General features: G+C 42.1%; 7 protein-coding genes across 17 annotated transcripts in view; 5 read left to right on the forward strand and 2 right to left on the reverse strand.

Moving 5' to 3' along the window:
• Positions 1-2187: 2187 nt before the first annotated feature.
• On the reverse strand, positions 2188-34277 carry ccdc173 (coiled-coil domain containing 173). 2 transcript variants are annotated; one of them, XM_033023981.1, is made up of 10 exons: positions 34100-34277; positions 27283-27360; positions 22201-22424; positions 20918-21091; positions 18181-18386; positions 16464-16620; positions 10213-10352; positions 9123-9315; positions 5358-5522; positions 2188-3025 (listed from the first exon to the last, which is right to left on the reverse strand). In XM_033023981.1, the coding sequence occupies exons 1-10, from the start codon at positions 34164-34166 to the stop codon at positions 2666-2668; spliced, it is 1764 nt and encodes a 587-aa protein (XP_032879872.1). In that variant the 5' UTR covers positions 34167-34277; the 3' UTR covers positions 2188-2665. The 2 variants fall into 2 exon arrangements, with proteins under 2 accessions (XP_032879872.1, XP_032879873.1); XM_033023982.1 differs by lacking the exon at positions 20918-21091 and having other exon boundaries at positions 34100-34232.
• A 64-nt stretch (positions 34278-34341) lies between these two features.
• Positions 34342-42273, forward strand: phospho2 (phosphatase, orphan 2). Its single transcript, XM_033023985.1, has 2 exons — positions 34342-34527; positions 40603-42273. Exon 2 carries the CDS (start codon positions 40618-40620, stop codon positions 41341-41343), a length of 726 nt encoding a protein of 241 aa, XP_032879876.1. The 5' UTR covers positions 34342-34527; positions 40603-40617; the 3' UTR covers positions 41344-42273.
• A 7791-nt stretch (positions 42274-50064) lies between these two features.
• On the forward strand, positions 50065-87432 carry phgdh (phosphoglycerate dehydrogenase). 2 transcript variants are annotated; one of them, XM_033023984.1, is made up of 12 exons: positions 50065-50131; positions 56146-56297; positions 58117-58182; positions 62052-62106; positions 62722-62820; positions 70016-70148; positions 72429-72577; positions 76452-76604; positions 78056-78194; positions 79759-79886; positions 82695-82920; positions 85628-87432. In XM_033023984.1, exons 1-12 carry the CDS (start codon positions 50105-50107, stop codon positions 85780-85782), a joined length of 1482 nt encoding a protein of 493 aa, XP_032879875.1. In that variant the 5' UTR covers positions 50065-50104; the 3' UTR covers positions 85783-87432. The 2 variants fall into 2 exon arrangements, with proteins under 2 accessions (XP_032879875.1, XP_032879874.1); XM_033023983.1 differs by lacking the exon at positions 50065-50131 and adding an exon at positions 50439-50634 and having other exon boundaries at positions 85628-85782.
• A 5624-nt stretch (positions 87433-93056) lies between these two features.
• Positions 93057-106445, forward strand: klhl23 (kelch like family member 23). Of its 2 annotated transcripts, XM_033023986.1 has the most exons (4): positions 93057-94050; positions 100923-102155; positions 103153-103305; positions 105925-106445. In XM_033023986.1, the coding sequence occupies exons 2-4, from the start codon at positions 100925-100927 to the stop codon at positions 106239-106241; spliced, it is 1701 nt and encodes a 566-aa protein (XP_032879877.1). In that variant the 5' UTR covers positions 93057-94050; positions 100923-100924; the 3' UTR covers positions 106242-106445. The 2 variants fall into 2 exon arrangements, with proteins under 2 accessions (XP_032879877.1, XP_032879878.1); XM_033023987.1 differs by lacking the exon at positions 103153-103305.
• Positions 106446-111041: 4596 nt separating this feature from the next.
• ssb (small RNA binding exonuclease protection factor La) lies at positions 111042-123482 on the forward strand. The gene is made up of 12 exons (XM_033023999.1): positions 111042-111177; positions 112883-112958; positions 114719-114822; positions 114903-115074; positions 118068-118175; positions 118276-118376; positions 119621-119683; positions 120137-120179; positions 121141-121278; positions 121358-121544; positions 121629-121751; positions 122608-123482. The coding sequence occupies exons 2-12, from the start codon at positions 112893-112895 to the stop codon at positions 122706-122708; spliced, it is 1206 nt and encodes a 401-aa protein (XP_032879890.1). The 5' UTR covers positions 111042-111177; positions 112883-112892; the 3' UTR covers positions 122709-123482.
• mettl5 (methyltransferase like 5) lies at positions 121551-143601 on the reverse strand. 4 transcript variants are annotated; one of them, XM_033023996.1, is made up of 9 exons: positions 143453-143534; positions 143290-143295; positions 134962-135144; positions 131662-131776; positions 129896-130080; positions 127936-128018; positions 126216-126267; positions 125190-125239; positions 121551-122867 (listed from the first exon to the last, which is right to left on the reverse strand). In XM_033023996.1, exons 3-9 carry the CDS (start codon positions 135059-135061, stop codon positions 122826-122828), a joined length of 627 nt encoding a protein of 208 aa, XP_032879887.1. In that variant the 5' UTR covers positions 135062-135144; positions 143290-143295; positions 143453-143534; the 3' UTR covers positions 121551-122825. The 4 variants fall into 4 exon arrangements, with proteins under 4 accessions (XP_032879887.1, XP_032879886.1, XP_032879888.1 ...); XM_033023995.1 differs by lacking the exon at positions 143290-143295 and having other exon boundaries at positions 134962-135141; positions 143453-143601; XM_033023997.1 differs by lacking the exon at positions 143290-143295 and having other exon boundaries at positions 134962-135138; positions 143453-143584.
• Positions 143602-143622: 21 nt separating this feature from the next.
• Positions 143623-144179, forward strand: part of ubr3 (ubiquitin protein ligase E3 component n-recognin 3) — a 188320-nt gene continuing 187763 nt past the window's right edge. For 3 of the 5 annotated variants that reach the window (XM_033023989.1, XM_033023990.1, XM_033023991.1), the window contains exon 1: positions 143663-144164. In XM_033023989.1, coding sequence (XP_032879880.1) covers positions 143737-144164 — 428 coding nt within the window. In that variant the 5' untranslated portion in view covers positions 143663-143736. Of the gene's footprint in view, positions 144165-144179 lie in introns of all 5 variants that reach the window. The other 2 variants (XM_033023993.1, XM_033023992.1) reach the window with 2 other exon arrangements.

The raw sequence follows: 144179 nt of genomic DNA on the forward strand, positions 1-144179 counted from the left end.
TTGGAATTTCGTAGATAGTATATTATTAGTTAATATTCTAGCCGTGGGTTTGTTATATAATAATTTTATCCATGCGATGAAGTTCTCTCCCATTTGAAATTTTTGCAATACTTTAATCATATAATCCCATTCTACTTGATCAAACGCTTTTTCTGCGTCCAATGAAATGATAGATAACTTGTTCTTGAGGTTTGTGAGAGTGCATTATGTTAAGCAGACGTCTCAGGTTATTAAATGAATGTCTCTTAGGTATAAATCCCGTTTGATCCTCAGCCCATTTTGACTAGGTGGGGTACATTGGCTCTTTGTTGTACTCTACTATGCTCCAAATTTTGAAAAGATAAAGTAAATCATCAACTGTTATGAAGAAGAAGAATCTGCTGCAGTCAGGATCGTCAGTGAAATCATGCAGAAAAAGTCCCTCCACCGCAATCTTCTGTTTATTGCTTCTAATTTTGCAAACTTCCCACAAGCTATCACTTCCCTTGAGAAACATGGTGAAACATTAGTGAATAACTTGCAGGTTTTCAACAAGGTAACTGACGATATTCGTAAAGTTCCTGGTGATGAAGGTAAAGACATACAAGCAAAACATGAGAGAGTGATTTTAGCTAACAAAGATCTTGAAGAAATACAAAACATATCTAAAGTTCACAAAGGTAATTGTAATGCACAAGATATTGACATGAATATAGAGTCTGTAGCTTGTTTCGGGTATGCACCAGTGACCTCAGCTGAGGTAGATAGAAGTTCTTCACAACTGAAGCATATTCTGTCTGACAGATGGCAGTTTAACACCAGATAACATGGAAAAAAATGCTAGTAATTATGTGCAATCAGGCAACATTGGTCATTTAATGTAGTATACCTTTATATTATCATTTTTAACCATATTTTGGTGGTGGAAATACATCTTTTTTGTCAATAAATGCCTTTTTTGTAATTTTATTATGCCTTTTTGCCTGCCTATTTCAGTTTTTTTAGTGATTAAATATCCTGGCTCTACTCATGTGGCATTTAGAATCTCATGTAGCTTGTGTGTCTGTCAACATGTAGATAGTTTATTACTGAAAATTAAGCTAATTATTGTCCTATGGCATAAGTGTATGTAGATAGTTTATATACGACTTTGGCATTGGACTTGGTTTCTTGGATAAGTGCTTATCCTCGTGTTATATGACAAGTACTTTGTGTTTTAATAGTGATTTTAAATACATTTAGTTCCTTGATTTAATGTTTCCTGGGAAACCACATCTAAGCAATCCTTCCAACAAATATTGATCATGATATTCTCGTCTTTGGACATAAGAGTTTTTGAAAACAGATACTTGCATGTATGTTTCACCAACATGGTGTGGTTTTTTTTCAGATTTATGTTTATTATTGTCACATGTACTGAGGTACAGTGAAAAGCTTTTGTTTGCGTACTATCTAATCAAATCAGATGATGCTATACATAAACACAATCAAGGCAAACACAAATACAAGAGCAAAGAGAAAGATACCAAAATGCAAGATGTAGTTCAATACTGTTAGTACAGCTGGAAATAATGATAGATTTACAAAGTAGCATAATAGCAAAGATCAGGACAAATTTCATTTTATCTTTTGCAGAGGTACAAGTAGACCTCCCTGGTGGAATAAAACTGGGTGAGAAAAAGGTTAATATTAACATAAGCATGTGACCTCTGTCACTCCTGGGCGTGCTCAATCATAGTTGCAGAGTTCTTTTAGCAGAGAAATGTTTTTGAATGACAATAAAGGGAATTCAAATTCAAAAAAAAATTTTCACCCAGTTTTATTCCACCAGGGAGGTCTTACCTTCCACTACCTGCAACCTCCGGCAACCACCTTCAACTAGCAATCGCAACCAGCTTCGACTAAAAAATTACCGATTTCTAAAACGGCAACCTATTTTTAGTCGAGGCCGGTTTTGAATTTTTTTAAATAATCGCCGGAACATAGAAGAAGCTCGACTACGCGGAAACCACTTTCGACCATTAGGGAGAGTGACCAAAACCTCCGGGAACCTCACGGAAACCTTGGGTGGGGCGCAAGGTCTCCAGAGGTTTCCGTCAGGTTTCCTAAGTGGGACAGGGGCTTAAGAGAACGGTTAAACTCATAAGCAAATATCTATGGAGTTTCAATAACTGATATACATTGGGTGTAGAAATGTATTGCTTCATCTTTAAAGTCACAATCCCACTTTATTTATATGCAGTGATGAAATACATTTCCACCAGAATAGTTCCAGCTACATTGATTACAAAGCAGGGCACTTGCATTTAAATACAACTGGATGTGGAGATCATTGAAGAGATATAGATAACATCAAAAACACCATTGATGTATTACTACCACTATTACTACTCAGTATTAGCAAATTTATACTCTGCTATTTTTCAAGTTGATGTCAAAAAGTTCACCAAAAGGTTTCCATTTTAATAAAAAATAGTTAATTGGTTGACAGGAGAAAGCTTATGTAACATTGTTCATTGTTTGATATTTTATGTGAATCTCAGAAATTCACAACTAGAATTATTATTCAAACATTGTTAATCTCAAAATGCATGGAGAGGGATAATTAAATTCATGGTTATAAAGTAGATCATACAAATTAATGTAATAGTGACAATCATTTTGTAACTCATACTTTCCAAAGCATTTACCATATAAAACCCAATGACTTTTTGGTTTTATCAATATCACATTTATCATTTGAGTGTTTTATTGGCTCTGTTGCACCAATTTGATCATTGGGAAGGGATCCTCCTAAGGGGTCCTTGGTTTGGTTTGGTCTAATTCCACCTTTATCCACAAACACAGGACCATGCCCACCACCAATGCCTTGTTGGGCAGCCTTAAGGAGTGGATAGACATTTCGTCCTTTTTTTGAAGCGGTTTCAATAACTTCCAATGCATACTTTTCAAATTCCCTCTTTTCAAATTCAAGTAGAGCCATGGTTTTTGCTTCATTTTCCAGTTCGGTTGCACGCTCATGTAATGCCTTTGCTTTCTTTTCAGCCTGCAAACGGTTAGAGAAAGATAAACCTTTTAAACACATTACTGAGGCGACTTGATTTTCTATTTGATTTGTTAAATAGAGAATTAATTATTTTCAATAACATTTGCAAGAAAAAGTGTCTCTGATCATTTCAAATAATCTGATCAATTAAGTCTCCATAAAATTTTGTCTCCTGCTTGAAAATTAGTTGTTACTTCACAATGATCAAAAATACAGTTTTAGTAATTCGTGTCAAGATATTGTATATCACAGACAGTTACTAATTATCAAAATTATCAGGTAAATCCAGTTATAAAGGTCCCTTTTCATTAAAAAAATTAATCCTATCATGCTTTGTGTCTGTTTTGTGTGTTGCTTCTATTGTCATTTCACATTCTCAACAATTAACAGGCCTCCATACCACAAGATTTCCTAATTAAACTGGGCCAGTTTTCAACCATGCAATGTATAATCATGCATTCTGATTAAGGTCCATTTAAGTTTCACTGTGTATAAATGAATGTTGCTCCGACCGACACTGATTCAAGACTGCAGACAAAAGTTTTAAATTTTGATGCCAATTAATTATATAAAAAGAGCTCCTCAATATACTATTTTCAGTTCAGTAGCATACTAATGTTTACAACACTGGCGGTGTTGCATTATGTTGCCTTGTGATTCTATCAACTGGAAAAGATGTCTTAAGTATATTCACACTTAGTACTTTGTTGCGAGTCGATCTTCGTCATCACACAGGTGGAAATACTTTTGCTTAGAAATTAAGTAACACTCATTTTTGGTGTACTTAACTAGTGTTTTGGTTTACCCTAACATGAAATCTAGTACTATCAAAACTAAACCATGAAATTGGGACATCCTCACTTTAAGAAATTATTGTGCATGACTCCTTTCAGATCCATTAAAACCCAATTTGTATGTTCACAGATAGAAGCTACAGCCTAGGTTTGCAGCTACCATCTCATGTACCCACTGCTTTTGGGATGTTGGTCCTACTATTATTGTGGTCTCTCAATGTGGAACTGTGGCATGGAGATGGGAACAAGAAACACAAAAGACGGTAAAAGAACACAGGGAATTCTCAGGTTTATTCGGGGAGCAGCAATAGGGCATGAATCAGTGTTTAAGCTACACAATGGCTGTGAGAACTCTGCCCAATGTCATCGAATGCAATTAAATTATGTTAGGAGATGGGTGTCGTTGTTATAAAATTACATTGCAGTAGTTGAGAATATACATCATGTGATACTCTCCTGCCAGTGTGCTATTGTGACTTAAAAATAAAGAATCTTCATTGTTAACTCTTGATATTCAATCTGAAATTTTATCTCTCTTTCTCTTTATAAATGCTTATTAACTTGGTGGGTGGGAGATTGCAACCTTCACGTGGTCCGCCCTGTTTCGACGAATGCAATCAACCTGGTGTGCACAATCAAATAAGATCAAATAGAACAAGTTGTCCTACAACTTTAGGCTGTGCACTCCCTACGCAAGAAGAAGAAGACTAACTTGGTGGGTATTTCCAGCAGGTTTTGCTTTTTTACGATTTCCAGCATCTGGAGTTTTTTTGAGTCTCAGTTAAAAAAGATTGTCGTTTTGGGTCTAATTACTCTGTACACCTATCAGTGTGTTGAAGCGCGGTCTCAAGAAAGAGGCATCTATCAGCAATGATTCTCATGCTCCGGGATATCCCCCCTTCTTACTGCAATCATTGGGCAAGAGATACAAAAGCCTTATGCACCACAATATCAGGTTTAGGAACACCTTCCCTGCAACTTTCAGATTCTTGAACTAACCTGCAAACACTGATCCTATCTCAACAACAGAAATCATGGACCACCTCATGCACAAGCATGCATTTGTTATTTTTCAAATCATGTTATTGCATTCATGTCTCTCTGTTGCAGTGTTCTTTGTTTTCAAATTTTATGGTGCAATTTATGTACAATTAGATTTTGCATGTTGTCTGAGTCGACGAATGCCTGTGATGCTGCTGCAAACAAGATATTGCATTGGACCTGTACCTCAGTACTTGTGCATAAACTCAACTTGATATACTATTACATGTAGAAAATACAACAGGAAATTTACACCTGATTAGGGTGAATCGTGACAGGAAGTGCCTGGACAATTTCCCAGTGGATGAGACCATAACAGGTTAAAACAGTGTAGAATGTATTTGAGCAAAATCAACATGCATCCAATATTCGGTATAACATGAGGAAAGAAATAAAATCACTTTGGCATCTGTTCTCACTATCTGGAAGGACATGATAAAGAACTAAATTGAGGGAAGAAAAATAGAAACATGCTTCCCTATGTGAATAAAACTTACTATTTGTTCAGTGAGGAAGGACTGCATACATCCACCCTCTTGCAGTTTCTTAATCTTTTTTTTCCTTTCTTTTTCAAGATGTATATAATCTGCTTCCATCTTGGCATGACGAATTTCCAGTGCTTCTAATTTTTCTGCTTTTTCCTTTTCCTCTCGTTCTTTCATCTGAATGGGCATTATCTAATTCAGTTACTTTGCCACAAAGTACATTCATTTAAAAAATCACATTGTGTTATTTGAGCTGAATTATAACTACATTGCTTTCCATATCCTTAACAATGTGTTTGCCAATATATTTCAAACTTATCTTTAATAAGAAATGTTGAATAGAAGGTCAATCTCAACTTCTTCCTGAGATCCCCACCATCACAGATGTCATCTACTGCCATTTTATTTCACTCCACATGATATGATGACATGTTGAGGAACATCCTTGGTGTACAAGTCCAAGGATCTCTGAAGATAGCATCATAGTCATATAGGATGGTGAAAGTAGCCTAAGGGATACTTGCTTTCATTAATGGCATAGAATAGAAGAGAAGAGCAGGGAGGTTTGGTACAACATCATGAAACATTGATTAGACAAATGTGAAGTTCTATGTGCCATTCATGTTCCACACTACAGGAAGGTCATGATTGCATTGCAGAGGGTACAAAGAACATTCACCAAGATGTTGCCTTGGATAGAACCTTTCATTTATGAGAAAAGGCTGCATAGGTCGTTTGTTTTCCTTGGGGGGAAAAAGCAGGCATGGGCAACCTGATAGTATAGTAAACTTACCTTTTAACTAACCTCTTTATAATGGATTTCAGTTATAGTGGTTGTAGACAGAGTTTGTTGTTTCACGGAATGACCACTACGTCAATGGAGCTCTTGAACCAATTTAGCTTAGAGATACTGCATGGAAACACCGGATCCATGCCGACCAGCGATCACACATACACTAGTTCTATCCTACACAGTAAGTGGAATTCATAATGTGTCGGGTGGAACTATCACAGTAGTTTTATCTTTCCTCCCGCATTCCACGTTGCACAACTGGCCTCCACGGCAGAGCCACTGCCCCACAACACCTGAAACCTAGGCCCAGCCCGGCAGAGTTACTGCCCCACTAGGGACTGCCCCAGTAAATCTGGCCCACCCCACATAATAGGGACAACTCAGTGTGTAGGATAGAACTGGAGCACCCGGAAGAAACCAGTGTAGCCACAGGGAGCACTTGAGGCCAGGATCAAACCCAGGCACCTGATACGGCGCAGCAGTGGCTCCATTAACGACACACAGAAGCCAACCAAACCACAAATCTGCACATCTCCATTATGTGGGAGAAAACCAGAGCACCTGGAGGAAACCCACGTCGCCACCTGAAGTCAGGATCGAACTCTGGTCTCTGGCACTATAAGGAAGCAACTCTCTCTGAGCCACTGCCATCACAAGGTATCGTTTATATTGTACCCTTTACTGTTTATTGTGTAGTGTATGTTTATTGCCTCTTTTTCTAATAGTACTGTGCAATATTAATCCCCTTATTCGAACAATCGGTAATAACATGCACCAAGTAAACATATCTCCCCCATATAGTCCGTCATAGCGAGGGTTTACTGTGTACGCAATTACGAGGGGCATAGATTGGGTAGATAATAGGAAACCTATCTCCATAGCGGAAGCCCCAAAAACTACGAGAGCATGGGTTTAGAGGGGATCTGAGAACGACCCTTTTTCCAGGGAGATAGGCTGGCACTTTGTTCTTTGAAGCAAAGGAGGCTGAGAAATGACTATTTTGAGCTGTGCAAGATGTGTGCCATGGATAAAATGAACTTTTACAGTCTTTTCCCAGGATAGAGGATTTTAAAACTAGAGGGCATTGCAGTAAGGTGAAAGGAAAGAGATTTAAGAGAGACCTTGGTGGCAACTTTTTCCACTCGGAGGGAGGGCAGTATCTGGAATGAGCTTCCAGAGGCAGCAATCGAAACAGATGCAATTACAACTTTTTAAATAGTTTTAGACAGACATATTGATGGAAAAAGGTTTAGAGGGCGAATGGCCAAATGTAAGCAAATGAGATCAGCCTTGAATGCCAAGTTGTTTAAGAAGGAACTGCAGATGCTGGAAAATCGAAGGTAGACAAATAAGCAGGAGAAACTCAGCGGGTGAGGCAGCATCTATGGAGCGAAGGAAATAGGCAATGTTTCGGGTCGAGACCCTTCTTCAGACTGCTGAGGGTGGGTTCGGGGGGGGGGGTGGGGAACGGCGGGAAGAAGAAAGGAAGAGGTGGAGACAGTGGGCTGAGGGAGAGCTGAGAAGGGGAGGAGAAAGCAGGGACTACCTGAAATTAGAGAAGTCAATGTTCATACTGCTGTGGTGCAAACTGCCCAAGCGAAATATGAGGTAATGCTCCTCGAATTTACGGTGGTCCTCACTCTGGCCATGGAGGAGGCCCAGGACAGAAAGGTCGGATTCGGAATGGGAGGAGGAGTTGAAGTGCTGAGCCACCGGGAGATCAGGTAGGGTGATGCGAACCGAGCGGGGGTGTTGGGCGAAGCGATCACCAAGCCAACGCTTGGTCTCACCGATGAAGAGCAGTTGACACCTAGAGCAGCGGATGCAATAGATGAGGTTGGAGGAGATGCAGGTGAACCTCTGCTGCACCTGGAAAGACTGCTTGGGTCCTTGAATGGAGTCAAGGGGAAGGTAAAGCGACAAGTGTAGCATTTCCTGCGGTTGCAAGGGAAAGTGCCAGGAGAGGGGGTGGGAAGGGACGAAATGACCAGGGAGTTACGGAGGGAGCGGTCTCAGCGGAAAGCAGACAGGGGAGGAGATGGAAAGATGTGGCCAGTGGTGGGATCCCGTTGGAAATGGCGAAAAAGTCGGAGAATTATTTGTTGTATGTGACGGCTGGTGGGGTGGAAGGTGAGAACAAGGGGGACTCTGCCCTTGTTACGAGTGGGGGGGATGGGGAGTGAGAGCAGTTACGGGGTATAGAAGAGACCCTGGTGAGAGCCTCATCTATAGTAGAAGAGGAGAACCCCCATTCCCCGAAGAATGAGGCCATCTCCTATGTCCTGGTTTGGAACACCTCATCCTGGATGCAGATGCGGCGTAGACGGAGGAATTGGGAGTAGGGGATATCCTTACAGGAAGCGGGGTGGGAAGAAGTGTAGTCCAGATAGTAATGGGAGTCAGTGGGTTTATAGTGGATGTCGGTCAGTAGTCTATCACCTGAGATGAATGCCAATTTGGTCAGCATGGACAAGGTTGGCTGATGGGCCTGTTTCGATGTCATACACACCTCTAAGACGTTATCACTCTATGACTCTAAAGAGAATTACATTTTTCTTTTGAAACCTCAAAGTAAAGCAGATGAACCATTTATTTTCTAGAATCTGCATATCAAAGAAATAGCCTTAACGTTCAGAACACCTATCCTTTATTTAATGATTCCTTATATTCTTTATATTCACCATGCCCATACGTTCATCCCATTCTATCTATTCAATATGGATGCCAAAGAATAATGCAGGTTTTATTAATATTATTCTGGTGAAATTCAACTGTGGCTGGGCTTATAATGAAAGTGAATTAGCTATCTGTTATGTGCTACCCATGATTTCATTTCTACTTATCTCAGGTAGTATACAATAATTATTCATCTTCTACTGCACCCCCAAGTTGAAATTACCCCCACACTTTGATCCAAAGTTGAAGCTAAGTTATAATTAGGACATAATTAGGACGTAGAAAATTGTAACAAGCAAATACTTTACCATCATCATTCTGTGTTCTTCAATCGCTTTTATATCTGACAGTGATTTTTCTCCTTTTTGCTTCATTTCCATATCTCTTTTAGCCTCCTTTTCTTCTGCAGCTTTCCTAATACGTTGTGATTCATCCCGTATTTCTTCTTTCATTTGTTCACCTATTAACTTCAACATCTGGTTTCTCAGGTCTTCCCTCTCTCTAGAATTGGCAATAAAACAAAAATGGACACAAACTTATTGCAACATTGCAAATCTCTTGCAGTTTCCCATGAAAATAATAAATAAAAGAATTCGATATTACAAATAACCATTTTGAAAGAGAAAAAATGTTTCTAATAGATAATTTTCTTTTGAAAATTGTAAATATGGAGAAAAGCAACATTAGTGGTGTTAAAATAAATATAAATCTTAATCTTGAATCTTGAAGGGCCAATTAGATTATTTTCCTACATTGGTATACATTACATTTCAAAACCAAATGCTGATGCATTTGGTGTTTCAACTGTTCCCACTGTTGAAATGATTAATGCTGGGCTATATAATTACTTTGAGAAATAAGGAAATGCAGATACTGGTTTACAAAAAAAGACAAAGTGCTGGAGTGGCATCTCTGGAGAACTTGGATAGGTGCCGTTTTGGGCTGGGACCCTTCTTCTGACTTTTTTATAATTCCATTTGGACAATTCTGATTAGCCAGAAACCTGCCTGGATTCCTTCTCTGTGCCATTGAAGGTATTTAACTTTCTTGACTCTACCTGTGACTTTCTTTTGAGTAAATATTCACATTTCATTAAAACATTTGTAGCTAGATTTGAATTTTAGATTGCACTTCGCTTTATAAGTTGTTCAATAAATTTCACTTTATTCCCAAAAGTGCACATCACCGCATTCAACATTATGGGGTTCAATCCCATAAGCAGATTTGCTATTTTCTAACATGTAAAAACAGTGGTGCAATTTCCTCAAACAAACCTACTCATTCTTGACTTTTTCCACAGCTCCCCATGCAATATTTTTTTTTTTTAAAGCAACAATCTGTATTTGATGTATTCCACATGTTTGGTCTGCATAAATGTGCTGGATTTATTTCACTTACTTGTCCATTTCTGCTTGTCTTTCTTTCCTAAGTTTTATCATTTTTTGTTTTGCTAATACGTACAATCTGATATCTTCATCTTGGAATTCCTGTTTTTGCTTTTCTAGTGCTTTGATAATATTATTGTTCTCAACATGTGCCTGAAAATTAAATAAAATATGAAAATGCGTTTATGTGATGCTTTTAACATAGTGAAACATCCCAAGCTGCTTCCCAGAAGCATTGTCATATGAAATTCTGATAATTAACTACGTGAGAAGACATTAGGGCAAATGACTAAAACTAGATGTCTAAAATAGGTGAGTTTTAACCAATGCCTTGAGAAAGGAGATAGAGAACAAAGAGGTCTAGAAAGGGAGAGAGTTGACAATTGACAACCTTGGCATTGAAAGGCAATGCTAGTGTTAGTGCACAAATTCAAGAATGTTTTGACTGTTTTACTGTTCTTTTTATAAACCATGTTCTCGGGGTATCTAAATCTAAATTTTATTAGTTGTTTAAGTTATGACATCGGATGGAAGCTGCATACCAAATCTCGTTGCACATATGTGCAATGACAATAAAATATATTATTATTATTAAAAGGCCAGAAATCTGGTAGTGCATAGGTCTTGGAGGGTTGTTAGGAGTGTGCAGATCATGAAATTAGGAAGAGAAGGAGAATTTTTTAATTGAAAGGTTGCTTAACCAGTAGTGTTGTAAAGCAGTGAGATCTTGGAGTACAGCTACATACAGTGCCCTCCATAATATTTGGGAGAAAGACACATCATTTATTTATTTGAAGGACAAAAGTGCTGGTGAAACTCAGCGGGTGCGGCAGCATCTATGGAGCGATGGAAATAGGCAACGTTTCCGGCCGAAATCCTGTACGCCACAATTTGATATTTGTAATAGAAAAAAAATTACATGTGGTTAAAGTGCACATTGTCAGATTTTAATAAAGGCCATTTTTATACATTTTGATTTCACCATGTAGAAATTACAGCATTATTTATATACATGTTCCAAGCAATTGATTTTGGTAAGCCTAATGTTTGGCTGATGTCTCTAACAGTTTTATTCTTGTTTCTCAGTCTCACAATGGCTTCCTTGACTTTTATTGGCACAGCTTTGGTCCTCATGTTGATAAACATCAATAAACGTTTCCAAAGGTGATGGAAAGACTGGAGGAAAGACTAAGGGCTGAGAGCTCTCTTATACCTGCATTAAGGAGGCATTTAAACATACCTGAGCAATTACAAACACCTGTGAAGCCATGTATCCCTAACATTATGGTGCCCTGAAACGGGGGGGGGGAGACTATGTATTAGAATGACTTTTGACAAGGAACCGCATGGTAGGCTGGTCTGGAAGTTGAGATCACATATGATCCAGAGTGAGCTACACTATTTGATACAAAGTTGGCTTAAACAAGGAAAGAGCGGTGATATTAGTGGGTTGGACTGGAGGCTTGTAGAAAATGGTGCTACCACGGGGATAGGTGCAGGGTCCACTGTTATTCATTATATTAACAATGTAAATGTAAGTATAAGTGGCATGGTTAGCAAGTATATATGGTGACCTATGAAAAAGGTTAACTATGATTACAATGGTATCTTGATCAACTGGGCCATTGGACATAAGGATGGCAGATGGAGTTTAATTCAGACAAATGAAAGGTGTTGCATATTGATAGGATGCACCAGGGTGACTTATGCATTAAATGGTACAGCCATGGGAATTGTTGGGGACCAGAGAGACCTAGGGATGCATGTACATATTTCCATGAAGGTAGTTATTTCGATAGTGAGGGTTCGGAAGAAGGCATTTGACACTTTTATCTTCATTGGTGAGCGTATTGAGCACAGGAATTGGAAGTCATGTCACAGCTGTACAAGATGTTGGTAAGGCCAAATTTGGAGTGCGGATAAGAGTCTGGTTTCCCTGCTGTAGGGACATTGACATTAAACTGCAAATGGTGCAAAAAATATTTATTGCACCATTAAATGTTCAATTATTGCATTATGTGTCTGGTAATAGGTTACCAGGTCTGGATGGTTTGAACTATAAGGATAGGCTAGATAGGATAGGTATTTTTCCCCTGCAGAGTCTGGATAGGGTGGGTCTTTTTCCCCCTGCACAGTCTGAATTGGCTGGGTTGTTTGTCCTACCAAAATGCAACACTTTACATTTATCTGATTTGAACTCCCATCTGCCATTGCTATGGTAATTGGCGTAGTTGATCAAGATCCTATAAGATCTTTAAGGTGAGAGGGGAAAGATTTTAAAAAGTGGTGCGAACATGGAACGAGCTGCCAGAAGATGTAGAGGCAGGTACGATTAAACATTAAAAAGATACTTTAAAAGATATAATTAGGATCTAAAATCAACCAAGAACTGGACGGTACAGTGGTGCAGCTGGTAGAGCTGCTGCCTCATAGTGCGAGAGACCCGTGTTCGATCATGACCTTGGGTCCTGTCTGTGTGAGTTTACCACATTCTCCCCATGACGCTGCCTGTCACCACCAGAACATCAAGAGACTGGTATCCTGAGGCAGATGAAGCCCTGAGGTACTGTTTTGAGACAACAGATTGGGATGTGTTCTGTGAGGAGTATGGGGAAGACATTGACGGCCTAACAGAATGCATTACCCATTACATCAATTTCTGTTATGATGACATCATGCCATCCAGGGTAATTCGTTGCTACCCTAATAACAAACCTTGGATTACCAGCAGCCTGAAGGCCTTACTAAATGAGAAGAAAAAGGCTTTCAGGGAGGGCGACAGGAATAAAATCAAAGAACTTCAAAAGGAACTGAAGGTGAGGATTAAGGAGGGGAAAGAAGCCTATAGGTTCAAATTAGAACGACAGCTGCAGCAAGATGGAGTGAAGCAGGTATGGGTTGGAATGCGAAAGATCACGGGCATGAAGCAGAAGGGTGGTACACTGCCTGATGGTGAACACAGTCTGGCTGATGATCTGAACAGGTTTTTCAACAGATTTGACTGCCCCACACCACCCCAGCCTCCCCCACCTGGTCTGCTGACCATTGCTGCTTCCTCTCCACCTCCCCTCCCTCTCTCCAACACTCCTGAGATGTCACCTGTACAGAGTCCCCTCTTTCCACCTCCCACTCCACCAGCAGCCCCACCTATGACTCTTCATACTGCTCAGGTCAAGATGATGCTGGACAGACTGAAGCCAGGGAAAGCAGTGGGGCCCGATGACACCAGCCCAAGGCTACTGAAGACCTGCTCTTCAGAGCTGTGTGGTATTCTAACACACCTGTTCAACCTGAGCTTGCGTCTACAGAAGGTTCCAAGGCTGTGGAAAACATCTTGCCTGGTACCTGTCCCAAAGACCCATCCCACTCACCACAATGACTACAGACCAGTAGCGCTCACTTCACATATTATGAAGACATTTGAGAGACTTGTGCTTTCCTACATCAGGACTAGTGTGTCAACTCAAATGAATCCTTTACAGTTTGCATATCAGCCTAACATCAGTGTCGATGATGCCCTCATTTACATGCTGCAGAGGGTGTACACACATTTGGACACTACTGATGCATCTGTAAGGATTACATTTTTTGACTTCTCAAGCGCCTTTAACACAATTCAGCCCCGACTGCTAGGGGAGAAGATGGAGAAGATGAAAGTGGATCCATCACTGGTACTGTGGTGTTTGGATTACCTTTCCCTCAGACCACAGTACGTGTGCCTACAGAACAATGTCTCAAGCACCATCTTGAGCAGCACAGGGGCTCCACAAGGAACTGTGCTGGCTCCATTCCTGTTTACCATCTACACCGCGGATCTCCAATATAACACCAACAGCTGCTTTTTGCAGAAATTTTCGGATGACACAGCTGTTGTCGGCCTCATCAAAGGGGGCAATGAGGAGGAGTATAGAGACATAATAAGCAACTTTGTGGAGTGGAGTGAACACAATAACCTCCATCTTAACACCACAAAAACCAAGGAGATAGTTGTGGATTTCAGGAGGGGGAGGAGGAGGACTCAACCAACACCAATCACCATTAAGGGCACTGAGGTGGAGGTGGTCGCTAACCACAGGTACCTTGGTGTGCTGCTTGACAGTGAGCTGGACTGGAAGGGTCATATGGAGGCGGTGTACAGGATGGGACAAAGTCGACTGTATTTTTTAAGGAGGCTGAGGTAATTTAACATCTGCCAACCCCTGCTGTGCAGTGTCTACCATTCAGTGGTGGCCAGTGCTCTGTTTTTTGCTGTGGCCTGTTGGGGAGATGGCGCCCGCATAGCGGACAAAAACAGACTGGACAAGCTGATCAGGAAGGCCAGCTCAGTGGTCGGGGCTGAGCAACGAACGGTCCAGCAGGTGGCAGAGGGCAGAACTCTGAACAAACTGGGTTCAATAATGACCAACCCCACTCACCCACTCCATGCCCTGAAGGTGATCAAGAGCAGCATCTTCAGTCAGAGACTGATTGCACCAATGTGCAAAACTGAGAGACATAGGAAGTCTTGTATACCAGCTGCTATAAGGTTATATAATGCGCATAAATAACTGCACTTTTTTTCATTCATTGTATTTTAACTTGTATTTTAACTTGTATTTTAACTTGTTAAGTATGGAAGCTATTTGAGGAAATGTGTGGTGTTATGTCTGTCTTGAAGCTGTCGTGGCACTGTAATTTCCTGTAAAGGATTATTAAAGGTATAATCAATCAATGACCATGCGAGTTTCCTCCAGGTGTTCCAGTTTCCTCCCAAAGTCGTGCTGGTTTGTAGTTTAATTGGGAATCTGTAAATTGCCCCAAATGTGTAGGGAGTTTATGCGTAAATGGAATAACATAGAATTAGTGTGAACAGGTGATCTCTAAACTAAACTAAACTTGGACAGGTACATGGATAGGAAACTAATTTCTACTCATTAATTTACTTGGTTAAGCAACTTGGTCATCATGGGCAATTTGGACCATAGGACTTATTCCTGTGTTGAATAGCTCTGTGACTAATTTGCTTGGTTCACAATGACTGCATCATAACTTTATGTGCTGCAAATCTTCTTTAATCTTTATCCTCTGTTCCTCAGAATGCCACATTTTTTGCCTGGACAGTAAATTCCCCCTCCCACTTTTCTGACACTACTTGGTCATGCTGTGCATCTCCGTTGTGGAGCTTTGCCCAAGTCCCCAAGGTTGTATTTGTGACCACGTTATTGCACTTTTTTCATGTATTGTTTCTTCAAAAGGTTTCTTGGCGGCCTTCCTCCTCATAAAGGTTTAAAAGGTTCCTGTGAACACTTTTCCCTTTAGTCTTCTCATGCAACCAATGTTCATTAATTGAAAAGTTTATGCTCAACCTGACATGCTTTTGTAACTGTTTGGTTATGTGCATATACCAGGCAACCACATTAGAATCCAGGAATTATCTAAAATGAGTGCATTCAAATGTTTCCAGTTGATGCGATGGTGATTCACAATGCACGATACTGCTTAATTTAAAAAAATCTCCTTTCTTAGTTTGCATGCAGTCAGAGCAATGAGGGAAGGGAAATATTATTAATACCATTTAACAGATAGTCACTTCTATCCATTCTATCAGGCTGTATTTCCTTGGGTGTTTTGCTACCAGGAGGCCCCACACATTCTATTACTCATCCTCTAAATTTGTAAGGCACCATCAAAGAAACAAAGTATCCAGTGTATTCCTTCAAAACATAAAATTTAATCTCTTCCAATATTAGCAAATAGAATGTGGTCTTCTTTTAGCTGCTATAGGTGATTAGGCTCAGCATACAGACATATTTCAAACCTGGTGCTCACTTCTTTGGCAATGAAACTCACTCTGGTAAGACGCGATTGGAGCAATACAGTTTTTCCACATCTTCATTTTAATTTGGATGTGGTAAGAGACCCTTTTATTTGAAGGTACACAAAAAAGCTGGAGAAACTCAGCGGGTGCAGCAGCATCTATGGAGTGAAGGAAAAAGGCAACGTTTCGGGCCGAAACACTTCTTCGAACCCTTTTATTTGACTTTGTGTACTAAAGTTGGACTGTGAATTTCAAGCAAATTTTAAAAAAAAACATGATAACAGCTGTTTGCATTGTTAATCCATAAATGAATTAATTTTCCCCAAATAAACCTTTGGGGATTACACAAGAAAGCAGCAAATATCCTAAATTAATATAATGTCTACTATGATAATAAGTCTTCCAAAGTTCTGGAACCGTATGTAATTGAACTCCTTGGGATTAAAAAAAAAGTAATTCAAGCCTACCATATGAGTGATCTTATTATTATATTTTTCTTGCTTCTTTAGTTCTTCAATTTTACTAAGTTCCCATGCATATAACTGTGCCAATTTCCTGATTTCTTTTCCTTCCATTATATCTTGTTGCTTCTCTTGTTTCCTTAGCACTTCATGTTCTTTTATCCTGCCATCAGACAAACTTGTTTAAACATCATTGTTATTACATAAGGTTAATGGACAAATGAGCAAGTTGCTTGGATATCCCTTCATAAAAGGGCAGCTTACAAAAGACAGTTGGTGTCACATATGTTTTGAGATTCAAGAAACTGCAGATGCAAACTGCAAGGACATTTATATATTTCACTGAAAATATCTGTTGATATTTCTAAAGATTCAGGTTGGTCTGTTGCGCCAAAATAAGTGGGTAAGTGATATTAAATGCTAGCTATTTTTGGGCTCAGATGAGGTTAGGTATTTTAATTGCACTATCAGGAGAATATCTAAAACTCCCATTTTATGCAATGGATCAGGAGGTTTTTGAGGCAGGAGTGCTGCTGCCAAAACCACTCATAAGAATACCCACTTGTGTCCTTTACCAGAGAGTGTTACAGAGGCACAACAGTTAGAACTACTGTTTCACACTCCAGGGAACAAGATTCATTCCCGACCTCACAAACCATCTTTGTAGAGCCTGCATTGCTTTTCTCTGGATGGTCTGGATGGTCTCCTCACACATCCCGAAGATGTGTTGGTAGATTAATTGACTATTGCATATTATTCCGTAGTGTGGTAAGAGGAGCTGATGAATATATAGGAAAGAAAAGGTTGCAGGGATACCAAAAAGAGGGTGGACAAATCTGATGGGAATTGCTCTGCTGGGACCAGCATGAATGAATAGACTGAATAGCTTCCTCTGTCATAAAGAGTAATTAACTAACAGAGGCACATGTAAAATCCTTTCCAGGAAACAATGTTATTGTTCAATTATTTTGTCCTTGAAGCTTCTAAGACATGATAAAGATTTGAATCTCCAGAATCTACTTCACGGTTCACACTTCATCTAACAGTTATTCCCAGCCTCACCACATTGCAATTTCTGTTTCAGGGCCGGAAAACTAGAAATTCCTGATAATTTTTGCCCAACATGTCCTAAGTTGATGGCTACGACTAGAGATGTCCTAAGCTCCAACCTGCAAGATCATGGTCAGCACATTTGGATCCTACACCATAGATTGTATCTATGTATGTATTATCTGATCTGTTTGGATAGCATGCAAAACAATGCCGTTCACTGGAGCTCTGAACATATGATAATAATACACATAAACCTAAACAAATCCTTCAAGCTTTCCTGGTGAGGATACAAAAGGGCTACATTGGAAGAATCAGATGTTTTCCAACCCAAGTTTACTACATCATATTTTTAATGCACTTTTCATTGGCTTATGAAGCTCTTATGTTTATTTTTGGTGACCATTTGCTACTCGCATGAAAAGAAACAGTTAAAATAAATATATTTGGATTGAATATTTCATGATCTTAGGATGTCCTAAAGCACTCTGCATCCTAGGAGTCATTCTGAATTGTAGGACAAACTGTTTCACAATGGGCATTGATAGATAATTATGAAACGTCAGTTTTTAGTGACAATGATTTAAATATAAATTGGGTTAGGGGTTTTCTAAGATTTACAAACCAAAGAAATACATTTTTTAAATGTAACTGAAGTCAATCCTTTACTCACTGTTGTTCATGGTAATCAGAAAGAGCCTTCCTCTGTTCCTTTTGTTTTAGTATTTTTTGCCACTCAACATCCTCACTTGTGTACATTCGGCGTTGTTTGTCCTCCAGAAATTGTTTTTCTTGAGTTTTAAGAAAATTTTCCCTATTCTGCTTCAATTTAATCTGGGCTTCTCGTTCTTTTAGTGCTTCAGTAAACATCAGTGCAGCCTTCAAATATATATATATATATATGTGTATTAATTATATGGAACATTGAATGCTTATAATGTAGATTATCAAATAAAACTGTCTGCTCAGTTGGAGTTATATGATGAAAGCACAAAATCAAGGAATTTACTCATATCAACATGACTGAATTTTAGCTTTCAAATTGTTTCTAATTCCACATTACCAGTAGTTTCCAGGCTATCAATGTGGATATTATATATTTTTATAACAATAATCTTTAAACATCAAATCCAATGTGTATAAATGTGCACACACCTGAAATAAAGTAAAAAGTATTGTTGTCATATATAGTTTGAATTGCAAGCAAAACTGGGATAAAATCCAATATTTGGTTAATAATAAATGTGTTTTAAAAAACTTGACAAAAATTTACTATACTTGTTCACACCCAGATTCCTGTAAGGACTCCATTCCATTCTCCCAATCTCCATCTCCACTGTTCTTATGAGGAGACTTTCCACATCGGTGCTTCTGAGGTACCTTGCTTTTTTAAATTAAATCTAGCTTTCGTTAAAGCCTGTTTAGCACAATTAACTGGGTTCTTGAATTCTATTTCCTGTGCTTCTGTTCTCACTCCCTCTCCTACCAGGCAGAAGAAGAATAAGGTTCCCCTTATCCTCACCGTCCACCCGACCAGCCTCCACGTTCAATAGATCATCCCTTGCCACCTTCAAACAAAATGCCATTATCAGACACATTTGTTCGACGACTCCCTTTTCAGTATTCCAAAAGAACCATGCCATTATGATTCCACCTTCATCTGCCACTTTCGCCTAATACTCCCCTTCTTATGGGACTTTTCATGCAACTGCAGATGACACAGCTGCCCTTTAACAAACTCTTAACATCCAGGGAGCCAAACACTTCTTCCAGAAGAAGCAGCAATTCATTTATACTACTTCCAATTCAGTTTATTGAATATGAGTGCTAAAAATATTTTCTCCTCTGCAATGGAAGAACCAAATCCAGATTAGACGCCTACTTTGCAGAACACCCCTGTGCGGTTCGCAGGAGTGACCCTGATCTTCCAGTTTAGTTTAGAGATACAGCGTGGCAACGGGCCCTTCGCCCCAGCGAGTCCACACCGACCAGCAATCCCTGCACATTAACGCTATCCTACACACACTAGGGACAATTTACATTTACACCAAGCCAATTTACCTACAAACCTGTATGTGGTTGGAGTGTGGGAGGAAACCGAAGATCTCAGAGAAAACCCATGCAGGTCACGGGGAGAACATTCAAACTCCATACAGACAGCACCCAGGATCGAACCGTGGTCTTCGGTGCTGCAAGGCTGCATCACCGTGCCGCCCCATTGTGTATCACTTTAATTCTCCATCCAACATATATTCTGCCCGTTCTATTTTTGGACTTCTTCACTGTTCCAATGAAGCCTAATATAAACTCGAGGAATAGACCTCACCTCGTTTTGCAGCAGAATTCAACCTCTGGATTGAACAATTTCAGATAACTGGTATTTTCTATTTTGTGCTGTTTGTGCAGAGTTTGCATTCTCCATTGACGGCGTGGGTTTCAATAGACAATAGGTGCAGGAGTAGGCCATTCAGCCCTTCGAGCCAACACCGCCGTGGTTTCCTCCCACCTCCCATAGACATGCAGGTTTATAGGATAATTGGCCATTGTAAAATTGCCCCTAATGTATAGGGAGTGGAGGAGAAAGTGGGATAACATTGAACTAGTGTGATTAGTTCATCAATGGTTGGGCCAAAGGGCCTGTTTCCATCTGTATCCTTAAACTAAAACCAGACTATGTAATTCTGCAAGGTTGAAAGGACCAAAGTTGAAAGATTATGAACATATTTGGTGGAAATCTGAAGCTACAGCACAGAATCCCAGACAACAGCTGTGCTATATTGCCAAACAGAGATAGTCTTACCTCTGATTACTCCCAATAATCTTCCCACCCAAATGCTCTGGTTTTAAGTTTAAATTGTATTTAGAATGAAATGATGTCATTGGATCTTGTTTACATTTTTAAAACAATGTTCTCCTACAGTCAAAAACAAATTAAAATCAAATCACAAGGGAAGGTAGATGGATCCCAGGAGTGGGGAGTATCCCCATATATCATCCAAGGATTTCATATCAAAAAAAGAGATACAATTCTGAAATTCCGCATTCAAGACATGAAAGATGATTACGAGCTTGATCCATATTTGCATTCATCCTCAACAGCTTGGGTTTTATCTGTGTGTCACAGGAAGGATATCCACTATCAAAATTGAGGAATATTTTACACAGTTTGTAATCTTATGATTTCATGATAATGAAACATTGGTTGGGTAATGTTAAAAGCAAGGCAAGTACAGAAGGCACAGTTACTATGACAATAAATTAATATTGTTATGAAAGACTACAAGATTAATCATTCTGATGCAGTAACAAGATTGCTAAAAATAATAAATTTCTTAACAGTCACTTAAAACTAATGACTTTTTTTAATACAAAAGATTATTTTCAAATTTAAAAGAAACATTATACTGTACATTAAATCCTTTCACTCTATCGGTCTGGAAGAAAAGTAGAGTTTTAGCCTGTTCCAGATGTTCTTTTCTTTTCTGTGCCATATATTTTGCCTCCTCCAAATCTATTTCTCGCCTCTCCTTTTCTTCCTTTTCTTCACGTAGTTTTCGTGCATTAAGTCTTTTTTGTCTGTGACCCTTGGATAGATTGTACATCTTTTTATACTTAAGCTTTTGAATGGTGATTATAACATTTTGCACACGAGATAATAACTTTTAAATTACAATGCATTTGATCTACAGTATTTATAGTGCGATCCTCAATAGATGATTTTTGTTAATATTCTAGTTCCAAAGTGGCATCTGATAATTTTGCACAAAATGCAAGAGATCGTTAATATAGCTCTGAGGGCTGGAAATTGTGCAGTTATTTACAATTAGTGAGTACTGAACATGACAAAACCTATTTCAAAATGTTGGTTTAAATTCTTTATTCTAGCTTTTATGTTTATTTTACTTTTGCCCTGGGCTAAATAGCACAATTTTACCACAAGGTTAGTGGTTATTTTAAGAAACAACTTAGATAATTCCAAATCTTTAGATGCCTCTGCCATATGTTTATATAAAAATAAATCTCAAATTGGCATTCAACCATCCACTTATCAAGAAACCATAATAGTAATAACTATCTGAATGAGGCTGAGAATGAATCAGCCAAAATATCACTGATGCTCAATGAACAGACCATCTTACGGTTGGATTTTCAAAGAAAGTTCGACTAATAAAATGCAACCAAAGTCTACCCAGTAACCTAAACCCTACTGTAATATTTTGTGTGGAAATATTGGTGTTATCAGGACACCCACATGCATATAAACTTGCTCAAAAAGGGGGGCAATCAAAATCCTTTTCTTTAATGACATTCAATTCAAATTCCCCGGACAGACTGAGATTATCTGGTCAATTAGAAAAATGCACAGAAATTGGGTAAATCTCTGTCATCACTTTTATGTAAACTTGATGGGCAATTAATGGGTCACTCAAAATTGTTACTGGAAGTGTGATATACATTTTTTATCACAACACCCCAACCTTTCCTGATTTACTACATTCATTTTACACCTGTTTATCAGATGCAATCAACTAAAATCAACTGTATCTTGGATAATAATAGAAAAATAGTGACTCCTTAATACATGCAAAGGAATGCTACAAATATTCTGGTAAATAGTGGTAAGCAATAAAATGATATAATGTTGTACAACATAATTACAACAGGTACTGTAAAATACTTAAAGAGTGCTTACTGCAACTGTGTTTGTCCAGTGTTTGGTTATTTCCTTCGATTGTAAATGTAAGGCTTCTTTTTCTTCCATCTGGGCACGTAAAAATTCAGCCTCATGATTTATACCATTCAAATTATCCTGGATGCGTTGCCATTCCACTTTTGGAAGAATTGTAACTTGTCGCAGATCCGTCAGATTTGGAAACTGTACTCTGCCAAGTTCATTCGGTTTGTCACGAACCTGCACTAAAATGTCCAAATCATGAAATTTCAAAAAGAGTCAATATTTACCACATTTACCAAAGGTACATTTCTAATATGACTCATCTGGTATAATTGGTAGGTGGTAAACCAATCACCAATTCATTATTAGAGAATTAATTACAGTCTTAGGTGTATTGCTTAAAGCAAATTACAAACTGTTTTAACCAAATAAATTTAGAATACCATTGTTTATTCATTCACCTTCATTGTGGCCAATTCCTGAAACTTCAGGATATTCACTCCCCTCCATAAGTACAGCTTTGTGACACATGAGCTGCAGTTGAATCTTTAATATTGTGTAATCTCCAATCTCACTTTTTATGACAGCAGATCTTCAACTCGTAAAAGTTTATCAAGGAAATCCTCAAAAAACATGAAAAATGAACTGTACAGATACGTGCTTTGTGAATCAGCGTTTAAATTGGTTCGTGCACTGGATTAGAAGAATATTAAATTTCCTTAAACAGCTGGCATATTAAGTATGTTTTAAGCCAAGCATTTCAACTAATTCCAACTAATATTTATTCCTGGCCAATATTTGTGTCTCGGTAACTGTAATCATAAAGTGTGGTCATTTATCGAGAAATCTTGCTGTGACTAAATTGGCAGTTGGACTTTCAACATAATAGCAATGAGTACCTTTCAATAAGTTCTTCATTATCTGTAAAAAATACTTTAAATCATGTTAACCTTACAAAACATGTTACATAAACACTTCAATTGAAATAAAAACAACTGTAGATGCTGGAAAACTGAAATAACAGCAGAAAATGCTAGAAACATTCAGCAGATCAAACCGCATCTGTGGACAGGGAAAGAGAAGGAGTTAACGATTTGACCCTGAAGGGTCTTTATCCTGAAAACTTAACATTTCAATTTCCACTGAGTATTTTCTGGATTTATTTCAATATTAGCACCTAAGTGTAATAAGTGTGAACTGAGATCAATGGTGGATACTGTACTTCCAACTCATCCCATCTGTTGTGCAGGAAAGACCTGCAGATGCTGGTTTAAACTGAAGGTAACTCTCAGACACCTCCTCCTACTTATCCTTGGACCATGATCCCACAGACAAGCACCAGGCCTTAATATCACACACCATTTCTGATTTCATTACTTCCGGCTCTCTGCCCTCCAAAGCCACCAACCTTATCATTCCCCAATTTTATCGTCTCCCCAAAATCCACGAACAAAACTGCCCTGGCAGACCCATTGTTTCTGCTTGTTCATATCCCACTGAATTAATTTCCACATACCTCGACTACATCCTATCCCTCCCTACCTATGTCCAAGACACCTCACACGCTCTTCGTCTCTTCAATGACTTCCGTTTTCCAGGCCCCCACTACCTCACCCTTACTATGGATGTCCAGTCACTCTACACATTCATCCCCCACCAGGACGGTCTTAAAGCCCTCTGTTTCTTTCCCGACCGCAGAACCAGCCAATTTCCATCTACTAACACTCTCCTCCGCCTAGCAGACCTAGTCCTTACCCTTAAGGAACTGTCCCACTTAGGTGATTCTTTAGGCAACTGGCAGGGACTAGTATTAATCCTAGTAGAATTAACCTACGACACCTGGCGACAACCTACGACAGCAAAATTGTCGCCACTGTCGCCGAATTTTGCAGCAGTCGCCTGTAGTCGCCCAAAAAATCGCCTAAGTGGGACAGGCCCATTAGCAAATTCTCCTTTTACTCCTCCCACTTCCTCCAAATCCAAGACGTAGCTATGGGCACCAGGGCTGCCAACTCTCACGCATTGAGCGTGAGACTCACGCATTTCACAAAATTCTCACGCTGATCACAAATTTCCCATGCTCAATTTTTTTTAAATGAAGTCACGAACAATTCAATTTGCCCAAGGCTTCCAGATCTCCTCCACACTCACCAATGAGAATAGTTTTCTGTCGGTGGGTTTCCTGTAAAGAACTAATTGTCTTAGACTCTTAAGCACACTATTTAAAATGGCAAACTGCAGTACATTTGACATTCATGGAATCAAAATCTGCAGGTGCTGGAAATTCAAAATAAAGCAAAAATTGTTTTGGAGGTGAGTAAAAATCACGAGGGGAATATATATAAGGTGAATGCATAGTCTTTGTCCCAGGATATGTGATTCAAGAGGGCATTGGTTTAAAGCAGGGGTGTCAAACTACTAGCCCGTGGGATGATTTGGAGGGAAAAAATGTAGTTTAGTTTCTCCCCTGTAGATGGTGTTAGGTGAGACACGACAGTGGTCCCAGCACCGGCCCCTGAGGCACCGCTCACACCCCCCACCCTCACCTCCGGCGGCTCTGTGTCTTTCGGCTGCTCTGTCCACACCCCATGGAGTTTTAACCCCAGCCCGGAGCCAGGGGCAGACCGCGTGAGCAGGGATGAATCTCGGGATAAGGCTCCACTTCGATGCCCGACCCCCGGGTCACTGACCCTCACCTCCCCCGGACCCCAGCTGGACACAGAGCACCTGGGCTGGCCCGCATTCCTGGGTGGAGGGGGGGGGGGGGGGGAGAGGGAAACGCTCCCTGGGCATCGCCAAGTCTCTGCTCACTCCGGACGTTGTTGTCGCTTCACTGACACGCATTCGCACACACACACTGGCACCCGCAAGGTTTAAAGAGATATGTGCCAAATGAGGCATCTTGATCTGCATAAGCAAGTTGGGATGAAGGGCCTGTAAGACTTTGACACATTGTAGAAAGGGTGCAATTGCTCTGGAGAGGATCCAGGGGCGATTTATGAAGATGTTGGAAGGGCTGGAATTTTTTTTTCACTGAAGAAAGATTTGATAACTGGGATTGTATTCTCTGCAGCAACGGATGTGAAGAAAAGACTTAGTTGAGATGAATAATATTATGAGAATAGGACCTGTTTCGCTTAACAAAGAGTGTAGGAAAGAACTGCAGATGCTGGTTTAAACTGAAGATAGATACTAAAAACTGGATTAACTCAGCAGGACAGGCAGCATCTCTAGAGAGAAAGAATGGGTGATGTTTCGGGTCGAGACCTTCAGACTGAAGAGGTTGAAAACCAGCCATAAAACACAATGACTGGAGATGTGTGTTATCCAACTAAGGGCAGAAATCAGAATCATGTGTTCATCTTTATTGACGTGATGTCATAATAAATATATTACAGGGAAAAAAAATTAATGGGGTGGTATGTTGGCGCAGCGGTAGAGTTGCTGCCTTACACCACCACAGACCCAGATTTGACCCTGACTACGGGTGCTGTCTGTACAGAATTTGTACATTCTCCCTTTGATCACATGGGTTTTCTCTGGATAGTCCGGTTTCTCTTCCCCCCCCCCCCTCAATTTCTCACTCAACTCTCACCCAATGTTGGCAGCCCTGGGGCACTCACATGGGCCCCAGCTATACCTGCCTCTTTGTAGGGTACCTCGTACAATCTCTGTTCCAGGCGTACACTGGCCCTATCCCCGAACTTTACCTCCGCTACATTGACAACTGCACCCATGCAGAACTCACAGACTTCATCAACTTCATCTACTAATTTCCATCCTGCCCTCAAAATTCACTTGGACCATCTCCGGCATCTCTCGATCATTTCTAGATCTCACCGTCTCCATCACAGGAGACGGTGACCAACATCTATTACAAACCCACTGACTCCCATAGCTATCTAGACAACACTTCTTCCCACCCTGCTTCCTGCAAGGACTCTATCCCCTACTCCCAATTCCTCCATTACACCGCGTTTGCGCACAGGATTAGGTTTTCCATGCCAGGTCATCGGAGATGTCCTCATACTTTAGGGAACGGGGGTTCCCTTCTTTCATTATAGATGAAGCTTTCACGAGGGTCTCCTCAATATCCCACAGCTCTGCTCTTGCTCCCCCTCATCCCATTTGTAACAAGGACAGAGTTCCCCCTGTCCTCACCTTCCACCCCATCAGCCGTCGCACACAGCACATAATCCTCCGACATTTTCGCTACCTCCAACGGGATCCCACTACGAGCCACATCTTCCCATCTCCACCCCTTTCCACAGAGACCATTCCCTCCGCAACTCCCTGGTCAACTCGTCCCTTCCCACCCAATCCATTCCCTCCCCAGATACTTTCCCCTGCAACCGCAGGAGATGCAACACCGGTCCCTTTACCTCCCCCCACAACTCCGTTCAAGGATCCTGACAGTCTTTTTAGGTGAGACAGAGGTTCACGCACCTCCTCCAATCTCATTTACTGTATCCACTGTTCCAGGTGTCGATCATTTCGCTGAATACCTCCGCTCAGTTCGCCTAAACCTACCTGATTTCCTGGTTGCTCATCAATTTAACTCCCCCTCCCATTCCCAATCTGACCTTTCTGGCCTGGGCCTCCTCCATTGTCAGAGTGAGGCCCAGCGCAAATTGGAGGAGCAGCACCTCGTATTTCGCTTGGGTAGCTTACATCCCAGCAATATGTACATTGATTTCTCTAACTTCAAGTGGCCCTTGCTTTCCCCCTCTCTCCATCCCCTCCCCTTTCTAGTTCTCCTATCAGTCTTATCTCTGTACAGCCCACTCCCCTGACATCAGTCTGGAGAAGGGTCTCGACCCGAAACATCACCCATTCCTTCTCTCCAGAGATGCTGCCTGTCCCGATGAGTTACTCCATCATTTTGTGTCATCCCAGATATTTACATTTACAAACAATGAGGATACATTAGCATACATTAACAATTCTGTATTATTCAGGTACAATTTAAGTATTATTTTTCTAATATTACTCAAAAATAATTTAAATGCTATGACTATTAAACAATTTACAATTTAATTCTGTATTTATAATTTAACACTCCATGCATGGCTACATTTTTCAACATTAAAAACAACTTACCATTCACATCTCCAAGATCCCGTTCCACAGAACATTTTGGGGCACATAGCTTGGTCTTCTGACCTGAAAATATTCTACCTGCAGTGCATACATAATACGTATAGGATCTGAAAAACGGCAGTCAAAAATATACAATTATGATAATAACCATTGCAACTATTAATGCTATTAATTTACGTTCACAAAATTGTTGACATAATCATGTTCCTCATTAAGAATCTTGTAGATTCTGTAAAGATTTGAGAAATGGAGTGCAATTCGCATTTGGAGCCAAAATATATGAATGATGGTAGATTGCACAAATATAATTGCAAGGTGACTAAAGATGGGAACGGAATATTCTGGGATTCTTGGAATTTTGGAAAGATAGACAGAAGGAAATAGGAGATGGGGAGATCTTTGTACAAGTTACAAGATACATTTATTTGTCACATGTACCAATTGGTACAGCGAAATGTGTGGTCACTGTGTAGCAATACGAATAATAAAGAGCACAGAACACGATAGTCTTTCCCACACATCGGGATCAAAGTTTCCCCACTGCGAGGGAAGACTCCAAAATTCAGTAATACTCCTCTGTTGTCCTCCCGTGGTCGGGGGGGCTCCCGAACCCCCCACTGTCGCCGCTATCGGGCGGCCCGATGTTCAGGCCCGTTCGCCGGGGTGATGGAAGTCCGACGTCAGGACTGGAGGACATCCTCACCGGCTTGGACATCCGAATCGGCCACCTCCTACTGGAGTCCGCGACTCCCAAAGTCCACAGGCCGCGCTGGGTGGAGATTCAATGCTGGCGGCCCTCTGCAAAGGGTTCAGGACTCCGCGATGTTGAAGTCAGCACCGCCCACGCTGGAAGCTCTGCAAACCACAACTCCGATGTTGAAGCAGCAGGCCCAACCCTCCGGAGCTTCAACGGCGATCCAGGTAAGCACCGCTCGCTCCGCGAGGTATCCAGTGCTGCGCCGCCGCTGCTGAAGCTCTGGTCCAGGTCCCCCGCAGGAAAGGCCACTCCAATCCAGGTGGTAGGCCGCGAGGAGGGGGGCGAGGACGCGACTCGGAGAATAGTCGCGTCCTCGCCAGTAAGTGACTGGGAAACGGTTTCCCCCTCACCCTACCCCCCTCCCCCACATAAAAAAGCTAAAGAAATCTACCACACAAACTTTTAAAACTGACAAAAATATTTAAAAAGTCAGAAAAACAGACAGACTGTAGGCAGAGACTGCCATCAATGCGGCGCCCCTAGTGTAAAGGTTAAGATTAGCACATAAGAAAAATGGTTTGACTCAGAAGAAGAATCAGTTTGAGAAAAAACAAAGGAAACTAATCATTGGTGAGAATAGGCTACAGGATCTCTAATGGCAGCTACAATGCAGGACAGATCTGTCCCTTGTGATCTTGTGCTCTTCCGGTTTGCATGGTTTTTCTATTTGCACAATAATGGTACTCAATAACGCTACGATTTTTCGCCAGCTTACTTACCATTCTCCTGTGCTGCAAGTGCAATAAGTTTCGTTCTAATCGATGATATATTGTAAAAGTTATTAAGGTTTAAAAATCATAAAAGCCACGCAGGCGCAGATTGCTGTCTGTCGCCGCCACGCAGATTGATCTCCTGTCAGTCAGGAAGGAACATCACCGTCCCAGCGACGCCCCTTCCTGGCACCATTGGCACACTGATTGGCTGCGTCCGCTGTCAATCGGCGGGAGGTCGCCTTGGTGAAGGAGTGGCGTCGCCGTCCAAGGTGCTGAGGCCGCGCAGTACCTGGTGGAGAGGGTGGTGCTGCGAGCCGAGCCCGGGGACTGGACCCGGACTGGAGCCAAGGACGAGCCTGTGAACTGGGCCTAGGCTGGAACCAAGAACGAGCCTGGGTCCGCCTTCAGGGACAAGTCCGGAGATGAAGTCGGGGCCTGGACTGGATCCCAGACAGCCGAGCTGAGGGCTGGAGTCGTACCCAAGCCCGGGGCCTGGTCAAGGGGTACCAGCGCCTCGGGGGCCACCCGGCCGCCGCCATCCTGCAGCACAGCCTTCGCTTCCTGCTCTGTGGGCATCTCCGGCTCGGCCGCCCGCCACCCTCACCCCGCCCCCAGCACAGCGAGCCCGGCTCTGTCGAGGCCCAGGTCCGCGAATGCTTCGGCCGCCTACAGCCTGGGCCGGGCCGAATACGAGAACCAGGCCGAGTTCCAGTCCCTGCCGCTGGTCTACGACATGGATAGGCACTGAGGCCGGGAAAGGGAGTCAGGGGAGGAGGATGAGGGAAATGGTAGGAGGGAGATGGGGTGGTAGAGGGAGATGGGGGGGGGGGCGGTAGCGCCGAGACACCGCGGGTCCCGGGATGTGCAGCGCTCCAGCAGCTCCTGCCCGCGGGCGCGGACACGGAGCGGCCCTAACGCACCGCACAGTTACGTGGAGAGAGGTAGCGCCCAGCCCGACCCGCAGCACAGGAAGGGGAGGAGAGAAAGAGGGAGGGGGGAGAGAGGGATGAGGGAGGGAGTGAGTGAAGGGGGAAAGTTAGAGAGTGGGGTAGGGGGGTGGGGGTAGGGAGCAGGGTAGAAGGGGGTCCAAGGTGGTGGGCAAGGTGGGAAGGGGGGGGGGGGGTAGAGGGAGAGGGGGACAGGAAGTGGTGGATTTGATGGGAGGAGGATAGGCGTGAGGGGTGGAATATTGCGTTGGAACGGGATGCGTTGAGGGAACGAGTGGTGGAATATTGCGTTGGGGAACTGGTTGCATTGGGTGACGAGGCCTCCGTGTGACAGGGACCCAACGGGTCCCACTTAATCTAGTTATACATTAAGAAACAATGTGGGCTTGTAATACAGTTACAAGTTTTAATCTTCATATGGACTGAGCAAATTATCTTGACAATGGCAGCCTTCAGGTTGAGTTCATACAGTGTATTGGGGACAGATACGTGAATAATACATTGTGGAACCGACCAGGGAAATGGCTATTTTAGAACTGATCATATGTAAAGGGTCATTTTTATTTTCATATTCAATTTGAACTAAAACCTGTATTTTAAAGTTAACTAGAAGCAGGCAGAGTTGACTAAAATGAACTGGGACAATTATGAAAAGGTATCGATAAATAATGAAGTTAGATAAAAATGCTGGAGAAATTCAGCGGGTGAGGCAACATCTATGGAGCGAAGGAATAGGTGGCGTTTCGGGTCGAGACCCTTCTTCAGACTTATGTGGGGGTGGTGCGGTGGGAAGAAGAAAGGAAGAGGCGGAGACAGCTGGCTGTGGGAGAGCTGTGAAGGGGAGGGGAAAGAGGGAAAAAGCAAGGACTACCTGAAATTGGAGAAGTCAATGTTCATACTGCTGGGGTGTAAACTACCCAAGCAAAATATGAGGTGCTGCTCCTCCAATTTGCGGTGGGACTCACTCTGGCCATGGACGAGGCCCAGGACAGAAAGGTCGGATTCGGAATGGGAGGGGGAGTTGAATTGCTGAAATAAATTGTTTAATTTATAAACAGTTGACTCTTATTCCTGCAAGTAATAGAGATACTAATGATTGTTGAATAAATGTTGTCTTATTTTTCCTTTATCCTTGGATTCTCCCTCATTCCCACTTTCTTTTTCCCACTCTTATTTTCTTTCTTTATGTATCCAGCTTGGTACTAATTTACTCTCCCATCCAATCAGTTTATGTTCTTAAATCTCATTCCGAGGACCAATAATCACAGCGAATCTGCCTTTAACTGCAACAGGCAGTTGAATGCCATGCTGAGTACAGCAGTTTGCAATGTAATTTAGCAAGAGCCTCTCATGTTAAGTGCCTTCTCCTTTCCTCGTAAGTACAGCAACATTGTTTTGCTTCCCTAAAGTCTCTGTCTATTTGGTCTCTGCAACATGTGCACATGACTAGGGTGTATGGCTCCTCATGACTGTTATGCCATGCAGTCAAAACGTGGCTGAAATTCACAGTCAACCACTCCATCTGATACTAAAACCCTAATCATCATATCTATTCCATCAATTCCTCCTTGTGGGACAGCTAGCTCATTCATTGAATTACCCTTCTGGAACATTGTTGCACTCCTCTAATGCAAATTGATAAGGATACCCAAACTGTATAGAATACACCAGGCATAGTTTTATCAATGCCATTTGTATATGCAGCAAGACATTTTTTTAAACTTTATTTTACTTGCATATTTCTATTCTGTACAAATTTATGTACATGGGGCCCCCAATCCTTATGAATCCCTCCCTCATGTTATTCCATTCCTTCTACCAAAGTGGATAATTATGTGCATCCCTAAATTATACTTTGTTTACCATTTTCTCATCCAATTAGACTTTTACATTTGTTTCATGGATTAATTTTCCATTTAATTTTACTTTGTCAGCATACATAACAATTAGATGCCTCAGCTACTTCACTGATATAAATTGTGAATGGATAAAGGATGGTATAGTGACCATCTGTATTCTAATCAATACAGTCTGCCATCCTAAAACTCACCCATTCATTCAATTCTGTTCACTGCTCTGCCAATGCCTTAATCTATCCTAATATGACATGCGACAATAAACTAAACTGAAACTATATTCTTCTTAGCCTGCCCTCTAGATTGAGGATAACTTGCTTCCAACACTATTTCTGGAGATTCTGAAGTAACCGTTGAGGCCAATATGGGAACTCTGGCTCTTCCACAAATGGCATTGGAGATATCTGATGGTGCTGATAAGTAGGTTGTAAAGTGGTGTGCTCCTTCTGCTGTATATGATCTGGTGCTTTGTGTTTCCAATGCGTGGGGTCAATCAATAAGATTCCACTTTGAGCGGTCATGGGCCAAGGATTTGCAGCAGTTAGTGCGGATGTTACATTTTTAATGATGCATTGAACTTTTTCTTCTTTCCCCTTGGTAATCTTTTCCCGTGACAGTGCATGGAATAGAGTGTCTGTTTTGGGAGTCTGGTGATGGACGTGTGAATGTCATGGCCTGCCCAATGAAGACCATCGAGTTGATTTAAGGCCTCAATAATGGGAACTGTTTATCTGAGAGTGGTTGGTTAGATTCACTTCTCCTGCCAGTGGATTTAATTAATTTATTTAAGACATCATTGGTATTGTTGCAATACCTTAAGATGTCAGCTTTGGGTGGTCTAGATCTTAGAAGTAAATAAGACAAGTTGCCCTACAGACCATAATTTTGGTGCCAGTTTTTTGGGTCTTAATGTTCAAATATCTTGTCCCATAAAACCAAAGGCTATGCCGGTACTCGAAAGGTGAATTTACCAATAGGTGGCTCCCAGGGGAATTGTCTTGGGGAATTGTCCTTGTTGAGAAAGAATGCAAATATAACACAAAGTTGATAAACACTCTAGAAATGTGGTGTAATCGGTTTGGTTATGCTGAAAAACATAGTGTACTTACAAACATTACAATTTCAATCTTGGGTAATGGTGAAACCTGCTGTTCTTCAGCCCAGTAACGATGCAATTAATGAACATTTATTTCAATAATACCATACTTCCCAGTCATGTGCTAAAGCACCGTTGTTCAGAGCGTCATTGTCGCAACTATATTCACAATGAGAAAGTACCAGACTTCACAGACAAAGAATGCAGATTATCTTTTCCCAAATGTCTGAAGAAAGGTCTGGACCCAAAAACACCATCCGTCCATTCCCTCCACGGACGTTGACTGACCCGCTTAGTTCCTCTAACCAGCATAACGTGTTTTGCGTGCAACAACTTATTACAGCTCAATCCATCGCCTTGCATCCCCCCGTGAGTAGCATATCGTGCTTTGAGTGCAACAGAGGATTACAGTTCAATCCTACAAATGCAACATGATTTGTGACCGCCAGGTTCAAGAACAGCTTTCCCCCAACAGTGTAGGCTCTTGAACGCCACAAGACACAAACTATGAACCGTCTCTAGTTGCATTGACGACTGTTTTACACTAGTATTGGGGTTGTTCATTTATTACTTTTCTTTTTGTTTGCTATAAACAACTGTGTTTAAATAGACCTATTATGCTGCTGCAAGTAAGAATATCATTGTTTTTGAAACATAGAAAATAGGTGCAGGAGTAGGCCATTCGGCCCTTCGAGCCTGCACCTCCATTCAATATGATCATGGCTGATCATCCAACTCAGTATCCTGTACCTGCCTTCTCTCCATACCCCCTGATCTCTTTAGCCACAAGGTCCACATGTAACTCCCTCTTCAATATAGCCAATGAACTGGCCTCAACTACCTTCTGTGCCAGTGAATTCCAGAGATTCACCACTCTGTGTGAAAAATGTTTTCCTCATCTCGGTCCTAAAAGATTTCCCCCTTATCCTTAAACTGTGACCCCCTTGTTCTGGACTTCCCCAACATCGGAAACAATCTTCCTGCATCTAGCCTGTCCAACCCCTTAAGAATTTTGTAAGTTTCTATAAGATCCCCCCTCAATCTTCTAAATTCTAGCGTGTACAAGCCGAGTCTATCCAGTCTTTCTTCATATGAAAGTCCTGACATCCCAACAATCAGTCTGGTGAACCTTCTCTGTACTCCCTGTACTTTTGTTGTAAGTATCACAATTAAACATTGCTGAAGAAGGATCTCGACCCGAAACGTCACCCATTCCCTCTCTCCAGAGATGCTGCCAGTCCCGCTGAATTATACGTACACAAAAATGCTGGAGAAACTCAGCGGGTGCAGCAGCATCTATGGAGCGAAGGAAATAGGTAACGTTTCGGGCCGAAACCCTTCTTCAGACTTATTTATTACATTTTTGATATATTGCAGCTTGTTGTGTCTATTGACACGCGTGACTCTCTTGATTTTAGGTCCGCTAACCTATTTTGGTTAGAACTCACCTGAATTGTTCCTCGTGTCACCTAACAGTATTCGATTTGGCGGCGTGATGTTCGCCGCTGTCGCCATTTGCTTGGAGAAGCAAGTCCAGGGTCCCAGGAGTTACTCGGTGCGGGCGGACATTTCCCCTCCCCCCCGCACCACGATGGGGATTGTGTTGCTCAGCAACCACACCGGAAGCGTGAGGGGCAGAGGAGCGTCCCCGGCGGTATGTTTCCTCCGTTGCCAGGCGACGTGCGCGGGGGCACGTGGAGTGGCGCGAACAATGAGTGGAGTGTGCCGGCACCACGCGTGCTCCGGGCCGTGACCAGAGCGGTGCCACTGAGCTACTGCTCCCCTCCCCTCCCACCCACCCACCCAGGGAGGATCATTCGTACCAGATGAAGCTCTTTTGAGGAATATATTGTTTCTTTGAAGAATCGTACGCAAGGTATTTTTTTAATTTAAGCGACTGAAAAATAAGAGGTTGCTGTAGGCTTGGGAAAGCACTGGGTTATTAATAGTGTCCGCCTTGTGCTGGAGGTTTGTTATTACCCCTGGTCCTTGCAATGAACTTAGGCAAATAAATTCTGCCCTCTTTTGGGCCTACTTAAACAAGACAGTTGGGAGAATAGTGCGAGTAAATTGCATCTGCAGCATTTCTCCAAACGGTTAAGAAAATCCTGAATTAATCTGTAAATGTTATAATCCTATAAATTGATTCAAGCATCGATGTGGTTTATTATTAGGAAACACGGGAAGACATGCTATAAAATGGGATTAAAATTTGCCCTCTTTCTATATTTGGTGTCCTTCACTATTGTATTTTTCCTGGTTGTAGAAAACTATCTTTTATTTTGTGGTTCGTTTTGTTATTTTTCTTTTGAAATTTAATTTTAATAATGGCTTTGATACCAAGTAATTAGTAAAAACAATAAGAATGCTGGAAAAACGCAGTCGGTCTTTCTCAATTCTGATGAAGGGTGTTCAACCTGAAAATTAACGGCTTCTTTTTCTACAGATACTGCCAGATGTGCTGATTTTTTTTTAACCCCAGCATTTTGTTTTTTTTAAATCTCAGTATAATATACCAACCTAGATATTTACCCTTAACTAAATTGTACCCTTCTAAAGAGCTGTTCACAGATAATATAAATAACTAAATCCTCTATTTTCTGAAGAAGGGTCTCGACCAGAGAAACATAGAAACATAGAAAATAGGTGCAGGGCCTCTTAAATATAGCCAATGAACTGGCCTCAACTACCTTCTGTGGCAGAGAATTCCACAGATTCACCACTCTCTTTGTGAAAAATGTTTTTTCATCTTGATCCTAAATGACTTCCCCCTTATCCTTAAACTGTGACCCCTTGTTCTGGACTTCCCCAACATCGGGAAAGAGCTGTTCACAGATAATATAAATAACTAAATCCTCTATTTTCTGAAGAAGGGTCTCGACCAGAGAAACATAGAAAATAGGTGCAGGGCCTCTTAAATATAGCCAATGAACTGGCCTCAACTACCTTCTGTGGCAGAGAATTCCACAGATTCACCACTCTCTTTGTGAAAAATGTTTTTCTCATCTTGAGCCTAAATGACTTCCCCCTTATCCTTAAACTGTGACCCCTTGTTCTGGACTTCCCCAACATCGGGAACAATCTTCTTGCATCTAGCCTGTCCAACCCCTTAAGAATTTTGTAAATTTCTATAAGATCCCCCCTCAATCTTCTAAATTCTAGCACGTACAAGCCAAGTCTATCCAGTCTTTCTTCATATGAAAGTCCTGCCATCCCAGGAATCAGTCGGGTGAACCTTCTCTGTACTCCCTCTATGGCAAGAATGTCTTTCCTCAGATTAGGAGACCAAAACTGTACACAATACTCCAGGTGTGGTCTCACCAAGGCCCTGTACAACTGCAGTAGAACCTCCCTGCTCCTATACTCAAATCTTTTTGCTATAAATGCTAACATACCATTCGCTTTCTTCACTGCCTGCTGCACCTGCATGCCTACTTTCAATGACTGGTGTACCATGACACCCAGATCTCATTGCATCTCCCCTTTTCCTAATCTGCCACCATTCAGATAATAGGGTGATTTCACTAAAGGTCACTGGAGCGTAGATCCGCACCCACGTGACCGCAAAATTTAACTGGAGTACATGCGTCACTTCCGGTGCATGTTAGTGAATGGGAAAACACGCACTTTCACACCCGTTAAAAACATCGAAAACGGCCCGTTTTTGAGCTGCAATTAACTGTGCCAGTCGGGGTGACCGTGAGGCACAGCTACATAAATTTACAGTACAAAAAAAAGATAGAAACTAAGGTAAATTCAAGAGGGAGCTGAAGGTGCAAAAACAGCGGAAGTGCTTAGCGGACATTTGCCGTGGAGATTTAAAGATCGAAAATATCGGGAATTATCGCGTTTGCTCGCTGCATTTCATCAAAAGTAAGGCATTATTGACGTTTTATCTTTATTCATTTGTTATATGAAAAGTATTAAAAGTTAAAAATCCGTCAGTAAAATTGCAAAATCGCCCATGGTTCTCAGTTCAGCATCAACTTGCAGAGCTATAGATGCTTGAGCTGCAACCAAATCTGCTTTAATACTCTCTTCTTGTTGCACGTGCATGGCGTTCTTGTGCACATTGTCTATCCTGCTCACAGTGGGTGCCAAATCAGGATTGTTGACATCATTCCATGCTGCAGGCTTGTCTGTTATTAGATGATAAATAAATAAATAAGTAGTTTGGGTGATTGTGCAGGCTTTAAACAAGAAACATTGAGAAATATATTTTGGCAAATAATAAAATGTCCTGCTTTTGTCCAACTAACAGCTGACAATTATCCCATTCCTTAGCTTGCATCTCAGTAAAATTTATTTCAAAACGCATTGATAGTTTACGATTATTTAAATGGTAAATGGAGCTTCAGAAGCGTTTTCATTTTGCATGTTAAAACCCACCTGAGAACCATGGGCGATTTTGCAATTTTACTGACGGATTTTTAACTTTTAATACTTTTCATATAACAAATGAATAAAGATAAAACGTCAATAATGCCTTACTTTTGATGAAATGCAGCGAGCAAACGCGATAATCCCCGATATTTTCGATCTTTAAATCTCCACGGCAAATGTCCGCTAAGCACTTACGCTGTTTTTGCACCTTCAGCTCCCTCTTGAATTTACCTTAGTTTCTATCTTTTTTTTGGACTGTAAATTTAGGTAGCTGTGCCTCACGGTCACCCCGACTGGCACAGTTAATTGCAGCTCAAAAACGGGCCGTTTTCGATGTTTTTAACGGGTGTGAAAGTGCGTGTTTTCCCATTCACTAACATGTACCGGAAGTGACGCATGTACTCCAGTTAAATTTTGCGGTCACGTGGGTGCGGATCTACGCTCCAGTGACCTCTAGTGAAATCACCCTATAGTCTACGTTCCTGTTCTTGCCACCAAAGTGGATAACCTCACATTTATCCACATTATACTGCATCTGCCATGCATTTGCCCACTCACCCAACCTATCCAAGTCACCTTGCAGCCTCCTAGCATCCTCCTCACAGCTAACACTGCCCCCCAGCTTTGTGACATCCGCAAACTTGGAGATGTTGCATTCAATTCCCTCGTCCAAATCATTAATATATATTGTAAATAGCTGGGGTCCCAGCACTGAGCCTTGCGGTACCCCACTACTCACTGCCTGCCATTCTGAAAACGACCCGTTTACTCCTACTCTTTGCTTCCTATCTGCCAGCTAGTTCTCTATCCACAGCAATACTGAACCCCCAATACCGTGTGCTTTAAGTTTGCATACTAATCTCGTATGTGGGACCTTGTCGAAAGCCTTCTGAAAGTCCAGATATAACACATCCACTGGTTCTCCCTTATCCACTCTACTCGTTACATCCTCGAAAAATTCTATAAGATTCGTCAGACATGATTTACTTTTAAAAAGTGGGGGTACATTAGCTACCCTCCAATCCTCAGGAACTACTCCAGAATCTAATGAGTTTTGAAAAATTATCAATAATGCATCCACTATTTCTGGGGCTACTTCCTTAAGTACTCTGGGATGCAGTCTATCTGGCCCTGGGGATTTATCGGCCTTTAATCCATTCAATTTACCTAACACCATTTCCCAACTAACCTGGATTTCATTCACTTCCTCCATCTCATTTGACCCCCGGTCCCCTGCTATTTCCGGCAGATTATTTATGTCTTCCTTAGTGAAGACAGAACCAAAGTAGTTATTCAATTGGTCTGCCATGTCCTTGTTCCCCATGATCAATTCACCTGTAGGGTGGATCAGTCTCCTCATGGTAGGCTGACCCAGAAGGTTAGATGTATGAGTGACAATTATTTGGTCATATGGATTCTGAACTGGCTTATTCATAGAATTCATAGATGGTTGTGGTAGAAGGTAGATATTCTGACTGGTGATCTGTGACCAGAGAACTTCTGCAGGAATCTATGCTGGGACCTATGTTATTTGCGATAAATGACCTAGATGTAAATGTAAGATAGACAAAAATGCTGGAGAAACTCAGCGGGTGAGGCAGCATCTATGGAGCGAAGGAATAGGTGACGTTTCGGGTCGAGACCATTCTTCAGACTGTCTGAAGAAGGGTCTCGACCCGAAACGTCACCTATTCCTTTGCTCCATAGATGCTGCCTCACCCGCTGAATTTCTCCAGCATTTTTGTCTACCTTTGATTTTTCAAGCATCTGCAGTTCTTTCTTAAACATAGATATAAATGTAGATGGGTTGGTGAGTGAGTTTGCTGACAACACCAAAATTGGAGGAGTTGCAGACAGCGAGGAGTACTGTCAGAAGATACAGCGGGATATAGACCAGCTGCAGAAATGGGTGCAGAAACGGCAGTTGGAGTAGAGTTGGGTGATGCATTTTTGGGAAGTTGGAAGGATAGTATATACAGTTAATAGCAGGACTTTTTACAGCAATGATGTGCAGAGGGATTTTGGAGTCCAAGTTCATAGCCCACTGAATGTGGCAGCACAAGTGGATAGGGGTTTAAGAAGACGTATGGCTGCTTGCCTTCATTGCTAGGGACATTGAATATAAGAGCCAGGAAGTAATGGTGCAGCATTGGACAACTTTAGTTTGGCTGCATTTAGAGTATTGTGAGCAATCCTGGTTGCCACATTACAGGAAAGATGTGGAGGCTTTGGAGAGGGTGCAGAGGAGGTTTACCACAATGCTGCCTGGATTAAAGGGTTTCCGCTACAGGGAGGTGGCTGGATAGACTTGGATTGTTTTCTCTGGAACATCGGAGTTTGAGGGGAGACTTGATAGAAGTATATACAATTATGAGAGGGATAGACAGTCAGAACCTTTTTCTCCAGGGTGCCAATGTCCAACAGTGGAAGGCGTAACGAAGGTCAGAGGGGGAAAGTTTAATGGAGATGTCCGGGGCAATTTTATTTTTTACATAGAGTGGTGGGCGCCTGGAACCCACTGCCCAGGGTTGGTGGTAGAGGCGCTGATACCTCTACCACCAACACAGGTGTTTAAGAGGCTTTTAGATTGGCATGTGGAGGTGCAGGGAATAGTGGGATATGAATCATGTACAGGCAGATGTGATCAGTTTAACGGCACAAACATTGTGGGCCGAAGGGCCTGATCCTGTGCTGTACTGTTCTATGGATGTCCTCTCTCGATAGTTCGTCATATTCTCTCCTTTCAGATAGTCATCCAGCTTCCTTTTGGGAGCAATTAAATTTGCCATGAGGTTGACACTTCCAGGTTTGGAAGTGCATTTATAGATCCTAACCACACATTATGTTTAACTTTAAAAAAGAAAATCCTTGTGTCTCTTTTGTGCTTTTTGCCAATTACCTTCATCAAACAAATTCTTCACTCTAAATTAGAACATTTTCTTTCTGCTCGGAACATGGAGAATTTTTTATTTGCAATCTCCTCTGTTCCAAGTAGAACAAACTCCAACTTCTCCAGGCCATTCATGTAACTGAGCTCCTTCAGACCTGGTAAACAAAAATGCTGGAGAAACTCAGCGGGTGAGGCAGCATCTATGGAGCGAAGGGAATAGGCGATGTTTCGGGTCGTGACCCTTCAGTCTGAAGAAGGGTCTCGACCTAAAACGTCGCCTATTTCCTTCGCTCCATAGATGCTCTCACCCGCTGAGTTTCTCCAGCATTTTTGTCTACCTTCGATTTTCTACCATCTGCAGTTCTATATCCTGAGAATAAACTGGAACAAAAGTGAAATTATGGCAATAAAACCTCAAGAGCCGACACACCTTTTAAAATTCCCTTTCAGAATTGCTACAGAAAAATTTAAATATCTGGGTGCCCAAGTAACCAGAAAATATACTTCTTTATTTAATGCAAACTTCCCGCCTTTAATTACTAAATTAAATGCTATTATCTCTGAACTAAATATACAATATAGGGTAAACATGCAACATGTTTATTATTTTACCTTTTTAAAATAAGACATATGTGCAGTTATATAAAAACACGTCTTCCTTTTTGTTTTTTAAAATAGGAGGCTATCCAGACAATGAAGAGTTTACTCGTTTTTGATTTTGACCACACAATTGTAGATGGGAACAGTGATACTTGGGTTGTGAGATGTACTCCTAAAAAGAAACTTCCAGACTGGCTTCGTAAAAAATATGATGGAAAACACTGGAATGAATACATGCAAAGCGTCCTCAGCTACATTGGAGACCAAGGAATCAAAGAACCTGAGATAAAACAGGTTATGGAATCTATACCATATTGTTCGGGAATGGTTGATCTCCTAAAGTTCATCTGCCAAAACAAGGATAAAGTTGACTGCCTTATTATTTCTGATTCCAACACAGTTTTCGTCAATTGGATCTTAGAGTTTACAAATACAAGGTTGGCTTTTGATAGCATTCTCACAAATCCGGCAACTTTTGATGAACAAGGTTACCTTAGAATTAAGAATTTTCATTCTCATTGTTGCCCACAATGCCCTGATAATCTTTGCAAGAGAAAAGTGTTAAATGACTTTATTGCTGATCAACAAAAAGTGGGAGTACAATATAAAAAAATAATTTACACAGGTGATGGAGCAAATGACTTGTGCCCCATTGAAAGTTTGGAGGAAAGTGATGTTGCTATGGTCAGGAAAGGGTACAAGTTGGAAAAGCTGGTTAATGAAATGGTTGAAATAGACTCTTGTCATATGCGACCATTCATAGTGATATGGTCTTCAGGTGAAGAAATCCTGTCTTATTTGAAAACATACCTAACTTAAGTCTCTGTTTTTAAACAAAATAAAATTAAAGCCACCATAAATGTTGTATTTAATTTTATAATTCAACAATTCATAAAATTGTCAAAATTACCGAAGAATAAAGATACTTCCGTGTGCCAATTTTATAGTTTAACGATTTCTAACAATCAAACTGTAGACTGAATTTTTCTTAGTGTAGCCTTAACTTTGTTAACTTTGGTTAACAAAGGAATTTGTCCACAGCATAACTTATTAAAAAAAATATTGGGGTTACTTTCCCAGCTGGAGAATGATAGATTAACCAAGACTATAACAATCTTGTTAAATTTAACTAATTCACCCTTGCAAAACAAAGTTATGTTCCATTATTGAGAAGCAGGTTGATATACATTTCAATAAGCTCTGTGAACTGAAATTTTAAGAGCATAATCGTATCATAAAGATGCAGTCTATAAACTCATGTTGCAGAAACGTAATTGCACATGAAAATCTATGGTTGTATGTCTGGGGAAACGTGTTCGAATATGTGTAGTATTTCCTATTGGTAGACTATAATGCAAGATCTTTGAGTTGTTCTGCTTGCTTATTTTTAAAGTGTATTTATGGAGGTTGATATCCTGCATGTTCTGTGCTCAGGAAGGAATTATTAATGTTAAAATAATATGAATTTGTGACTATTTTACACCTATTCCCACCTCAATTTACTATATCGATTTATTTCAAAAGTGAAATCAGCAGGTAAACTTGCAGAAATGAAGTGTTCATCCTTTGTGGTAGTTAAACATCTATAAATTATGAACTTAAGACTATATGAATTGAGTCAAATAATGAATGTATAACTATACCTACATTTTTTTTTTGTAATAATGCACTATTTTAGAAAGTGGTGACATGCAAGAGAATAAATAAATTAAATAAATAAAGAGAATTAATAAATGTTTTATTAAACCACTGAATTTTTCATTTTAGTTTATGGTGTTTATGTCACACATTGTGATCCAGTTGAGTAAATGTTAATAACATTCTGACACATTTTTGAGAAAACTCATGAAGCCGTTTGATCAGTCATTTACAGCAAGCTATATGTATAAATAAGACTTCCATTATCTGTTGCATTTAGTGAGAATAAAAGATTCAGTTCATCAAAGGTTTCAGAGATAGTAGACCCCAGCTCTGAATAGAAACTTTTATCTTAGTAAGTTGCTTATTGGTAAGTAAATTGAAAGCTTACTACTTGTCTTGTTTCCAGGCAACAATAAAAACGTTTTTTTAAAGGAACCAGGTACAATTTCTACTTAAATCATATAGAGAAAACATGATTAATTGTTGGACTAGATATAAGAATATCCTTTGGGCATTCTCTGCCATTCATAAGATCATAGTTGATCTTTGCCTTCCATGAACATCCTTCAAAGTTAGTACCATGTTTTGTTGGTGGAATGTGCCCAACATAATCTTGCCCTACACAATCAGAATTACAGTATGAGTATTACAAAACTGCCAATCGCCACAGAAAAGGGGAATGCATGACTAACAAAATTATCCATGTTCCTTCAAATAATACTTGCAGTGCACATAAGATTCCCTTGAAAATAAGCCATACCGAAATATTTGACAGAAACTGCTAAGATTTATAGAACAATTTAATCTAGCAATTATTGTAATTACTAAAAAAAAAAGAAATACTCTGAGCAGTGCTTAGGACGACGACAGATGGCACAATGGGCTAAGTGTTCGGCTGGCGACCGGAAGGTAGCCGGTTCGAATCCCGCTTGTAGTGCATACTGTCATTGTGTCCTTGGGCAAGACACTTCACCCACCTTTGCCTGTGTGTGAGTGATTGGTGGTGGTCGGAGGGGCCGTAGGCGCAGATTAGCAGCCACGCTTCCGTCAGTCTGCCCCAGGGCAGCTGTGGCTACAGAAGTAGCTCACCACCACCGAGTGTGACTGAGGAGTGTATGAATAATGCGATGTAAAGCGCCTTGAGTATTCTAGAAAGGCGCTATATAAATCCCATCCATTATTATTATTATTATTATGTTTGCTGAGGAGAACTATTTATTTTATGTTTCACACAGCAGAATCATCTTTACCTCCACCCTTTCTTTTTTATCATTTGCCCCAACCTGAATCCCTAATGACACCCAAATGTTTAAAGTGATTCCACTTGAACCGGATTTATCCAAGGAGTCAACTACTGAAGGTGTGCATATTGATTTGGTAAATTGATGGGAAATCTTTAATAGATATTACTAGAGTTTGTTATCTTTATATGACTCACAAAGCATTGAAATAGGCCCTTCAGCCCATCTTCTCCATGCCGACCCAGATGCCCCATCTAAGCTAGTCCCATTTGCCTGCAGATGGTCCATATCAATCTCAGATTTTCCTATCCATGGACCTGTCCAAGTGTCTTTTAAATGTTGTTGTAGCTGCCCCATCTACCTCCTCAATGTTACCGCACTGGACATACTCTGATGCTGGTCATGTCCTGGAATAGGGTGGCAGGCATGATCAGCCTCGAGCTTATTACAAAGCTCAAATCTCTCGCTGGGAAGAGATTTCAAAGAAAGAGTGAGGGAGATTTCCAGTGGCCATTTGGCATACCAGTGTTGGGATGAAACCAGAGCACCCTGTTGAAACCCACAAGGTCCCAGGGAGAATGTGCAAACACATACACAGGACCAAAGGGTCAGGATTGAAATTGTGGCTGGAGCACGATCTGTTGCATCACTGCACAACCAAAGAGACTGCCACGGGGAAAGTTATCATTGACCATTTTGGTGCTTTTGCGCTTATAAAGCATAATCAGCCATAAACACTCAAAATGTCAAAACAAGGAACTGCAGATGCTGGTTTACACAAAAGGGCACAAAGTGGTAGAGTAACTCAGCGGGTCAGGCAACATCACTGGAGAATATGGATAGGTGACTGTATGGGTCAGGAACCTTGTTCAGTCTGAAACATAAATTGATAAATGTGAGGTTATCCACTTTGGTGGCAAAAACAGGAAGGCAGATTATTATCTAAATGGAGTCAAGTTGGGAAAATGGGAAGTACAACGGGATCTGGGGGTCCTTGTCATCAGTCCATGAAAGTAAGCATGCAGGTACAGCAGGCAATGAAGAAAGTGAATGGCATGTTGGCCTTTATAACAAGAGGAGTCGAGTATAGGAGCAAAGAGGTCCTTCTACAGTTGTACAGGGCCCTGGTGAGACCACACCTGGAGTATCGTGTGCAGTTTTGGTCTCCTAATTTGAGGAAAGACATTCTTGCTATTGAGGGAGTGCAGCGTAGGTTCACCAGGTTAATTCCCGGGATGGCAGGACTGTCATGTTGATAGAATGGGGCGGCTGGGCTTGTACACTCTGGAATTTAGAAGGATGAGAGGGTATCTTATTGAAACATATAAGATTATTAAGGGTTTGGATACGCTAGAGGCAGGAAACATGTTCCCGATGTTGGGGGAATCCAGAACCAGGGGCCACAGTTTAAGAATAAGGGGTAAGCCATTTAGAACGGAGATGAAGAAAAACATTTTCACACAGAGTTGTGAGTCTGTGGAATTCTCTGCCTCAGAGGGCGGTGGAGGCTGGTTCTCTGCATGCTTTCAAGAGAGAGCTAGACAGAGCTCTTAAAGATAGCAGAGTCAAGGGATAGATAGTGGAGTCGAGGGAGAAGGCAGGAACGGGGTTACTGATTGTGGATGATCAGCCATGATCACATTGAATGGCTCGAAGGGCGAATGGCCTACTCCTGCACCTATTGTATATCACCTATCCATGTTCTCTAGAGATGCTGCCTAGCCTGCTGAGTTACTCCAGCATTTTGTGTTCTTTCATATACACTGTCAACCAGTCACCATGTTACCCTTGCTTCTCTTACTGCCTACATGCCATGCTCACAACCTCATGCACAACAAGATAACTTGCAGAATTGAAGTGAGGATGATTGGAAGCTGCACTCTAGCAATGCCGTTCCAACATGAATGATTTTCCTTTCATTGAAGGCTTGAAATAGCAGCTGGCTAGAGGATTAGAACAAGACAAAAGTGGCAGACAATTTGAATAATTTTACTTCACAAATACAACGTTTTCAGAAGGAATACAGAAAATTTGGAATCAAACCAGGAAAAAGAAGTTAGGATGAGCGATGGTTTGCAGAGAAGAAATAAATGATGAAAATGAAAGAAAGAATATCCAGATTAGTGTTGCCAAAGATATTTCCAATGAAACAAAATATAATAGATGTGTAAAAAAGAGCTGTGGTCAAATAGCAACAGTCTAGCTTATTCTACCCAGAATAAATAAATTCTTTCAGGTTACAACTTAGGGTATCAGCCCGAAACGTTGCCTATTTCCTTCGCTCCATAGATGCTGCTGCACCCGCTGAGTTTCTCCAGCATTTTTGTGTACCTTCGATTTTCCAGCATCTGCAGTTCCTTCTTAAATACAGCTTAGTCCATAAACTTCAACTATAACATCAGTTATAGTAAAAATCAGTTCTAGTTTCTAGTTCTAGTGTGGAGGATAATGCTAGTGTACGGGGGATCGCTGGTCGGCGAGGTCTCGATGGGCAGAAGGACCTGTTTCTGCACTGTATCTCTAACTTAAAAGAGAAAACAGACAAGATAAAATGACAAAAGGAAAGATGGTGTAAATCAAAAGAATACAAGCGATGAGACAAAAAACAATAAGCAAAAGCAAAGTACAGCAAAGAGGTATAAATTAAAGCAGCAAAACCATTTTCTGGAAAATAAAACCTAGGTACTAGAGTTCCTTTGTTCAGCACTGTTTCATCAGCACCTCAGATGATGAGGACTTCACAAATCTTTGGCATGAGAGAGATTTACCCTTAGAATTGGCTGTTGCAAGCACAGAACCATCTCATGGAGCTGTCAAGGGCTAGCTTTAGAAAAGTTTTGCGATTTAAAAAAATCAAAACAAAAACAAGACTGTTTGATGTCAGCAAAATTATCTCTATAAAACAGTGAAAAGTTTGGAAAATTCATTAGGAACATTTTAAAATGATGACCTTAATGTTGATGTTCACCATGGACCATTTAAATATATGCTGTTTGTTTCCCAAGTGGTTGAAGGCAGCAAGAGATTTCGTTACTCGAGTCACAATTTCATTTGCACGATGATAGCCTTCAAGCAAAAACTGGCAAACCTGCAATTGTTCAGTAACTTTTTCATGTGCCGGATAGTTGCTTTGTATTTCCCCTTTTCCACTTTGCCAACTTGGTAGCAAATAGTCTTGAAGAAAAGAGGTCACATAGTTTATAGGTTGCCAAAGCATGCTGTTCGTTTGCCAATTTTCTTTTCCTGAGCCTTGAAATCTGTGCCTGCTTTCCCACTATTGCTCTGAGAGTTTTGTAATTTTAATACCTGTACTAGTGCTATTTTTATTCCAATAGTCTTTTCACAACTTTGATTTCGGGAGTAAATTTTTTCATGTAAGAATAAGTTGTCCTTCTCAAGGCCACTGTGACTGTGGTGTTCTCTCCCCATTCTGAAGTTAATAAAGTTTCTTTGAAAAATTGATGGATCATTGAGGAAAGTCACCTTGCAGCAAACATCTCCATCAGTTGAATAGAGAGACAAAAGATTTAACTTCAACAACTCCCCTTAAAAGGGTAATAGCGTCCTATAAATCCACTCACTTCTTCTACATCAAAAGGATGTGGCCAAGGGAACCCTGATGGGTTCATATTTGTCAGTCTCTTTCTGAGAAATATGGAACACCTATTATTGCAGTCCAGCTAAAAGTCAATCCCTCTCATCTTTAAAAGTTGTATATAAAATAACAGCACGAATCGTTAAAGTACGTCACTTGCCTCTGGCATCTGAACAGGTAAGCAACCCTCCACCACCATGTTGTTACCAACCAATTTTAGATCCAACATTGAATTCTCCAATTTTAGGTAACTACAAAACCCTTGCTACTTACTCTCTCTCCCCCCCCCCCCCCCTGTTTCTTATGTGGACTTTACCCCTGTTTTCCCCTTCCACCTACATTCCTTTCTCTAGCTCACAATTCGCAACTTTCCAATCCCTTTCTAGCACACCTTCTGTCTTTTCATCTCTGGCCTTTGTATAACCATCTGTCTAGCAATAAACATCCTCACCTGTGTTGGCTTATTACCTGCCAGGCTTTGTCCTGGACCTCCTCCCTTCCAACTTTCTGTCCCCCCTCCCTACAATCAGTCTGAAGAAGGGTCCCAACTCGAAACGTCACCTATCCATGTTCCCCAGAGATGCTGCCTGATCCGCTGAGCTATTCAGCGCTTGCCCTTGTTCCTGTCGGTTTTTCTCATTTAGACCAAACTTCCACGTGGCCTTACTGACGTCCACATAAACCACATTAACCTTGCTGCTCTCATCAATATAGTGACCTCTTCAAAAAAACTCAATTAAATTAGTCATACATGATCATCCATTAATAAATCCATACTGACTATCCCGAATCAACCCTTGCCATTCTGTGTACATTAATCTTATACCTTAAATTTGTCTCCTTATTTCTCCACCATTACTTTAGACTAATTCGCCTGTATTTACTTAGTTTATCCACAGGCCCTTCTTGAATATGTATCGCATTTGCTTTTTTCCCAGTTATGTGGCATCTCAGAGATGCTATCTGGCCCGCTGAGTTACTCAGGCATTTTGTGTCTGTCTTTGGTATAGGGTGATTTCACGAAAGGTCACTGGAGCGTAGATCCGCACCCACGTGACCGCAAAATTTTAACTGGAGTACATGCGTCACTTCCGGTACATGTTAGTGGATGGGAAAACACGCACTTTCACACCCGTTAAAAACATCGAAAACGGCCCGTTTGTGAGCTGTAATTAACTGTGCCAGTCGGGGTGACCGTGAGGTACAGCTACCTACATTTACAGTCCAAAAAAAAGATAGAAACTAAGGTAAATTCAAGAGGGAGCTGAAGGTGTCAAAACGGCGGAAGTTGATAGCGGACATTTGCCGTGGAGATTTAAAGATCGAAAATATCGGGAATTATCGCGTTTGCTCGCTGCATTTCATCAAAAGTGGCGTTATTGACTTTTTATCTTTATTCATTTGTTATATGAAAAGTATTAAAAGTTAAAAATCCGTCAGTAAAATTGCAAAATCGCCCATGGTTCTCAGGTGGGTTTTAACATGCAAAATGAAAACGCTTCTGAAGCTCCATTTAACATTTAAATAATGGTAAACTATCAATGCGTTTTGAAATAAATTGATAAATGGGATAATTGTCAGCTGTTAGCAGGACATTTTATTATTTGCCAAAATATATTTCTCAATGTTTCTTGTTTAAAGCCTGCACAATCACCCAAACGACTTATTTATTTATTTATCATCTAATAACAGACAAGCCTGCAGCATGGAATGATGTCAACAATCCTGATTGGGCACCCACTGTGAGCAGGATAGACAATGTGCACAAGAACGCCATCAACTTGCAGAGCTATAGATGCTTGAGCTGCAACCAAATCTGCTTTAATACTCTCTTCTTGTTGCACGTGCATGGCGTTCCCATTCCTTAGCTTGCATCTCAGTAAAATTTATTTCAAAACGCATTGATAGTTTACCATTATTTAAATGTTAAATGGAGCTTCAGAAGCGTTTTCATTTTGCAAGTTAAAACCCACCCGAGAACCATGGGCGATTTTGCAATTTTACTGACGGATTTTTAACTTTTAATACTTTTCATATAACAAATGAATAAAGATAAAACGTCAATAATGCCACTTTTGATGAAATGCAGCGAGCAAACGCGATAATCCCCGATATTTTCGATCTTTAAATCTCCACAACAAATGTCCGCTAGCACTTCCGCTGTTTTTGCACCTTCAGCTCCCTCTTGAATTTACCTTAGTTTCTATGTTTTTTTTGGACTGTAAATGTAGGTAGCTGTACCTCACGGTCACCCCGACTGGCACAGTTAATTACAGCTCAAAAACGGGCCGTTTTCGATGTTTTTAACGGGTGTGAAAGTGCGTGTTTCCCCATCCACTAACATGCACCGAAAGTGACGCATGTACTCCAGTTACATTTCGGTCACGTGGGTGCGGATCTACGCTCCAGTGACCTTTGGTGAAATCACCCTATAGTCTACGCTCCAGTGACCTTTAGTGACATCACCCTATAGACCAGCATCTGCAGTCCCTTCCTACACATTTCAAATTATCTGTTAGGGCCCCAGCAATGTCACCTCTTGTCTCCACTAGTAAACTCTTCCTGACGTTTCGGGTCGGGATCCTACTTCAGACTGTACAGAGAACGGACGGGGAGATTTTGACCAATGGGCCGAGTGCTGTACAGAAGACACCATTGAAATACACTGCAAAAACTCACACTAAACCTTTGGCGAAAGTTTAGAGACACTAAAAAGTTTCGAGTTTCTGCAGAAACGCACAGAGATCTCACAAAAAATACTGCAGGATATCCAAGCCTGCATATTCAGTACTGATGCAAAACTGCTTTCTTTAACTTGGCATCAGGTACCAGTCAAATATTTTATAATAATAATAATAAATGTTATTTAATGGGAGGCTTTCAGACATCTCAAGGACACCTTACATAGTAATCGGAATAAAAACATATAATCGGAATAGAACAGGTAAAAAAAGACATCACAGAGACACAAATTAAAAACAGAATTCAATCCAAAAACAGAAAATCAAAAACACAGCGTGAAGAGAGAGAGAAGAGAACAAAGCCGTGAAGAGAGAGAGAAGAGAACAAAGCCGATTGAGATTCCCTGCTGGTCCAATCATTTATGCCTCGTGGAGTCTGTTTCAGCTGGGTACGAGACATTTTTGTGTAAATGCATCCCAAGTAAAAGTTCCTCCAATAAAATGTACGTGAAAATGTTAACTGGGAAAATGTTTAAATTATCGTGACATAATCATTTACCGTAAGAATTTATTCTGTGCATTCCTTCATTTATTCTGACATTTGTTTGCCCTGAGAACAAATTGCGTTTGAAATCGCAATATACGGTTTGAAAGCAGCACGCTTGTTTTTGATTTGCTGTTTTGCAAGCAGTGTCCGTGAATTTAAAAAAACCGAATATGCTTCATATTAGTCGCCGAAGGGCGGGGTTAAGGCAGCTTTGAAAAGTAGGGGCTGCTGATCACGTGAATACTTTCACTCCCGAAGTTGGAAGGAAAGATGGCTTTTTCGGTTCGTCGCCTCCTCATCAGCGAGAGTGTGGATGCCAGTTGCAAGAAGATCCTGGAGGAAAACGGAATCAAAGTGGCAGAGAAGAAAAACCTGACGAAGGATGAGCTGCTTGCTGAAATAAAGGTGTGACTCGCTGTAAGATAGTGTGCGGTGGGCTTGCGGCGCTCAGGTGCTTGCAGGGAGGGTAGGAGTGTGCTGGCAACTTTGCGGAAGTGTTGAGGAGGGAGAGCTGGTAATCTTAATCTGAATACAATCTCTTTCCCCCCTTTATAAGCAAATGGATGAAATGCGATCGGATGCGGATGAGCTGCATGCAATCTTGATTTGGGTTATATAATATTTTTGGAGAGTGAATTGGTGTGATGGCGTGGATCCGGGATCATTCAACCAGGATCTTTGCTGATGCAACAGCGCTGAGAGATTTCCCCATGAGAAATGCCGTACAGTCTCGGGCTGTTCGGAAGCCAGGAGTCCCGCTGCGTCCAATTGTTTTTAATGTATATGTTTAACCCAAGTGTGCTATGCATTACTCTTTTGCCTTTAACATTCGGTTCCAATTAAAACCTAACCCAAATCGCACAAAACAATGTATTTTTAACATTTCTGTTTTAATTTAGATTTCCAGCACCTGAAGTTTTTGTTTTATTAATTTTCACAAAACATTATTTTCGGTCGTTCTGAAACTTAAGGCTCCAACATTAAATCGTTGTGATTTTAAACTCTAGCATCGTAATCGTTCTAATTTTGGTACTTGTGTTGCGTGAGACTTATTGACTTTTTTTACCAGTGAAGTGAAATCAAAGAGGAAAACATCTACTTATCAGACTGTATAATTGTAAGTAGAATTAATATAGAAAGTCTCCCCCGTTCAAAAAATCACACGTGATGAAGGTTTTCTGCAGGCGTCCTTGAAATTTGAATCTGAGAAAATTGAGTTGAGGCAATTCCACATGATGCAATTTGTAATTACCGATTAATGCTAAAGGTGTACGTTGTTTTTTTCCCTGTTGACTCCTTTACCTTCCCACTCTTCCATTCTCATTTCATCGTCACCTGTGCTGTTCCTCGGTGAGATGGTGGGGGGGGGGGTAATAGGAGTGTTCGGTATTCCGACTGCGCATGCCCAGGTCATAGGTCACTGGAGATAAACATGCTCTGCAGCTGTGCTGCTGCGTGTAAACAGACCTGCGATTCATCCGTAGTCAGGATCGAACCGGGTCTCCGGCGCTGCAAATGCTGTTGAATTGCAACTGGAGTTAGCGACACTAGTTCTCCCTTCTCCACTGGTCCATGCAAAAATCTCAGCAGTGACAATCTAATGAATCACGGTCCGGTCCCCCTCAGCCTGGGAGTATGGGTTCCACTCTCTCTCGGGCTGCCCTCCCGGGTTATACAGGGTTATTATACAGGGGCGAACCACGCACCCCTCTTCTGCATAACACCAGGAGGCAGATTTGTGAGTAGAGTCTCACTACCGCCCCCTCCCGTGTGTCCCACACCTGTCCAGGGGCGGCCGGAGATGTCCGGGGTGACCCTGGTCTGATGGGACAGAGGCCCGGAGCAGTGGAGCCCCAGGCTAGCGCGGAGAAGAAGCGTTAACTCCAGATCAACTCTGCTCCAACTCCCGAGGAACCCGTTCCCCGACGGGCCGGGGACCGTCAGCTGCACCTCTCGCCTTATCCAGTGGCTATCGGTTAACCCCCTCTGTGCCGGCGAAAGCCGAGCACCAGTCATCAACGGGGATACACACAAAATGCTGCAGTAACTCAGCGGGTCAGGCAACATTTCTGGAGAAGGGTCTCGACCCGAAACGTCACCTATTCCTTTTCTCCAAAGATGCTGCCTGTCTCGCAGAGTTACTCCAGCACATTGTGTCTACCTTCGGTGTAAGCCAGCATCTGCAGTTCCTTCCTACAGAGCGACGCCTGGTAAAGGCAAGGTGGCGGGGACAGAGCTGTGGAGAGGGATGGGGAGACGGATGGGGAGAGGGATGGGAAGATAGCTGGGGAGGGGGATGGGGGGAGGGATGGGAAGAGAGATGGGGGGGGGGAACTCGCTATCGCGGCTTCACTGCAGGTCCCGTACACCCCGTCTCCGCAAGAACTCCCCGGCGCCAGGACAATCCCTCCACCCTCCCATCTCCCCCGGACTGGAGGGAGGGACTGGGGGACATTGGCCGCCTCTGCAACCAACGTGCAAACCCCGGCACTCCCCGCGGAATGTTAAACTAAACACATCTGTGAGCAAAACACAAACACGCACGTCTTTCACCCCTCTTCTCTCTCCCCCACCACTCACCGTCTCTCTGCCGGTCCAGTCTCTCCCTCTGTCTCCCACTCACATCTTCCCCTCTCCCTCTCGCTGTTACACCCTGCTCTCCCGCTACTTGGCACCCCCGTTCGCTTTTTTTTCTCCAATGAACTTTGACAAATCCCATGATTCCTTGCGTTTTTCGGAATACCAAACTTGCTTATTGTGAAGAACAGTGGTTTGTTGGTCGTTTCACTTGTCCCGGGGAGATGCATAACCTCTTGCTGGAATAGAGTCGAAGCATCAGCCAGCTATTTTCACTCTATCATAAGGCCCTTTGTTTTTCCAAGCCCCCTTATTTATTTTCCTTTTGTTGCCCCTTATTTTCTTCTTCCATACTAATTTTATTTTTATTTGTGGGGATCCTACCAGCTGGTTTTGGTGTCTTATATGTTCCCGTGGCTCCACTTTCCATATAGTTTACTGTTTTCTGAATAGCAGGTAAATATATAGGAACAGCTTAATTAAATAAACCTGCATTGAAATGAGAAAAAAACATCTAGTTAGTAACATTGTTGATGCAGTATCATCATCTCTGCCTCTGCCCTCTCTCTGCCTCTGCCCTCTCTCTCTCTCTCTCTACCCCCCTCCCTCTCTAGCCGCGCCTGCGAGTTTAGGGCTATGCGTGAGTGGATAGAGCGGGGGATGGGGTAAAAGGAGCGAATGAATAACATTAATATAATATCAGTGGGGGGTGGTTAGTGTGGTGGGGTGTTAGTGTGTCACGCAGCAGATAGCCAGATGCAACGGATCCCACTTGGTCTACTAAATAACTCTAAAATTCTGATCTTGTATGTGTGTGTTTTTACATCTTCGCGAAAAAACTATGCGGTAATGATAACATTTTTACATATTCTAGTTGACATTTTTCCCGTCGAGTAAAATCACTTTATCTGAACATTTCGTGCTTTATTTCTTGACATTACTGAAAATGTAAAAAAAAAATGAAAAGACTTTGAATTTAAATGACGAGCTTCCGCTGATGACGTCACAATGGGTCTGCTTGGTGCCGTCTCACACACAGAAGCTACCACGCGCTTTGAGTAACATCTCTCTCTCTGCCCTCTCTCTCTACCCCCCACCCTCTCCCTCTCTAGCCGCGCCTGCGGAGGTGGGGGCTATGCGTGAGTGGATAGGCCGGGAGATGGGGTAAAAGGAGCAAATGAATAATATTAATATAATATAAAGGGGGGGCTAGTGTGTGCATGTGCAGGGTGGTTAGTGTGTGTGACGCCGCAGGCTCCCCGCCCCCCCCCCCCCCCCGCAACTGCACGTTGAGGGGAAGGGACCCAACGGTTCTCACTTGGTCTATTACTTATTAAAACTCTGATCTTGTACGTGTCTATGTGTGTATATATGTGTGTCTTTACATCTTCGTGAAAAAACTACACGGTAACGATAACATTTTTACATATTTCGGTTGGCATTTTTTCCGTCGAGGCCGGGACACCCTCTCTGAACATATCATGCTTTATTTCTCGACTTATTACTGAAAATGTTAAAAAATATCACAAAACTTTGAATTTTAAACGACGAGCTTTCACTGATGACGTCACAATGGCTCTGCTCGGTGCCGTCTCACACACAGAATCTTCCACGCGCTTCGAGTCATCCCCCCCGACCCCTCCACCTCCCCCCCCGGGTTATTCAAAGGACAGGCCCGGAGATGATGTCGGGCCCTGGACTGGAGGCTGCGGCGGCTCAACTCGCGGTCCTCGGGTCGACACCCGTCCGGCGCCTGGTGGGGAGGCTGCTGCCGCGGGCCAAGCCCGGCTCGACGCCCGCCGCCTCGCTTTAGGGCCTCGGGATGATGCCCGCCTGCCCGCGGCCTCCCTCGAGTCCACGTCCGCTCGCAGCCTCGCTCGGGTCCGGCGCCAGGTGGGGAGGCTGCTGCTCTACGACCTGGGTAGGTGCTGCCTCTACCCCCTGCCCCTCCCTCTCTACCCCCTCCCTCTCTACCCCCTCCATCTCTACCCCCTCTCCCTCCCTCTCTACCCCCTGCTCCCTCACTGCCCTCCCTCTCTGCCCCCCTCCCTCTCTGCCCCCCTCCCTCTCTGCCCCCCTCCCTCTCTGGCCCCCCTCCCTCTCTGCCACCCCCCCTCTCTGCCCCCCCCCCTCTCTGCCCCCCTCCCTCTCTCGGGACTGGTGAGTATTGGGACCTATGGGTGACTGGTGAAGTATTGCATTTGTGAACCTGCCCTCTCCTGTGACGCCGCGCACCCCCCCCACCCCTCAATCTCTACCCCCTCCGTCTCCCTCTTTACCCCCCTCCCCCTCCCTCTCTACCCCCTCACCCTCTCCCTCTCTACCCCTCCTCCCTCTATAGCCGCGCCTGCGCAGTTGGGGGCTACGTGTGTGGATAGGGCGGGATATGGGGTAAAAGGAGCGAATTAATTATATTAATATAATATTAACGGGTCCCACTTTGTCTAGTATACTTATTAAAACTCTGATCTTGTTAGTGTGTATATGTGGTTATCTTTACATCTTCGCGAAAACACGACGCAGTAACGATCACATTTTTACATATTCCAGTTGACATTTTTCCCGTCTAGGCCGGGAACACCTTATCTGAACATTTCATGCTTTATTTCTCAACTTATTTTCGAGTCATTACTGATTAAGTCAAAAGACTTTGAAATTAAAATCACCAGCTTCAAATGATGACGTCACAATGGCTCTGCTAGCAGAGACAAGCATCAATGATTGTGTCATCATCCTATATTTTACACATTATTTGCGATTAAAACTTTAAAAAATGCCAACTTTCACAAGACTTCTACATATTCTGATTCGCATTTTTCACCTCGAGTCAGAGATCACTTTCACTGAACATTTTATGCTTTATTTCTCAACTTATTACTGATTAATTATCTTGAATTTCAAACCGACGAGCTTCAAATTATGACGTCTGTGAATTTCAAACTGACCAGTTTCAGCTGATGACGTCACAATGGCAGCTTGAACTGACGACATCACAATGGATAGACTAGGAGGGGGAGGGATAATTGCTATTGCATCACGCAGGGCAAGTGCAATTGGAATTTTTTATAAATAGCACAGCTGATGGAGGCAAGGGGAGTGCTGGAATCTTACGTTCTGGAACGGCTTGAGTTGGTGGACAGCGCCTCACGTGGGGGCTACGGGTAGGGAACGGGTGCGTTGGGGGAGCAGACCCATGGTCTGTACTTGGTCTAGTAAAATCTAAAATGTATTATTTACAAATTCTATAATAAGAAAACTGCTTGTAGTTCTGTTTGAGAGACTTTTAGTAAAATATATTATCAAATGAAAGTAATAATGCATTGTTTTTATTGTTATTAGGACTATGATGGACTTATAATCCGTTCGGGAACAAAGGTTACAGCTGATGTAATAAATGCTGCCAAGAACCTGAAGATAATTGGTCGGGCAGGAACAGGAGTGGATAATGTGGACATTGATGCTTCAACAAGGAATGGAATTATTGTGATGAAGTATGCACAATTTAATTATTTAAAAGTTCAAAATTAGATTTTCAATAATCTGCATAAAATAATTAGCTTTATAACAGATACAACATTTAGGATTACTTTTTGAAATATTTGAGCATATTCTTTAACAGTAGTAAAATGTAAAAGAAAAATTTAAAGTCATCAAGTTGTGTGTTGAAAAAGTTTTGGTGTGACAGAGTTAAAATCGTTAGTGAATTGTTTTCAGTTCTGGAATAAAATTCCTTGTGTGATGTCTCCACATTCTCTTTGTGATGCTATTAGTTTCCTCCAGGTACTATGGTTTTCTCTCATATTCCAAAGATTTGTGGCTTGGTAGGTCAATTGGCCACTGACAATTTCCTCCAGTATGGAGAGGTGTCAGGCAAAAGAGATGTAATGAGGAAGGTAACAGGTATTTGAAAGGAACAAAAGGATTAATGTGGATGGGCACTTGACATTTGATGCAATGCAGTGGGGCCATGGGTCCTACACTTGTGCAGTATGACATTGACTAGTCATTTTTATTTTAAGTAATTCGCAGAAGCTTAATAAAGCTCTGCCTGACGTGTGCTCTCAAACATTTATCGAAAACATGCTTGGGAGTCAATATTAACTAAACATCTTCCAAAATATTTGCCCCTTAAGTTCTCTCGAGTACTGTGAAGCTTTGAAACTTTGTGAATGGCCTACCAGATGCACACAGCTTCTGCTGCACAGATTTGATGTTGATGTAATACGTTTAAAGAATCTCTTATAAGATTTTTGTTAACTTAAATTACAAATTATGGACCAGATGTTCAGGGACACTGGAGTGCAGCGTAGGTTCACAAGGTTAATTCCCGGGATGGCGGGGGTGTAATACGTTGATAGATTAGAGCGGCTGGGCTTGTATACTCTGGAATTTAGAAGGATGAGAGGGATTCTTATTGAAACATAAGAATATTAAGGGTTTGGACACCCTAGAGGCAGGAAGCATGTTCCCAATGTTGGGGGAGTCCAGAATAAAATATTCATAGTTTAAGAATAAGGGTAAGCCATTTAGAACGGAGATGAGGAAAAAAAATTCACACAGAGAGTTGTGAGTGTGTGGAATTCTCTGCCTCAGAGGGCGATGGAGGCTGTGGATGCTTTCACGAGAGAGTTAGATAGAACTCTTAGGTATAGCAGAGTTAAGGGATATGGAGAGAAGGCAGGAACGGGGTACTGATTGTGGATGATCAGCCATAATCACATTGAATGGCGGTGCTGGCTTGAAGGGCCGAATGGCCTACTCCGGCACCTATTGTAAAAAAAAAATTGATCAGGGGCAAAAAGTTATGAAACTGTCCATTGGTCTGTCACAGAATTTGATTTTGCTTTACTATTGAAAGGTAAATGAGCAGACCAAAAAATGTCTACACTCGTAAAGGACTAAAGTCAATGAAGGGGTGGCATAGAGTTGCTGCCTTACAGTACCAGAGACTGTGTTTGAACCTGGCTCTGGATGCTGACTGTACAGTTTCTACGTTCACCGTGACCGTGTGGGTTTTCTCGGGTGCTCTGGTTTCCTCCTACTCCACAGATGTACAGAAACATAGGTTAATTGGCTTCCGTTAAATTGTAAATTGTCCCTAGTGTGTAGGATAGTGCCAGTGTATGTGGGGGATTACTGGTTGACGCGGACTAAATGGGCTGAAGGGTCTGTTTCCACTCTGTGTCTCTAGAGTCTAAAGTAGAGAGAAGGGTATTTTTAACTTTTTCACCAAACAGTCTAACCTTTCTTTTGAAACTTTTGCAATGTTCAAAAGATCAGCAACTTTTTCGTAATTGTTTTTCTCCACAGCACACCAAATGGGAACACGATCAGTGCCGCTGAATTGACTTGTGCAATGATCATGTGTTTGGCCAGGTAAGGAATTTTTTAACCAATTTAGATATCCTAATGCAAATTATATTAAAATAAAGCATTGTGAAAAACACATGATTAATAATGTTTGGCTTGGATCACAAATAAATTTGCTAGTCAAAGCTAGTGTTGCATGCTGATAACCTTATCTTATTGGAGATGCTTGTGCCCACTTTTTACTGCTTCACTGCAAAATCTCTTCAGAGCATTCCCACTCTGAAGAGGTTCTGTGAGACCCTCTTCGTGATTCCTGCTGCTCTTCTGCTCTTTGACCATGTTCTGACCCAGACTTGCTTGCTACCAAAGATCTTAGAGTGGAGCAAGATGGTTCATTCCGCGAAAAAGCCGTAGTAGGTGTTGGGTAAACTTCAGCGCCATTTCCGTAACCGGCTTCCGTCATGGCGTCAAACTAATTCAGGGAGATTCTGCTATACCAGGCTGAGAGATTAAAGGATAGACACAAAATGCAGTGGGTCGGGCGGCATTTCTGGACAAAAGGTGACATTTCGGGTCGAGACCCGTCTTCAGACTGAGAGGGGAAAGAGGAACTCAAACCATCCTCCCCCCCCCCTTCCCTCGGACACAGAGCGATCGCCGGCCCCCCTTTTTTTTTTGTTAAACATCTATTTTGGGTGTTTTTTTTTAAATTTCCCCCTTACCATTTCCATACTTTTTTGATAGCTGCCATGACCCGTTTGATGTCATCCTTTGCCCTGCTCCTAGTCTCGGCCCGCACCGATCTGCCGGACATGCTGTGTGTGTGTGTGTGTGTGTGTGTGTGTGTGTGTGTGTGTGTGTGTGTGTGTGTGTGTGTTTGTTTGTTTGGCAGAGTCTGAGGGGAGAAGCGCCGGCACCAAGAGCGAGCGAACGCGTGGACAGACGGACGAAAGCAAACGGGTCATGGCAGCTATCGGAAAAGTCGACCCAAAATATCACCTATTCCTTTTCTCCAGAGATGCTACCTGATCCGCTGATTTACTCCAGCCTTTTATGTCTGTATTCGGTTTAAACCAGCATCTGCAGTTCCCCCCTGTACAAGATATTTGCCGTTTTCGTGTGTATTAGCGTGTGTCCAGTCAGATTTGGCTTCCAGTCAGATTAACAATCATGCAAGTTTCCACACACACACTTACTTCAGCAAATAGTGACCAAGGCAGTGCTGACAGTGATGGGGGAAATTGATCAGGGTTTACTGCATTTAAAAAGAAAAATTAAAAAAACTTTTAAGACATTTAAAAACACACAAACTCTTCCCCCGCAACGCTCGTCATTACACTGCGAGAGGCATAACTGAAGTCGGGTTTACTGAAATGGCGGAAGTTACTCTCCGGTTACACGTCAGTCCATTGGATTTTGCAGGAGTGGACCATCTTGCTCCGCTCTAAGATCTTTGCTTGCTACCAGTCTGAAGATGGGTCCGACTCGAAATTTTGTCTGTTCATTCCCTCAGCACATTCTTCCTGACCCTCTGAGTTCCTTCACCACCTTGAATTTTGCTCAAGGTTCCAGCATCTGCCGTTTCTTATGTCTCCCCCTTATAATAATCTTTTGACGTGCTACTGTGTGAAATAGTAATGGTAGCAAGGACAGAATTGAATGGAAAGTATTGCTCAATATGTGTATATATTCTAAACACAAAATCACACCTTTTAAAATTTTCATTGGTTGATTGAAATTTTATATTTATGAAATGTGTAAACTTGTTTGTTAATCTTGATATTCAGCTGTTTAGTTTGTTCCCTTCTGCAGTTCTGATAATATATTTCTCATATTTATTTACTGTTTGTTTCCTGCAGTCCCTTGCACCTGCACTGTCCTCTGTGATTTTGCTTTATTTTTTTCCATTTGTTGGCATTCAGCTGTTGGCAAGCAGCCCTGTTTTATTTGGGGAAACTTTTGTTATTAAGATCTTCCCTTTGATCATCTGCAGTTTTACTTGATGATGCTTTTGATCTTTTTGCTGTCTATAGTCTCTGTCTTGTACTGGAAGGAATTGCAGATGCTGGTTTATACTGAAAATAGATACAAAATGCTGGAGTAACTCCACAGGTCAGGCAGCATCACTGGAGAAAAGGAGTAGGTGATGTTTCGGGTCGGAACCCTTCAGCTTTCAGCCTGAAGAAGGGTTCTGAGCCGAAACGTCACCAATTTCTTTTCCCCAGAGATGCTGCCCGACCTGCAGTTTCTGTCTTGTATCTGTTTCAGTGTGAAGAGCATAAGCTTAGAAGATAAGCTGATAATATCCTAAAAGCCAGTTTTGCGTTCATATTATTTTAAAGATTTTTTTCAAACAACACAACTGCTTGCATCTTGATACAAATCATTTGCCTTTAGTGAAAATCAAAAATCTACAGATGCTGGGAATATCAAGTAAAACAGAAAATTATGTCCTGAAGAGTCCAACATGTTTCTCCTTCTACAGATGCTACCTAACCTGCTGAGTGTTTCTAGAGAATAAGACACAAAATGTTGAAGTAATCCAGTGGGTCAGGTACCATCTCTGGAGGACATGGATGGCAATGTCTCGGTTTGGAACCCTTCTTCAGTACTTTGTCTCCATTTCTATTGGACAACAAAAACTCATATGTCAGGCTGTTATTCATTGATTACAGCTCGGCATTTAACACAATCATCCCCTCCAAACTGGTTACCAAACTCGCAGAACTGGGACTCTGCGCATCCCTCTGCAACTGGATCCTCGACTTCCTCGTCCACAGACCACAATCTGTTCGTATTGGTGGAAATGTGTCAGCCTCGATAACAATCAGCACGGGAGCACCTCAAGGCTGCGTGCTCAGCCCCCTGCTGTACTCACTCTATACCCATGACTGCGTAGCGAACCACAGTGCGAACTCCATCAGCAAGTTCGCTGACGACACCACTATTGTGGGGCGTATCACTGATGGGGATGAGTCAGAGTACAGAAGAGAGATCGAGCAACTGTCCATATGGTGCCAGCGCAATAACCTGGCCCTCAACACCAGCAAAACCAAGGAACTGATTGTGGACTTTGGAAGGAGTAGGAGGGGGACCCACAGCCCCATTTATATCAACGGGTCGATGGTTGAAAGGGTCAAGAACTTCAAATTCCTGGGCGTGCACATCTCTGAAGATCTTTCCTGGTCCGAGAACACTAACGCAATTATCAAAAAAGCTCATCAGCGCCTCTACTTCCTGAGAAGATTACGGAGAGTCGGATTGTCAAGGAAGACTCTCTCTAACTTCTACAGGTGCACAGTCGAGAGCATGCTGACCGGTTGCATCGTGGCTTGGTTCGGCAATTTGAGCGCCCTGGAGAGGAAAAGACTACAAAAAGTAGTAAACACTGCCCAGTCCATCATCGGCTCTGACCTTCCTTCCATCGAGGGGATTTATCGCAGTCGCTGCCTCAAAAAGGCTGGCAGTATCATCAAAGACCCACACCATCCTGGCCACACACTCATCTCCCTGCTACCTTCAGGTAGAAGGTACAGGAGCCTGAAGACTGCAACAACCAGGTTCAGGAATAGCTACTTCCCCTCAGCCATCAGGCTATTAAACCTGGCTCGAACAAAACTCTGATTATTAACAACCACTTTCTGTTATTTGCACTTTACCAGTTTATTTATTCATGTGTGTATATATTTATATCATGGTATATGGACACATTTATCTGTTTTGTAGTAAATGCCTACTATTTTCTGTGTGCTTAAGCAAAGCAAGAATTTCATTGTCCTATACAGGGACACATGACAATAAACTCACTTGAACTCACTTGAACTTGTGCTCCTGTTTTGAACTGGACAATTGTTTAACATTAGTGAATATTTACAGCTATTTTCTTTGCTTTTCATCTGTGATAAATTAAAATGAAAATTCATTTGCTATTGTAGGAAAATTCCTCAAGGGGCTGCTTCCATGAGAGCTGGAAACTGGGAGAGAAAGAAGGTGAGGTAGCGGTATGAATTATTTCAAGAACACAAACGAGTGGCTCGAAATTGTAAGGGGGAAATGATCCTTTGAATTTTGAAACTTTGCTAATAACAGGTTGGCTAGAACACTGCCTTATTAGCGCATGCAGAATTCAAACTGCATATGTTTATCGAGAAATAAAATGTGTACGGTGCTTTAGACCTGACAGGCAAAAAGTTTATGTGCGATAGTTTTGATAATAAAAAGTCAATGGGAAGCCTGTGCATCAACAGAAGATGCATTTTGGAACGCGGCGCAGAGATAGAGTTGAAGCCTTGCAGCGCCAGAGACTCGGATTCGATCCTGACTACGGGTGCTGCCTGTACGGAGTTTGTACATTCTACCTGTGACCGCGTGGTTTTCTGCAGGGTTTCCTCCCACACTCCTAAAATGTACAGGTTTATAGGTTAGTTTGCTTTTGTAAATTGTAAATTGTCCCTAGTGTGTAGGACAGTGCTAGCGTACAGGGTGATCGCTGGTTGGCAGTGACTCGATGGGCCGAAGGGCCTGTTTCCACACTATCTCCAAAGTCTAATGTTTTCTTGCTTTGAAGATTGTGATGTGACCAAATTTTCCTGATCTTATTCCTAGTTCATGGGCATGGAGCTGTATGGAAAAACTCTTGGAATTGTGGGACTTGGAAGAATTGGCAAAGAAGTAGCAACCAGAATGCAGTCCTTTGGAATGAAGGTAATGCCACTGTATGGTGGAACATGGGAGTTCGGCTATTTAAAATAAATAAGGCAACCAGACTTGTTTTAACAGCACTTTATTACATTTCATTCTTAAATATTTCACAAAATAAATCTTTTTTTCCCCTTTAGAGATAACATTGCAGAAAATGAATACAAAGTGAAATCTGTGTCCAAAGCCTGTAATGGTTGAATGGATAAATTGACCACTTGGAATGTGTGGGGTTAACAAGAAAGTTTATACCATACGGTTTCATACATACAAAACATACACAATAGGTTTTGACAACATTTTGTGTTTATGTAGCATCAACAAAGAAATGCCTAAAGAGATTTCAAGTAAAGTGAAACCAAGGCCAAAAAGGATTAAGAGGGAGTTACCTAAACCAAATCAAACATAGAAACATAGAAACAGAAAATAGGTGCAGGAGTAGGCCATTCGGCCCTTCGAGGGATGGTCTTTGAGTTTAGTTGAGAAATTGAGAAAAACACCATGTAAACATGTCCTTTGCCCATCCAGTCCACAGCGATCATCGACTACCTGTTTACAATAGTTCTATGTTATCCCACTTTCCCACTCCTGACCCTCTGCAGATATTTTACAGAAGCCAATTAAGCTGCAAAAAGGTATTTTGAGGAATGTCTTGATTCAGGGAATGCTTAATATGTTGTTTTGCGTGCCTCATTTACAGAAAATTAATGTCTTCTGCGTTTCTGTGTGAACAACTAAACATTCATCTCTCTCCGCCCCCCCCCCCCTCCCCTTCATAACCTCGATTCATGTTAGTACATGGAGGAGGACATTCGCTTCAATGACAATTAATTTATTATTCTTTGCTGCATTCAAGGATAAAAATAGCACTGTAAAACTGCTTTATCTTAAAATATCAGGATGGTGTATAATCTGTTTAAGAAGACTAAAGTATTCAAGCCAATTTTGCTCATCTTTCACAAAAAGTCGTTTTGATATCTACAACATAGATGTTTAAGAAATAACTGCAGATGCTGGGAAAATTGAAGGTAGACAAAAATGCTGGAGAAACTCAGCGGGTGAGGCAGCATCTATGGAGCGAATGAATAGGTGACGTTTCGGGTCGAGACCCTTCTTCAGATCTATCTCCAACATAGATGTTTTGCGTTTAAATTTCTAAGTCCCTTTCTCCAGTCCCTCAGCACCGATAGAAATTGTGCTTGGCAGCTGAAAGTGTTATTTAGTATTGAGGGGAGATGTTCTCACTTCAGACCTCTTGCGCTTGCATCCGTTGGGGTTTTTATTCTTGCTGGAAACCCAGTTCTGGCACAAAATTCACCCCCATGGTATCAGATGGAGTGCAACACTTTTCTTTCCTTCTGATGTCGTTTTAAGTCTTGCTAGTCAGAAAAAGCAGTTCCTGTTTACTCGTAGAACAATCAGCTTATGTTGCTGTTGTTTCCCACCAAACAAAAATGGAATACCGTAAAACTCTGATAATCTGGCACCCTTGGAACCTTGGTAATGCTGAACAAGCAGATTTTTCAGACTACGCATGTTAGAACATAGAACCAAACAGCACTAAAACAAGCCCTTAGGCCCATGATGTCTACGCTGAACAAGATGCCAAATTAAACAAATTCCTTTTGCCTGCACATGACCAATATTCCTCCATTCCCTGCCTGTCCATCTGCCTCTCCAAGTGCCTCTTGAATGCCACTATTGTATCTGCTTCCCCCTCCATCCCTGGCATCGGGCTTCAGGTTCCTACTACTTTCTGTTTAAAGCAAAACTGCTCCCACACATTTCCTTTAAACTGTCCCCCTCTGGCCTTAACTCTGGCCGCTAATATTTGCCATTTCCACCCTTGAGAAAATAGATTCTGCGTGTCTCCCATAATTTTGTAAACTTTCTATCAGGTATCCCCTCTGCTATCAATGTTTCATAGAAAGTGATTCAGGGTTGACAAACTTCCCCTTATAGATAATAACATCTAATTCAAACAGCACCCTCGTAAACCTCTTTTGTGCCCTCACTAAAGCCTCCACATTCTTCCTGAAATGCCATGACCAGAATTGCACACAATACTCCAAATGCAGCCTTAACAAAGAGTTATAAAACTGCAACATGACTTCCTGACTCTTGCACTCAATGGAAACTTGCCGTATGCCTTCTTTACTACTCTCAACTCGTGTTGCTGCTTTCAGGGAACTATGGACATGGATCCCAAGATCCCTTCGTGCATCAGTATTCTTCAGGGTCTTGCATTAACTGCAAACGTAACTCCTAAAATGCAACACTTCACTTTTAATGCCTGGATTAAAATCCAGCTGCCCTTCGCCCATATGTGCAACTGATCTATATCTCACTGCATCTTTTGGCATCCTTCCTCACTGTCTGCAACTCCACTCATTTGTGTGCCATCTGCAAACTTAGTAACCAACTCAAGTACATTTTCATGTAAGTAATTTTGCAAACAGGAGCCCCAGTACTGATCTGTACAGAACGCCACTGGTCACAGATCTCCAGCCAGAAGGACACCTATCCACCACTTCCTTCTGTCTTCTCTAGGTAAAACATTTTTGAATCCAAACCACCAACTCACCATGGTCCCTATCCATCTCAATCTTCTAGATCAGCTTAACATGAAGTGCCTTCCTCTAGACCACGTAGACAATATCTACTGCCCTATCCTCATCAGTGACCTTCGTTACCACCTCAAAAAACTCAATCAAGTTGAGGGGTGGCACGGTGGCGCCGCGGTAGAGTTGCTGTCTTACAGCGCCAGAATCCTGATTTCGATCCTAAGTATGGGTGCTGTCTGTATGGAGTTTGTACGTTCTCCCTGTGACCTGTGTGTCCGGGTGCTTTGGTTTCCTCCCACACTCCAAAGATGTACCGTTTTGTAGGCTAATTGGCTTTGGTAAAATTGTAAATTGTCTCTAGGGCATGTAGGATAGTGTTAGTTTGAAGGGATCGCTGGTCGGCATAGACTCAATGGGCCAAAGGGCCTGTTTCTGCGCTGTGTATGTAAACTAAACAAGTTTGTAAGACGTGCACAAAGTCATGTTTACTGTCCCTAATTAACCCAATTCCCTTCCAAATGTGAACAAATGCTATCCCTAAGAAGCATCTCCAATAACTTCCCTGCCACTGATGTGAGGATCACTGGCCTATAATTCCCAGAATTATCCCTATTTCCTTAAACAAAGGAACAACATTGTCTACTCTTGGACCTCGCCCGTGGCAAGAGAATAGAAAGATCTTCGTCAAGGCCCCTGCAAACATCTCTCTTGCCTCTCAATAACCTGATATAAATCCTACCAGGCCCAAGGGATTTATCCATCTTGAGATCTTCAAAAGTCCCCTACACCACCACAGCCCCACAACCCCACAACCCAAAATGGCGCCTATCCATGTTCTCCAGAGATGCTGAGTTTGTCCAGCACTTTGGTTTTGTTGTAAACCACCGTCTGCAGTTCCTTATGCCTTGTATGCAATCCACCAGCATCTCACCATTCTTGTTGCTATATTGTTCTCTGCTTGCTGAGTGAAAGTAAATGAGCCATGTGCCAAGCCAACTAATCCTTTCCTATATATAGACACAAAAAACTCAGCGGGTCAGGCAGCATCTCTAGAGAAAATGAAGTGACGTTTTGGGTCAAGACCCTTTTCCTATGTTTTAAATTTACTAAAGTTGTTCATGCTATATTTCTAACTGAATAGTATTAGGATTTTTACATATTTTGATTTACGTAAATAGAAATTTTAGAAGAATTATTTGAAGGCTACATTAAATCGCAGCTGGAAGGTTTGTACAGTTTGATTTATTAAATGGCTTTGTTACCCCAGGAGATAGTAACTTGACTCTTAATGATACCATTGACACATTGTTTTGCCTGGCAAATTGTGAACAATACAGCTATTGAAATCTGAAAACAAGTAGACCAATGTTTTTTATTTGTTAGAGCGATTAAAATGTTGGACCCGAGATATAAAACAAATACTCTCAAGTAGTTGATTATTGTTAAAGTTTTCCAAAGCACTAATACATAGTTTGGTAAGTTTTGTCTGCCGTCTGTATCTTTAATGTATTCAGTCATTAAAATAAAAACCAAAACTGATGTACGGGTTGTAGCACCAAAATTGCACTGAAGATTTACTATTCTCGCTATGTAGATTTTGGCAGAATTGGTGATCGAAGTACATAAAATGGGAGGGAAGCTACATCTAGTTGGATATGTTGATCTAGCCAAATCTCATTTGGTACTATTTTGGATGAAATTGTGTGCGGGAGGGTATTTATTGACCATGGTCATATTGCTGCTGTTGGGAGACTGTTGTGTCCAGAGCATGTTATGCTCCAGCAGTGAATGCACATTAAAGATAGCTCAGTGGCTGTTAGACATTTTGATGTGTATTGGGATGATAAAAAACTTAAATGCAGCCTGTTTTTGCCTGTACGTTTTAAATGCTGGTTTATTGAGCAGTGCCAAGTTAATATCTGCACTTCTGTAATCCAGTGTGCTTGAATTCCTCTGTTGGTAGATTAGCAGGCTGTTGAAAACAGTGCTTTCTTTGTGCTTCTGTGGAGCAGAATTACTTCCAAAGCTACTTGTTAATCATAGAGCATTGGTATTTGTTCACAGTTTGTTTCATGTTTAATTTATGGTGAGTTGTATTGGGAATTTCACAAGAATACCAATTGGAGCAATTAGGAAGTTGATTCATGAATAAGTGACAACAAAAATGCATTTTTCCTGGTCTTAAAGTTTGAGACTGTCCAGTTATTTCCCTTGCCTCCGACCCCTCTTGTGCATAGTTTTACTTTAGTAAAGACCATAGTACTTTAGTAAGACCAAAAAGCCCCTGTCCCACTTACGTGTCCATGGAAGGAATGGATGATGTTTTGGTTCGAGACCCTTCTTCAATCTGAAAGAAGGGTCTTGACCCGAAACGTCACCCATTGCTTCTCTTCAGAGATGCTGTCGGTCCCGCTGAGTTACTCCTGCATTTTGTGTCTATCTTCAATTTTCTTGGCCCCGCTCTGGGAGTAGAAGTGGGGGCGGATCTGGACCGCAACGGCCCTGAGCCCCAGGCTGAGTTCTACGATCGTTTGCTTGCTTCTGCTGCTGTTGGAGGTGAGACGTTGCATCGCGCCAGGGTCTTGGCTGTCCCACTTTGGCCATCAGTTACGTGACAGGCCGGTGGCGCGCGAAGATTTCATTCGCTACAAAATTTCCGAGCGCCGCGCGATATCGCGCACAACTACATAGCCCTCCGCGCTTCTCAGTGGGACCGGCCCCGCGCGGCCACACAATGTCCGTGCGCCTCAACGCAACGACAAGGTCACGTAATTTGCGTGCCAAGGACACGTAAGTGGGACAGGGCCTTAACAACTTCAGCTCCTGTCTGACCAATTATTTACACGTTTCTCTCATCTCATAGCTGTAATTATTGGTCTGATGTTTTGCATAGATAACGTCCCCTTCTCCTTTTGACTTCCATCATCCTGCTCATGCTTTATATTCTTTCTTCAGCTACATCAGCCAAACACTTTGGATTCCTTTCCCTAAACTCTCTTTCAAATGTACCCCTGTTTAATCTTGACTGGCCACTTTCCTGAGTTGGTACTTGCAATCATTTTCATCTCTGAAATACACCTAAAAATTGTCATTCCTTTAAAGGCGTCATGTAAGTGCAGCACAGCGGCGCACCTGATAGAGCTGCTGTTTCTCAGCGCCAGAGACCCGGATTTGATCCTGACCTTGGGTGCTGTCTGTATGGAGTTTGCACTATCTCCCAGTAACTGCATGGGTTTCCTCCAGGTGCTCCCAAAGACGTGCGAGTTTATACTCAAGTAGCACCAGTACACCTAGTGGATGCTCGTATATATTCAAATCCTTCAAACAGTTTAAGTCTAAATGGCCTCTGTAAAATTGCGCTTGTTGGATAGCGAGTGGATGAGAAAGTGGGATAACATTGAACTAGTGTGAAAGGGTGATTGATGGCCATTGGGAACTCTGTGAGCCATGGGCGGAAATCCCGGGTAGGATGGGTGGGACGCGCCCCTCCCATGCTTTGAGAGGTGGGGGACAATCCCCCCCCATGTTTTGTTATCCGGATTTTGAAATTCGGTGAAAAAAAAATCTATTAAAATCTCCGCTTTCCGCCAGACAGTGGGGTTGTCACTGTTAAGAGCTTGTTAAATGTTTCTATTAACATCGTATTAACACGATGTGTCATCAATTGTGTTTTGATCTTCAAGTATTACTGAAGGTATTTACGGAGAATTTCTTAAAGCTGTCTGATGCGGGTACAATTACCATTTGAACTAATTGGATGTATTGGTGGATGGGAAAGATTTAAACGGGTATCGGATTTAAACGGGTCAGGTCATTAAGGGCTCCGGTTGAACGGGTTTCCTGGCTGGCTTGCAGCAAAGTCACTCACGTTATTTAGTTTTTTTTCCCATCTCTCTCTCTCTCTCTCTCCCCCCCCCCCCCTCCAAGGATGGTTCTTCTGTTTGCCTTTATTTGCTTCAGTTTTATTTGTTTAAGTGTAATTTATCACATTGTAGCTTTTGAAAGATTCAAGCAGGTATCAGACGCTTTCTAAGGGCTGAATCGGCCCATTCGCGGGGCCATTCATCGCCCGGCGCGGCTTAAAATCGGCCGCAGAATCTTCCATCGCCCCGAGGTCAGGCAGTCAAATTGCTGCGTCGAGGCAATCAAGGCTCCCAGTGTTGAAGCCCCCACCAGCCGATTTTAAGCCGCGCCAGATGATGAAAGGCCACCAAACGGGCCGATTCAAGCCCCATGATTCAGGGCGGATGAAGCTGCTCTTGCTGGAATTCGGAATCAGTCACCAACCAGGTCAGTTCCCGATGTAACCGTCCACAGGGCCCACGGCCGAAGACTCCTAAGTCTCGTGTGTGTATGCGCGTGCGGCCACCAAGAAATTGGGTCCCCCCATGTTTGATAGCGATTTCCGCCCCTTCAGCAGGGTCTGTTTCCATGCTGTATCTCTAACCTATATTCAATTATTGTATTCTATTTGTTAAAATAAATAGATTTTAACTGCTGGGTCTTCCATGCATTGATGTAACATTTAATGTAAATTTTTGTAGCTAAGAGAAGTTGAAGAGTTTCCTAAGACATTAGCATGTTACATTTTGGAATTAGACAATAGACATTTATCATTATTATTATTTTTGTTTCAGACCATAGGTTATGATCCAATAATTCCTGCTGAGGTGGTAGCTAAATTTGGAGTGGAATTCGTGTCCCTGGACTATCTCTGGCCACATTCTGACTTCATCACAGTTCATACACCTTTAATGCCATCTACTGAAGGTAAATATTGATGCCACCAACATTGCACGCTGCTCAGAAAGGGTCTTTTTGTGATACCTGAGGAACTACTTCCCTTAGTGGAAACTGAATACGTCAGTCACTCAAGTAGCACCAGTACACCTAGTGGATTCTAATATTAAGGACTCTGCTCGTATATATTCAAATCCTTCAAACAGTTTAAGTCTAAATGAAGGAGAAACATTGAAAAGCACTGGAAATTGTATACTGGAAGTGCACAATATGTTGGTCATCCATGCAAAGGTGGAGGAGGATGGTTAGCGTTCTGGTCATGGTGCAGTTCCAAAGTGTTAACTTGTTGACTAGCAAGATTCCTACTATCAATACTTATACCCAACTAGCTGCAAGTTGAGACAAATTTTAAGAAACTCAAGACTAAGAAGGTTATCTGATTGCACGAGAAATGAAGAGGAAGAGAAAGCAGTAGCTATTTAGATAAGGGATTTTAGAAGTTTAATATTGGTAGGGAAAAAAAGGGGTTATTGAGATGCACAATTTTGAAAATGTGCGCAATTAGTGGATGTCGTGATAAATCTGGGGAATGGACTTTGAATAAACCCTGACGATATAGAGACACAATTGTGCATGTGCAATTCAAAAAAATGAATTTGTGTTTAGGATCACCAACCACATTAGCATCAGTAAATACCAGTGACAGAAAGGGAGCTAACATTGAAACTGAAATAAGGAGGGAAACAAGAAATTGCAGTTTTCGGAAATCTGAAACAACAGGAGATGTTGGAAATGTTTAGCAGCTCAGGCAGCGCCACTGGATAGAGAAACAGCTAATATTTTCACTCAATTAAATTTCATTACAATGGGAATTGCTTTGTTAACCAGAAGATTTTTCTTGCCTTGTTCACTGGTGTGCACGAAATGCAGGTGACATGGGGCAACATGAGGCATTGCCTTCCCATCATCCATTCTCAAATAATCATTATCAATGTTACGGGAAGGTGCATCCATGTGTGTATGTTTCGTATGTTCCTCTAGAAATTATCAAATTTTAATTTATTTGTGTCTCAGGAACTAAAAGTTTTCATTGTCCATCAGTACATTATTGTTGAAATCCAAATGCACATTAGCTGCAATGCCACAGGAAGTTTGCAGGTAACTTGTAACAATGGATACAATTCAAAGAAGTTGAAGAAAGTGGAAAATAAAATTCCAGTGATGGGCAGGACAAAGTTCTTCAGACTGATGTCAGAGGAGGGGACGGGACAGAGTTCTTTGTCCCTCCCCCTCCCCGGAAATCAGTCTGAAGAAGGGTCTCAACCCGAAGCCCATTCCTTCTCTCCAGAGATGCTGCCTCACCGCTGAGTTACTCCAACATTTAATATTCGTTAATATTGGTTCCCAAATCATGCCGTGATGCATCCTGTTACGGGCAATATCAGTTCTCTCACTTCAGGTAGCCCCGACATTCCCTCTCTCTCTATCCCTCCCCCACCCAAGTCACACTAGCTTCTCATTATCACCCTTTAGCTTACAATGGCCTGTTTCCTTTATCATCGTTACTTTTTTTGCATATCTTTCATTCATTATTCTTTATCTCCACATCACCGTCTATATCTCTTGTTTCCCTTATCCCTAAACAGTCTGAAGGAGGGTCTCTACCCAAAACGTCAGCCATTCCTTTTCTCCAGAGATGCTGCCTGTCCCGCTGAGTTACTCCAACTTTTTGTGTTTATCTTCGGTTTAAACCAGCATCTGCAGTTCCTTCTTACACATCAGTTTATTCACCTTCAATCTAGATTCATTTGTTCTGTTTGATCAAAGTTTTGGTAATCTACTCTTTTATCTCATGACAACCTTTATACTTTCATGAAAAACCTTGTGGTGTAATGATAAACATTTTCCAATATACTCTGCTTTCTGTACGACTTTCAAAAGCCGTTATAATTACACTTAAACATGATGTGTTTTCGTGTTATAGGCTCTGTGTATATATATTTTAAATCCAAGTTGAGTATAGAAACATAGAAACATAGAAATTAGGTGCAGGAGTAGGCCATTCGGCCCTTCGAGCCTGCACCGCCATTCAATATGATCATGGCTGATCATCCAACTCAGTATCCCGTACCTGCCTTCTCTCCATACCCTCTGATCCCCTTAGCCACAAGGGCCACATCTAACTCCCTCTTAAATATAGCCAATGAACTGGCCTCGACTACCTTCTGTGGCAGTATGGTGTATATTTTAGCTGTTTATCAAATCGTAACAAAATGACCTGCTGATTTTGTCTTGTATGTTTACATTTAGGATTGCTGAATGATGAAACCTTTGCCAAATGTAAAAAAGGAGTGAAGGTTATCAACTGTGCTCGAGGAGGTATTATTGATGAGAATGCATTGCTACGAGCAATGGAATCTGGACAGTGTGGTGGTGCTGCATTAGATGTATTTGTGGAGGTATAAGCAAATTGTCTATCGCATTGTCTTCCATGATAACCTTGCGTATGTGTAATGATAAAAAATTCTGATATACTCTGCATTCTGTAAGGAATTGGAAGAACAATTACTTTAATTGCACGTCTATAGTGACATATTATAAAGAAGCATCTCAAGACTTCAGTGAATTTCCTTGAGAGATACATAATATGGAGGTATATTTAACTTACTAGCAGCAGCAGGACGTACTTTGTATTTGGCCAAGAATCATAAGACCATTAGTCATAGGAGCAGAATTAGGTCATTCGGCTCATCAAGTCTACTCCATCATTCAATTATGGCCGATCTATATATTGCCTCAACCTCATGCTGTAACCTTTAACTCACATACTAATTGAGAGTATCAATTGAGAAATAAAGCTGTATTTTACAAACAAGTTATGCACGAATCGATTGAATTATCATATTGTTCAAAGTGCATTGGTTGAGATAATCTTGGATTAATTCCTAGAACAATGTCATAGACAGGGAAAAGATGACTTTAGATTTGGTCATTTACAGTCTGATTTTAGTTGGTCCACAAAGGGACACAGTGCTGGAGTAACTCAGCAGGTCAGGCAGCATCTCTGGAGAGATCCCTTAATGTCTAAAATTCTATTATTCCTCTTCTTGCAAATAGTCAAAGACTGAATCTCTACAGCCCTCTTATTGAGCATGCTGAAGATTTCCTGGGACAGCTCTGATTATTTCATGTACAGGTGCTCTGTGTTTTCAAGTGAGTTGGCCTGATATGCTTTGCCTTTCGTGGTTGTGGGAAACGGCATACACGTGCCTCCATACATTCAATACAAAAGGATTGCTTCTCCAATAGAATTGGAATTATTTTCCTTGAAAAGAAAGTCACATAATTTACTGTGGTTTTAAACCAAGCCTTTCCATTGGTATGAACATTGAATTCTCCAATTTTAGGTAAACTACCTGCAATCAATCCCCCTTCATCAATCTATCGATCTACCCTTACAGCATAGAAACAAGCTAACAAGCCCAACTTTCGTTTTTTAATATCACGTGTACCAAGGTACAATTAAAAGCTTTTTGTTGCATTCTATCCAGTCAAAGAAAAGACTATACATGATTCACAATGCACAGATCAAAGAGTGGAGCGATTGTAATGTATGATAGCAGATCCTCTTCTGGGACCAACACGGAGAGAATCCACTGGCTTCGGTGCCATCTTGGGTTGACCCAACTTGCCCATGCTGACTAAAATGCCCCATCTGCACTTACATAGAAACATAGAAATTAGGTGCAGGAGTAGGCCATTCGGCCCTTCGAGCCTGCACCGCCATTCAATATGATCATGGCTGATCATCCAACTCAGTATCCCGTACTTGCCTTCTCTCCATACCCTCTGATCCCCTTAGCCACAAGGGCCACATCTAACTCCCTCTTAAATATAGCCAATGAACTGGCCTTGACTACCCTCTGTGGCAGAGAGTTCCAGAGATTCACCACTCTCTGTGTGAAAAAAGTTCTTCTCATCTCGGTTTTAAAGGATTTCCCCCTTATCCTTAAGCTGTGACCCCTTGTCCTGGACTTCCCCAACATCGGGAGCAATCTTCCTGCATCTAGCCTGTCCAACCCCTTAAGAATTTTGTAAGTTTTTATAAGATCCCCTCTCAATCTCCTAAATCCTAGAGAGTATAAACCAAGTCTATCCAGTCTTTCTTCATAAGACAGTCCTGACATCCCAGGAATCAGTCTGGTGAACCTTCTCTGCACTCCCTCTATGGCAATAATGTCCTTCCTCAGATTTGGAGACGAAAACTGTACGCAATACTCCAGGTGTAGTCTCACCAAGACCCTGTACAACTGCAGTAGAACCTCCCTGCTCCTATACTCAAATCCTTTTGCTATGAAAGCTAACATACCATTCGCTTTCTTCACTGCCTGCTGCACCTGCATGCCTACTTTCAATGACTGGTGTACCATGACACCCAGGTCTCGCTGCATCTCCCCTTTTCCTAGTCGGCCACCATTTAGATAATAGTCTGCTTTCCTGTTTTTGCCACCAAAATGGATAACCTCACATTTATCCACATTATACTGCATCTGCCAAACATTTGCCCACTCACCCAGCCTATCCAAGTCACCTTGCAGTCTCCTAGCATCCTCCTCACAGCTAACACTGCCCCCCAGCTTAGTGTCATCCGCAAACTTGGAGATATTGCCTTCAATTCCCTCATCCAGATCATTAATATATATTGTAAATAGCTGGGGTCCCAGCACTGAGCCTTGCGGTACCCCACTAGTCACTGCCTGCCATTGTGAAAAGGACCCGTTTACTCCTACTCTTTGCTTCCTGTTTGCCAGCCAGTTCTCTATCCACATCAATACTGAACCCCCAATGCCGTGTGCTTTAAGTTTGTATACTAATCTCTTATGTGGGACCTTGTCGAAAGCCTTCTGGAAGTCCAGATACACCACATCCACTGGTTCTCCCCTATCCACGCTACTAGTTACATCCTCGAAAAATTCTATAAGATTCGTCAGACATGATTTACCTTTTGTAAATCCATGCTGACTTTGTCCAATGATTTCACCACTTTCCAAATGTGCTGCTATCCCATCTTTAATAACTGACTCTAGCAGTTTCCCCACTACCGATGTTAGACTAACTGGTCCGTAATTCCCCGTTTTCTCTCTCCCTCCCTTCTTAAAAAGTGGGGTTACGTTTGCTACCCGCCAATCCTCAGGAACTACTCCAGAATCTAAAGAGTTTTGAAAGATTATTACTAATGCATCCACTATTTCTGGAGCTACTTCCTTAAGTACTCTGGGATGCAGCCTATCTGGCCCTGGGGATTTATCGGCCTTTAATCCATTCAATTTACCCAACACCACTTCCCGGCTAACCTGGATTTCACTCAATTCCTCCAACTCCTTTGACCCGCGGTCCCCTGCTATTTCCGGCAGATTATTTATGTCTTCCTTAGTGAAGACGGAACCAAAGTAGTTATTCAATTGGTCTGCCATATCCTTGTTCCCCATGATCAACTCACCTGTTTCTGACTGCAAGGGACCTACATTTGTTTTAACTAATCTCTTTCTTTTCACATATCTATAAAAACTTTTGCAGTCAGTTTTTATGTTCCCTGCCAGTTTTCTTTCATAATCTATTTTTCCTTTCCTAATTAAGCCCTTTGTCCTCCTCTGCTGGTCTCTGAATTTCTCCCAGTCCTCCGGTATGCTGCTTTTTCTGGCTAAATTGTATGCATCATCCTTCGCTTTGATACGATCCCTTGTTATCCACATATGGACCATATCCCTCTAAACTGTCCAAATGCTTTTACATGGTGTTTATTGTACCTCTCCACTATCTCTAATATATATATATATATATTGTTTCCTTCCCTCTATTTTTCCTGTGCCTCATCTGGATGTGCACCCATATTCCTACCTATGGCTTCACAATTTGCACCTCTTCTATCCCTACCTCACTTTTTGTCTTTTTGTCTCTGGCGTTTGTCCAACCATTTGCCTACTGCCCCTTCCCCTCCCACCTGTATCACTTGTCAGGCTTCGTCCTGCCCCACCTCTCTTCCAGCCCCACCCCCTCCTCCCTCCCGCCCACACCACAATCAGTCTGAAGAAAGGTCCCAACCTGAAACATCACCTATCCATGTTCTCCAGGGATGCTGCCTGACCTGTCAAATTACTCCAGCACTTTGTACCCTTTCCATTGTTATCCCAGTTTAAGTTTGTAAAGCTTTGAAGTTCATTGTCAGCAGTTAATGCTAGGGTCTAGGCTGGAGCAATGTTCAATGTTCAAGCACAATTAAAAGGTCTTGAAGTACTGTTTTCCCAGTGTTTTATATTTTTACATTGTTTTCAGGAACCACCCAAGAATCTCTGTCTCGTGAATCATCCGAATGTAATTGCCTGTCCACATCTGGGAGCGAGTACCTACGAAGCCCAGGAACGCTGTGGCAAGGATATTGCAGCTCAAATTGTGGACATGGTGAAGGGCAGCTCACTGGTTGGAGTGGTATGTAATTCTGCCATTATTGCTTTTTGAAATTGATCATTTAAAAAAAAATGCTTACAAAAAGGCTAATATTAAACCAGAATATCACTAGATCAAAAGATAGACACCAAGTGCTTGAGTAACTCAGTGGGTTCGGCAGCTGCTCTGGAAAAAAGAAATAGGTGATGTTTTGGGTCGGAACCCTTCTTCAGACTGAAAGATAGAGAAGGCAAGAACAAAACATGGTCGGTAACAGATAACCACAGGAAGGGTGGAGTCCATAATAGCCCATGGTTGGCTGGGGAAGATGTGCTAAAGACAGGGATACAAGGATGCGAACAGTGGAACAAGTAGGATGACTAGGGTGATGAAGAGAGGGGGGTGGGGGAAGAAATGCAGTAGTGACTTAAAATGAAATAAATCAACGTTCATGACGATGAGATAAGTTTGTAATATACACCAGTGTGTGGTGAAATTGCTAGTTTTCATGATGCTCACAGAATAAACAATATACATATAGTAATAAATAGAACAATGAGTGCAAAGCACCAGAACAGAGCAAGTGGTAGTGTAGTCTGAAGTTAGTGCAACAAAATTATTAAAGTCCAATACGTGAGGAAGGCCTAGTGGCACAGCGTTAGAGTTGCTGCCTTACAGCATCAGAGGCCTGACTCCATCCTGACTATGGGTGCTGTCCATATGGAGTTTGTTTGTTCTCTCTGTGACCGTGTGAGTTTTCTCTGGGTGCCTCAGATTCCTCCCATATTCCAAAGACATGAAGGTTTGCAGGTTAATTGGCATCTGTAAATTGCCCTTAGTGTATAGGCTGCAAAACTGAGATAACATGGAACTTGTGTACAGGTGATCATTGGTAGGACTGGTGTAGATGGAGCATCTTGGATGGCATGGGCAAGTTAGCCAGAAGGGCCTGTTTCCTTGCTTTATGACTTTATGACTGTGAGTCAACTTAGAAATTCTGAGTCTGATTTGGTTGTTGTGGACTCGGTGTTTCCACGCTGTAACTAAATTAAATGAAATTACAGTAACAGAAATAGCCAAATGAGGTTGAATTCAGAATAAGAGTATGTGGGAGCGACTCTGGGGAAAGGCTGTGAAGAAGTGATTGTTTCAGAGAAGATAAACACAAAATGCTGGAGTACCTCAGCGGGGCCAGGCAGCACCATCTCTGGAGAAAAGGAATGGGTGACATTTTGGGTCGAGACCCTTCTTCAGACTGAGGTTGTTTCAGGGGTCTGATTGCAAAATGAACTTGTGGTTTATTTAGAACAAAGGATACTATTCAATTGAAAAGATGCAGCAGAACTTTGCAAAAATGATTTGCTATGACATTGTGAACTTCTACAATTAGCCCTATATTCTGTAAGGGTGTGCATCCTTTTGCATATCATGATTGCATTATACTTTCCCAAAGTTATTGGGTGGATGGCTGTCTGACATTTATCCTTGGTTAGATCAATGCCCGGGCTCTCAGCCACACTGTGATTCCTGAATCAAAACCTTGGATCCAACTCGGGGAAGCGTTGGGAATGGTGGCAAAAGCATTTGCTGGGCAAGTAAACAGTCAAACAAAAGTGCAAGTTGCAACAGTAGGTGAGTGCCACAATTCTCGTCTTGCCCTTTTGTTTTGAGAGTTTTTTCAGTGTTTCATGGAGGGAGTCTGGTAATGACTGAGAAGGAATCTGTGGTCAGTGAGTGTTTAAGGGGAATGAATAAAGGGGAATATAACGTGACCAGGGTGATCTCTCCATATGAGGAATAAGGCCCAAACTAGTGTAGATGGGGTATCTTGGTCGGCATGGGCAAATTGGACTGAAGGGCCTGTTTACATTCTGTATGACTCTGAGTCCACTTAGAAACTAAAGCTTGATTTGGTCAGACTCTAAGCACAATATAATGTTCTACTGTTAATATTTGGGTTTGGGTTATCAATCCTTCTCACCGTTTATCATTAACTTATCTGTGGGCTTTGCAGCAACTCAAGTTATTAAATTAACAGTGTAGTTGTAGAATAAATTAATCTGGGATATCAAATCAGGGATTTAATTGGGGAATTGGATAGTTACTAATGGGAAATATAGTTTGTAGAGCAAGGCAATGGGACTAACAAGATTGCTGTTCAAAGCCAGCGTAAATCTGGTGGCTGAATCTTTTGTTCCAACACAAACTTTGATTCTTCATCCAGAGAATAGTTTTACTCTCTGAAATGGAACAAGATTCTGGATGATTAGAAAAGCAATATGTATTGCGGTGTCGAGCACTCATACAATATTTCTGACAAAGCAGGTAGCTGTTTATTGTTTTGATTTAGCTGCCAGTGCTTGAACAAGGCATAAGTATATTGAGTCAATGGTTGCATCATAACTTGCTCAAGACAGCAAGAAATTGCAAAGAGCTATGGATGTAGTCCACTCCATCACACAAACCAGACTCCCCACCACCGACTTCATCTACATTTAACGATGCCTCGGAAAGGCAGCCAATATAATCAAAGACTCAGTCCTCCTCCTCCCTGCTCCTATCAGGCAATAGATACAGAAGCTTGAAATTGCGCACGTTAAGACTCAGGAAGAGCTTCTTCCCCTCTTTTATCAGTCATCTGAACAGTTACCATATCCGAGGGTACTGTCCCAGTTATCTCTACCCCATTGGAGACATTGGACCTTTTATATGGAACAGATGCACTAAAATGCTGAGAACTATATTCTGCACTCTGTATCTTCCCTTTTACTTCACCTATTGTACTTGAGTTTGAGTTGATTGTATTTATGTACAGTATTATCTGATTTGATTGAATCAAGCTTTTCTCTGTGCCTCGGTATACATAACAATAATAAACCTAAACCTATATATGACCTATTACTGTTTGACTTCTAGTGTAGTTTATTTTAGTTTATTGTCATGTGTACCGTGGTATAGTGAAGATTTTTGTTGCATGCTTTACAATCAGTGGAAAGACTATACATGATTACAATGGAGATGTCCACTGTGTACAGATACAGGATAAAAGCAATAACATAAAATGCAAATCTAAATGACACAGGTTGCATTAATAAAATATTTGCTTCACGTGCAAAGCTGAAACTATGAGATCATAAAGAGTGAAAGTAATATGACATGTTCAAATGTTCAGATACATTTCTATTTTATTTTTAAGGTTTGTCTCTGACAAATACTGGGCATTGTATTGCCACAGCTGTGACCCTGGGACTGCTTAAAGGAGATTCGGAAAACCATGTCAACCTTATCAATGCTTCCTTACTTGCAAAAGAAACAGGAGTGACTGTGAGTTGTCTTGGAATTTATTTTGTAAATATGTGACCATTGTTGTAATTAACTCATTTGAATTTGATTTGTCAAAAGTTCATAAATTATAGGAGCAGTGTCTGAAGGGTCTCGACCAGAAATGTCACCCATTCCTTCTCTCCAGAGATGCTTCCTGTCCCGCTAAGTTACTCCAGCTTTTTGTGTCTATTATAGGAGCAGAATTAGGCCATTCAGCCCATCAAGTCTACTCTGCCATTCAATCCTGGCTGATCTATCATTCTTTCTCAACCCCATTCTCTTGCCTTTTCCCCATAACCCGAGACACCGGAACTAATCAAGAATCTGTCAATCCCTGCCTTAAAAATATCCATTGACTTGGGGTCTACATCCTTCTGTGTCAATGAATTCCACAGATTCATCACCCTCTGACAATATAAATTCCCCCATCTCCTTTATGCCTTTTATTCTGAGGCTATGGGCTCTGGTTCTAGACTCTCCCACCAGTGGAAACATCCTCTCCACATCCACTCTATCCAGGCCTTTCACTATTCAGTAAGTTTTAATTAGGTCCCCTCTCATTCTTCTAAACGCCAGCGTGTATAGGCCCAGTGCCGTCAAATGTTCATAAAATGTTAATCCAATCATTCCTGGGATCATTCTCGTAAACCTCTGGACCCACTCCAACGTCACCACATCCTCCCTCAGGTATGGGGACTACACTTACTGTTATGGACATAGCCCAGACCATCATGCAAACCAACCTCCCTTACATAGACTCCATTTACACGTCACATTGCCTCGGCAAACCACCAGCATAATCAAGGACCAATCTCACCTGGTCATTCCCTCTCCTCTCCTCTCCCATCAAGCAAGAGGTAAAGATTCAGATTCGGGGTCAATTGCTTCCCAGCTGTTATCAGGCAACTGAAATGTCTTCTCACCCGCTGGAGAGCGGCCCTGACCTCCCATCTCCCAAATTGGAGACCTTCGAAATATCTTTAACGGACTTTATCTTACACCAAATGTTATACCTTTTATCCTATATCTGCACACTGTGGATGGCTTGATTGCAGACATGTTTAGTATTTTCAGTGTCTGGAACGCACACAACAAAAAGCTTTTCTGTACCTTAGTACATGTGACAATATACTAAACTAAACTCTGGGGTGAGAGGGAGTATCTATGATTAATGCATGTAATGCAGGTTGCAATGAAGCCCTTTTAGAGATATGTGGAATACTGTAGGTCCCCAATCAATATTGAAATCTACGTAGAACTTTGGGGCCAAGTGAAACATGAGGTGTGCAAAGGAGTGAAATTTGATGAGGAAGTTTCCTGTTATTTAAAGGTAACTCCTGCTTAATATAGCTTCATTTTCTGCTGCTTTCTAGCAAACATTTCTATTTGCACTTGGATCAGAATCGCACAAGCAGAGACACAAGGAACTGCAGATGCTGAAATCGTGAGCAAAACAATAAGATGTGGATTAACTCAGCAGGCCAGGCAGCATGTGTGGAGGAAATGGATAGCTGACATTATAGGTCGGAGCCCTTCTGCAGACCAGTTGAAGTTGGGCGGAGAAAGATGGAAAAGAGGTGGGGGTGGGACAAAGCCTGGCAAGTGAGAGGTGGATACAAATGCAGGGGGTTAGATTGGCAGACAGGTGAAGTAAGCGACAAAGGCCAGAGATGAAAAGGGGACAAAAGAGTGTCAGATAAAGAGAGGAGCGAAACGTAAAGCCAGAAAGAAGGGGTAGAGGTGGAAGGGTGAAGGGTGAAAAAGGGGCAAGATAGTTGCAGAAATAGGTGGTCAAGCAGGTGGCAGATATGGGGCAGAGGAAAGACAGGGGAGGTTTCACTTGATATTGAAGAATTCAATGTTCATGCCATTTAGGTGTGAGCTATCCAACAGAATACAAGGTGCTGTTCCTCCAGTTTGCATGTAGCCTCACTGTCAATTGAGGAGGCCCAGGACAAAGAGGTCAGTATGGGAATGGGAAAGGGGTGATAAAATAGTTAGCAACTGAGAGATCCAGCTGGCCTTGGCGGACCGAATGCAAGTGTTCTGAGATATGACCATCTAGTTTATTATCTGTGTCTCTGATGTGAAGGAGGTCTCATCGGGAACACCGGATGCAGTAGATGAAGTTAGGGGAGCTGCACGTGATCCTGTGAATCACCTAGAAGGGTGGTTGGGATCCCTGGATAGAGGTGAGAGAGGAAGTGTAGGGACAGGTGTTGCATCTCCTGTGGTTGCAGGGGAATGTACCTGGGTGGTTTGGGTGGGAAGAGGTGACTGAACACAGGAGTTGTGCAGGGAGTGGTCTCTGTGGATGGTGGAAAGGAGGCAGGGATGAGAATATGGCACCCCCCAGGTGTTGTAGATGGGTCCCTCGCCTGTGCCTGCTCTGTGTCCTGCAGTTCTGCTCTCGCTCCCCCTCCCCCTCCCGCCTGATGGAACAAGGATAGAGTTCCCCTGGTCCTCACTTTCCACCCCACCAGCCTCAGATTATGCTCTGACGTCTTGCTCTGACATTTCTGCCACCTTCAACATCATCCCAACACGAGTCACATCTTCCCACCTCCCCCCCCCCCCCCCCCCAACGCCTAACTACCTATCTTAGCATCGTGTACAGCACAGAAGTTGTGGGCCAAAGGTCCTTTACAGTTCTATGTTCTATGCAGCCTGATTTTCTGATTGCTCCCAGCATTTCCTAGCTTTTATCGCATTGTTGCTTATTTTTACTTGCATAACCATTATCATTGGTCACAAAATCTTTGAATTATCCTGATTAAAATTTAATGTAAAGGTACCTCTTTCTTGCAGGTGGTAATCAAGCACGATGATACAGTTCCAGGGGCTCTCACTGATGTGTGTGCTGTGGAGATCACTACTTCCAGTGCCTCCCATAAATTTCTAGGTTCCATTCAAACTAGCTTGCCAGTGCTCCTGGAGGTTGATGGGGCAGCGTTCAAGCAGGCAGTTCCTCTCTGTGGAAATTTGCTGATTTACAAAGCTGTGGAAAATCCTCAGGTTCTACAATTTGTTGCAGGTAAAGGAAGTAGCATTCACTTGTCCTCATTTGGAATCTCCCTTGTCTTTCATTTAACATTCAGCATTTGAGCTGAACAACCTTCTTAAGGAGACCAAATGTAGGAATAAGATTACATAAATGGGCGACACATTTTGATAGAGCTGCTGCCTTACAGTGCCAGAGGCCCTGAGTTTGACCCTGACCTCGGGGGCTGTCTGTGCGGAGTTTCTATGTTCGCCTTGTGACAATGTGGATTTCCTCCGTTCCCTCCCACATCCCAAAGACGTGAGGGTTTGTAGGTTAATTGGCCTCTGTAAATTGCCCCGCATGTGTAAGGAGTGGATGAATAACACAGAACTAGTGTGAATGGGTAATTGATGGTCAGCGTGCATTTTGGTGGTGCCATTTTAGGACTATTAGATGTTTTTCCTTTTAATAGCCCAGCATATATTTTTAAAGATATTACACAGTTTATAATAAATTCTCCAGTGAACCCAATACATTTCATGGAATTATGGTTCACCTAGACATTGGCCAGTTATATTATTCACTTGGGTAGTAAAGGATGTAAATATGTAATTCATTTGTACTGCAATTTTGAACCCCTTTGAACATTGTAAATGTGTGCAGAAATTAGATTATGAAGTACCCTTGATCTCCTAAAGCTATCATGAAGGAGTCACATAATAATAAAATATAACTCCAATTATCAGCTGTCCAAAACTCCTAATGATTCAGCGGCAAGTCTTGGCAGAGATCGATGAGTTCAAGCAGACAATCCCAGCTGATACTTTATTTGGAGTTGTACCATTAGCTTTCATGTACAATATATTTAAAGGGCAATGTCTGCTCTCAGGTGAATTAAAAGATACAAGAGTGCAGTTTTTACCAAAAGCTATGAAGTTCTGGCCGTCATTTACCCAGCAACAAATAACATGGAAAAGTTAATTATTTACTTCATTGGCCGTTGCTTCCCTATATTAAGAGCGTCCATACTTCAAATGTACTCTGGGTTTAAAAATCTTTTGGGACATTGAAGTGACGGAAGATGCGATGTAAATGTTGGTTGTTGTTTGGAATGCCGCTACATTTTCCCAGAGGGAATTTAGTCTATTTTTTCACTTATTTCAATAGATACTATACTAATTAAACAGAGTAATTAATCTGTCCTTGGTCATTTTTGCCAACTAATCTTGCATGATAACTTTTTTGACTGCAATGAAAATTGAAATAAGTGTTATCCAGTAGTTTAGTTGTCTTAAAATATTCAGGTAAGTTTATAAAGCATGACTCACTGTTTAAGAAATATGCAGCTGCATCTCATTCTTATTTTTTTGCATGTGCCTTTTACTATCTGTAATATTAATCATTTTTTATCAAAGCTCAGTGGATCTTCTTGTGCAAGTTATAAACTATAATCCACATTGGATTTTTAGAAGAAACTAGACTAAGTGGAGCCCATTGGGTCCTTGTCACAAGGGAGGCCTAGTCCCCCAACGCAACCCATTCGTCCAAAGCAATATTCCACCACTCGCCCATAGCCCCCAACTGCGCAGGCGCGGCTCATTTCCCCTCACCCCCAGCACTCTCTCCCCCGCCTCTTCACCCTCCCTCTTCTTTCCTCTCTCCTCCTCCCCTCCCCCAATCCCACCCTCACTTCTCCCTCCTCCTTTCCCCTACTCTCAGTCACTCCCTCCCTCCATAACTCCTCTCCCCTCCCTACCTCCCTACCTCCCTCTATCCCCTACCTGCCCCACTCCTTATCTCCACTATCACTCCTCATCTCCCCCCTCCTCTCCCTCCATTCCCCCTCCTCCCCACTCTCCCTCCTTACCTCCCTCTTCTTTCCCCTCTCCTCCTACACTCCCCCAATCCCTCCCTCCTCTCCTTTCCCCTACCCTCAGTCACTCCCTCCCTCCCTCCATAACTCCTCTCCCCTCCTTACCCCCCTCCTCTCCCTCTACCCCCCCCCCTCCTCCCCACACCTCACCTCTCCCACTTTCCCCTCCCCCTCTCCCTCCCTACCCCCTCCTCTCCCTCAATCCCCCCGGTCTCCTTCCTCACCTCCCCCACTTTCCCCCCTCTCTCTCCCCCGAACCCCTCCTCTCCCTCAATCCCCCCACTCTCTCTCCTCATCTCCCCAGGATCTTGAGGTTGCTGTTCCTCTGACCGGAGGTTGCCTTGTCCTGAGGCCGCGCCTGGTGGGCAGGTGCTGGCAGAGGCAGGCGGGTGCCGGTGACGGACAGCGGACACAACCAATCAGTGCGGCGATGGTGCAGGAAGGGTGCTGGATATCGCCGTCCAGGCAGTGACTGACGGCAGGAGACCAATATGCTCGTGCGTGTTTTTAATTATTTTTAAACCTTAACAACTTTTAAAATATACCATTGATCGGAACAAAACTTGTTGCACTTGCAGCACAGGGGAATGGTGAGTAAGGTGGCGAATAATAGTAGCGCTATCGCGTACCGTTTTTGCGCAAAAAGAAAAACCACACAAACAAGAGCACGAGCACAAGATCAGAGTTTTAGTTATGTATAGATAGATACCCTTTTGAACTTAGTGTTTTCCACAAGAGTCATTGATTTATCGATTCAGAGTTAACCCTTTTGAACTTAGTGTTTTCCGCAAGAGTAATTGATTTACCGATTCAGAGTTAACCAGAGTTAATCAGTTTTAAATGACCCTGGATAAACTTAATAATTGTTGCCTTTTCTTTATTCAGGTGTGCTGGCCTCAGCTGGAATTCAGATTGAATTATATAATGTTACAAATGCTGTGGATGGAGACCAGTGGTGCATTATGGGAATTACTTCATTATTAGTAGATTTAAATCTTCTTAAGCCACATGTAAAGGTATCAACACAGTTGACAATATGAATAAGAGATTGCTAATCCATTCAGGAAAACCTAAGGAAAATGTAGAACTTAATTTGACCATGTTTGGCTTGAATTTATTATAACAATGGTGCCTTTTTCAATAGTACAAAATGTCAAATAAGCTAACATAAACAACATAGCATAAAGCCATTGCATGAGCTAACATAGTTTATTGTGTTTTATCTGTAATATGCCACCGCCTTTAACGTAAGCTAGTAGCAGTAAATGCTAGAAATATTTAGCATGTCAGGCAGTATTTGTTCAAAGGTCTGTCACTGCACTGTAGAACAGATTGATCAGTGGTATTTGACAGGCAGATAATGTCTAAGCAACTGATCTTGAACTAAACAATGTTGAAAGCCCTCCCATTCCACTGAGATGGGTTCCATGTCAAGTTAATGGTCATGACTATTTGCATCTTTTGATCTGTTAAATAGGCATTTCCATTTGAAATAGTAACTGTGATAAATAATCCACCCTCAAACACAACTATATATTCAGTAGAGATTCACTGCCACAAGAACTTATCAAGAGAGAACAAACACTTCTTCAGTATGAAGCTAGAAACTTAAATCCTTCGTGACTAATGTCCAGTCGATCATCACAACACGAGTCAAAAGCTTTCAGTGGTAAGCCTGTAGTTGGAACATCAGGGATTCAATGACTTTGAATAGACTATAGCTGAGTAGAGATAGAGGAGACCTCTCTACTCACTCCCTGTGTTACAGCCATGCATGTAGCTGAAATTCACATTTGTGGAAATCACAAATCACCCACAACTGCCCTAACAGTGTGAGGAGGAGGAGATGGGGAGATTTGGAAAGTCCGTTGTAGCTTAGCAGCTTGATAGTTTCAGGAGCCACCAAGACCAAGGACACCCCAGCGCAGATACAGGAGGTTCTGAGAGGGGGGGTGTGAACAGCTGGAGGTCGAGATCTATATCTGTGACCAATTCCATCATCTGGAAGAGAGATGAAGTCCTATGAAAAGAATTTACGGAGAAAATTGGGAAGAATTTAAGAAGAAAAAAACAGGACCTCCAGGATTGTAATCTCAGGATTACTTTCTCTTCTCATGATCTAGCGGGACAAGATTTAGGAAGATAGTACAGTTAAATGCATGGCCAAGGAGCTGGTTTAGTGGGGGGGGGTGGGGGGCTACACGTATAGGATCATTGGTATCTCTTCCAGGACAAGTGGGGACCTGAACTGGAAGTGAAACCAATAATCTGGTGGGGAGATTTGTCTAAATTAGTCTGTCGAGGTCGAGGGGGCAGGCAGATGGGAAAGTTAAGACAAATATAAAAGTTACAGCGTGCAGGTTCAGTAGACATAACACACGGGGGCTAGACAGGGTATGAGGAAAGTATACACTGCATTTATTTGCATGTAAGATGCCTGACAGATAAGGTAGAGGAACTCGAGAAATACATTGATCCAAGGACTGGGATATATGCAACAAGTTGCCAGGGAAGCTGTGGAGTCAGATACAATTACCGTGCTGAAAATACATTTGGCCAGGTGCATGGTTAGGGAACATTTAGAGAGATGTGGGCCAAATGCAGGCGAGTGGGACTTGCTCAGGTGGACAACTGCGTTAGCATGGACGAATGGGTCGAAGGGCCTGTTTTGGCGCTTTTACCTCTGACTACCCAAAAAATTGAGATATGGAATAAAATTGGTTCTCACAGAATCTGTGAAAATAATTACAAGCTGATGTAGTTTCCTTTAGTTTAGTGTTAGTTTAGTGATGCAGCGAGGAAACCGGCCCTTCGGGCCACTGAGTCCGCGACGACCAGCAATAACCTCATACACTTACACTATCCTAAGCACACTTGGGACGCTTTACAAGCCAATTAACCTACAAACCTGTACATCTTTGGAGTGTGGGAGGAGACAGGAGATCGCGGAGAAAATCCACTCAGGTCACGGGGAGAACGCACAAACTTCATACATATCGCACCCGTAGTCAGGATCGAACCCGGGTCCCTGGTGCTTTAAGGCAACAACTCTACTGCTGTGCCACCTTGCCGCCCCTTTACATTATGAAAAATCATAATATTAACCATTGTCTAGGAGCTCTATTCCACCCCCATAATATGGGTGCTGCTTGAATAGCCTAATAAATAGGATAGTCATGACAAAATGTCCCTATTGAGCCAGCTGAAGGACATCTATTTGTCTTTTTAACCCCTGCTGCTGACAACAGGGCCACAGGTAAATTGGCCAGTGCTGCTTTCTTGGCCAGTGTCAGTTTGCCATTGTGGACCAAGAGCTAGCAAGAAGTCCAATGGAACTGATAACAAGACTGCGTTATGACACTTGCCCCTGCAAATAAACACAGGCAGGGTCATCATTCCATGAATCATCGTTACTCAATGAAAGCTCATAGACCTACAGATGTTGCCTGACCTACTTAGCCTTTCCAGCATTTTAATTTTTAATTTTTAGTATCTGGAGTTCTTGGATTTCAACTCCAATCTACTTAATCTTCGTTCTAAAAGTTATCATTTGTTTTGGCAATAAATGGAATTTCTGAGAGTCTTCTGGTGTTGAAATAATACTGTTTGATAATAATGTAGCTCACTTCTACTTCTGTTTTGCAAAGCAATTATGTAGTAAATTACTTTTCTTGTCTTCCTGTGATTCATTCCAAAAAAGTTGAACATACCCATTTACTAATTTCTAATCTTGCAGAGAAGGGTTTTTTTGATATAAAATGAATCTTTGGATTTTTAGTTTTTGTCTGGAGGATTCAAGACATGTGTTGACATAACACCCTTGGGGCTTACTGTGTGCCATAAGACTCGAGTCATTGGGGACATTTATGGGTTCAATACACATCCTGCAGATTTAAGTACAGAAGTCAAGGCTGAAGTATCATTGCGGCGCTCAAAAATGTTGCTCCATTGGAACCACTGTCCTAAGGCAGAGTCCTCTTGGGTAGATACTAAATGTCCCAGGGCAATATTCCAAAATAAAGTTGGTGAATTGCAGTACCTAAGCTTATATTTACCCTTCTCAAAACCAAAAACAGATATACTTGAGAAATACGGCGTGGGATTCTTCAGCCCACCGAGCTCACGATGACCATTGATCACTAGTTCACTCTAGTGTTTTGTTATCCCACTTTCTCATCCACCCCGTACACACTAGGGGCAATTTTACAAGAGCCAATTAACCTACAAACCCACTTGGCAGGTCTTAGCATGTCTTTGGGATGTGGTAGGAAACCAGAGCACCCGGAGGAAATCCACACGGTCACAGGGAGAATGTGCAAACTCCACACATACAGCACCAGGGGTCAAGAATGAACCTGGGTCTTGGGCGTGGTGAGGCAACAGCTCTACCAGCTGGACCACTGTGCTGCCCTGACAATTCATTATTTCATTCCAGTTTATAGGAGCTTGCTCGATACATATTGAATGTCATTTGTTTTCATAGTAACTACATCTCAAAGGTACCACACCAGCTGTAGAGAGCTTGGTGGTGACCTAAAGTTATGTACCATGAGTACTTCCAGCAAAATATTTAATAGAGTGAACTGAATAATAATAAGATATTTATTCCAAAGTGACAATGGTAACGCCTACCTGAAAAAGTCCTCTATTTATTTTTCAAAGAAGCATGGCTGTAGCCAAAATACAACTATTCAAACATACCTGATAATAATAATTACACCAGGAAGAATTATCTTGGCGTTTCTTAAACAATGACTCTCAGCTGCCTGCAACAACTCTCTAACTTTCTTGGTTATTAAAATGTATGGTCTCTGTATGCAGACAGTGTTGGATGTAAAACCTCAATGGTCTGGTACCGGAGATATTTTAGTGCAGGACAGGCAGATTTTCTGGACTATTCTGTACCGGTATTATACTTCAACAAACTTTTCATATGTTTCTTAAGATGTCACAGTGGTGTTATGTTTTTCCCCCAGTGAGTTTAAACAAAGCTTTGGAAACAGGACTGACTAAGTTTAAAGGGATCACGAGAAACAGGTCCTATGTATGTAAAAGGAATGTGGTAAACAAACCCTGGTGAGTTTGAAGGGAGAGACACCAGGATTTCTGAACAATGGAACAGCAAATTAGTCATATAGCATGGAAACAGGCCCTTCAGTCCAACTTGGCCATGCCAACCAAAATGCCCCATCTTTGTTAGACCCACCTGCCTGTGAGTGGACCATAAACCTCTCCTATCCCCACTTTTACTCTATTAGCCTGAAGGTCACATTAACAGAATAGTGGTAATATAGCTTTATAAAATTACTTAAGATTTTTTATGTTTATTGCACATTTTTCTGTATAACGGGACAATAAGACACCGCCTCATTCAGCTCCATGAGGAGCATGTGCTTCCCAGTGCACAAGGGGAAGTGAGATGCACAACCTCTGAGCATTGGAGACCTTTGTGTGGGCCAGTAAATAATCTTCAATTATGAATATATCAAAAACAGGCGTGATGCTCTCTGACAAACTTGTACTGACAATCAGGCACTTGCTGTACTAAACTTATTAAATTATTGAGTTACAATGAATATCTCATCATCTCCACCATGCGACCTCTGCTCTCTAAAGAGACCCTAAGGTCCGTTTAATGTCCTATGCTGAACATCTGACTGGATTTGAACAACTGCAATTAAGTTTAAATCTCTTAAAGGAGCTGTGTAAGGCAAGTTCAAGTTCAAGTGAGTTTATTGTCAAGTTAAGTTATTCTTTCCAGCAAGAGTGGTGGGTGCCTGCCAGAGGTGGTGATGGAGACAGATATGTTAGTATTGTTTTGTGGTGTATTATGTTTTTATGGATATGCTGAGAATGAAAGGATATGGATCATGTGCAAGCAGAGGAGATTAGTTTATCCTCGCATCATGTTAGGAACAGGCATTGTGAGCCAATGGGGGTGTTTTTAGTCTAGTTTGGAGTTGCATCATAGAAATAGGCCCTTCAGCCCATGGAGTCCACACTGTGTATTGATCACCCATTCAAAGGTTTGTTTGGAAAAATAAGATAATTGACATTTTCTTTTATCTCGTATTTCGTGTTACTATAATAATAATAATAAATTTTATTTGTTGGGCGCCTTTCAGACATCTCAAGGACACCTTACATAGATTAACAGGAATATAAACATATATAATCAGAGTAAAATAAATAATAAAGACATCACAGAGACACAAACTAAAAACAGAATTCAGTCCAAAAACTGAAATTGTAATGACAATTTTCCCTATTAAGAAATAGGTTATTAATAGATTAGAGGATAGAAGATCAAGAGTAGAAATAAAGGATGCACAGTAGTATGCTCCTCAAAGATCAGGTTGTATTTATGGGCAGGGTTGAGTCCAGGAGCAAGGAGATCTCACTGCAATGGTAAAGAGCCTTGGTAGGACCTCCATCTGGAGTTTAGTGAGTAGTTTTGGTGTCCTTATTTGAGATGTTCTTCCCAAGTGCAATCAAACTTTACACGACTGATTCTTGGGATGGAAGTTCTGACATATGAGAAATTGAGTTGATTCGGCCTATTGTTCACGAGTTTAGAAGAATGAGATGAAAGTTCATGAAAACTTGAGACAGACTAAATACTGAAAGGATATTGTCAATATGGGAGAGTTAGAATGAGGTATGCCATTTAGAACTGAGATCAGGAGAAATAGAGTCATAGAGTGATACAGTGTGGAAGCAAGCCATTCAACCCAACTTGCCCACACTGGCCAACATATCCCAGCTACACTAGTCCCACCTGCCTGGTCCATATCCCTCCAAACCTGTCCTATCCAAGTACAATGGGATCTGGGGGTCCATGTTCATCAGTTAATGAAAGTAAGCATGCAGGTACATAACAAGAGGAGTTGAGTAGAGGAGCAAAGAGGTCCTTCTGCAGTTGTACAGGGCCCTAGTGAGACCACACCTGGAGTATTGTGTGCAGTTTTGGTCTCCCAATTTGAGGGAGGACGTTCTTGCTATTGAGGGAGTGCAGCGTAGGTTCACCAGGTTAATTCCCGAGATGGCGGGACTGTCATATGTTAATAGAATGGAACGGCTGGGCTTGTATACTCTGGAATTTAGAAGGATGATAGGGGATCTTAGTGAAACATATAAGATTATTAAGGGCTTGTACACGCTAGAGACAGGAAACATGTTCCTGATGTTGGGGGAGTCCAGAACCAGGGGCCACAGTTTAAAAATAAGGGGTAAGCTTGAGGAATAACCTTTTCACACAGAGAGTTGTGTCTGTGGAATTCTCTGCCTCAGAGGGCAGTGGAGACTGTTTATCTGGATGCTTTCAAGAGAGAGCTAGGCAGAGCTCTTAAAGATAGTGGAGTCAGGGGATTATGGGGAGAAGGAAGGAATGGGATATTGATTGTGGATGATCAGCCATGATCACATTGAATGGCAGTGCTGGCTCGAGGGGCCGAATGGCCCATTCCTGCACCTATTGTCTATTGTCTGCCTAACTGTTTCTTAAATGTTGGAATAGCCCCAGCCTCAACTATTTCCTCTGGCAGCTTGTTCCATACACCCACCACACTTTGTGTGAAAAAGTTACCCCTCAGATTCCTATTAAATCTTTTCCCCTTCACCTTGAACCTACCGTATTTCCCAGCAACGAAGACGCTATTTGTTACCCTAAAATAAGGCCCGAAAATTTACCTGCGTCTTGGAGGCTGAAGATTAGATTTCTAGCCAAGAAAGATAGACTTGGCTATCCCTCAGTACAGCGGCTGTAAAAGGACAGCACCGCTGGGGGGGAGAGTTCCTTCCACAGCGTGTGGGGAGTCTGGCCCGGGTCAGCACGGCTGGGCTGCCAGGGGTAAAGTTGCGGGGAGGGCAGGAGCGTTGAGAAGGAGGGGGTTGGGGATCATGCCAACAACTCACTCGGTCGCTTGGGTGGCTGCGAGCGGCCGTTGGGACCGGACAGCGGAACTGCAGCTGGACCCAGGGCTCGCTGGCGACCTGGGATCTACAGCTAGTCCCGGGGCTCGCAGGCGACCTGGGAACTGCAGCCAGTCCCGGGGACGCGAGGGATCTGGGAACTGCAGCCAGTCCCGGGACACGCAGGCGATCTGGAAACTGCAGAAAACTCTTGATCCTGTCTACACAACTAAACCAACCCCTTGATCCTGTCCCGCCAGCCTTTTTTCAAAATTTAGCAACTCAAAATGGGGGTGCATCTTCGACGCAGGTGCGCCTTCATTGCCGGGAAATATGGTATGTCCTCTGGTCCTTAATTCGTCTGCTCTGGGCAAGAGTTTCTGTGCATCGACCCGATCTATTCCTCTCATGATTTTATACACATGTACAGTAGAGGCAGATGAGATCAGTTTATCTTGGCATCATGTTTGGCACAGACATTGTGGCCTGTTCCTGAGCTGTGCTGTTCTATGTTCCAAACCAGTGGGTAGTGAAATTGTGGAACGCCCTAACGCAGAAGAAGTCATCGAATATATTCAACAAAGAAGATATATTTCGCAATGCACAGGAGTGGTTATATGTCTTGCAGGAAAGAAAGATGTGTTACATGTTTTCTGAAGATTTTCCAGAATATTTCATTCTGTAATGATAGACATCAAAGTGGTGATTATTTTGTTTTTGGTTAACTTGTAACTGGAAATGCATTTCTCTTTAAGTTAGTGAGCTCATTGCATTCATGTTACCACCTCAGTTTGTTGAATGCAAGTTTAGATACACTAAGAAATACAACATTTCCTGCTGGAGGTATGATCATTGCGACAAAATTATTTTGGTGTTAAACATTAATGAATTAATGTAATAAATGTGTTCCTACAGATTTGTTGCAAAATGACAATAGATAGTGGTGATATGATCTATGGAACCAGACAATATAGAGGGGATAAAAGGCAAAGAAAGTTGTTTCACTAGTTAATGCCACAATATTACTTGTGATATGTACCTCACATTATGAGATCCTAGAATAGATTTCATACCTCAATTTGGTGTGCATCACACATTTACAAGCCGTGGAACATCATTTACAATGCACAATCTAACTTTCCCAGTTTAACATGCAGGTCTGGCTGAGAGATCTGTTGAGTATTCTTAGCTTGAAATGTGCTGGTGACTGCCGTCAGTAAACTATGACAGCTGATCGGCTCAACTACACGCCATTCCAAAATAGGAGTGGAGCCCTTGAGTTCTTGGCATTAAGTGGACCCCATGTGTCACCCTGGGCCGTCACACAGTCAGCCAAGTGCCTACTAACAACACTTTATGAACTTTTCAATTCCCGTGTAATCAACCTGTAAAACAAGGTATGTTTGCTGTTTCCTAAGTGTGGGTGCTGCGTTTTTAAAAGTGATCCATGATCACACATCTCGATAAATGTACTTTGCCTGCTTTGTGGCTATTTATAAATTGTTGATTCTGAAATTTGTTCAAATACAATATAAAGCTGCGAGCTGAAATTATTATTTTTCAAAAGCAACTAAATTCTGTTATATAGATGACCTAAATATTTAGGGAACAACCAAAGCTGTAACCATGGCATTGGTGGTACCAGAAGTGCACAGTTTCAATAGATATAATGTAATATGTTTAGTAGTAAACAGATAATTATACAAGGAATACATGGTATGTTTAGAGGTTCCTGGCACTAATGAAGCTAGTCAGTGAGTTCTTACATTGGCCTTGGCCAGGTCCTCCTGATTTGTACTACTTTGTTACTCAATAAATAAGAACTAAAATATAATCGAAGAAGGGTCTCGACCAGAAACGCCACCCATTCCTTCTCTCCAGAGATGCTGCCTGGCCCCGGTGAGTTATTCCAGCACTTTCCAGCGTTTTCGATTTCAAGCAGCATCTGCAGTTCCATCCTACACATAAAATATAATCAACCATGTCTGCCCCCAATACCCACCCCCAATAAGTATATAAAATGGCAGTAATTTTAATATTGGGTTGATTGTTAAAACTGAGTATTATGTTAAAATTGAGCAACAATAAAGTTTTGAGATATTAAAAACCAGCATTTCATTTATTTACCTGTAACGGTTTAGGGTTTTCAAAGCTACAGAATGCAATGGTCGAGAATGGAACTGCCCAATTATACATTTTTGGCTTGTGAAATTTACTAGAATTGAGTCTTGAGGTTTCTCCATGTCTCAAAACGTCTGTCTCCTTATAATGCCCATCTTAATTATCAGCGAGATGATGGTGAGCCTCTTGAATCAATGGAGCACAGTCCCTGATATTTAAGTGTTAACATGGCAGAGTTGGGGAATGACTGCATTCTGACCCAGCCATGATCATCAAAGGATTGTCTGCCCCAGGCCAGGATAATGTATGGCTTGGATAAGTACACTCTATTCTCATGCACACAATGAAACCAATTCCTAGATGGTGTACAAACACAAAATGCTGGAGTAACTCTGTGGGACAGGCAGCATCTCTGGAGAGAAGGAATGGGTGACGTTTAGGGCCGAGACCCTTCTTCAGACTGGAGTCAGGGGAAAGGGAAACGAGAGATATAAACGGTGATGTAGAGAGATTTAGAACAAATGAATGAGAGATGCAAAAAAGTACTGATGATAAAGGAAACAGGCCATTGTTAGTGTTTGCTAGGTGTGAACGAGAAGCTGGTGCAACTTCGGTGGGGGAGGGATGGAGAGAGGAATCAATATACATACCACTGGGTTGTAAGCTGCACTGCAGGCATGATGTGACAATGGTGTAAAGGACACCAAAGTGACTTTGTGGATAGTGTTGAGCTTCTTCATTATGTTGAAGATGCAGCTGTAGGCTCCATTAAATGCATGATTGATATTAATGATCTGGATGAGGGAATTGAAGGCAATATCTCCAAGTTTGCGGATGACACTAAGCTGGGGGGCAGTGTTAGCTGTGAGGAGGATGCTAGGAGACTGCAAGGTGACTTGGATAGGCTGGGTGAGTGGGCAAATGTTTGGCAGATGCAGTATAATGTGGATAAATGTGAGGTTATCCATTTTGGTGGCAAAAACAGGAAAGCAGACTATTATCTAAATGGTGGCCGACTAGGAAAAGGGGAGATGCAGCGAGACCTGGGTGTCATGGTACACCAGTCATTGAAAGTGGGCATGCAGGTGCAGCAGGCAGTGAAGAAAGCGAATGGTATGTTAGCTTTCATAGCAAAAGGATTTGAGTATAGGAGCAGGGAGGTTCTACTGCAGTTGTACAGGGTCTTGGTGAGACCACACCTGGAGTATTGCGTACAGTTTTGGTCTCCAAATCTGAGGAAGGACATTATTGCCATAGAGGGAGTGCAGAGAAGGTTCACCCGACTGATTCCTGGGATGTCAGGACTGTCTTATGAAGAAAGACTGGATAGACTTGGTTTATACTCTCTAGAATTTAGGAGATTGAGAGGGGATCTTATAGAAACTTACAAAATTCTTAAAGGGTTGGTAAGGCTAGATGCAGGAAGATTGCTCCCGATGTTGGGGAAGTCCAGGACAAGGGGTCACAGCTTAAGGATAAGGGGGAAATCCTTTAAAACCGAGATGAGAAGAACTTTTTTCACACAGAGAGTGGTGAATCTCTGGAACTCCCTGCCACAGAGGGTAGTCGAGGCCAGTTCATTGGCTATATTTAAGAGGGAGTTAGATGTGGCCCTTGTGGCTAAGGGGATCAGAGGGTATGGAGAGAAGGCAGGTACGGGATACTGAGTTGGATGATCAGCCATGATCATATTGAATGGCGGTGCAGGCTCGAAGGGCCGAATGGCCTACTCCTGCACCTAATTTCTGTTTCTATGTTCTATGTAAAGGGTAGAGAGTCTTTGAAGTCATGTGGTGACTGTAGAATACCCAGCCTTTAACCCATTACTGGAGCCATTATTTATACAGCATCAAGATTCTAGTCGGGCCCCAGGATATTGATGGTGGGGAACTTAACATTAGTCTTCTATGTGGCTTTTACTTTAGAGATACAGCGTGGAAACAGGCCCTTCAGCCCAGCGAGTGCATACCAGCCAGCGATCATCCCATGTGGTCAAAGTGAGAGCGTCAAATTCCATATAGACAGCACCTATAGTCAGGATCGAACCTAGGGCTCTGGCGCTGTGGGCAGCAAATCCATCGTTGTGCCACCCGGTTACGGCAGGCAACAGCCAAAAAGGAAAATTTAAATATTGCACACTTGAGTCATAGAGTCATGCAGTGTGGAAGCAGGCCCTTCGGTGCAACTTGTCCACACCGACCAACTTGCCCCAAACACACTAGTCCCAAGTGCCCGTGTTTGACCCATATTCCTCTAAATCTTTCCCATCCATGTACCTGTCCAAACGTCTTTTAGATGTTATACTGAAGTAATTGAAAGTGATTGGGACATGAAGCCACGTGGAACATTTGAACATTTGAACATTATCATGGACTGTGATAATTGGTCACCGACAAGTTCCTCCAACTTCCTTTGTAATTGATCCAACTTTAAACATCTACAGACACTATTGATCGAGTTCTCGGGAGCATTGTCTGCGCAGGTGATGAAGGAACCAACGCAAAGAATAAAGATCCCTCTCCTTACACCCCCCCCCCCCCCCCCCCCCCCCCCAATTATCTTTATTGAGAATGTGAAGAAGTTTGATTCTTTGGTTCCTTCTTCATCTGCTGCAGACTATGCCCCTGAGAACTAATTCAGTTAGGTCTATAGACGCAACACAAGACTACTTTTTGTCATAGCCATTGAAGCCTCCATCCAGAACACAATCTTTGCTTATACTACCATTTGATTATTTCAGCTGGTGTTCAACTTGTAGGAGTGCTAATTACTTCTATGTGGCTTTTACTTTAGACTTTAGAGATACAGCGTGGAAACAGGCCCTTCAGCCCTACTAGGAGCTTCCCTTGACCATATTTGATCTGATGCCCTGAGAATTAATAAGATCCAGAGTCAATATTGTGGGGTCTTCAGAACACTCCCTCCTATCTATCTATCACTTACCTGCCGTGCTCTGTCCTGCCAGGAATAGTGAAGGAGGAGTCTGGAATATTGGCTGAAAGATATCCGTATAAAAGGTTATTTTGGCACAACACCCAACTACTAGTGAGGAAGTAGTTGAGATTAGTTGATGGAAATGTGGAGGAAAATGGGTTTAGGTGGGATTAGAGTGTAAATGGTGCTTGATGATCAGCACAGATTCCCTGGGCCGAAGAGTTGGTTTCTGTGCTGAATGATTCCATGTCACGAAATAAACTGATATTGAAGGACATGGACTTTCCTAACTTTTTGTTTTGAATAGAAAGTTGTTTATTTTCCATACATTTACAATTCCAGTGCTTGCTGTTTCAAATGGCTACTGAAATAATATTTTGATACATTCACTTATCAAATTTAAATAATCTTTTTGTTTATACACATTTAATTCCTTTCACTTATTACATTATGTGGTTGAAATCCTCAACTTGTGGTTGGATCCTCGACTTCCTCATTCACAGACCACAGTCTGTCCGTATTGGTGGAAATGTGTCAGCCTCGATAACAATCACCACGGGAGCACCCCAAGGCTGCGTGCTCAGCCCCCTGCTGTACTCACTCTATACTCATGACTGCGTAGCCGGTCATATTGCGAACTCCATCATCAAGTTTGCTAACAACACCACTGTTGTGGGACGTATCACTGATGGAGATGAGTCAGAGTATAGAAGTGAGATCGACCGTTTGACCAAATGGTGCCAGCACAATAACCTGGCTCTCAACACCAGCAAAACCAAGGAACTGATTGTGGACTTTGGAAGGGGTAGGATGGGGACCCATAGTCCCGTTTATATGAACGGGTTGATGATGGAGAGGGTCAAGAGCTTCAAATTCCTGGACGTGCATATCTCTGAAGATCTCTCCTGGTCCGAGAACACGGATGCAATTATAAAGAAAGCACATCAGCGCCTCTACTTCCTGAGAAGATTACGGAGAGTCGGTATCTCAAGGAGGACTCTCTCGAACTTCTACAGGTGCACAGTAGAGAGCATGCTGACCGGTTGCATTGTGGCTTGGTTCGGCAACTTGAGCACCAAGGAGTGGAAAAGACTGCAAAAAGTTGTAAGAACTGCCCAGTCCATCATCGGCTCAAACCTCCCTACCATCGAGGGGGTCTATCGCAGTCGCTGCCTCAAAAAGGCTGCCAGCATCATCAAGGACCCGTACCATTCAAAGTAACATTAGCAAATTTGCAGATGACACAAAGCTGGGTGGCAGTATGAACTGTGAGGAAGATGCTATGAGATTGTAGGGTGACTTGGACAGGTTGGGGGAGTGGGCAGATGCATGGCAGATGAAGTTTAATGCGGATAAATGTGAGGTTATCCACTTTGGTAGCAAAAACAGGAATGCAGATTACTATCTAAATGGCGTCAAGTTGGGAAAAGGGGAAGTACAACGGGATCTGGGGGTCCTTGTCCATCAGTCTATGAAAGTAAGCATGCAGGTACAGCAGGCAGTGAAGAAGGCGAATGGCATGTTGGCCTATATAACAAGAGGAATCGAATATAGGAACAAAGAGGTCTTTCTGCAGTTGTACAGAGCCCTAGTGAGACCATACCTGGAGTATTGTGCGCTGTATTGGTCCCCTAATTTGAGGAAGGACATTCTTGCTATTGAGGGAGTGCAGCGTAGGTTTACAAGGTTAATTCCCGGGATGGCGGGACTGTCATATGCTGAGAGAATGGAGCAGCTGGGCTTGTACACTCTGGAGTTTAGAAGGATGAGAGGATATCTCATTGAAACATATAAGATTGTTAAGGGCTTGGACACGCTAGAGGTAGGAAACATGTTCCCGATGTTGGGGGAGTCCAGAACCAGGGGCACAGTTTAAGAATAAGGAGTAAGCCATTTAGAACGGAGACGAGGAAACACTTTTTCTCACAAAGAGTGATGAGTCTGTGGAATTCTCTGCCTCAGAGGGCGGTGGAGGCAGGTTCTCTGGATGCTTTCAAGAGAGAGCTAGATAGTGCTCTTAAAAATAGTCAGGGGATATGGGGAGAAGGTAGGAACGGGGTACTGATTGGGGATGATCAGCCATGATCACATTAAATGGCGGTGCTGGCACGAAGGGCTGAATGGCCCACTCCTGCACTTATTGTCTATTGTCATCCTGGTCACTCACTCATCTCCCCGCTGCCTTCAGGTAGAAGGTACAGGAGCCTGAAAAACTGCAACATCCAGGTTCAGGTATAGCCACTTCCCCACAGCCATCAGGCTATTAAACTCAACTAAAACTCTGAACATTAATAGCCTATTGCACTTTATCTGTTTATTTATGTGTGTGTATATATTCATTGGTATATGGTCACACTGATCAGTTCTGTTCTGTATTTATTTATGCCTACTATATTCTGTTGTGCTGAAGCAAAGCAAGAATTTCATTGTCCTATCTGGGACACATGACAATAAACTCTCTTGAATCTTGAAATGTCACCTGCATTTATCAGACTAATTCTTAACATTTGAGTTCCTCTATAAACTGGCATTAAGTTGCTAATTGCTAAATGACTTGTAAATGGACCTGGTTGCTATAGAACCTTCTCAGTTTATGACAGATTAATTAAATCTGGCTGAGTTCTGATTGCGATATCTCAGAAGCATAATTGTTGACCTGTCACTTTAACATCATCCTTGTTAAATGTAATTCCAATAAATTGGGGGGTTTTATTGATTCCCCATTTCCAGTACATTGAGTTTTATTCAGGTTTCTTTGTGCTAAACACAAAATGCTAGAGTAACAACATCTTGGGTAAGTTTTTTTTCAGACGGATGGTAGTAGGGAGGAGAATGCTGGAAAGTAGGGGTTCGACAAAGGCTGGCATGTGATAGATGGATACAGGTGAGGATAGTTTGATTGGCAGATGGGTGGAGTAAATGACAAAGGCTCGAGATGCATCTGCATCTCCTTGTGTCCTCTTTGTATGTTATATTGACGTTGAAGACAGTTATACCCACCTTCCCTCCAGTGTTCAGCTTGTATTTCTGTCATAATCAAGGTTTAACATAGTGTGAGGCACTGGTTGAAATTAAGTATTAGTTATTATGTCATTGTTCAGCATTGTCATATAATGGCTCTGCTCCTCCAGATTCAATGTGAACTGATAAACCTGCTCACAAGAACCTCTCAAAACAAAAGAGATTAGCAATAATAAATGTAATTATTTTACAGATATGGCTGGGAAAGAACATTGTTCATATACCTACGAATTCAAGGATCCGAATCATTCTGCAGAGTTCCTTAATGCATTTAAAGAATTTTATCAAAATGAATTATTCACAGACATTACTTTGGAATGTGTCTCAGGACAATTATTTCACTGCCATAAAGTTGCCCTGGCTGCTTGTAGTACTTATTTCAAAGCAATGTTCACTGCAGATATGCAGGAAAAAGCTACCAGGATGATTAAACTTCCAAACATTGATTACAGTATCATGGATGCTTTTATAAGATTTGTATATACATCAGAAGTGCTAATAACAGAAAACAATGTCCAAACTTTGTTAGAGACTGCAGATCTTCTACAATTTACATCAGTTAAAATGGCTTGTGAAAACTTCCTGACCAGACATCTGGATTTTGGAAACTGTATAGGAATGCATTATTTTGCTGAAAGCCACCTTTGTACTGATTTGGAGAAAGAGTCTCGACGGATGATTCTATCTAACTTTGAAGAAATTTCAAGACAGGATGAATATTTAGAAATCAGCAAAGACATACTCCTTTTCATTCTGTCCAGGAAAAACCTCAATGTGTGGAAGGTAGATATCCTTCTTGAAGCTATAGTCAGGTGGATTTCATATGACGTGGAAAATAGAATTGAATGTTTGGCGGAGTTGTTAAAATATGTCCAAGTTGATTTGGATGAACCGTACCTCAAAGCAGCACTTGAGGTAAATGGTCAGTCCCTTCTCGCCAGTGATGTTAAGATGCACTCTTTAAAATGTCATGTTCTGACACCAAATGCAAGGTACACAATGAATTCATGGCCTTACAAGAAGTCAACATGGTGTATGTATATAATTGGAGGCTATTATTGGCATCCACTGTCAGAGGTCCACATGTGGAATCCATCAATTGATTTATGGACACAGGGTTCACAGATGCCTGATCACACAAGGGAGAGTTACGGTGTTTCTGCTTTGGGGCCGAACATTTATGTAACAGGTGGTTATAGTTCTGACAACCTGGAGGCCCTGGACACAGTGTGGATTTACAATGCAGAAATGGATGACTGGGCAGAAGGGAATCCAATGTTGAATGCTCGTTATTATCACTGTTCAGTGGTAATGCAGGGCTGTGTGTATGTGATGGGTGGATACCGATCTGGAGCCCCATCGCAAGATGCAGAGTTTTATGATCCTTTGAAAAAGAAATGGATTCTGATTGCAAACATGCTGAAAGGTATGTAGCAGATTTATCACTCGCCTGTTTATGATTAAAGTAAGACTTTGACATGATAGCCTCTAGGTTTACAAAACCAACCTGGTAGGAATAAAAACGGAATGTTTAGTTTAGAAATACAGCTTGGAAATAGAGTATTTGGTCCACTGAGTCCACACTGATCAACAATCACCCATACACTAGTTCTATCCTACACATTAGGGACAATTTACAGAAGCCAATTAATTACAAACCTGCACATCTTTGGGATGTGGAGGAAACTGGAGCACCCGGAGAAAATCCACACAGTCACAAGGAGAATGTATAAACTCTGTACACATAGCAGCCAAGGTGAAGATCGAACCCAGGACTGGCGCTGTAAGGCTGAAACTCTACCACTGAGCCACTGTGCCGCCCTGTGGACACGAGGAACTGCAGATGCTGGTTTACAAAAATAAGACAGTGCTGGGGTAACTCAGCCGGTCAGGCGTCATCTATGGAGAATATGGAGAGGTGACGTTTAAGATTATGATGATCCTTCTTCAGACTGGGGAAGGGGGAGAGAAAGTTGTCGAGTCTCCACTTCTCTTCCAGCTTTACCCTCCCACTACAATCAGTTTGAAGAAGGGTCCCAACGACGCCTGTCCATTTTCTACAGAGATGCTGCCTGACCTGCTGAGTTACTCCAGCACTGTGTGTCTAGGATTTAAAACTATATTGACTATATGTGCTATCGAAGTAAATGCAATGTAAAAATCTAGAGCTTATTTACTTTTAAGATTAAGATATAAATTTAAGTAAACAGCGGAAGAAACACTATTTCAGTATATGTTCCTTTGCATTTTGATATTAATTTACCAGTTTACACACACACAGTTTAATGGAGCTTCATTGCAAATTTAGCAGAATTTATTTTAAAATTTGTATATATTTACTTTACAGCAGTTTGAATTACTATTTCCTCAGTAAAGTTTTTATTTCATCATGACACTGTTACTAATAGAAATCTAATGGACAGGGGTTGGAAACGCAACAGCTTGTGTCGTCCAGGAAGTTGTCTACGTTATAGGAGGTCACTATGGTTGCCGAGGGAGTTCAACTTATGATAAAATTCAGAGCTTCAGATCAGATCTCAATGAGTGGACAATAGTCACTGTTACTCCACACCCAGGTATTTTACAAGATTTTCCATTACAGTAAACTTTGTAATTCTATTTTCTTTGGTTTTGCAAATTAATAATAAAAAATGACCAGAATTTTGTGCTATGCACAAATGGCACTGTAGAATGTGAGTGCACTTTTAAAGACCATGTATACCATGTGATTATGTCTTTGATACGTTGTTATACTAGCCACAGCTTTCAGCTCAGCTTTGATTATCTTAAATAAATTGTTTTAATGCTAATTTAGTTTAATTTAGAGGAACTGCATGGAAACACGCCCTTCGGCCCATCCAAGTCTGCGCTGATCAATGATCACCCATACACTAGTTCTATCGTACATACTAGGGACAATTTACAGAAGCTATTTAACCTACAAACCTGCACATCTTTGGAATGTGGGAGGAAACCGACATGGTCACAGGGAAAAAGGACAAACTCCTTACAGACAGCACCCGTGGTCAGAATTGTACCTGGGTCTCATATGCTGAAAGCAGCAACTCTGCTGTACCGCCCCTAATCGTTCTATCTTTGTTATTTGTCCTTCATGAAAAGCATACACCAAAGAGACTCTGGACACTACATTGTCAATAGTTTTGGGATGCTGCTGTTTAAGAAAAGAGCAGTACAGTAATTGAATGTGAAGTGATTAGGACAGGTCTCAAGGTAAAGAAGTAGCAATGGCAGGCATGGATGTGGTGGGTAACTGCAAGCTTGAGAGATACGAGAAATCTCAGCCATTTACCCTGTACGTGGGAGATATTCCCAAGGGCTAACGATATTGTTGAGGTGCTGAGAAAAGACAAAAAACAGGAATGTGGCCATTTGTGGGAAGAAAGTGACATTCCTTCTGGTACTATGGTCCGAGACAGGTGAGACATTGGTGAGTTCTCGAACACTACACATCACAAACAAAATCTCTTGTTAAATCTTTGAAAGACCATTTTAATTTAGGCCCTTCAGAGATTTTTGAGAAAACGTAATAAACTCAGGATTCAAGTTCTGCATGGAGAAGCAAGGTGACTCTTTCCATGAGGGCAGGTGTGATCCAGGTTGCAATACTAGTGCTTGGACTAATGTAGATAGGGCATCTTGGTTGGCATGGGCAAGTTGGGCCGAAGGGTCTGTTTCCATGCTGTATGACTTATGAGTTATGACTATGACTCGATTGCAGTACTAAGACAGATAGAGTTTGATGGTAGCCCTAAAGAAGAGAAAATTGAAGCCCATGAAAAATGTTGACACAGCTAAATGCAAAATGTTCATGAAAGGAGAAGAGTTGGGACATTGCATGCCATGATTTTGATCTCTTTGCCAGACAATCAGGGCAACCGTTCAGGAAAATCTTGAACTTAGATGTTTATCATGACACTGTTTGTAGGCTTCAAATCTCTCTTCTTTAGGGCTAACATCAAACTGAATCACAGAGAACCAAGGGTTCTTGTGAAATTCGTATAGTAGTGAATGGATATTTAATATTTCCAGAACAAGGTCAGCAGCGTCAGTTGATATGAAGTCCATGAAGATATGAATATTTCTTGAAGAACAGGGGTTTACTGTGCTGACTGGTGTTTGTCAACAAAATCAGCACACGTGTGGGGCAGAGGGGAAAAGCAAATGCTGTAGTGAGTGTTCATTGTTAGTGAGTAGTGGCAGTGAGTCCATTACTGAATGTTCTGCAGAAATCACCTCAAGGCAGAAAAAGAGAGCAAAGCATCAATTGAGACAGAAAACTATGCCATGGTAAGATATTGTAAAGTGAAAGCCTAAGCCAAGAAAATCATCTAGGCAGTAATTAAGCATTGCCAGCGCAAGAAGAATTCTCATAGTCCCTCAATAGCAAGCAGTTCAGAGGATGAGTGTGTCAACTATTTGATTACTGGTTCATTGGAACGTCAGGATAATAATTAAGTCATTAAGACGATTGACCGATAAAACAAAAACGTGCTATTGTGAGAATATTTCAAGTAAGGCAGATGATGTGTTTTCTGTGGGTGAGTAAATAAGTTATTTGAAAGAGTTTTATGTCTACAGAATTTCTATTGGTTACTTTTTCAATCTGACGGTGGTTGGTATATGGAACAAATAAATAAATGATGGGTCTTTGTCCCAAACGTTATGGAGGGCACTGTAGCTAATCTATTTTTCCTCTCAATCCCATTCTCCCGCCTAACCCCTGTAACCTTTGATGCCCTTACTTTTATATGTTTTATATTTCTTTAGTTTAGAGATACAACACTTCGGCCCATCGAGTCCACACCGGTTAGTCAGTATCCTACACACTAGCGACAATTTGCAATTTTTACCGAAGCCAATTAACCTACAAACCTATACGTCTTTGGAATGTGGGAGGAAACTGGAGCACCCGGATTAAACCCATGTGGTCATGGGGAGAACGTACAAATTCCGTACAGACAGTACCCATAGTCAGGATTGAATCCTGGTTGCTGGCACTGTAAGGCAGCAACTCTACCGCTGGGCCACTGTGCTGCCCTGTCAATTATTAGCAGATTTGAAAGCTAGATGTCTTAAATTTAGGATTTGAGAATTTGAAAAAAAGATTAAATAACACTGCAATGCATTTTTTAGTGTATGAACATATAATTTTGTTGTGGTATTTTCTTTTCTAGAGTATGGACTGTGCTCGGTGGGTTTATATAACAAGATTTATCTCGTTGGCGGCCAGACAACTATCGCTGATTGTTATGACACAGAAAAGAAAGAATGGAAACAGATAATGGAAATGAACGAAAGACGAATGGAATGTGGGGCATTGGTGATGAATGGCTGCATTTATGTTACCGGTGGATACTCGTACTCGAGGGGAAGTTATCTACAGAGTATTGAAAAATATGATCCCGATAAAGATACTTGGGAAATAATAGGGAATTTGCCAGGTCCGATGCGTTCACATGGCTGTGTAAGTGTATATAATGTTCAAGTATAAATAATGTTCTGTTTACCATCCGATATGATACAGGCAAGTGAATGATGTATGGATTATGGACTACTGGTGGTGTAATGTCTTGCTTTACCCTAGGAAATAATCGTGATTCACAAATTTGAGCACAAAGTATTAATCAATGGGAATCAATGGACAACAAAAGCTTTTCACTGTACCTCGGTACACATAACAATAAACTAAACTGAACTGATAAAGAAACTGTGGCCATCATATTGAATAGCAGAGCAGGTTTAGGGATAATATGGTCTACTCCTGCATCCATATTTTTTAAGTGAGCTATGATGTGAAATGTAGATACAATGAACTGCAGATGCTGGTTTATAAATAAAGATATTAGATGCTGGAGTAACACAGCAGGTCAGGCAGCCTCTGGAGAACATGGATGGGTAACGTTTCGGGTCGGGACCCTTCTTTAAAAGAAGAGTCCTGACCTGAAATGTCACCCATCCATGTTCTCCGGAGATGTGCCTGACACGTTGAGTTACTCCAGCACTTAGTGCTTTTCTATGATGTGAAATTATGTTTATAGAAATGATTCAATGATACAATGACAGGAAATCAATGACAGGTGATTCTGGGTAGTCTCTAGGAGTACTCTTAGTGTGAGGTGGGGCTTACACATAATTATAGGAACTGTGCAGGTAGTTTCCTGAAATGTGGTTCCTGTGATTTATGCCTTGTGCCTGTGTATCAAATTGTGGCGTACCTTCTCTGGAACATATTTCATAAGTGAAGAAGATCTAAGAAAATCTAAGTGAGAAAAATGTCAATACAACAAATATAGCACGTTCTTTAAATTTGCTGCTTCCCAGAAAACATCCTGATCAAATTATTCACTTTTCTTTTAATATTTGCTGTCACCAGCACCATTACAGAATCATAATACTTCCTAGGTGTAACAAAAATCTATAAACTTGTTAAAGAAAATGTTATTTTCTGAAAGAAAATGTTATTTTCTGGAATTGCTTTCCATAGTAACAGAAACATAGCCAAAAGAGGCTAAAAATTGATGGATAATCCATCTCTACAGTTTTCTATTTTTTACTTGAAAAAAAATAAAATGACTACCAAACTTCTGTTTTTTAGGGATTGTTAAAACCTTAAATAAACATTCAGATAAACCATTTTATGATTTTTGGCCTTTTAACTACAGAAAAGTGTTGTTTATTAAAAAAAAGTCACGTATCACTGTATATTTTTTGCTCTGTGGTTAAAAATGTATACAACAGAGTGAAAAACTGAATACCTGCATGGAAATTATATATTGAGCACATCATTATTCATTCATGCTTCTTTTGGAATGTTGCTGAGAAAATTAGATCCTTTTGTTCTAAACTCAAACATCAAGTGTCAAGAGAGTGTGGCAGGGGGTGTGTGGGGCAGGGGGTGTGTGGGGCAGGGGGATATGGGAGAGGGGGATCGGGGGGAGGGGTGTGTGTAGGGGATGGAGGATGTGGGGGTTTGTGGGGGTAGGGGAGGGGGTGTATGTGGGAGGAGTGTGTGTGGGGTGGGTGGGGTGTGTGTGGGAGGGAGGGGTGTTCTGGGGGGGAGGGGGTAGTGTGGGGGGAGGGGGTGGTGTGGGGGGGGGGGGAAGGGGGATGGGGAGGTTTTTTTTTTGGCTTAGTGGCTCCCGGCCCCGGCTCCGACTGCACTCACCGGCTCCAGGACCCGGCTGCACACATCGGCTTCCGGCTCTTCGAGGTCGCCGCCCCCGCTCGCAAAATACATAGCACAGCCCTCGCTCGCAGAACACAGGCTTTGCTCACTATGCTCCTTCAGCTTTATTCTCGCGGCCAGTGATTGATAGCTGGCTGCCGGAAGGGGCGAATAACATTTCTAATATTTCACCGATCGGAACAAAACTTGGCTCGCTTGGAGCAGAGGAGAACGATGAGTAAGGTGGCTTAAAATCCTAGTGATATAGGATACCGTTTTTGCGCAAATTTAAAAACGCAGACCGGAAGTGGCCAAGATGAGAGTTTTAGTAATAGTATAGATATATAGAAGGTAGATAGAAGAAGATAGATAGAAAGATAAATGGATAGATGGATATGTCCCAAAATAGTACAATGAAATTCTTACTTTCAGCAGCACAACAGGTATGTAAACAGGTATTGGCGTACTGATTGGGTATGATCAGCCATGATCACATTGAATGGCGGTGCTGGTTCGAAGGGCTGAATGGCCTACTCCTGCACCTATTGTCGATAAACATAGTACTCAGTAGATATCATGGGGTGGGCGATTGCAACCTTCATGTGGTCCGCCCTGTTTCGACAAATGCAATCAACCTGGTGTGCACAATCAAATAAGATCAAATAGAACAAGTTGTCCTACAACTTTAGGCTGTACACGCCACACGCAAGAAGAAGTAGATACCATGATAAACATCAAGAAGTTCAATAAAAAAACCCCCCAATATAATGCAAAATCAAATCACTAAGTCCCTCATGCAACCAAACCAGTTGAAGTTTGTGGTGTTCAAGAGGGTGATGGTTGTTGGAAAGAAGCTGTACAAGAGTCCACATTTTGAACAACGGATACAGTAGATGAAGTTGGAGGAGTGAACCTCTGCCCAACCTGAAAGGCATGTCGGGGTTCCTGGACAGTACCTCCAGGTACCTTCCCCTGCAACCCCATAAGATGCAACACCGGTCGCTGTACCTCCTCTGACTCTGTCCAAGGACCTCGACAGTCCTTTCAGGTTCAGCAGAGGATCACTTGCACCTCCTCCAACCTCATCTATTGTATCCGTTGTTCAAGATGTGGACTCTTATACATCGGCGAGACAAAATGCAGACTGGGCAATTGTTTTGTGGAACACCTTTGCTCAGGCCGCTTGAACCAACCTGATCTCCTGGATGTTGGACACTTTAATTCTTCCCATTCCTACACAGACCTTTCTGTCCTCGGTCTCCTCCATTGTCAGAGTGAGGCTAAACACAAATTGGAAGAACGGTATCTCATATTTTGCTTGCAGCCCAGTGGTATGAATATTAATTTCTCTCACTTCAGGTAGCCCTGGCATTCCCGCTCGCTCTATCCCTCCCCCACCCAAGTCGCACTAGCTTTTCATTTTCATCCTACAAACAGCTTATTCCTTTATTACAGGAATAACAAAAGAATTCCTTTATCATCGTTAGTTTTTTTGCATATCTTTCATTCATTGTTCTTTATCTCTCCACATCACAGTCTATATCTCTCGTTTCCCTATATCACTAACCAGTCTGAAGGGTCACCTGAAATGTCACCCATTCCTTCTCTCCAGAGATGCTGCCTGTCCCGCTGAGTTACTCCAGCTTTTTGTGTCTATCCTGGGTTTAAATCAGCATCCGCATCTGCAGTTCCTTCTTACACCCCTCTTTACTCAACCAACTCTTTCATCTTGCTGAAGTTAAAATATATGTTGTTCTGACTCCACATTAGAAGGTTTCCAATTTCTTTCCTCGCTCCATCTTGGTCCCCTTGATTCGGCAGTGGCACAGCTGGTAGAGCTGCTGCCTCACAGCACCAGAGACCCAACTTTGATCCTTGTCTATGCAGAGTTTGCATGTTCTCCCCGTGTAGATTAATTGGCATCTGTAAATTGGCTCTCATGCGTCAGGAATGGATGAGAAGAACACATCACTAGTGTGTTCGGCTGTTCGATGGTCGGGGTGGGCCGAAGGGCCTGTTTCCTTGCTGTATCTCTAAACTAGTGGTATTGTCATTGAATTGTCATTCTAGTCGTGGTTGAACAGGGAGCGGAGCAAAGGGGTTTGGCACACAACCCTGAGGAGCTCCAGTGTTGAGGGTCAGGAGGCTAATTTAAAACTTTCCCCACAATTGCAGCACAACAATCAAGCAAGTGCTGCGATAAGTTGGATGGGAGAATCTGGTACATGATCGGAAATGGTTGGTTGAAGACCTATTGCCGCGTGTAGCCACACTGCCAGCCTGCTGCTCCTCCTCATATGTGGACAAACTGGACTCAGTACATCAGATGGTGGAAGCAAAGCTCCTCTAGTATCTTTGGGTGGAAGGAAGACGAGAGAAGCGCTACACGCATGCGTGAATCTGGAACACTGCCCTTCGCTTCGATTGGGAGACGGGCACCGCGCATGCGCGAGTCCGAGATGCACTGCGCATCGGGTGGGTGAGAGAGGGACAATGCGCATGTCTGTTACTAACTAACAGTATTATGAATCTAACCCTATATCACGCACACAAACTTCCCCCGCAATGTCAATCACCCTGCGAGTCGGGTCGGTTCCGGTTACTCCAAAATCAACTCAAACACTGCTTGTGAACCATTTAAAAATAAATGATTTAAAAAACATTAAAAAAGACAATTACCAGAATCAAATTTTATTGTTGACAAGAAGTATGAACTGACAGATTTATGAATCACCCACACAAACTGTTGCTCCACAACATTGATTACACTGCGAGTCGGGTCGGGTCAGGTAGGCTCAGGTTACTAAAATGGGCGTGGAAAAATGCCCATGATCCCCTCTATAGCGTACTACACGTCAGTCCATTGCATTTCGCAGGAGTAGCCTATCTTGCTCCGCTATAGGATCTTTGGTCTCAGACGCTCTGCGCATCGGGAGAGGGCGAGTGAGGGGCATCACGCATGCGTGAGTCTGGTACAGCACATCGGGTGGGGAGAGAGGGGCACCGCGCATGCGCGAGACCCGGGTGCTCTGATCCTATCGCATGCTCCGTCTCTTTGGGCTCCGCGTGACGCTGGATCCTTGCTGCACATGGGACGGGGAGAGTCGTACTACGCACGCGCTAACCCGGCGTTCATGGCCCGCGACGTAATTGCGTCAGGCCGTTCGGAGCAAAGACAGCAAGCGCGGGGTAGGAGAAGCTATAAGTAGCGGTGGTGGCGGCGCTGCCGGCTCGGCGTGTGGCGGCTGCGGTGGGCGGGTCGGTAGGTAATGGCGTCGGGGGTGTCCGCTCGCCGTGGCTCCTGTCTTCATGTGCGTGGAATGGAATAAAACGGCGGCAGTATTGTTACTCGGGCCAGTGGTCGGCCGGGATTCCTCCCGTCCTTCCTCCGGGGTGGGGGTGGTGGTGGTCAGTGGGCTGGTCAGGGTGGGGGTCCGGGGTCTCTGGGCTTCCACATGGACGCCTGGCTGATGTTGAGATGCCGAGCTTCAGGTGTCTCGGCGGCTCAATGGTCTTGATGGCTGCACAGCCCCCGGGCGACCTCGTGGTTGTGCGGCCACGGCCGAGAAGAGCGCGATCTGTGAAGCTAGTTTCTCTTCACAGACAGTTTCCAGTGAAACTTGGCGATTAGTTTCCTTTGATCATGTATTGGGAACTAGGCGCACGTGTTCATTTAACCAGGAGTAAATGCGCACTGTAACTAGCATCAGTGTTATGCACAGTTGCTGTGTAATCCAACAGGCCCGGACGCCTGTATTTTATTTATACAAGTAAAAAGCAGAATGTAATTTCCAAGCAACATAATATTTCTAACGAGTTTAAAGACATAGAAGAGTTTGTTTTGGTTTGCAATACGAAAAATAAGATCCATAGCAAATGATACATGCTTTCCATAAAACGAGATGGAGAAAAACCTTTGTCATCTTAAAAGTCTAAGCCCCATTAAAAAAGAGAGGAAGATACTCGAAGGCAAACGACATATGTGAAGAAGGACGAAATTGCTGCTTCAGGATGATCGATGATGGATTGACTTCAGATTACTGGCATCCACAGTATTTGGCCACTGAGATCTATTTAGATACATTCACCACTGGATTCAACGTGAAGTATCAATTTAAGTCAATTAGATGATTCATTTATAGTTGATTCCAATCACTTATAATTCCAATCACTGCACTTTCCTTTCCAATATACAGTTTCCCATGTTTCCTATTGCAACTTTTCTCCAGCATTGTCAGTTTCTTGCACTGATGGGAGCTATACTGCACATGCTGTCCTCTGCTAATGATTTTGATGACGGTTGTCTTCCTGTCAGTGATACTTGGATGAAGGAGAATTTTATGGAAATGTATAATCATTATAATAATAATAAAATTTAAGATCTAATTAAAAATTTAGGAAGAGAGTAAACCCTGACAGAAATCATGCTTAATAACATTGGTTTATACTTTGGCTCTGGGCTCTACTTGTCATATAACTGCCACTGGGGTTATCAAGATTAGTAACTGGCCAGTTTCTCTTATAGTTAAAGTTAACAATAATTGTAGGGTCTAGAATTTGACTGAAAATTACAATTATCATTGGGGAAGCAATTATTTTCTGAATATATGTCCTGAGGTAATTGCCAGTATTTGGAGCTGGTAGTGCTTGATAGCTAGATGGTTGTAGGGAAGATGCTGAAACTGGACATTATTTTCAGGCTCCGATGCCTTTTTCCTGATGGCAGGAGTGAAATGAGAGCGTGGTTAGTGTGTGGGTCTCTGCTGCTGGTTACCTTTGAGAGGAAGCGACTCTTGCTGATCCCTTTAAAGGTGGGGAGGTCAGGACCCGTGATGGACTGGGAAGTATTTACCCCTTTTTGCAATCGCCCTTTTCTTCCCAAAGTGTGAAAGAGGACTTTATTTAGCTGGGAATGGCTTCACTTTTGTTTGAACTTTTCTCTTCCATTATCTTTTTTTCTTGTATAGATTTGCCAAAATGGCAGAAAATGGAATGGCACAAGAAATGACTCCCCTCGAGAAGAAAATATGCGAACAGATTGAAGTATGTAATACTAAAATGCATTTAAATGATGATAGAGATGTGATCACTGAAGTTTTCCAATCAACATTTCATTGATTTTTGTTTAATCTCGAAGATGTTCTGTCTTAAAACACTCAACATCTCTTACTGACCTTTAAACCCTGCTTGTGATAACAAGGAACTGCAGATGCTGGTTTAAACCTAAGAAAAGAACAAAACCCACAACAGCTGCCTCCTCCCACCTTCCCTTCTTTCTTCTACCTCTTGACCCCCCCCACCCCCAGAAACCTTGCTGACTGTCACTGGTTTTCACCCCAACCCCTCCGCTCAACTTGTACCGTGTACAATGGAGCCACAAGTGCAACTTTTCTATCCCAGAGCTTAACAATTTGTAACTCCGTATCCTCTTGGGCCCACACCTGTGTCCTCATCTCTGGCCTTTGTCCAACAATCTGTCCATCACTAATCCCCTTGACCATTCCTGACTTGAAAAGTTATCTATCTATGTTCTCCAGGATGCCACCTAACCAGTACTGATTACTTCCTTATTCATTTTGTTCATTTCTGGTGGCATGTATGGTGTTGCTCAAGGTCATGTTCTATATTATCATCTATATTCTGTTACCTTACAAAATTCCTTTAAAGACTGAGTTGGGAGACCTGTACTTAACTTCTCATTCATATCCTTCATGGCAAATTAGTACACTGATACTAATGGCTGCCAGTCCTTTATCAACTTTGGACTCTTGTCCTCTTCTCCTTCTGTCCATTAAAGTACCATCTATGTCGTGCAGTAATTTCCTGACATCAATCTGACCTTCATACATTCCGACCCAATACGTCACCTGTTCACTCCCTCCACAGACCCTGACCTGCTGAGTTTCTCCAGCTCTTTGTCTTTGCTCAAGATGCTAGCATCTATAGTTCCTTGTGTTTCATTCATGCGTAATTGTTCTCTTCTACATTTTTGTTCGTGTACCTAAATAGTAATCAAGACAATAATTATTATTTTGTAACTTTTTTTAATAAATATTTTTCTTTAACTATCAATAATACAACTTGGGAGATAGGTCCGTAGGTCAGAGAACATAACTATTCATCTAGTCCCAGCCTGCTTGACTATCCAGTTCACATGCAGATCGGACTAATCCATCAAAAATAACCATGTGGCAAATCTATATCAGAAGTCTGAAACTCTTTCTAGGTTCTTCTCAGTTGTGGAAGAAGTGTATAATTCTTTCAAATGCATGTTTCAGAATCACGACTAGTAGCAAGCCACTTGATAATTTTGGAGAAATATAACTGATTCTGCCACATGCTCGGTTCAGGGACATTTCAATTAAAACAAAAAAAAGATTTTACTTGTTACAGCAAATTCACTTTGGCTAGAAAATTGCACAGGATTCTGCTTGCTGCAAATTTGTTATGCTATGCTGTGGTTCGAATGCAGATTTGTTTTCAGATTACAATTTATTACCCTGACTCTTTGTCATTGATCATTTTAAATACTGCATTAGTCATTTGCACTGCAAAGTTTAAACTCGGGCAATTTCGTGTAGTGTTGGATTCAGAGTTCAATTTTCTAATTGTATCCTTTAATTAATTTTTTGTAGTAAATGCTTGTTCTGATAATAGGTCAAGTTTACATTTCTTGGGGTTAAAGATTAAAAGCTTTAATACATCAGGCTTTCGGGTTGTCTCGTCTTTTCAGGTAGCAGATGGGGTAGGCACATTTTCTAGAAAACGTATTTTGACAGTCTCTGTACTTTGTGTTTGTACAGTATTACTTTGGTGATCACAATTTGCCAAGAGATAAGTTTCTCAAAGAACAGATCAAGTTGGATGATGGCTGGGTAACCCTGGAAACCATGATTAAATTTAACAGGTAAGGAAAATTGCAATTGCTTAAAGTTAACCCCCAATTGGTGGCATAAATTGTCTCTGAATCTTGAAAATGTCTTGCAGGTTAAGTCGTCTAACAACAGACTTCACCATAATAGTAGAAGGCCTCAATAAATCCAAAAGTGGACTTTTAGAAATAAGTGAAGACAAATCCAAAATTCGGCGTTCTCCAAGCAAGCCTCTACCTGAGTTTGAGGAGTATAAAACCTCTATTAAAGTCAGATCTGTCTATGTTGTAAGTATTCCCGGACTTTCTAACTGTAAATATTTAAATGTTTTTTAATTTTAATCTTAAATTATAGTTTATATGAAGGTACATTTTCATAAAAGCAGCTTTTTGGAAAGAAAAGAGGAGATTCCGAAATTAAAAAATATGTAGTCCATTAAGATACAATTTGAAAATACATTTTTAAGTCTGTTTATAATGTTTGTGTGTTGTGTCAGTGTCTCCATTCAAATGTGGTTGGGGGTGGGGGGGGTTACGCCTATTCTCATTTTCAGTTGCTCTTGCTCAAAAGCAATGTCATAAGTGATAGGAGCAGAATTTGGCCATTCGGCCCATGAAGTCTGTTCTGCCATTCAATCATGGCTGATCTATCTCTCCCTCTTAACCCCATTCTCCTGCCTTATTCCCCATAACCCCTGACACCCGTACTAAACAAGAATCTATTTCTGCTGTAAAAATATCCATTGACATGGCCTCCACAGCCTTCTATGACAAATAATTCCACAGATTCACCACCCTCTGACTAAAGAAATTCCTCCTTATATCCTTCCTAAAAGGTTAAGAAGGCTCACCAGCGTCTCTTCTTCCTGAGGAGACTAAAGAAGGTCCATCTGTCTCCTCAGATTCTGGTGAACTACCGCTGGTAACCAACGCATCACCGGCTCCTCACTCCCCTCCATTGAATCTGTCCAAAGCAAGCGTTGTCTGCGAAGAGTGCTCAGCATCGCCAAGGACTGCTCTCACCCCAACCACAGACTGTTTACCCTCCTACCATCCGGGAGGCGCTACAGGTCTCTCCGTTGCCGGACCAGCAGGTCCAGGAACAGCTTCTTCCCTGCGGCTGTTTACACTACTCAACACTGTACCTCGATTTTGCTAGCCCTTGCTGTCTCCTCCCCTTCCTTAACCCTCTAGCTGTCTCCTCCCATCCGCCCGCCCCCGGGCTCCTCCTCCTCCTCCCCTTTTCCTTCCTTCTCCCCCCCCACCCCCCATCAGTCTGAAGAAGGGTTTCGGCCCGAAACGTCGCCTATTTCCTTCGCTCCATAGATGCTGCTGCACCCGCTGAGTTTCCCCAGCAATTTTGTGTACCTTCGATATTCCAGCATCTGCAGTTCCTTTTTGAACACTGTACCTCGGTGATTCCCCATCACCCCCCCCCCTCCCCCAGGACACTCCTCCCACCAGGAAAACAATACTATGACTGTATGCACGTAAATAGATTTATTTATTTATTTCTCATATTTATGATACTTCTAGGGAGATGCTAACTGCATTTCGTTGTCTCTGTGCTGTACACTGCACAATGACAATAAAGTTGAATCTGAATCTGATGTTGTTTAATTCTGAGGCTATGACCTCCAGTCTTAGACTCTCCCACTAGTGGAAACATCCTCTCCACATCCACTCCTATCCAAACCTTTCAGTATTTGGTAAGTTTCAATGAGGACCCCCCTCATCTGTCTAAACTCCAGTGCGTACAGGCCCAGTGTTGTCAAATGCTCATCATATGTCAATCCACTCATTCCCGTTCCTGGCATCATTCATGTAAACCACCTCTCGTCCCTATCCAGAGCCTGCACATCCTTCCTCGGATATTGTGCCCAAAATTGCGCACAATACTCCAAATGCTACCTAACGAGCGCCTTGTAGAGCCATTGCATTACATCCCTGTTATCTATGTGGCTGGAGCCAAGGCTGATCTTTTCTAATAAATTGCAGATTTGAAATGTCAGTGAATGTCAACAAAGGGTGTATAAAATTATGCAGACCAGATAAGCTGAAAAGAAGGGGGCGCTGTCCTGTGTGCCCAGCCAGCAGCTGTCTGTCTCTTCATTTTTTATTTTTAGTTAGTTAAGTGTTTTGTTTGGAGGTCTAGACTTTTTTATGTGTGGGGGGGGGGAGGGGGAAACTACCTTTCAGGGTCCCTACCTCGTCGGAGAGGCAGCTTTTCTCCGGGCTGCAGCTTCGACCCGTCCTCGCGGCCTACCAGCGGGACTGGAGCGGCATTTCCTGTCGGGGACCGCCCAGAACCTCGGCTTCGGCGGCGGCACAGCGCTGGAGCGCTATCGCGGAGTGGGCGATGCCTTGCCCGGGTCGCCGCGCTGGAGCTCCGGTGAGCTGAAGACCGCCGGGATAAACATCGCGGAGCTGCGGGACTGTGGAGCGACCAGCTGCGGTCGGCGGTGCCGAACTTTACACCGGGAGCCTGGGAATTCTAGATGAGATCGCCAGTTGTGGAGCTCCAACCAGCGCGGCCTTGTTGGCTTCGGAAGCCGTGGCCTCCAGTGCGGAAGCGGCCGTTCCAGTGTTCCCAGGCCGCTGGGAGGGCTCTCCCGACGCCGGAGCAACATCACCCGGCGTGAACGGCCTGGAACATCGGGCCTCCGTAGAGGCAACTGTGGAGGCCTCAATGGGCCTGACTATGGGTGAACTGGGGTTGGGGACTGGACTTTGTGCCTTCCCTCATGGTGGGAGCCATTGTGGGGGGATGTTCTTTGTTTAAGACTCTTATTGGTGTTATGTCTGTATTTTTTTTTGTGTGCTGCAAAATGGCAAAAAGCATTTCACTTCACTACACCTGGGTGTATGTGAATGTGACTAATAAAATACCTTTGACCTTTGAGCTGGTCAATTACAATTACAATTACAATTTTGTAATTAACGGCTGTGGAGGCCAAGACATCGGATATTTTTAAAGTGGAGATTGACAGGTTCTTAATTAGCTACGACACAGGGCTCTGTTTTATCTCTGTTGCCAGCCGGGCAACCGAGGCAGCTTTTTAGGTTGCCAAATGACAGTTTAGGCAATCATTTAAGACGGCTTGCATGACGCGTGCGATTATGTGCTCGGACGAAGTGCGTAGTTACCAGTCGGAATTATACTCAATGAAGCATTCACATATTATTTCTGCTTCAAATAAAGTCACAAACTAATTCTGCTCCTATGTCTTATGATATTTACCAAAATGTTAATTTACTCAAAAAAATCTTTCAAAAAACAGAAAGGCTTTCCCACAAGTGCCACACTGGATGAGATTAAGGATTGGTTTGATGAAAATGGACCTGTGGAAAATATACAAATGAGAAGAACACTGCAGAGACAGTTTAAGGCATGTATTTTTCTTTCTCCTCTTCCCTTCAACACACCCAAAAATGTTCAAGCCAAAAAAGACCTCAAGTGACTTGGTTGTTCCCACTGTTTATCAACAGGGATCAGTATTCGTCGTCTTCAACAGTCTAGATTCGGCCACGAAATTTGTAGAAACTCCAGGGTTGAAGTATAAAGAAACTGAAATGATTATCCTTTTCAAGTAAGTTAATTTTGATGAAGCAACTGTAGTATGTTCTGAACAAGGTTACTGATTGTATATTTGGTCACCTCAAGACCGGGGGGGATGGACCTGAAAGTGAACTCCATTGATCAACCCGAGTTGAAAGCAGAGATAGTGTGAAAATCTGAAAGTGGGAATGGTCTCTCATGCAGAAAATACTCTGCTCTCTGGTTTGAAGAGGGGGGGGGGGGGGGGGGGGGGGGTTAGAGCCGGGACGTGCATTTTGTGAAATTTGATTTCCAGAGAAGTCAAGGGCCAAATAGCACTGCGATCAGAAGGCTTCTGTTACTGTTTCCAAATATCCCTGATGATCAGATGCCTAGACACAGTTGAAACAGATACTACTTTGGCATTGGGCTTGGTTGAGTGCTTATCCTGGTGTTTTATCACAAGTGCTTTGTGTTTTAACAGTAATAAGTAAAGTTGGTAAATTAAGTATAAACATATTTAAATTTAGTTTTAAACCTTTAACGCCATTTCAGTGAAGATTGGAGACGTGTCAATCGTCCAATTGATTGGGCTGAGCTCGATCTGTAAACTAAGGGGATAGATAGAATGTATCTATCCAGTTCATCAGCTCTAAGTCACAGAATGCCCCAGGACTTGGTTTGTAAACCCAAAAGAGGAAGAACAATTCTTGATGTACCCACATTTGACCCACACGGTGTTCTGTACTTTACTACCATATGCAAGCAGGGAGTTGAGAGAGTTCAGATACACTAACAGCGGCCAGCTGTGCCCCTATTTCAGCATATTACATGGAAGTGGAATTGGTCTCTAAAAGCTCAAATTCTTTCAAAGAATAATTGTTTATAGACTAATTGACTTTTTGATTGTCATTTCGTTTGGTTTTAGCCCAACACATCTACTTGTGTTTTCTGACAAATATGTAATTCCAGTGTTCTCTGAACTGAAGTTAACGGTTCAGATCAAACGCTGCACATAAGGTCTTTCCCCCATAGGACTTGGCAACAAAATATATTTGAATTAAGGTCTTGGGAGAAAGTTAGCAATTTTTTAAATCCTTTTTTTTATAGATGTCATTGTATATGGCATTGTAATGCTTCGGCTAAGAGTACCCCATTAATGAGTGATTAAAATCTCCAGCTACATAAATTTGGTGAGAAGGGCTTTTCAAATAAACACATAAGATTGATAAGCTGAGTGATCAGAATTGTTTAGCGCTTCAATGTATTTAAGAATGTTTTTTCCTCTTCTTGCAGAGAGGCTTATTTTCAAAAAAAAGCTGAAGAAAAGAAACAGCATAAAGCAAAAAATAAGAAAAAGTGAGTAAATTGTACATCGTATATTGTTGATATTTTGCACTTGAATAAGTTGTAATTGTTTCATTTTTAATTCATGTGAGGTGGTCAGGCTGGACAGATAACATTGAACTTGGTTTTGAGAAATGGTTTTAGAAACTGTTAATTGATTTTTGGGGATTAAATCTTTCAAATAGCATTTGTCAACAGTAGTCTTGACCAGATAACGTGTGCTTTTAGCTATGGACTGGGAACAAAAGTTAGCTATCCTTGCACATAGTATGAACAGTATCATGCAATTCATTTAAGTAATATTACTTCAGATTTTTGTTACTTTAAGGAAAATCGACTGGATGCTATCTTTGTCTCCCTACATTAAAGTTTGGCTGACCAGGATCACTAAAATTACCAAAATATCAGAATTATCCATGTTTTGTAGATTGCCTTGTTTGAAACAGTCTGTTTTGTCTTCATTAGTGATAAAGAGCAGCAGAAAAATACTCAAGATATACTGGGCATGGTAAGTTTTTTTTGTATGTAGATGACTTGTATAATACAGATGTATTCAACAGTTTTTCACTGACACATTTAGGAAGGTTGTTTGGGAAACAATTTGCGCTATTGTAATTTTTTTTCTTCCAATTACTTAAAACATGCAAGTCCTTGAAGTAATCTTGAACTGTATGATAAAGTTACACCTGAAATTTTAAATGAAGTTATCTTTCCAGTTGGGGTGAGTGTACTATGAATAGCAAAACTGCAGACTTGGCTGAATTCAGTCAGACAGGCGCATTCACTGCATTTGATATGGCAGAATTCAGAAGTTGGGGAAAGCTTGGAAATCTTGCTTGGGTCCCACCTGTGCTTTGCATTAAGTTTGACTGACCAGGCATTTGTTATTTTAATCTTGCATTTGAATAATTTGGCGTGATATCTATATGCGGTGCCTCAACACCATCTTGATGTGGCCAGGAGACTGCAGATGCTGGAAACAAACTGCTTGAGGAAATCAATGGGTCAGGTGCCATCTGTGGAGAGAAATGGACAGATGGTGTTTCTGGTCTCAAGAAGGACCCAGACCTGAAATGTCATCTGTTCACTTCTCTCCACAGATCCTGCCTGACTTGTTGAGTTGCCCCTGCAGTTTTCTTGCACCATATTAATGTGTTTTGTATTGTACCTTTTAATGTACTGCCTTGAAGCACTGCATCAAATTCATTATCAATTAAAAGATTCAAAATTACGTATGGCGCAGTACAAAGTTTTGAGGAACATATTGAAAGTGGGAATTTTAGTGCTCGAGCAACTACATGCTTACCACTTCTGGTGGGGGTTAAAAAAAACAAAGATGTGCAAGCTGTCAGAATAAAATGCAAACATCTGGAGTTGGGGCTAGGGGGAGTCGTGAGTTGAGGATCAATGTTGATTTTTCAGTGACAAGTTGCATTTTAAAATAAACTGAAAATGTGTTTTTTTTAAAGAAATCCTTCGAAGAAAGAACAGAATGCTTGCTGAAATTTGCTGGTGATTTGACTGATCAGACATGCAGGGAAGATATGCATGAAATTTTCTCCACTCGTGACATCCAATGGATAGATTTTATACGGGGTGCTAAAGAGGTAAATTTTCATCTTAAGAATTTCAAAATTGCGTGTTTTGTTTATAACACATTCTGTAAAGATCCAATATGATTTATAGGGAAATATCCTTTTCAAAACCAACGCAAAAGAAATACTTGAAAAAGCAAAAGAAGGCCATGCTGGAAAATTGCTTTTGAGAGGCAAAGAAGTGACCTGGGAAATGGTCGAGGGTGAAGAGGCAAAAACTATTTTAAAGAAGATAATTGAAGACCAACAGGAATCTATGAACAAACAAAGGTCCAAAGGTAATGCTTGTTTGTAACTGGATTGTCATCTCCAGTATTTATTTCTTTATTTAAAAAAAAAACACACATCTTATCCACTCATAGCTCGAAGAGGTCGAGGTAAAGGAAGAGGAGGCAAGGGAGGCGGTGGACCGCAAAGAGTGCAGTTCCAAGGGAAGAAGACAACATTTGAGGATGAAGACAGCGATGGAATACAGGAAGAAACCAGTAAGTTGGTAGACTTGCATTGTAGATATGGGGAAAACCAACAATTGGAAATAGTCATGTGGTAATCCACTTGTCTAAACTTTGAAAGTAGTTAGTTACAGGTAGAAATTCCATTATATCAATGCCAGAGTAAGGACTGCATTGCAAGCTAACAAAATAATATCTCAGATAATCATTGGGTTTCAATATATCCACATCTCACTAGTTGAATCGGGACTCAAAATTAGCGGTTGCCCGGGTGCCAATGGCCACCTAAAATGCCGCCTGGCAACCTAAATGCCGTGTCATTTTTGCCCCGCTTGGCACGGCAGATACTGGTTTATACCAAAGATATATCCAAAAAACCTAAAAAGCTGCCTAGGTTGCCCGTCTGGCAACAGGGGAAAAAAGGTTAAGTGAGAGCCCTGTGAATTGTTTACTGCCAACTAAAGAGCCTGTGACAGGTTGGGCAAGAATGTTGTCTTTTAGTCATCTGTTAAATATTACAGCTTTCCTTCAGTCCAAATCTTTACAAACCAGGGAAAACAAATGTCTGTTTCCGTCAGTATTTTTGATTGAGTATTACCTCGCATAATAAAAAATGTAGTTTATTTTACATGGAAAGTTTCACTTGGTACATATACCATCTATCATTGCTGTGAATATAATATGTTCCTGTACTTAAGTGAGGGGAAACCCCAGTTTTTATTAGAACAACATTGATTAAATCTAGAGATGGTTGGGTGGTTGATTATTAGATTTGGACATATATTTTATAAGCTCAGGATTTTAAAATCAAGGTGTCAGCTTAGTTTTGTATGATTGCTTTGTACTGAAAATCTGTTTTAAACTAACCAAACTGTTTGATGTAATGTAGCTGCTACAAGTCCGAAGAAGCGAGCTCTTGAAGAAATTGGATCGGGGGAGGAACCTGCAGCAAAACAATCAAAAACTGAAAATGAATTTGGTGATCAATGAAATTGCTTGTGGCCTATAAACCGAACAAGTTGACAATGTGCGGCTTCCAAGGAGTTTTCACTGTGTAATTCTGACAGCCTCAACATTGGTTCTGCTGAATGTCTTGGAGGATGGAATTTATTTAGCTGAGAACCGGATGAAGTCCACTTCAATGTCAATCTGCAATTAAAAAGTGTGAAATGCTGTAAATTGAAAGATGCCTTAAGTGCATGCTTTAAAGAGTGGATGTTTTTATAATAACATTGTTAAAACGTTATTTTGGTGTAGTGCCGTATATTAGTTTCCTCATATGGATTATTTAATCTTGGGAACTAAGTATTGTGTACTTAAAGTGCAAAAGTTTGACATTTTTATTTATAAAAATACTGTAGCGCTAGTATGCAAATTTAAGCCTCAACACATGCAGTAGATTTGTTACCAATTTTATGTTCATCTACCGAGACCATTGGTTTAGATGTGAATGAAGATTTGCAATCTAAATGTGCATTAAAATCACCACCTTTAGAAAATGATAGGAATTGCAAATAGGATTGTATACTATTGTTGGTAACATTAGGTTAAGAGACCAAGTTGAATGAAACCAGTTTTCCCAGACCAAACTATTGACAGTTGATGTGATTTTTGCTAATTTGTGGGTTGCATGGTACTGGGGGAAAATATGAAATAAAATGAGAATTACAAAGTGGGCTGTATATAATAGAAATTGTATCAACTTTTCTACTTGCTTCGAGTTCCTTAACATGTACTCTACAGAATAAAGGAACAACAAAGCCATTTTGTTTATCGATTTAGAATTCTTGTTTCATACATTTGTAGTGTTATTCAGCATGGAAATGGGTCCTCTGGCCCAACTCTTCCAATGGAAGTTCCAGAGACCTGATCTTGGCTGTTGTTTGTGGAAATTGCATGTTCTCCCTGTGACCTTGTGAATTCGTTCGGGTGCTCTAGTTTACTACCACATCCCAAAGACGTGTGGGTTTGTAGGTTAATTGGCCTCTGCAAATTGCCCACAGTATGTAGAGGGTGAATGGGAAAGTGTGAGATCTGGTGTGAAGGGCATGTTTCTATAATCATCTAAAGTATTTAAGAAGGAACTGCAGATGCTGGAAAATCAAAGGTACACAAAAATGCTGGAGAAACTCAGCGGGTGCAGCAGCATCTATGGAGCGAAGGAAATAGGCAACGTTTCGGGCCGAAACCAGACTGATGGTGGGGAGAAGAAAGGAAAAAGGAGGAGGGAGAGGTAGGAAGGGGAGGAGACAGCAAGGGCTAACAGAATTGTGAGAATTCAATGTTCATGACACCAGGATGCAGACTCCCCAAGCGGAATATGAGGTGCTGTTCCTCCAATTTCCAGTGTTGTTCACTCTGGCCGTGGAGGAGGCCCAGGACAGAGAGGTCGGATATGGAATGGGAGGGGGAGTTGAAGTGCTGAGCCACCGGGAGGTCAGGTTGGTTAATGCGGACCGAGCGGAGGTGTTCGGCGAAACGATCGCCAAGCCTACGCTTGGTCTCACCGATACAGATCAGCTGACATCTAGAGCAGCGGATGCAATAGATGAGGTTGGAGGAGGTGCAGGTGAACCTCTGTCGCACCTGGAAAGACTGCTTGGGTCCTTGAACGGAGTCGAGGGGGGAGGTAAAGCGACAAGCGTAGCATATCTTGCGGTTGCAGTCATCTAAAGTAATTCCATTAGCCTGCATTTGGCTTGTTTCCTCTAAATCTTTCCTATTCAAATGTCTTGAATGTTGTAATTGTACCTTATCCGGAAGCTTGTTTCATATTGCCACCCCCCTCTGTGGAAATACTTGCCTCTTAGATCTTTCCCCTCTCATCTGAAAACCTTTTTTCCTTTAGATTTATACTTACTCACCCTGGATAAAAGACTGTGCCCCTCAAGATTTTATAAATCTAGTCTTCCCTCAACCTCCTTTTCTCCAGAGAAAACCCTGCCCATCCAGTCTCCTTGTATCTCAAGTCTGTCAGTGCAGTCACCATCTTTGTGATTTTTTTTTAAACACCTCTAATTTAAGCACAATCAGAGCTGTATAGACGCAATGAATACGGTCTAACCAACATTTTGTACAACTAGCATGATGTCCAACTCTTGTTGCTCAGTGCTCTGTTTGGCGAGTGTGCCGTACATCCAGTATACCTGTCACCACTTTCAAGGAACTATGTACTTGTAATACAAGGTCTGTTCAATTATGTTCCCCAGGGTCCTGCCATTCACTATGTCCTGGTGTAGTTTCAATAAACTTAGGCCAGTGCAAAGTGACACATTTTGTTAAATTCCATCTGCCAATTCTACACACTTAAGCAGTTCGTCAATATCCTATTGTAACTAGATGTATTTTACTGCTGACTACACTGATTATTGGGCAAACATGCTAATGCCATATACATTGTCATCCAAATCAATAGTTTGAGTGAATTTTTCATGTGGTAATTAATATAGATCAAAATATGATCTGACTTACTGATTTCCTCTTGTGAAACTTGTATGTTGCTGGTAGGTCATACCGAAGCTCTGTTAAAAGAAATTTCAGATACTAATTTTCTTACAGGGTATTATGGAAACATTGTGAAAAGGCTCTTAGCGAGGTCACATCTGGAATATTGTACATCATTGCGGCACGGTGGCACAGCGGTAGAGTTGCTACCTTACAGTGAATGCAGCGCCGGAGACCCGGGTTCGATCCTGACTATCTGTACGGTGCTGTCTGTACGGAGTTTGTACATTCTCCCCGTGACCTGGTTTCTTTGGTTTCCTCCCACACTCCAAACACGTACAGGTATGTTAGTTAATTGGCTTGGTAAATGTAAAAAATTGTTCCTTGTGGGTATAGGATAGTGTTAATATGTGGGGATCGCTGGTTGGCGCGGACCCAGTGGGCCGAAAGGGCTGTTTCCGCGCTGTATCTCTAAACTAAATTTTGGTCTTGCATAAGAGATACTTGCCATGGAGGGCAGTTTGAAGGAAGTTCAAGAGACCAATTTGTGATATGCAGGAGAAATTCAGCCAACTGGGCAGAGTATTAGAGAGTTTAGAAGCATGAAATATTAAAATGCAAATATCTGACACCTTTACAAATGGGTGCAGGATGGATAATTCTGACTAAGGGTCTAGAATTGGGTGTCAACAGGATAAGGCACAAGACAAGATGGTGGACAATTCTCTGGTCAGAAATCTGAATATATTGAAGATAGAAGGAAATGCCAATGCTGGAATCTTGGGGGAAAAAAAGTGATGGAGGTACCTGGCGGACAGCATCTGTGGAGAAAAAAAGGTCACAAAGTACAGGAGTAACTCAGTGGGTCAGGCAGCATCTCTGGAGAAACATGGTGAGGTGACGTTTTGGGTCAGGAGTCTGAAGAAGGGCACTCGCCCAAAATGCACCAACCTTTTTTCTCTCATAGTCGATACACTGGCTTTAAATTTGTATTGGAAGTATGTATGAACCTTGCATATAGTGAAATTTACTTTACTGGATAAATTGACTTACCAGCAATTACTTCCATCGTTACTTTCCATTCATCAGCCTTCTTGTTAATATGCTGCAATGGAAGTTAAGATTTAGATAATACACCAGCAAAAAAGTGCTCTTTAAAGAAGAACACCATCATAGCTTTTTCTCAATTAACAACTATCATATTCTGAAATAGTTTCCTATATATTGTAGTCTTACTCTAGTGAACTCAAAGGATATTAAGTGATGATATTTAACATTTGAGGTTGGTCCAAGCCAATTGTTTCTTGGACATTTTAGTTGAGTTGTAGCTTGTTTTGTTTTGGTGACTTTATGCATTTTCTAGTAGTTCCAGATAGCAGTGTAAATTATTTTTATTTTATTATTATTGTGAAAGGAGAATTGCCCACTTTAAGGCTTCAACTAACACTTGTAAAACAATTTTGCCACAAGCTTCTATTTACTTTATGGGTAAATACATCTAACCTGGCAATCAAACTAATTTTCAAAGTTCCACATTCATCTATGCTACTTTTTATCTCAACTCAGAAGACTAAGGTAAGAACAGTGAGTGAAATAGAAGTAAATATGAAAATATTCCTGATATAGTAGCGATTTATAGTCTTATAGGAAATGGGAACAGAATATCTTGGCTGTGTTGTACGTGTGATTTTTTTTTCAGCTGAAGACAACCCATAAGTTTGTATAGATTCTGCCTTGGAAGACTTTGTATATGTAACACAAGATAAATAATGTACTGAACTCTAATTGAGCACATTTTGAGCTTGCTTTTCTTTTGTGTAAAGGATATGGAGGTTAAAGTTTCAGTTTTTTCACAGCAAATAGCAGGACCCTGGGGACCATTACTGAACAGAAAGTACAATACATGGCACCCTAGTTTTTTGTTTAAATGCGGTAAGGATGTTGCTGCAAAGTGGTAAGCTGTTGTATTTGCTTTTAAAAGTGATGGCGACCAATTTCTTGAACCACTACAAACCACCAATTGAAGATGCCTGTAGATGCTCAGGGTGGCACAACAATAGAGCCGCTGCCTCACAGCACCAGAGGGTTCGATCACGACAACGGGTGCCGTCTGTGTGGAGTTTATACATTCTCCCTGTGACTGTGGATTCTCTCTAGGTGCTCCCACATCCCAAAGATTTGTAGATTAATTGGCTTATGTAAATTGCCCCTTGAGTAGGATGCGAAAGTGGAATAACATAAAACTAGTGTATGGGTGATCGATAGTCGGTGTGGACTCGGTGGCTGAAGGGCCTACTTTTCACGCTGTCTCTAAACTAGACTAAAGTGGAAATCACTGGGGAAAAAGACCCAGTGACAAAGAATTAAGGCACAATTTACAAGACAGAACATAAACATGATTGTGGACAAAAATGCTGGAGAATCTCAGCGGGTGAGGCAGCATCTATGGAGCGAAGGAATAGGTGACGTTTCGTGTCGAGACCCTTCTTCAAACTGGCATAAATCCATAGATGCTGCCTCACCCACTGAGTTTCTCCAGCATTTTTCTGTACCTTCGATTTTTCAAGATTGTGCAGTTCTTTCTTAAACATAAACATGATTGTGTTCTTCACAAAAATACATGATGAAATAATTCTTTAGAAGATGTGATTTTTTTCAATTTCTGGAGTACAAAATTTGGGTGAAGATGGTCACTAATCCAAATTATTGTCTATATCAATAATCAATATGAAACCCATTCTTGGCTGCAGGAGAGCACCATAAATTTACTTACTTCTCTAGTTGCTGTTTTATGAAGGGAATACACAGCTGTTCTGGCCATATCTAGAGCAGATTTAAGAAATATCATGTCCATACCTATGAAGAAAACAGATTTGAAAAAGTAAACTATGCAATGAGTTTGGCGCTTTTGGTTACATTTCAAATGTTATCAGAATGTTGCTAGTCTGACTGCCTTTTGTATTGGTGAAGGGCTTAATTTGTCTTTTATTTGCTTCCTCAAGTAGGTTAACTGGCGAAGTAACCAGATTATACGGCATGGATTTTAGAGAGTTATAGTTAGCTGATAGCCAGATGGCAGTAGTAGTTGGACGCCCAATGGCTTCCTTGCTCTAAGATTCCAATTCTTGATTACTTTTGAATTAAACAGCAATGTGTCAACCTGCTAAGTGTTTGAACAATAGTGGTCAAAACAGTGGGGAAAACACCTGATACCAGTCAATATGGAACTTTGGCTTAATAATCACAATAATATAAGTATGTTTTGCAACATACGAGGAATTTCATTTGCCAAGTCAGTCATACAAATAAAAAGCAACATAACACACAAAACACATTTTAACATAAACATCCACCACAGAGACTCCTCCACATTCCTCACTGTGATGGAAGGCTCTCCTACGGTCGGGGGCCTTGAGCCCTCCATTGACGGGACGATCTTGACTCCTGTAGTCGGCGGCGTTTTGGACCCTCCGCGTCGGAACGATCCAGCTCCTGCATCAAAACCCCCCTCTATCCGATGTCAGCTCCCCGGTGCCAGCAATCGAACCGCGCGTCGGGGCTGGTCAAGCCTCTGCGTTCGTCGGAGCTCCCGACTAGCCTCTCCCGACTGCGAGCTCTTGATGCTAAGTCCACAGGCTGCGGTGGAGCGATCCCAGGGATCGGCTCCGATATTATGTTCGCGCCCTGCGGCGGGGCCCAAGGTCAGTCCAAGGAGGCCTCCAGCTCCAATGGTGGGCAGCAAAACGACCGGAGACCGACCCCACATAAAACAAACCGGAGAACATTTACACAAACTTATAAAACGCACTAAAAATTTTTTTAAAAGACGAAAAACAGACTGCTGGCGGGGCTGCCAATCGTACCGCGCCCCTGGTGGTAACTATCTTGTAAGAGCATTTGCCATAGTAGTCTTTCAGTGTAGTGATGCCATTCATGAGGGGTTACTGAATTTGCATAAGTTTAACTCAAATGAACCCCAATATTCCCATTCAGTGAATGCCAGTATTCAACGAAACTCTGTGGAGTGCTGTTTCTGGCCATTGTATACATTTCAAACAGTATCAGTTAAAAATGTGACAATTTCAGATTTTTGGAATCCATGTGCGGTCAGGTGATGTTTTGGGTCGGGATCCTTCTTCAGACTGAATGTGGTGGTGGGTGGTAGATAAATCTGAAAGACAGGCAAAGCAAAGCCTACGAATGTTATGTGGATAGAGGGGGTTTTGATTGGCAGATGGGTGGACAAAGGCTAACTGAGAGATAAAAGTGACGTAAAATGCTCAAGTAACTCAGCCGGACAGGCAGCATCTCTGGAGAAAAGGAATGGGTGACGTTTCGGGTCGAGACCCTTCTTCAATTACAGGAGTGGAAGGCAATCTCATCTCCATTACACAGCTACATCTCTTCACCAGATAAAAGCTGTCCAGGGTCTGACCTCCCCAGAGGAGCATAGGTGAAGCTCAACAGACTTTGTATTGGAGTTGGGAGTTTCAATGCCAGCATCTGCCAGAGCCCAGCCTATGAATGCAGAGCAGAACAACAGACAGCCAACCATGTCATCTCTGGGTGCCTGCTCTACCACCCACCAAGTGGAGCTCAGGGCCTGGCAGACATTGACGCAGAGACAACAATATGGCTGCTCAACACCCAGCTTGAGATCTAACTGTACCTTTGGTTTATGTTTCATTCGCAAGAAGAAGATGAGATACATAGTAAAATGCCAGACAATTTACCTTTATTGTGCTTAGTCCCAAAGGGTGGATTCATTATTACAGTGTCAAATTTTTTAGATAAGTTGTCAGTTTGTTTAGAACAAACATCATACTGAACCATATCGACATTGGCCAACTCAAATTCCTCTGCATTTCTGTTAAATATACCAAGAGCATCTTCATCAATATCAACTCCTAGACATAATCTGAAAAAGAAAAAAACAAATTAGAGAGGAATGTTTATTCATTTCAGTTTTTTTACTGTGACTTGGCTTTTTGCCCTGTGCTTCCATTATCATGTTCCTTAATTGGGTTTGTCTTAAATTTTAAGCATACCACCTAATTAATTGACATCTGATTCACCATCCTAAATATTCAATACCTCCAGCAAAACACAATCTGCTGGAGGAACTTGGGGCAGGCAACAACGGTGGATGCCCTCCTTTGGACTGAAACTAGTCTCTTGTGTCTCCATTTTACTGCTCCCTTCCAGCATCTACAGTCTCCAGTGTCTCCATTCAATCCCTCCACCCTGTAAGACAATGGCTGCTCTGAGTATAGTCCACACTGTGCAAACCTATGACTTCTATCAATAAGAGGGATCAAGCACATGGACAGTTCAGTTCTTGATTTGTGAGATTTTCCTTTCTTCTTTACTTCATTTTAGCTACCTCACATGAACAAGTACCACTTTTTAAATGGATAAGCCAAACAGTTCACCCTATGTTTGCTTTTCCCAGTGGTGTGTTTGTCAATGTTGAATGTCTTTGAATCTTTTTCTGTTCACCATGCAATCATTTGTCATTACTCAGTCTATTATGTAGGTGCTTGGTGTGGACATCAAACATTTTTCTAACATGTCCTGCCCATCTGATCTGCGATTCTTTCAACAATATGTAGATGCTGTGTGGGTGTCTGGGACAGAATCAGTGACTGTCATCCTGTCTAGCCACTTGAAACCTGCAAACAAGTACATCCCTTTGAGTGTTAGAGGAAACCGGACCATCTGGAGAAAATCCATGCGGTCACTGGGAGAACGTACGAAGTATGTACAGTCAACACTCCAAGGGCAGGATCGAACCCGGGTCTCTGGTGTTGTAAGGGAGCAATACCACTGTGCCGCCCACAAAGCTGTGGACAGTTTGCAGCTCCTGCAGCTAGGAGTTGACTCAAAGCGCAACCATGGAAACTTTAAAATGTGGGCTACTTAACCCCGTCTCATTGAGGAGGTTTGCTCATTTGGCAGCATCCTCAACTTTTGGGCAGGATTAACGGCATTCTGTTTTGTCAGAAATGGCATTTTATGTGGTAGATTGAATTGAAATTCTTTCTATATGATCTCCATCTTATGGGTCTAGAAAATTGGGAAATTTGGTTGTTCTAAAATGTTTCAGCACATCTACACAGCACTTTAAAGAAATTGCTGAATATGAAGCTCTTGGGTATGTGTGAACATTGGATAATACTATAAAATTAAAGTTATAACTTTAGCCTAGAAAATAACAGCTAAATTACAGAACGCATGCATCAATGCCTACAAAATCATCGCCAAGCTAGTAATTTAACTGGAAAAGGTTGAATTGTGCAGAAAATATCAGCAATCTTAGAAAACTGATATCACTTTTAAACACATCAATGAAAATAGCTGCAAATTGAAAATAATCCTGACGCAACATTACATTAGATTTTTAAGCAAAATCTATAAAGTTGTGTATATGTCTACAACTTCTTACTATGTTCAAATATGAAGGTAAATGCTTCACTGATGTCTTTTGCAATCTACTTACCCTGCATTCAGCATGGCTGCTCCAATACTTAGAACTCCACATCCGCACCCAAGATCAGCAACCAGTTTATTCTCAATGTCATCGAATGTTGTGTGTATTGTATAAAGCATACATGCTAAAAAAGAAAGGAAGATTATTTTTCACGTCTAAAAACACTTGAGATTTATGAAGTCCCTGGACATTTTGATTACACTGTATTTGTGAGACAAATACTGAACTTTTTGACATAACTACTCAGGATATGGTGAAATTAAGAAGACAAGATGAATTTAAAGGAGTAATATCCTGACAGATTGAGAATTCATTATTGGACTGAAACCAAAAAGTGGGACAAACAGAACCTCCTGATGCTGGCCGTCTGTGACAAATTTTTGGGGCCTAGCTATTCAGTCATCAACGATTTGGTCGAGAGGACCATACAACATAGCAAAGGAACAGGCCCTTTGGCGTACAATGTCTGCGTTGAACATGATGCCGAGATATACTATATCTGCACATGCTCCATATTCCTCCATTCCATGCACATCCATGTGCCTGTCTAAACAATTCAACACTACCAAATGTCACATTTCCAACTTTGGTGATAATATGAAATGATTTTTAAAAAGTCAAGAGGATAGGGACAAGCCAAGAGAGTGGGCAAGAACATAACATATGGAATATAATGTGGAAAAATGTGAGGCCTACTCAATTCTTCTACTTATGTTCTTGTGAATTAATCAGTGTGACCTTGATTGCATGATTCAGTTCCATCGTTGAGATATGAGAAGAGCTACCATTGCTCTTGACTTAGTTACCTGTTTACCTTTTGGTTATTTTTGTTGGGTGGGCGAAGTAAGCCAAGATCTCTTATTTTGAACTATAATTATATATAAAGTTGCTGAACATTTAATTAGATTGTGTAATTTCACCCAAATGTTCAGCCACTGTCATTTCATTCAGTACTACATCTGGGACCAGGTCAGAAAATCTACATCATTGCAGTAATAGCTAAAACCTATGCTAGCTTGTATAATAAAACTATTTTACTCCGGCACGTTCGGGACTTTGTTGCTGAAGTGGTAGATATTGTATGTTGCAACAAGGGTAAAACTCAACACAGCCTGAAGGAATACGTAATACAATGGAAGATGATTGTTGGAAGGCAATCACTGTGCAAGAGCCAGGGGCACAGGCAAGAGGTTTTGTGACTATGAGTGAAACTGCAGTATAGTCTGTTTCTCTGGTACCCAAGGTCAAGGATATCTGGGAGCAGGCACAGGACATTCTGAAAGGGGAGGGTAAGCAGCCAGAGGTTGTGGCCAATATTGGTATCAACGGGACAGGTAGGTAGATGGATGTGGTGCCGCAAAGAGGATTTATGGAGTTAGGTAGTAAAAGGAGGACAACCAGGGTTGTAATCTCAGGATTACTCTGTGCCACAAGCTAGCAAGGAACAGGAGGACAGTACAAATAGACACAGTACTAAGAAGCTGGTGCAGGGGAAGAGAGCTTCAGGTATATGAATCGTATATGGTGAGCGTAGGCTTGGCGATCGCTTCGCCGAACTCCTCCGCTCAGTTACGCAATAACCAACCTGATCTCCCGGTGGCTCTGCACTTCAACTCAACCTCCCATTCCGAATCCGACCTTTCTGTTCTGGGCCTCCTCCATGGCCAGAGTGAGGACCACCGTAAATTGGAGGAGCAGCACCTCATATTTCGCTTGGGCAGTCTGCACCCTAGCAGTATGAACATTGACTTCTCTAATTTCAGGTAGTCCTTACTTCCTCCTCCCCTTCTCAGCTCTCCCTCAGCCCACTGGCTCCACCTCTTCCTTTCTTCTTCCCGCCCCCCATCCTCACATCAGTCTGAAGGGTTTCGACCCGAAACGTTGTCTATTTCCTTCGCTCCATAGATGCTGCCTCACCCGCTGAGTTTCTCCAGCATTTTTGTCTACCATATGAATCATTGTGCTGTCTTCCAAGGAAGGTAGGACCTAAACAAGAGGGAGGGGTTGCTTCTGAACTGGATGGGCACCAATATCCTTGTGATTTGTTAGTGCTACTCTGGAGGGGTTTAAACTTGTCTGGCAGAGTGGAGGGGGGGAGGGGAGAGAAAGAGAACAGAATGCAATGGTGTAGTAAATGGGCAGTACCCAAAGCAAATTGGATAGCAGAACGCCAAAAGGTCATGCAGAAGAACAGTCGGTGCGGTGAGGAAGGTCTGACAGACTGGACTGCATTTACCTTAATGCAAGAAGCCTGACCTACAACAGACTTATTATTGCACTATATTTGTTTGTTTATGTGTGCATGTGTATATATACACGCTGAACTTGTTTCTCTCCCGTTATGTACCATGTTTACATATTCTGTTGTGCTGCAGCAAGCAAGAACTTCATTGTCCTATCTGGTACATCATAAGTTCATAGTTATAGGAGCAGAATTAAGCCATTTGGTCCATCAAGTCTACTCCACCAAGTCTACTCCACCATTCAATCATGACTGATCTATCTTTCCCTCTTAACCATATTCTTCCCCCATAACCCGACACCCATCATAAACCTCTATAATGTTATCTCTCCGTCTCCTGTGATAGACACAAAAAGCTGGAGTAACAAGAATCAAGAGTGTTTTATTGTCATATGTCCCGGATGGTACAATGAAATTCTTACTTGCTGCAGCACAACAGAATATGTGAATATGTAAACATAGTACATAATGGGTGAAGAAAAAAAAACTTAGCACGGCAGACAGCATCTCTGGAGAAAAGGAATGGGTGACATTTTGGGTTGAGACCCTTCTTCAAGACACTTCAGGCCTTCCTACATATCTCAGTCTCCTACCTTCCAATGAGAAACACAAACTACCTGTTCACTTTCTCCTTAGAATAAAACACAAATTAACTTTTTATTTTGTTGCATTTTTTAACATCAGCCTCGTTATCGGTTCCTTCCTACTTCCTATGTTCACGTGATGCATTTTGGGACTGTGTCGGACAGAGGGACGGCATTGCTGAGAAGTTAAGTGTGGATCAGATGGGCTTCCCACACAGCGATGGGTGGTGACTTTGCAAAGGAGGCACGTGGGACAAAGATGTTTAGATGGAGTGAAGGCCGAGATGGGAAGCCGAGTCATCGGTGGCGTTACTCGTTTCCGAAACAAAGGGATATTTTATACACATTCGGAAATAAAGATTAAATCGGACTCATGTCAACGCTCGGTGCAGGAGAGGTTGAACTCCACTACATTTAAACGCAGTCAGTGAGCGCGGCGTGATCCGGGAGCCCAGAAACTAGAATTGCTATTACGGCGTTTACCTGCGATATGGGGGCTGGTAGGATATTGCTCTAACAGCAGCTTTGGTCTCTCAAACCCCTCAACTCGCTGCAGCAAACTTTCCAGCTGCTTCAGCTTCATGGTCGCTGCCTGCACCCGAATGAAGCACCGACTGGCCGCTTGCTCCCGGGCTCAGCTGTCAATCGCCCGAGCTGCTGCTGCTGCTGCAAGGAGAGAGTACGGTGAGAGTCAGTGAGTCTTGGGTCACTGTCCTCCATTCAGAATTAAGGACGGGCTTCTCTTTCATTTTATTTCACATTTCCAACATCCACACTATTTTCCCTGATGAGCATGCGCTCAGTTAGGAGTGTCAGGTATTTGCGAAGTGTCAGCCTCAAAACCCGGGAGCATGCTGGCCTAGAAATCTTTAAACAACGTTGAACAAGTCGTCCCAGTGTGAAAGTCCCGAAAAGATTAAGATTTTCAAAGGTGAAGTTTAACAGTTTGTTGGATTTCGCTCTGGTTCCTGAAAATTCAAGTACCCACAGTTACCGTGATAGCATAGATATCCCTCTAAACCCGTTGTGAGGCAAATTAAAATTTCTAATTTACTTAAACTTTAATTAAGCTGTAAGCAACTCATTTCTGTAATACACATCTTCAAAGCGCCAGGACATTATCGCTGATTCGGCAGGCCTTGCCGGCCCGAGGCCCCGCACATGCGCCCACTTCAAATCTTTCCTATCCGTATATCTGGCCAAATGCATTTTAAGTGTTGTTATAGTATCTGCTTCAACTACCTCCTCTGGCAACTCTTTCCTGTGTGGAAAGGGTGCTCGCTCAGATTCTTATCAAATCTTTCCCATCTCACCTAAAAACCTATGTCCAATGGTTCCTGATTCCCCGACAGGGTAAATGACTGGATTTAGTTTACATGGGATCCAGGGTAAGCTGGCAGACAGAATCCTTGGACAGAATGCAGATAGAGCCAAAATGCTAGAGTAACTCAGCAGGACAGGCAGCATCTCTGGTGAGATGGAATAGGTGATGTTTCAGGTCGAGACTTCTTCAGTCTATGGCCTATCTGTCTCTGGCCTCCTGCATTGTTACAAGACGCAACACAAGCTTGAGAAATGTTGCCTCCGATCTGAAACATCACCTGTCCATGTCTTTCAGCCACTGCCTAATCTGCTGAATTACTCCAACACTTTGTGGGTTTTTTCAAAGGGTAACTCACTCTTTCTTCATGTTTGTATCAGAATTGGCGATTTGTGTGCGTTATAATTTTGGCAGCTTTTTCTCTTTCTATAAGTTTAGGGTGCTGGGCACCATCAAGGCCCTTGCTATCAACTACACAAAATGCAGACAATGAAGCATAAAGGGCCTGTCCATCTTAAGCGATTTTTTCGGCGACTGCCGAAAAATAAGCTGTCGCCTCATGGTCACGGCGTGGCGCCTGTATTGTCGTGAGCTGTCTCCTCCTTATTTTTTGTCGCCGCTAGATTTTGAAATGTTCAAAACCTTTCGGCGACAGTGAGCTTGACGTTGCCTGTCTTCTCCTGTCGTAGATTGTCGCCAGGATGATGCCAGGTGACGTTGGCTGTCGCCGGGTCATGACCTCGGTGAATTCCACTGGCGACAAACTATGTCAACCGTCGACAGTTCCGGCGTCAAGAGAAGTCTTCAGTTGTCTTCATTTGTTGCTGACAGGGTCGTAGCTTGTCGCAAGCGGAGGTAGGTTGACTTCGGTTGTCGTCTGTGTGGTCGAAGGTTGTCGTAGGTGGTTGTAGGCGAGAATTGTGTTGCCGATTGACGTAGCTTGACGTTGACTAGGTGGGAGCTTGTCGAGGGGTGGGTGCTAAAAGCTGTTTTTTCCAGCGTCACGCCGTGAGTGACTGCCACAGTCACTTAAAAAATCGCCTAAGTGGGACAGGCCCTTAATGTGATTTTAACTGCTATATTAACTTACTTGGCGTCCCCCCATTGGCGATATCCTTGTTATTTTCTTTTTCACAATTCTAGAAATGGAAATGTTAACTTTTCCTCATTCTATACCTGCTGCCAGATATTTCATGTGTTTCCTGCATTTATGTTTATATTCAAGCTTGTTGACCACAATGGTATAACTTAAATTAATTATATGTGTGGAATTTACATGTAACCTTTTCCCAAAGTAGACTGCTGTAATGTGTTTCTTCCCTTTTTAAATAGAGCAAATGTATTTCATTTGCTGCATAATATACTCCTTGCTGTGAATCATAAACTCCAACCCACTTCAAAATCATCTGGGTTAAAATGTTGGAAATAAATAATTCTCTATTGCTGAGTATATATTGTAAAACAATAAACACAACTGGGGGAGTAGCATTTCATAAAAATATGCTGTGAAGACTGAAAAATGGGAAAGCAGAAAAATATAGTCTCATGGGGACACAAAGAACTGCAGATGCTGGTTTATAAAAATAGGTACTGGGTAATAGGTAATAATAAGTGCTGGGGTAACCCAAGCAGACGACGATGAAGCAGACGTTCTCTTCCTTAGCCTTCATTGCAAGTGGATTTGAGTTTAGGAGCAATGAGGTCCTACTGCAGTTGTACAGGGCCCTGGTGAGACCTTCCTTAGCTCAGGAGCAACCACCGATTTGAGGCTAACTGGTCTATAATTCCTTGTTTTCTCTCTCCCTCCTTTCTTAAAAAGTGGTTACCCTCCAGTCCACAGGAACTGATCCAGAGTCGAGAGAACATTGGAAAATGATCACCAATGCATCCACGATTTCTAGGGCCACTTCCTTGAGTACTCTGGGATGCTGACCATCAGGCCCTGGGGATTTATCTGCCTTCAGTCCCAACACCAGTTTACCTAACACTAGGTATGTTACAAAACTTACCTTCAGCGGCGCTGCAGTTCTGCCACTGGCCGTGTGCGTGACTTTGGCGCATTTGAGAGGGGGGCGGGATTAAAATGCCGTTTTCTCCTGCCTGTCGAAGTCGATTTTCTCAGGCTGCTGCAGAGAAATCGCTCCAACATCCGTTCTATCAAATTTTTTAAAAACATCGCTGGATAATTTAATTGCTGGAGTAAAATAAAAATCGACTTCTAACGCCGTCAACGGGACGGATCTCCCGTACGGGACAGATAAAGGTAAGCCGTTTATTTTACATATAAACATGCTTCTTAGGATTACTTTAATCCAAATTTTACGTTGCGAAAAGGTGATTTAGGCCCCATACGAACCGGCAGTGTTTTTTCTGCCAATACGGGGTTTAAATTCACCGCAAACCGCAACGTTCCAATCGATCCCGTTCCACAAAATCCCACTCGCAAGATGATTAAAATGGCCATTAATTTACGGGGATTTAAAACTAAATTCCTTCCATTTGGCCTATAAATTCATGACAATGAGATTTAAAAATCATGTTATATTGTGAATCCTTGTGTGAATGTTATTTGGACACTTAGGCTATTTAAAAATGTTAACCTTTTCTTAAGAAATGGATAGATGTTTAGATCTAGTAATTGAATTTTGTAATTAACTACAATTAGGTAACTAACTAATTATATGCTTTAATTTCAGGTCATCCAAGTAAGATTGTTTCATATTTGTTTCAGAATGCTTCAATCCATAATAACTGAACATTTCATTCAGTTCTCTTAATTTTTAAGAAGGCTATGGGCTTTTGACTGTCCTTGGTCACAGCTTTTGAGTTAAGTCAATGGAAAAGCAATAGGGAACAAGATGCTAATTTCCGAGTATGAAAATGGCCATAACTTTTTAATACTGAAGATATGAAAGTGAATTAGGTGTCAAATTAAACTTCTTTTTATGCTTTATCTGATGGGATAAATTGCAGACTTGAATTTAAAAATCTCAAAATTTTGTAACATTGCTACTAACACCATTTCCTGACTAATGTGAATTCCCTTCAGTTCCTCCCTCCCACTAGATCCTCGGTCTACTAGTATTTCTGGGAGATTGGTTGTGTCTTCCTTAGTGACATCTTCATCTAAAGTAGGGTCCTGACCCGAAACATCACCTATTCATATTCTTCAGAGATGCTGTCTAACCCATTGAGTTATTCCAGCACTTTTGAGGGTTTTTTTTCTCATGAGGAATGGTTCTGACCTGGCTTTAGAACTAAACGTACAACTGGTCATCTGAGAAAAATGATTGAGTGATGTGGATATGTATAAAATTGTTTTGTTATGTTAGATTTTTTCCGGAACACTTATTTTAAATATATATAATTTAAAATGAATGAATCTCATAATAATGTAAGTAAATCCAGTAATATCCTGTATTACTATTTACCTACTATTGAAATAAAGTTGCATAACATTTTGTATCGTTTCATTTCATGAATATCTTTCATGTTTCCTGAGTTCATCATGGATGATAATGTATCAGCCTTCCTATCCCACTAGACCCTGAATCAATTAAAACACAATCAATTATTAATTTTATTTACAGCTGCACTTCTAATTTATGTCACATAACCAAACCACCCCATTCTGGGAAAGTTCAGGTTGAGGTAGGCACATGGATGTGCAAGGCTTTGGATAAAATACGAGCAGAGATTAGTTTAATTTGGTATCATGTTTGGCATGGACGTGTGGGCCGAAGGGGCAGTTCCTGTGCTGCACCCTTCTAAGTTCTAGGTCTTCTAAGCAAAGATCCTATAGCGGATCCTGTAGGATCTTTGCATCTTTGATCTGGTCCTTCACACGAGGGAAGGTTGAGTAAGTAGGTTCTTCTTGTGAATCGTTTAGTAGGTATGTTACAAAACTTACCTTCAGCGGCACTGCAATTCTGCCACTGGCCGTGTGCGCGATTTTGGCGTGTTTGAGGGGGGGGGGGGGGGGGGTTAAAACGGGTTTTTTCCCCGACCTGGTCCTGAATTATATTTGTTGGAGTGCAAGATGTTGCTAAAGAATCGTTCCTATGGCCGTTCTGTGTGTTTTAAAAAAAAATTCACCCGACAAGTTAATCGCTGGAATGATTTTAAAACCAGCTTCTGAAGCCGTCAATGCCGACAACTGGGACGGATTTTATGGAGGACCAGGTAAAAGAAAGTAGTTTATTTTTATGTATAAAAGTGTTTCTTAAGATGTATTTAATTCACATTTTAAGTTGCGAAACGGTGATTTTTTCCCCCGAAGAACCGGCAGTGTATTTGCTGCCGATATGGGGGTATAAATTCACCGCATTCTGAATGTTCCTAATAGTCCCGTTCCAGAAAATCCCACTCGCAAGCTGATTTAAATGGCCATTAATTTACAGGTATTAAACATTAAATTCCTTCCATTTGGCCTATAAACCCATGACAATGAGATTTTAAAATTATGTTATATTGTGAATTCTTGTGTGAATGTTATTTGGACACTTAGGCTATTTAAAAATGTTAATCTATTCTTAAGAAATGGATAGATGTTTAGATCTAGTAATTGAATTTTGTAATTAGCTACAATTAGGTAACTAACTAATTATATGCTTTAATTTCAAGTCATCTAAGTAAGATTGTTTCATATTTGTTTCAGAATGCTTCAATCTATAATAACTGAACATTTCATTCAGTTCTCTTAATTTTTAAGAAGGCTATGGGCTTTTGACTGTCCTTGATCACAGCTTTTGAGTTAAGTCAATGGAAAAGCAATAGGGAACAAGATGCTAATTTCCGAGTATGAAAATGGCCATAACGTTTTAATACTGAAGATATGAAAGTGAATTAGGTGTCAAATTAAACTTCTTTTTATGCTTTATCTGATGGGATAAATTAAAGACTTGAATTTTAAAATCTCAAAATTGTGTAACATTGCTACGTTTAGAGTAGCTTTTTGATTCCACTGAAAGTCTTTGGAACCCTGTAAAATGTATATCCGTTCATCAAAAGTATTTTGCTGAACAGATTAGGCCGTTTTGTTTTTGTTCGTTTCCTACAATTCAGCAGTATTTAAATTAGTTATTGAGTTTTATTGATACAGCACGGAAACAGGCCCTTCGGTCCACTCCCCGAGCTGCGGATCAGGCAATATCTCCAGAGATGCTATTTGACCCGCTGAGTTAATCCAGCACCTTGTCTTTTTTGAGAATTCAATGTTCGGGTTAGTTACCTAAAATTGAATATTTCATTGTTCCATAGGACCTTGTGCTTGTTGGACCCTTGCAGTGACCAGCACGTTGTCTCTTTTAGTTAAAGATCCCTAGCATTTTGTGTCATTTAAACCAAATGGTTGGTGCTTAACTGCAGCGCTGTCTGTGCTCACTTCCAGCACTTTGTATCTTTCTGTAATTGTGCTTGTCGGACCCACGGAGTAAGTCTGGTACTTTGCCGTTTTTTAAAAGGTGCTTGTGGGACTCGCTGATTGACCTCCCCTCACCCGAGCTACCTTCAGCGGCGCTGCAGATCTGTCGCTGCCCGTGTGCGCGAATTTTGCCGCCTTTGAGAGGGGGGCGGGTTTAAAACGCGATTTTCTCTCGGCTATTCAAATCGAGGTTGTTCAGCCTACATAGTTGCTGACGATAAATCGCTGCGAGGTAGTGGTGGTGCAGGTAGTTTTAAACTATATTGGTTAATTTAATTGTTATAGTAGGTTAAAAATCATCCTCTAAACCCGCGACCGCCGACAATGGGACGGATCTCATGCAGGAGACAGCGGAAGGTAGGTTGTTTATTTTTACATTAAAAAGGGCTTCTTAAGATCCCTTTATACAAAATTTTATGTTGCGAGTAGCTAATTTGGGGGCCCATTAAATCCTGCAGTATTTTTCTGGGCACATGGGGTACAAATCCACCGCAATGGGAACGTTCCAAACCAGCGCGTTCCACAGGATCCCACTCGAAAGCTGATTTAAATGGCCATTAATTTACAGCAATTCAAGTTCAAGTGAGTTTATTGTCATGTGTCCCTGTATAGGACAATGAAATTCTTGCTTTGCTTAAGCACACAGAAAATAGTAGGCATTTACTACAAAACAGATAAATGTGTCCATATACCATGATATAAATATATACACACATGAATAAATAAACTGATAAAGTGCAAATAGCCGAAAGTGGTTATTAATAATCAGAGTTTTGTCCGAGCCAGGTTTAATAGCCTGATGGCTGTGGGGAAGTAGCTATTCCTGAACCTGGTTGTTGCAGTCTTCAGGCTCCTGTACCTTCTACCTGAAGGTAGCAGGGAGATGAGTGTGTGGCCAGGATGGTTTGGGTCTTTGATGATACTGCCAGCCTTTTTGAGGCAGCGACTGCGATAAATCCCCTCGATGGAAGGAAGGTCAGAGCCGATGATGGACTGGGCAGTGTTTACTACTTTTTGTAGTCTTTTCCTCTCCAGGGCGCTCAAATTGCCGAACCAAGCCACGATGCAACCGGTCAGCATTCTCTCTACTGTGCACCTGTAGAAGTTAGAGAGTCTTCCTTGACAAACCGACTCTCCGTAATCTTCTCAGGAAGTAGAGGCGCTGATGAGCTTTTTGATAATTGCGTTAGTGTTCTCGGACCAGGAAAAATCTTCAGAGATGTGCACGCCCAGGAATTTGAAGTTCTTGACCCTTTCAACCATCGACCCGTTGATATAAATGGGGCTGTGGGTCCCCCTCCTACTCCTTCCAAAGTCCACAATCAGTTCCTTGGTTTTGCTGGTGTTGAGGGCCAGGTTATTGCGCTGGCACCATATGGACAGTTGCTCGATCTCCCTTCTATATTCTGACTCATCCCCATCAGTGATACGCCCCACAATAGTGGTGTCGTCAGCGAACTTGATGATGAACACTAAATTCCTTTCATTTGGCCTATAAATTAATGTAAATGTGATTTAAAAATCATGTTTTATTGTGAGTTATTTGTGAATGTTAATTGGACACTTAGGCTATTTAAAAATGTTAATCTTTTCTTAAGAAATGGATAGATGTTTAGATCTAGTCATTGCAGTTTGGAATTAGCTACAATTGGGAAACTCACTAATTATATGCTTTAATTTCAGGTCATCCAAGTAAGATTGTTTAATATTTGTTTCGGAATGCTTCAATCTATAATAACCGAAAATTTCTTTCAGTTCTCTTAATTTTTAATAAAGTTATGGCCATTTCACTGTCCTCGATCACAGCTTTTTGTGTTAAGTCAATGGAAAATCAATAGGGAACAAGATGCTAATTTCCGAGTATGAAAATGGCCATAACGTTTTTAATACTGAAGATACGAAAGAGAATTAGGTGTTAAATTACACTTATTTTTGTGCTTTATCCGATGGGATAAATTGCAGACTTGATTTTTAAAATCTCAAAATTTTGTAACATTGCTACTGTAATATTTCAGGCTACAGTCCGTGCTTCAGCCCTCACTCCCCAGAGCTCTGCTCCGCACTTTACCTGCAGCTTCCGTGCTAAACCTTCACCTGTCGCACTTCAGTCTCCACGCCGCTCCGCACTCCTTCCCTGGGGTTCTGTTCTGCGCTTCGTCACCTGTAGTACTTCACCTCCCCCACTTCTCTACGCATCACCGCCCTCCCCAGAGCTCTACTCCGTGGTTCACCTGTAGTACTCCAGCCGCTCCGCACTTCACCTTCCCGCTGCTCCTCCCTCCCCAGGGCCGCTCTGCTCCGCGCCTCAACCACCTCCTCCCGCCCCCAGGGCCGCTCTGCTCTGCTCCTCAACCACCTCCTCCCGCCCCCAGGGCCGCTCTGCTCTGCTCCGCTCAGTGCGGGGAGAGGCCGCGGGTCGGGCTGAACCTGATCCAAGCTCTCGCTCTCGCGAGAGGGGCGGCGGCGCTGGTGGGTCAGCGCTCAGGCAGGCGGACGGGGTAGGGAGGCCGCTGTCATGGCGCTGCCGCTGCTGCGCCGGGACAAGCGGACTGTGGCCGCCTCGCTGAAGGCCGAGTGTTCTCGGCCCGATGGCAGGGGCGTCCAGCTGCTCAGCGAGCTGCTCGACAACGTACTGAGCCCCAAGAGGCCGGCGGCCGAGGCCGAGGCGATCGAATGGTGCAAGTGGCTGATGGCCGGCGGCGAGAGCTTCGACGATTTCTGCAAGACGGTGCGGGCCTACGACGACGCCACCCTGTGCGGCTTGGTGTGGACGGCCAACTTCGTGGCCTACCGCTGCCGGACGTGCGGCATCTCCCCCTGCATGTCGCTGTGCGCCGAGTGCTTCAACGCGGGCGAGCACACGGGCCATGATTTCAACATGTTTCGGAGTCAGGCGGGCGGGGCCTGTGACTGCGGGGACAGCAGCGTGATGCGGGACAGCGGGTGAGTTAGTGACCC

This window comes from Amblyraja radiata, chromosome 7, assembly GCF_010909765.2.
Source record: "Amblyraja radiata isolate CabotCenter1 chromosome 7, sAmbRad1.1.pri, whole genome shotgun sequence".
Taxonomy (NCBI): Eukaryota; Metazoa; Chordata; class Chondrichthyes; order Rajiformes; family Rajidae; genus Amblyraja; species Amblyraja radiata.

Excerpts from the sequence above, each read along its gene's own strand:
- ccdc173 (XM_033023981.1), bottom strand. The coding sequence starts at position 34,166 with ATGGCGACAGCGGCGAACATCACGCCGCCAAATCGAATACTGTTAGGT. Across the intron at positions 22,425-27,282 it reads GGATCTTGGAGATGTGAATG|TGCAGGTTCGTGACAAACCG; the intron begins GTAAGTTGTTTT and ends TGGACATTTTAG. Across the intron at positions 10,353-16,463 it reads ATAATAAGATCACTCATATG|GCACATGTTGAGAACAATAA; the intron begins GTAGGCTTGAAT and ends TTTAATTTTCAG.
- phgdh (XM_033023983.1), top strand. The coding sequence starts at position 50,500 with ATGGCTTTTTCGGTTCGTCGCCTCCTCATCAGCGAGAGTGTGGATGCC. Across the intron at positions 56,298-58,116 it reads AATGGAATTATTGTGATGAA|CACACCAAATGGGAACACGA; the intron begins GTATGCACAATT and ends TTTTCTCCACAG. Across the intron at positions 79,887-82,694 it reads CAAAAGAAACAGGAGTGACT|GTGGTAATCAAGCACGATGA; the intron begins GTGAGTTGTCTT and ends TCTTTCTTGCAG.
- mettl5 (XM_033023995.1), bottom strand. The coding sequence starts at position 135,061 with ATGAAGCTGAAGCAGCTGGAAAGTTTGCTGCAGCGAGTTGAGGGGTTT. Across the intron at positions 128,019-129,895 it reads TGGGACTAAGCACAATAAAG|GTATGGACATGATATTTCTT; the intron begins GTAAATTGTCTG and ends TTTTCTTCATAG. Across the intron at positions 122,868-125,189 it reads AGTTTCACAAGAGGAAATCA|ATTGACATTGAAGTGGACTT; the intron begins GTAAGTCAGATC and ends TTTTAATTGCAG.
- ssb (XM_033023999.1), top strand. The coding sequence starts at position 112,893 with ATGGCAGAAAATGGAATGGCACAAGAAATGACTCCCCTCGAGAAGAAA. Across the intron at positions 115,075-118,067 it reads AAGTCAGATCTGTCTATGTT|AAAGGCTTTCCCACAAGTGC; the intron begins GTAAGTATTCCC and ends TTCAAAAAACAG. Across the intron at positions 121,279-121,357 it reads TTATACGGGGTGCTAAAGAG|GGAAATATCCTTTTCAAAAC; the intron begins GTAAATTTTCAT and ends TATGATTTATAG.
- klhl23 (XM_033023986.1), top strand. The coding sequence starts at position 100,925 with ATGGCTGGGAAAGAACATTGTTCATATACCTACGAATTCAAGGATCCG. Across the intron at positions 102,156-103,152 it reads GATTGCAAACATGCTGAAAG|GGGTTGGAAACGCAACAGCT; the intron begins GTATGTAGCAGA and ends TCTAATGGACAG. Across the intron at positions 103,306-105,924 it reads CACTGTTACTCCACACCCAG|AGTATGGACTGTGCTCGGTG; the intron begins GTATTTTACAAG and ends TTTCTTTTCTAG.
- phospho2 (XM_033023985.1), top strand. The coding sequence starts at position 40,618 with ATGAAGAGTTTACTCGTTTTTGATTTTGACCACACAATTGTAGATGGG.